Genomic DNA, 144,179 nt, shown 5'->3' on the forward strand with positions numbered 1-144,179 from the left:
GATACTCTACCTGTGCTGCTAGAACCCGTGCCTTTACAAGTACGACACAACATGTGGTTCATGCACGATGGAGCTCCGGCACAATCCAGTCGATATGTTCCTACGTTTCTGAACAACAGATTCGGTGATCGATGGATTGGTAGAGGCGGACCAATTCCATGGCCGCCACCCTCTCATGACCTCAACCCTCTTGAATTTCATTTATGGGGGCATTTGAAAGCTCTTGTCTATGCAACCCTGGTACCAAATGTAGAGACTCTTCGTGCTCGTCTTGTGGACGGCTGTGATACGATACGCCATTCTCCAGGGCTGCATCAGCGCATCAGGGATTCCATGCGACGGAGGGTGGATGCATGTATCCTCGCTAACGGAGGACATTTTGAACATTTCCTGTAACAAAGTGTCTGAAGTCACGCTGATACGTTCTGTTGCTGTGTGTGTCCATTCCATGATTAATGTGATTTGAAGAGAACTAATAAAATGATCTCTGACATGGGAAATAAGCGTTTCCGGGCACATGTCCATATAACATATTTTCTTTCTTTGTGTGTGAGGAATGTTTCCTGAAAGTTTGGCCGTATCTTTTTGTAACACCCTGTATATGCAATACCTCAGAAAACAGGGAACTTTGAAAATGACTGAATCATTTACAGTAGTCCAATGTACGGTACACATACTTGGGTACGTTAACTGACGATTGCACATCAGGGAATGGCCTGATGATGGTACTTAGGTACCGAAACCTGTACTTATGAGAAGATATAAAATTGCGACCCCACGGAATATAATATAAAAATCTTATTGTTTTGGTAGCCGTTTGAGCAGATAATTTGCCAGGAATAGGTCACATATTATCATCTGTGTGGTGCACCTGGTTACCAGCTACGTTATTTTGACTTGCTACAGAGATACAGGGAAGTACACCACACGGAGAAGCCGGGTAACCAGATCGCAGGCATCTTCGTTACAAGTTTATGTTGGCAGTGGCAGAAACATCTCTGGCGAGAAAGGCTATGAAAGCTTTTTGCCCATATGATATTCACCTTCTTGATTATCCAAGAAATCACACATCTGCTCCACAAAAAATTGTTATGAGTTTAGCGATTGCACTAACGGGCTGTGTAGAATGATTACCATAAATTAACCTTCAACCAGGTCAAGCGCAGTAAGGTCTACCGTTCACCTTGGTGCCCTCACAATACAAATACCACCCCCCTCCCCCAACTATTGTTAGTAATATAATTTTTAACCGCCCAAACGTACTACAGTAATGGTGACTCATGGAGTAGGGAAGTAACTTCATAAAAAAATTTTAAAGCCACATCACAGCCATAGAAAGCACATAACAATAAGTACTTACCAAATACTTTGTCCAAAATTTTGTGATAACTAATGAAAACGGTTTTAAAATCCATTCCACTTGCTGCCCGTCATGAAAGCTGAAGCCCTCTGTGGTGGGCTCCAGGGACCAGACGGACTACAACTGAGTTAGTGCGTATTATTGTTTCGTTTGTGGCTGCTTGCTAGTTGCTTTTCCCTCATATATGTGTAATATACAACTAACAGTAAATATTATGGTCGTCGATTTTCGTTCAGAGGTTAGACTCCCAACTGTGAAACATACCCGCTATATAACTGGTTCGAATTCTGCCTCAGCATGGGTGTTTGTGATGTCCTTAGGTTTAAGTAGTTCTAAGTTCTGGGGGGCTGATGACCTTAGAACTTAAGTCCCATAGTGCTCAGAGCCATATAAAACTGGGGATAATTGCAATACAATTACGCAGTTACACTACAGGTATCCATAGTCAAAGATGTAGCACATACTTACCATGGAATTATACCGATCTCGAGCAGACTAGGCAGCGAGTATGAAGGTGCCTAGGACTGGACTAGTAAAATGTAAACTAGCTCTGCGCAGGTACTTATTTTTTAAATTCGCACATGCATATAGGACCACTTCTGCAGAACCTCTTCTCGTAATATTACGGATATTTCCTGTTGACTTAGTAACCAAGGTTGCAGAGATATTAGGGCTAAGAGCAAACTCCAAGGAAGAAATCACTGCCCTCAAAATGGGAGCCGCGAGAAGTGGCCGCCTGGCTTGAGGCGCCATGTAACGGATTGCGCGGCACCTCCCGCCAGAAATTCAAGTCCTCCCTCGGGCATGTGTGTGTGTGTGTGTGTGTGTGTGTGTGTGTGTGTGTGTGTGTGTGTGTGTGTTACTGTTAGCATAAGTTAGTTTAAGTAATGTGTAAGTCTAGGGACCGATGGCTTCAGCAGTTTGGTCCTTTAGGAATTGACACACTTTTGAACACACATTTTCACAATGGGAGGACGATAAGGTGATTGAGATACAGATATAATAAGGTTAGTTTCTTCCAGGGTAAATACAGGACTTCAAATAAAATATACTCTAATCTCTAAGGGTGCCGATTGATTTCATAGGACATTGGCCTCACCATACGTATCTGAACACATCTTGTTAGGTATGATGCGGAATTATGGGCCTCGTGGGAAAAGGTTGACCCGGTTGAGTCACGCAATTTGACTCTTAGTACGATCACGAGATGTGGCCATTAATTGCATGCGTTGATCTCGTAGGCTGACGTGAGGATAAGTGAACTATACTTGACGGGATGTATCTGGAACATCTTAGATGATTAGAAAGTTAGCAGACAGGAATCCAATTAAATACTTACAGCATCAGCGGTGAACGTCGATCTTGACTTTGTACAATAATATTTACAAATGCATTTATAGACTGAACCGCGACTACTTTACAATACTGATTGCTTCTCACATATAGCTCAATTGTCAATGCATAAACTGTATGTGGCGCCTTGCTCGGTCGTAGATACTGACTTAGCTGAAGGCTATGCTAACTAGCGTCTCGACAGAATGAGATCTCTGAAGCCATAACCAGGAACCATTCCTATTCTAGTCGGCTGTAGAACTGGTCATTGCACCAGCTTGTCTCGTAAGACCAGCCGAGTGGCGGCGCTCGGTCTGCTAGCGTCGACAGCGGCGACTCGCGGGTCCGATGTGTACTGACGGACCGCGCCCGATTTGAAGCCTACTACCTAGCCAGTGTTGTGTCTTGCGGTGACACCACAGAACTAGCCATAGCTGTAACGGTAACTAAAGCAGCGGAGAGGTTGGAACGCCTGACCAGACTGTTCCTCACGGTATCCACTTCAGAGGAGTAGCGGAGTACAAAGAGTTGAAATAGGGGATACAACAGCACATGTCCTACGGCATCAATGTGCCTAAAGTTGGATAAAATAGCGGAGGATATCTGATGGAGCTATATACACACATCAAAGAAAGTTTTCCATCATCTCACTACGGAAAATTTCGGAACGGATAGCAAAATAAACATCATTCCCCCCTTTTAACTGCTCATGAAAACGACACATTGCATGTTATAACACCATACAGCAAAGTAGTAGCAGGCCATGGGCGGCCTGAGCGAGGCATGTCGTCGACAGTTTCTGTCTCTCCGTATCTCCTCCATGTCCGAACAACATCACTTTGGTTCACTCTGAGGCGCCTCGACACTTCCCTGGTTGAGATCCCTTCCTGGCACAAAGTAACAATGCGGACGCGATCGAACCACGGTGTTGACCGTCTAGGAATGGTTGAACTACAGACCACACGAGGCTTGTACCTCCTCCCTGGTGGAGTGACTGCAGTTGATCGGCTGTGGGACCCCCTCCGCTTAATAGGCGCTGCTCACTCATGATGGTTTAAATCTTTGGGCGGATTTAGCGACATCTTTAACTAGTCAAAGGGACTGTGCCTGTGATAACAATGTCCACAGTCAACGTCTATCTTCAGGACTTTTGGGAACCGGGGTGACGCAAAACTTTTTTTGATGTGTGTATATATATCTTTAAAGAAAAGAGGTGAGAAACACTGAATCCCCATAGTAAAGTTATGTGACATGTAATGAAATATAAAACTGGAGGGCCAATAATCATTTGAGGGAGGGGGGGGGGGCTGCCGGTTCGCCGTTACGCGCAATCACAGTACGGCTCCAGTAGCAGCAGATTTGCGATTCCGTGTTAAGCACGTTCATAGAGGCTGTTGAGCGATGGAGTTCATGATTTCAAAATTAAATATGCCGAGAACGAAGACTGATAGCGGAGTGAAAGCTGTAAGAATTTTATACGGAAGTTATGCAGAAGTTTCGAAATGTGCTGTACTGTACAGATGACGCCATAATCGCAATACTTAGTGACTATAGATAGCGCGCCAAAGCTCAGTGCGATCAGTTCTATCCTTGAAACGCGGAAGGAAGTGAGCGTATGGAAGGAAGATGTTGAAGTAGTGTATTTCATCGAATAGCTTGTTTTTCTGGTGTTGGATCACAGTATGTTCGATCACAATCCTATGGCAACAAGGGATAACTTTCTAACACAGTTTAATGTTGCCCGTAGACCGGCAGCGTGGCTAATGATCTAGCAAAGAATGATGACAACACACAAACTGCACGTACTTCTGAATACGTCATTACGGTTTCTGGAATTATTCAGCAAAATCCATGGAAATCTGGCCGAAAAACTGCAGCAAAGACTGGTTTGAAGCATTCCATCAAGCAGAAAATACTGAGACCGAGCAAAATCTGTATCCAGCAAGCCATACCTGTACGAGCTGTGCTACAAAGGGTTGACTTTACGAATAATCTTCCCATAGTGGGCAATAATGAAGGATGTGATGTCTGCTGCTTGTAGTTTAGCGTAAGGGACATTGCCACCTGAGTGGACTCGTGAGTAAACAAAATTGCCAATTTTGGGGTTTCCAAAAATCACCATTTGTGTGAAGCCAAGGAACTATATTCTCCCAAAGTTACTGTTTCGCATGCAGTATGCAGCAAAAGCATTATTGGCCCTTTTCTCATGCAAGAACGATTATTAGTGAACGGCAAGTTTCAATTCTGGAACAACTTGTCGCCACACAGTTGGTGTCGCAAGATCGGCCACGCACCGAGTGGTTAATACATGATGGAGCCAGACCAGGACGCTACGAACTAGTGATTCGCTTTCTTTGTGAATACTTCCTAAATACTGTCATTTCGTTGGATTATTGTAACTTTATTGGTGCAGGGACGGATCGGCCTCCATATTCGCCCGATATGACTCTATTGTTGTAAGTAGGCTGTTTAGGTTTTTATATTGGTAACGCCATGTAGCGCTCTGTATGAAAATCACTGGCTGTGCTGTGTGCAGTGTGTGGCTCGTTTGCATTGTTGTCTGCCATTATAGTGTTGGGCAGCTGGATAAGCGCGTAGCGTTGGGCAGTTGGAGGTGAGCCGCCAGCAGTGGTGGATGTGGGGAGAGAGATGGCGGAGTTTTGAAATTTGTAAGGCTGGATGTCATGAACTGCTATATACATTATGTCTTTTGAAAACTATTGAGGTAAATACATTGTTTTTCCCTATCAAAATCTTTCATTTGCTAACTATGCCTATCAGTACTTAGTGCCTTCAGTAGTTTTAATCTTTTATTTAGCTGGCAATAGTGGCGCTCGCTGTATTGCAGTAGTTCGAGTAACGAAGATTTTTGTGAGGTAAGTGATTTGTGAAATGTATAGGTTAATGTTAGTCAGGGCCATTCTTTTGTAGGGATTTTTGAAAGTCAGATTGCGTTTTCGCTAAAAATATTGTGTGTCCGTTTAAGCACAGTCTTGCACAATTTTTCTAAGGGGAAGTTACATTGTGACTCCTCTTTGTGTTAGGCATTGGAAGACGCTATCTATCGGAACCATTCCACTACGCATCATCGCGAGATCTCGTCATGCAGAAAAAAATTGTTTCTTCATTTCCGTTCGGCTATGAAAGTACGAACAAAACCCCATGTGCAGTTTATAGGAAGTCATTCACTCCTTACAGTCAAATATTTAAGAAAAAATAAAAAATCCGTTACAGTACTACATTTCAGCAACCTCTACCCACTATCGCCTTTCATGTCTGCCGTCCACGTTTCCATTTCTTGTCCTACTACACTTGCACGTTGTAAGATTACTCCCGTCTCACTATTGGTTGTTTGTCTATTTGTCATAAATTTAACTAAGTCTGTCTAAAATTATTTATCTCGGTCCAGGATGTTTGACACGGGTAACAAAGGCCTTTATCGTGTGACTATTAAGAATCCCACGCCTATGTTTCGGTTTGCTGAGCTTTTCTGTAGCACTTTTCATTGGAAGTTAATAGGTAACATTATGGCTTTGGTTAATTTAGCAACTAACAAGCTGTACTTGCACTAAGTTATCATTCATTTCACAGCGATTTCAGGCTAACGATATCCCAGGCCGCAGTTACTCAGGAGAAGGCACTCTGCAGTATTCCCTACGAAACCGTACTTTTCTTTTTCATGTCACTGCTGCGGTAAATTCTGTAACTCAACACATGCTTTTTAGCATGTGGCTGAGGTACCGCTTACATATTTGCCGTAGAGCGAAGCTGTGGCACATTGAACATTTATAACCTGTGGTAAAAACAAATAATTTGGCACTTGGTACTTTCGTTGGTATATAGAGTGATCATGTACAACTTGTTTTTAACGAAGTAGAAATTAGTTAAATTGGGTGCATCTTTTTGAACAGTGCTCTGTAACTTAAAGTTCCTCTCCGCTTTTTATGTCTGTACGTAGAGGGTCCCGCCATGGTTTCTATGTATGTAAAGATTGACATCAGGATCCACTGGTAGGAATTTTGACAGGGTTTTCGCTAATGGCATATACTTTCGTGAGAAAAGTTTGTGTGTGTAATTTATTACAATTTCGTGCATTGGCGAACTGAAGTAAAAAAAAATGGTTCAAATGGCTCTGAGAATTATGGGACTCAACTGCTGTGGTCATTAGTCCCCTAGAACTTAGAACTACTTAAACCTAACTAACCTAAAGACAGCACACACATCCATGCCCGAGGCAGGATTCGAACCTGCGACCGTAGCAGTTGCACGGTTCAGGACTGCGCGCCTAGAACCGCGAGACCACCGCGGCCGGCAATTGAAGTAAACCGCCACTATTTTGTGTTTCTAAGTGAAGACTAAGCTGAGGTTCTACTAAGTGGATTTGGACGTGGTTTTCAGTAATAGAGTCTGATTCAACATGAATACTTGAGTATATAATCTATTTCCGCTGCTCCATGCAAGTCATCCAGCTGTATTCACTCAGTGCTACACGTGTGAAGTCGCTAGTAAACTGCTAAATCTTAAATCAATAAGCTCTGAAGAAAATTACCTTTTCTTGTCATGCGCACGCGATTGTTCATGAATTCGGCAAAATTTCTTTCAGAGCATCGTATTATGTTGCTGTCCCGTGAATTCTCTTTTTTATCGAAATTCCACTTTTTATCTTCCGTCGTTATCTATTCCATTTTAAATGATAATAGTGCTGAATATTACTCCATTTTAGAACTGATTCTCTCTGCATCTCTTCACGCCAAGATTTCGCACTCGGCGCTCGACGCCACGCCACCCCCCCCCCTCCACCCTCTCCCTCCCACCACCCTACCCTCCCTGACTCCTTCAAAACACAAGCATATTCAGATCAAACGAAATTGTATTGCTGACAGGGAAATGGCAAACAATTGTCCGTCTCCCAAGGAAATTGGCAGCCTGATCAATATGGTGTGCCCTCACAACATGTCAAGCAAGAGTGGGAAACTGGAGCTTTCAAGTGGCGTTCCTCTTCAACGTCGTCCAGAATAGAGAAGAAATTTGTCTGTTGAACTGTTCCGATAATGCCAGTCTGCGTAACATACTTCTTACCAAAGTCGACCAGCCAACTAGAGATACGTCATTCACAAAGGAATGAATCGAAAGGAACGATTCACTAAGGTGAACGGAGAGACAGAGGAATGATCTGTAAGGAACGGTGGGTCACCATTCCCTTCAGGCTGATATCGTTTCCGCTTTGGTCTCATTCAGTGGGTCTCTTCTTTTTCGGATGGTGACTCGTTCCTCGTTAAAGTTCCTCCGTTCTTTCTTCGTTATCTGGTCGTTCCATTCGTTCATTGTGGTCGACCGACTATATTCAGTTTCAGATAGATCTAGTAATCTCGACCTGTAGTTATTTGCGTACTTCGCTCAGCGTCTAACACCACCAATTTAGAACTTCCTATTAATATGCATCATCGTTAATATTTTAAACATAGCTGCACAACAGCAACGGTTCCACTTAATAAAATTATAAACAGACGACCAGTTGCAATGGGTAAAGAAATTCTTTACCTAGGTTTCGACAAATATAAATTTGTCTTCTTCAGAAGGTAGCAATTTTACATTATTAAGGACTTATGTACCTTCGCCGCTTTTACAATTGTCGGCATAGATCCATGTGTGAAAAATAAAATATAGCCCTACAATTAGTGCTATATTTTATTATAATCGTTAAAACAAAATCTTCCGATTCACTGAAACTCACTTTTCACCATGCATGTCCACGTACGTGAAAAACGAAGCACCAGTAATTTCCACATTAGCTATCATGAATAATCATATCAATGCCTATGTTTAAGTGAGTATTTACTACAAGCTGATAAAACAAAATTTGTAACGAAATTAAATGATTTTATCAAACAAGTCCTCTGTACCATTTTCACTTTCTAGCTTCTGAGATGCAGATGATAATTGGATGGAGGAATTAGAGTGTTGCTAGAATAATGACAGTTTTATTTGCTAAAGTCACCAGCATTTTAGTTCGAATTTCGAAAGCTTCTGATGCAATTTGAGTTTGATGTTGCAAGAACCCTACACTCGTACTAAACCCCCAGAATGTCTCAGTTTAGCCGGTGAGTCCATAGATGGTGGTATCAGGGACGTACAGTATAACGAGACACGGTTTCCCAGTCGTGTTTCGTGAAAATTAATCGCACTGAGTAAGTGAGCTGCAGCGTAGGAATTATATCCCTGTTATGTTAAAATGCCCCCCCCCCCCGCCCCCTTTCGGCCCTAGTTTTATGTATCCTTGCAGAGCAGTAGCAGAGCTCTCGGATTTTGAAAGTGCAATACTACTGTCTACGTTTTACGTAATAAAGCGGGAAAAAGATTTTGTGCAAATAATTTTTAGACAGGATGCCGTTGTGGTGCGCTTTTCTAGGAAACACCGTAAAATGAACTTGATTACCTTGATTATAAGCTGGTTCTCCGCCTGACTGGATTGAGAGGCATTCTACCAACGACTCCCGACTATGGCGCACAGTCTGTAACTTGAGTGTATAATCGGCATAGTTCGAATAAGAACGTATGACTTCAGTTATGCCAAAGCTAGTAATTTAACTATTAATATCAACGTTTCCTGACATTGTAAAATCACATAAAGTCGTTTTTATGACCTGTAGTCTCCTCCAAATGTCTGAGTGGCAAAAGGCAACTTTTGTTAGCAAATATTAATTAATAGCAATTGCTTGATTCTAGCCACAATAAATGTACTTTCCCGACGTATCTCTATGCTAACGTCAACTCACTCCATTAGCTCTGAAAGCGCCAGATGGCCAATCGCCTCTGCTAGCCAGCAAGGGAAGCTGCCGCTCGCTCCTTACTCCATACATACTGCAGCGCTCATACGTTCACTTGGGGCTATGTGAAACAGCTAAACAGGAAAATATGCTCTTACCTACAGATAAGGGGTAAGTTACAATTTGTAAATGATATTTGCCCAAATGATTATTTTTTTAAAATGAGTACGCTTTATTATTCATATGTATTTGCTATCTTACAGTGAAGGCTTTCACGATCTGATGTTTCAGCTACCGAGAATAAACATGGGGATAATTTTAACAGAAATGAAGAAGCTATGAAACTCAGTAGTATATGGACGTTGGCGCTACAGAATCGATGAGAAACTTTTTTGTCTTTGACGTACTGTGAGCGATAGTTATATTTTATCCTTGATAAGGTTTATCTCTGCTATCACTTGAAATCCAGACCACGTCCACCTTCCACGGTATTTAGGCCATTCTTGGACGTCCGACTCGTCAGTTGGCAAGACTCAGCACAACCAGGAACACCTCCGAAGATGTCCAACGTAGCTTTGGACGAAACGTCAGAGACCGAAGAGTTCCATGGACCACGGCCATACAACCAGGAAGAACGTTCGGCTGCTATTACTTATCTATTGTAACGCCTAATGTGTTACGTAAGAAATTGTTTTAATTGGGAACATTTTATGAATTTTCATTTGAAAAGAATAATTCTGTTGCAGTTTTCATCCAGTATTCGAGACTGTTGTTGTTCCGGGTGTGGTGTACCCGTCTATGAGTGGGAGAGAGGGGAGGGCGCACCAATCGTTCAACCTTCCGAAACTGAATTCACATCATACGTCGCCCAACGACAGATGCATCACTTCAGAATATGTTTTCAGAGAGACCGAACACGTAGTGGATACAGTTTTGTACCAAGTACACCCAGAAATGATGATACTACTTCGCTGTTAATGATGAGACAACCCTCGTAATACTGGGTGCAGTGTTTGTAGTTTTCCATCTTCCGTCTTTTAAACATCATGGAGTTAAATAAAAATAGGAACGCTAAAAACTGAAACGGAAAAGCCCCTAAAAAGGGTGAACTAGTTCCCAGTGAGGACTGAGTTTGCCCATCCGCACTGCCGCCAGTTCCCTTGCAGATCTTCCTGCCCGGACGCGACGCGAGACTTTCGGCGCGGCGCTCCGCACGCCTCGCTGTGTCGGACACTCGACCTTAACTTTTATTGGCTGCCACGGAGAGCGGCAGCCGCATTAGCATAGAGCTGAGCTGAGCGCGCACCAGGAGGGCTCTCCACTCCGGCACCACGAGGGCGATGCCGGGTCACCTGCGGCCGCCGACACAGCCGCCGTTGCCGTCCCGACCAGCCTCTATCACAGCGACGCCGACATCGATTGTTACTAGCTTCCATCGAGCCGTATGTCAACAAGCCCAATGGGCCCCCTGCGGTGCTGTTTGGATAGGAGTGGGCAAATTTTTATAATTGTAGTTCCGGTTTTCCCACAGTCCATGTTTCACTACCATACAATGCTGTACTCCAGGCGTACATCCTCAGAAATTTCTTCATCAAATTACGGCTGGTATTTGATATTAGTAGACTTCCCTTGGCTAGAAATGCCTTTTTTTGCCATAGCGAGTCTGCTTTTGATGTCCTCCTTGCTCCGTCCGTCATTGGTTATTTTACTGCCTAGGTAGCAGAAGTCCTTAACTTCATTGACTTCGTGACCATCAATCCTGATGTTAAGTTTCTCGCTGTTCTCATTTCTACTACTTCTCATTACCTTCGTCTTTCTCCGATTTACTATCAAACAATACTGTGTACTCATTAGACTGTTCATTCCGTTCAGCAGATCATTTAATTCTTCTTCACTTTCACTCAGGATAGCAATGTCATCAGCAAATCGTATCATTGATATCCTTTCACCTCGATTTTAATTCCACTCCTCAACCTTTCTTTTATTTCCATCTTTGCTTCCTCGATGTACAGATTGAAGAGTAGGGACGAAAGGCTACAGCCTTGTCTTACTCCCTTCTTAATACGAGCAGTTACTTCTTGATCGTCCACTCTTATTATTCCCTCTTGGTTGTTGTACATATTGTACATGACCCGTCTCTCCCTATAGCTTACCCCTACTTTTTTCAGAGTCTTGAACAGCTTGCACCATTTCATATTGTCGAACGCTTTTTCCAGGTCGTCAAATCCTATGAACATGTCTTGATTTTTCTTTAGCCTTGCTTCCATTATTAGCCGTAACGTCAGAATTGCCTCTCTCGTGCCTTTACATTTCCTAAAGCCAAACTGATCGTCACCTAGCGCATTCTCAATTTTCTTTTCCAGTCTTCTGTATATTATTCTTGTAAGCAGCTTCGATGCATGAACTGTTAAGCTGATTGTGCGATAATTCTCGCACTTGTGAGCTCTTGCCGTCTTCGGAATTGTGTGGATGATGCTTTTCCGAAAGTCAGATGGTATGTCGCCAGACTCATATATTCTACACACCAACGTGAATAGTCATTTTGTTGCCACTTCCCCTAATGATTTTAGAAATTCCGATGGAAATTTATCTATCCCTTTTGCCTTATTTAACCGTATATCCTCCAAAGCTCTTTTAAATTCCGATTCTAATACTGGATCCCCTATCTCTTCTAAATCGACTCCTGTTTCTTCTTCTATCACATCAGACAAATCTTGACCCTCATAGAGGCTATCAATGTATTCTTTTCCCCTATCTGCTCTCTCCTCTGTATTTAACAGTGGAATTCCCGTTGCACTCTTAATGTTACCACCGTTGCTTTTAATGTCACCAAAGGTTGTTCTGACTTTCTTGTATGCTGAGTCTGTCCTTCCGACAATCAAATCTTTTTCGATGTCTTCACATTTTTCCTGCAGCCATTTCGTCTTAGCTTCCCTGCATTTCATATTTATTTCATTACTCAGCGACTTGTATTTCTGTATTCCTGATTTTCCCGGAACATGTTTGTACTTCCTCCTTTCATCAATCAACTGAGGTATTTCTTCTGTTACCCATGGTTTCTTCGCAGCTACCTTCTTTGTACCTATGTTTTCTTTCCCAACTTCTGTGATGGCTCTTTTTAGAGATGTCCATTCCTCTTCAACTGTACTGCCTACTGCGCTATTCCTTATTGCTGTATCTATAGCGTCAGAGAAATTCAAACGTATCTCGTCATTCCTTAAAACTTCCGTATCCCACTTCTTAGCGTATTGATTCTTCCCGACTAATGTCTTGAACTTCAGCCTACTCTTCATCACTACTATATTGTGATCTGAGTCTATATCTGCTCCTGGGTACGCCTTACAATCCAGTATCTGATTTCGGAATCTCTGTCTGACCATGATGTAATCTAATTGAAATCTTCCCGTATCTCCCGGCCTTTTCCAAGTATACCTCCTCCTCTTGTGATTCTTGAACAGGGTATTCCCTATTACTAGCTGAAACTTGTTACAGAACTCAATTAGTCTTTCTCCTCTTTCATTCCTTGTCCCAAGTCCATATTCTCCTGTAACCTTTTCTTCTACTCCTCCCCCTACAACTGCATTCCAGTCGCCGATGATTATTAGATTTTCGTCCCCCTTTACATACTGCATTACCCTTTCAGTATCCTCATACACTTTCAATATCTGTTCATCTTCAGCTTGCGACGTCGGCATGTATACCTGAACTATCATTGTCGGTGTTGGTCTGCTGTCGATTCTGATTAGAACAACCCGGTCACTGAACTGTTCACAGTAACAGGCCCTCTGCCCTACCTTCCTATTCATAACGAATCCTACACCTGTTATACCATTTTCTGCTGCTGTTGATATTACCCGATACTCATCTGACCAGAATTCCTTGTCTTCCTTCCCCTTCACTTCACTGACCCCTGCTATATCTAGATTGAGCCTTTGTATTTCCCTTTTCAGATTTTCTAGTTTCCCTAATTGTAGTAGCCGATGCTAATGTTTATGAATATACCCGATACATGTTTCTTGCTGTAATTCGCAATACACGCAACATCATATACGTGAGTAGACTAGGTTGTAAGGTGTCAAAGCCTGCAGTGAAAGGCCTACATTTTATTTCACTCAATCAGTACAGCCAAGTGGTAGTATAAGGTGCGGCGCTTGAATCCGGACAAATGAAACTTTTTTTAAAGGAAATTTGTAAAAACAGATTTTTAAATGAACACATTACCATTTGCCTGTATTTTTCTTTATTTAATTACGACGCTGGGGTTCGGTCTTATTATTTTATTTTCAAGTTATTGGGTTTACATGTTTAACATATTTTGAAGGATATAAAAAAATGTTATTGATATAAAACCAATGGGGTTATAACATTAATGCTGAAGTTTGGGGTTATTCCGCCTGTCTCATACATCTTGATCACCAGACGCGAGAGTTTTGTCCCAAGACTCAAAGTAGTTCTGACGGAATGTCATCTACCCCCGTAGCCTTTTTTTCGAGGTCTGTCAGAGCTGTGTCAGATTCTCCTTGCAGTATCGTATCTTTCATCTTCCTTTTCCATCTCTATAACATTTCCTTCAGTTTCATCACCCTTCTATAGACTCTGTACATACCCCTTCCAGCTTTCAGCTATCCTTCCTTCGCTGATGATATGTTTTCTATCTGAATTCTTGATAGCCTCGCGGGATTAGCCGAGCGGTCTCAGGCGCTGCAGTCATGGACTGTGCGGCTGGTCCCGGAGGAGTTTCGAGTCCTCCCTCGAGCATGGGTGTGTGTGTTTGTCCTTAGGATCGTTAGGTTAAGTAGTGTGTAAGCTTAGGGACCGATGACCTTAGTAGTTAAGTACCATCAGATTTCACGCATTATTTGAGTTCTTGGTATTCACACAGCTGCTTCTCTTTTGTCCAAAGGTCTCTCTAATTTTCCTGTAGGCAGTATCTTTATGCTTCTAGATTCTTACATTTGTCAGATTTCCCATCTGCACCTTCCGGTGTCTCCAGGTGCCTTCTACGTATAAATCTTTTATGATTCTTGAAGAAAGTGTTAGCTATGATTACAGTATACTCTGTGCAAAATTGGATTAGGTGACTTTCTCTTTTATAACTTCTCCCCGTCCATATTCACGTACTGTTCTTCCTTCTCTGCCTTTCCATGCTACCGAAATCACTACTAAATTTTCGTCTCCTTTAACTGCCTTTATAATGTCTTATCTTATCGTACATTTCTTCAATCACTTCATCATCTGCGGAGTTGGTTGGTATATAAAATTGTACTATTGTGGTGGATATGGGCTTCGTGTTTATCCCGGCTACAACAATTCGTTCACTATGCTTTTCGTAGTAACTTATCCGCGTTCTATTTTCTTATTCATTATTAAACTTATTCCTGCAATATCTCTATTTGATTTTGTATTTACACTGAGGTGATAAATATTCATGGGGTACCTCATAATATCGTGTCGCACCACCTTTTGCCCAGAGACTGCAGCAACTCGACGTGCCATTTACTCAGCAAGTCCCCTGCACAAATGTTGAGCCACGCCATGTGTTTTGCCGTTCACAGTTGTAAAAGTGTTGCCGGTGTAGGATGTTGCACATGAACTGACCTCTCAATTATGTCCCATAAATGTTCAATGGGATTCATGTCGGTGATCTGGATCGCCAAGTCATCAGCTCGAACTGTCCACAATGTCCCCCAAAACAACTGGGAATTGAAGCCGGGTGATATGGCCCCCTCTCATCCATAAAATTTCCATCGCTGTTTGAGAACGTAAAGCACACCCATGGTTGCAAGTGGTCAATCATCGGTTTAGTTGGACCAGAGGAACCTGTCCATTCCATGTACACGCAGCCCGTACCATAAATGTGCCAGCAGCTTGCAACAACACGAGTCCATTTCTTCGTGGCGTCTGCGCTACCATAAGCTCTTACCAACTCAGATCCCGACTCATCTGACCGAGCTGCGTTTTTCCAGTGGTCTGGGGCTCAACCATTATGGCAAGGAGTCGAGGGGAGTCGCTGCAGGCGATGTCGTGCTGTTAGCAATGAAACTTTCGTCGCTCGTCTGCTTCCAAAGCCCATGAACGCCAAATTTCGCCCCAATGTTCTAACGGATAAGTTCATTGTATGTCTCACATTGATTTCTGCGGTTATTTCACGCAGCGCTGCTTGTCTGTTAGCGCAGACAAATCTATCCAAACTCCGCTGATCTCGGTCGTTAAATGAAGGCCGTCATACAGTGCATTGACCGTGGTTTGAGGTAACGCCTGAAATTTGTTAATCTCGTCACATTCGACGCTGTGGGTTTTGAAATATTGAATTCCCTAACGATTTTCGAAATGGAATGCCCCATGCATCTAGCTCCAACTACGATTCCAAATTCAGACTCTGATAATTGTAGTCGTGCGGTCATGATCACGTCGGAAACTTTTTACATGAATCATGTGAGTACAAATGACAGCTCCGCCCTTTTACACCTTGTGTTCGAGATAGTACCGCCTTCTGTATATGAACATATTGCTATCCCATCGCCGTCCGCGGTGGTCTAGCGGTTCTAGGCGCGCAGTCCGGAACCTCGCGACTGCTACGGTCGCAGGTTCGAATCCTGCCTCGGGCATGGATGTGTGTGATGTGCTTAGGTTGGTTAGGTTTAAGTAGTTCTAAGTTCTAGGGGACTGATGACCATAGATGTTAAGTCCCATGGTGCCCTGAGCGATTTGATTTTTCAAGATCCAAACGGGAGACTATTTTACCTACGAAATACTTTAGCCAAAGGAATTCCACCATCATTTAACCATACAAGAGCTCCATGACTGCAGAAAAAATTATGGCTATTGGCATCTATTGAAGAGGCTGCTGCCCCTCTTTAGGAACCACACGTTTGGCTTGCCTCTCAACAGATCCCTCTCCGTTGTGACTACCCCTGCGGTATGGCTATCTGTATCGATGAGACACGCCAGCCTCCCCACCAACTGGGTCTAATTCATAAATATGTTTTTTCTATTTTCCGTTACAAACGCGATATGTGTCACTAAGAGGCGACTTCAGAAAAGAATTTACACATTATTAGGGCTGGTCAACTTTTACTGAATGCTGCCCTACGCTTCAAAGTGACACAGGTGCGTTACGTTGTTTTTCAACATAGTAGATTAGTCTTTGTAAACAACAGTCGAAATGGTCTACGAACCGTTTCGTTCTTCGACGATACAAGTCTGCTCTTTGGTCGCGGAGCCATTCTATAGCAGCTGTGTGAAAGTACTCAACGCCGGAATATCTACGATTGCTGCGGATGAGTTCCTCGACTGCATACACATAGTCTCCTGTGACTGATGGCGGCAGCCTTCCTTCCCGAACAGCGCCATTCACATCTGTACCGCGCTGGTTAAATTATATGCACCATTCTACTACGGCTGCACACATTGAGCATCTGTGTTTATTTCAGGCGTTTTGCCACCATGAATGATACTGCCTCTCGTACATCGACTTTGGAATTAGCCTCTAGTTTGGCGTCATTTCACTCCAATATTTTGACGCACCTGATATCACTACCTCAACAGATTTGTGTCTACAGGAAACCCATCTGACAACGCGCCTTTCTTGTTTCGTCGTACATATGAAACATCCATCTTATTACAGTGCTATTTTCCTAAGCTGTAATATTCAGTACGTGGTTTAGAGTTACTGATAGCAACGTTTACTTCGTTCACGCAAAAATATTTATTCGAAGTATTATTCGAAATTTAAAATTCAATAAAATCACGTGCACTTCAGAATTAATCTCGCTAATAATTATGTTTTTCGGGATCGACATATGTGAGAACCCTTATTCTCGTCTATCTGAAGAGCGCCTTCAGCTATCTGTAATCCACGACTTCCAGAAGATATCTTTATTTAAAATTGTTAGTTTCCAGAATGTTCGAACCTAATAACGTAATCCTTGTGTGCGTGTGAATTGCTAAGGGACCAAACAGCTGAGGTCACCGGTCTCTAGACTTACACACTACTTAAACTAACTTGCGCTTACTTATGACAAGAACAATACACACACACACACACACACACACACACACACACAAACACACACACACATGCCCGAGGGAGGACTCGAACCTCCGACGGGAAGGAAACCTTGAGACGTTCCAATATCCAATTGTTACAGCCAAGGCTTTTTTTGTTTGCAGAAACGTAAAGTGTTACTAGTATAACGCGTTGTTAAACGCAGTACCTCAATTAGAACGTTACTCTTTCTAGAAGATCCTTGACTTCTATCGCAAGTCCAGAACTCTGGCTTCTCAAAATAGATCGATTATTTTAACAAATTTATGGACCTTGATCTAATTGTTAACTAAAACAAGATTTCTGTCTATTTTATGTCATTAGCGTCTACTTTTCCGGTTTTTCTCATCACAATATAAAATGTAGTAGCTGTAGAATTTGGAGTTTCGTAAAATCCTCGTACCTGCGTCTTTAAATAAGCGTTGCACACAAAATTCAAGTCATTCGGTGCCGATTTCTTAGAAAGTACGGTCACTGGGTAATCTACTCTTTCGTTACAGTTCTCATGATACTCTTGCGTAACTACTGTGTAGATTTCGACAGTCGATAAACGTACGAAGATGTACTTTAATGGATTAAATACATTTATTTCTGAACGAAGACGACGATCCCACGAAAACTGATCATAAGTACTCGCAATATGTTAATCGGACTGAAATATTTTAATAGACAACAGACAACAATATGTTGCCCAGCGCATATAATATAGCAGAGTATTGGTGTATATTACCTGAAATGTTGTTACAATTAGTGATGGTCACATGTTAAAAAGTGCAGGTAATAAAAAAATTTCGAAGAGATTTAGATTTTCGAAATTTTGATTTCATACATACGAGGAAAGTTCCTTGTTCAAAAATGGTTCAAATGGCTCTGAGCACTTTGGGGCTTAACATCTGAGGTCATCAGTCCCCCATAACTTGGAACTACTTAAACCTAACTAACCTAAGGACATCACAAACATCCATGCCCCAGGCAGGATTCGAACCTGTGAGCATAGCAGTCGCTCGTTTCCAGACTGAAGCGCCTAGAACCGGTCAGCCAACGCGGCCGGTGTTCCTGGTTCCCAGTAAGTTCGTGGAATCCGTTTTTCTCCTTACTTGAGAAAAAGCAAAGAAGATGCATTCTGCAGCAACAGTTTTGGTTGATTAGCAACCGCTTTTCAGCTCATTAGCTCCTCACCAAGTCACAGCTTATACGGACTACAGGAGGCATCACTGTGCAAGAAAGCTAACCTTAGAAACTGAAGATAATTTGAGCCCACAGAATATTTGCTCAGATACAAGAGAAATATAAAACAGAGTTCTTCTCACTCGTTTTTTGTATGAAAAAAAATTGAAACCATCAGTGACTTAGAATGATAAAACTATATTAGAAATAGTTTGAGGTTGGATAAAATTACAAGGTAAATAGTTGCCTCTGAACGACAGACACTTTTCAATAGAAACGTCACATGGAACGTAATTTGTATTGCTATTTATGACTCTCGTGGCAGTAATTGAAGGCTCTATGGTAGCTACGGGCAGAATGTTGCAGGCCGTAGGTATCTCTTCATGTCGGGCGTCTTCCTTGACAGTGATGGCATATCCTTGTAGGATAACTGCCTGTGTAATAAGGCCACAATCGTATTGCAGTGGTTTCAGGAGGCTGGTAGTGAACTGACGTTGATATCATGGCCAGAAACCTCGCCTGATCTGAGCGTGACGGAGGAGATCTGGGATGGTATCGGCCGCTAGCTCCACGCCCACATGCCACCAACTCACAGTTTCGAGGAACTGCCCAGATATCTAACGTCGCATACGTTTGCAAACCTATCAAGGGCGACTCGAATCCATGCCACGTGAATTTGTTACAGTAATGTGCTCAAAAGGAGGACCAACGCGCTATTAACCGTTGGAGCGCCAGTGGTTTCTGCCTGAGATCACAGTTTTAATGATTTTTTTTGAAGTGACAGTGCATTCGGTACGAAACCACCGATGCCATTTCAAGAGAGAGACATCTAGTGATACACCATGTTTCACTATCTTCCTGTAACACCACACCTCATACGCTGGATTTCTCCTCTTTTTCCATTATCCAATGCTCCATGATTAAGGTGCGTACAATACTGAAATGTCATATCCAGACCTACGTGCCATTCCAATATATTTCTTTTGCCTAGGAATTGTCTTTGACGGCGCTAGTCGTCTTGTTCCGTCCCTCATTCGTTGTTCTGCACTCAAGGAGACACAATTATGTCACTACGTTAACTAAATTATCTTCAATTGTGTACCAATTAGTCGCTAATCTCTTTCCTACTTGGCATTCTCACCTTTCTTTTGTTTATATCAATCCTTATTCTGTGCTGATTAAATCGTCTCTGCCATTCAAACGGAACTGCAACCATATCTATTTTTCACAGAGAAAGGCAATTTCATTATCGGATTTTACCGCTGACTGAATTTTAGTCTTCTTCCTCAATTATTTTATTATTTACTGCCTTCTTTCTTACTGTCGAGTCAGATTGCCGCACGCCCTATTTAATCGAAACTCTTCTTTCTGAGACTTCCATTCTTATGATTTCGTCTTTTTCCTTGAACATACCGTTTAACACCCGTGCAGTGAAAATCTATTTCTCTGAGGGTATATGACATCTTGCACAAGTTAACGTTGTCGAATTCTCTTCGCAGGTCAACAAATCCTATGAAGGTGTCTTGATGTTTCGTAAGTCCTGTTTCCTCATGTAACACGAGATGTCCCTCCCTGATGCTTTCACCTTTCCTAAAGCCAAACTGACCGTTACATAACAGATCGTCAATTTTCTTCACTGCCCTTGTTCATATTATTCTTGTGACCGACCTTGATGCGCCGCATGTGAAACTATTTGTACTGTTGTTCTCCTATTTATGTGTAGTTTCTGTCATTGAGACGTGACAGTAGACAGATTCAAACAGCCGATGGAGACACACCACGACCCCCGACCTCCTCTCACCCTCACCCCCCCCCCTCCCCCCGTCCCCTTATAAACGTGTCAAACCAACATTACATTGTGCTGTACTGTCTTTTAGAATTGAGTGGACTAGTAATCAGTCATATGAGTTGTGGTCACACTATGTATTTCAGTACTCTCTCATCTCTCGTATGAAATAATTACAAACAAAATATTGTTTACTGTCTTTCCCTCTTGTTTTCTCCACATTGCCTGAGTTATGTGATGACGGAAACATATTTATTCGCCTTCCTACACATGTATTTAAGTTATATCAGCTTTACACGACTAAACTTTTACAGAGAAATGAGACAATTGACAAACATTTACAGAAGATTCCTGTAGCACCTTTTAAGTATGAAACTAATCACAGACTGAATGACTTTGCACGTCAAAAGATGAGCAAACTCTCAGAATTGAGCTCAGCGCCCGTATCTATGACATGTGATAATTTTCGCGGAACATGAACTTTTTAATTGCAGTAATTTAGTAAATATCACATTAATTTAGGCAAAAGTATATAGTTTAGAAATCTGGGAATTAGAGTTACAGGAATAAAAAGTACTGGTTATTCAAATCTTAGTCACTTTTGCTTATGCCATATTTGTGGAAGCTCGAGGCTTTATTGTGTAAAAGTTAGAGAAACATTTCGATTCGAAGTATTGGCAATCGCTGGCTATTACTTCGTCTCGTCTTCCGTACAGTATACGATTTTCGAAGCGAACAACTATGTGTCTCTTGAGGAGATCGACAGATCGATCGAATTTTGCACTTGCGCATACAATCGGACGTGGTGGTCAGCCAGGCTGTGTGCCATTGATCGGTAAAGGTGGCAGACAGAAGGAGCCACGCCTGGTGAATAAGATGCGTTGGGTTTCCAGGTACGTTTTGAAGGCCTTGCGTCAAGGAGCCGAGAGCTGTCATGCTGCAAAGTCACCTATTTAAGTCTTTCGCTGTAATGCGCCCATTTGCCTTTCAGCACTCGGCTTAAACGCATAAACTCCATTCGATAACGATCTTCTGCGTTTGTTTTCGTCGGTTTCAGCAGCTTCGAAAATTTCTCTCTTCTACCGCCATGCCAGTCTTCGACGCCAAAAATCAACTTTCTCGAAGCGCTGGAACCATTCTCCGTGCGTTCTTTCACTAATAGTTGCCTCACCAGGCGTCTTAAACAGTATTTTATGAGCCTCAGCGGCAGATTTCTTCTTCCAAAAGGTGAGAACTGGGCTCTTAAGTTGACGTGTTCAACCGTGAATAATAATTGTACAATGCAACGACAGATCGACTTATATTTTTCTGGGGTTACAATTACAAATGTTGAAGCTTGTTGCATGACACTTACGATCTACCACCTGCACCACCATTTGCTACTAACTGCCGTTTATTGCAAAACGATGGAAGCGAAGCTGTAAGCCTAATACAAAAATGTACTACACTGCGACAGATCTTATCATCACTGACTTTTAAGACAAATTATTTTTGGAAAGGAAATTTGTTACTTGAAAGTGGGGAAAATGACATTTGAATTGAAGTTCCTCAAGGCAATACATACTTTGTGGGCATCATAATTTAGTCTTATATTTCTATATAAAATCTCTTTCATAAAATGACACTATTACAGTCAGGAAATTGACAGCTACTTACTGAATAATAACGTTCCACATGACTCATCTTTACTAAAATTCTGAAAATTACCAGAAGGTGTCGATTACAATGAAAAGGTGAACTCTGCACTCAGTCCCTGAAAAATCATTTGGCATCGACTGTCCGTCGTGTCACCCTCTGCCATCTGACGTCACGTGGATGCGATGTGGTGGGGTGTGGTATGAGCACACTACTGCCTCGGCCGTTATTGACTTTTCCACACCTTGGGGCACCTACTTCTCGTTCCTCACTTGGTATCATGACGCCACGAGGTTGAGTACACCCCGTTCCAGGTCTCCCACCAAGGAAAAATCCCTGAAACTATCGGGAACTGAATCGGGGTCCGGACCAATCATCTGCAGAGACTGATAACATATTACGTACATAACACCCAGCATAGAAGAGTTATTAAGTGTTAACTGGATAATTTGTTATTCGTTTTGTTTTTAATTATTATCTTCATTTTAAAGTTAATGGTGTGATGACGAATCTTTATCACCATATACTGATTATACGTGTTACACTTGACTGTAGCGCAAAACAAATGTTTTTGTTAGTTACAACAAACGTTGAATGAAATAAATACTTATACCTGGCGATCACCTGTATCGCGTAATTCAGATATAAGTTACTGTGGAGACCTTTTTATAAACATTGATGCAGACTGTGACAATAATGGAAATTTATCAGAGACCAGCATCCTGTTCCCTCCTCTCACACACAATACAAACTGATATACAGCACGTAACAGTAGCTCCTCCTAGGAGCGCTATAATGATATACAAGACATATTCTGGGGAAGCATCATTCCCGAAATCGCAGGAAGATCTGCACTCATGAGAATTACAATCGTAGCAGTCTTTGAATGCCGCAGAGACATATAAATGTATGGTTTTAGTACGAGAAGCCGCAGTATAGAACATAAACAATTACGATAACATAAAGCTAACGAAGGCAGAATGTTGTGCCAGAATTCCAGCTAGATTTGACAATGACTGTATTGCGAAATTAGTCCACTCTACGGAGCAAACTTATAGAAACTGTCCTGTGGAGTGAATGGTTCTACGTGACTATATGAGCCATTTAGAGGGTGTTAGACACATATGTCTCAGCAGTTTACATTCTTGTTTAAAAAGCAGTAGCTGCTGAAGTAAGTTGCTACTTACATAAGTAAATTATTTATCATTCCTGGTTGCTTAAAAATGTGAGTGTTTGATACTACAGGAAAGAAGCCTGGATAGGTCACATGTATATAGTAATGCTGAGGCGAAGAAGACATTAATAACTGAAATACACACTCAGGCTCACTGAGGCACGAAAAAATTGCGAAAAGGCAAGGGAAGAGACGGTAAGCCTGCCGTCTGAACTACTTGGAAGTCGTAGTCTTCCCCGTACTTCCTCCTTCCATCTGTTGTCCACATTAAACATTGCCCAGTTAAAGTAATTAATAAGTAACGTCTTTTATGAACATCCGAGAGAAGCGAAGATTACAATAAAATTTCAGGTTCACCTAGCTTGTCATGCTGAAATGGCTCTAGTTCTTCTTGTCTAGGGGTCTGATTCTTGAAGCTGAAAATCTCACGGTTGGTTTGAACTAAATAAGTTGGAGGATTACTGCTGCAGAATTTTTTACGTAAATATATTTTGCATTGATTTTCTCACGTTTTAATTTATCATATAGTGTTTTGGTTTTTCACATTAACAACACCGAAATTACATTCTTCGCACCTATTACACATACACACATCCGATCACATCAGAGGCAAGCTTACGATTCTCAAACTCTGCGATAATCACAATATTCCAAAGTGTTTACAATTTTTGTTAACACACGAATTCCTACTACTTTTCATTACATTATTAATTTCGATTTTTATTTGACAAATCAATCTAGAAATAAACATAGTAAACAGCACAGGACTGCGCAATTGATAATAGAAATTTTAAGTGTGAATATAATTCGTAATTTTATATGATTCTAAAAAATAATTTTAACTGTACATTCAGGACTAGTACTTATCGACTATAACATCGAAAACTAAATATTTTATAACGTAATTCCTTTTCATAAATTTTAGTTTGAAATATAGCATACTGTGTATAAAATTATGTGAAGGTTTTCAGAAAAGCAACTGAAGCAATACTGACCTGTACGAAATTTGAAAAATAATGCTATTATCGGTAACTGCTGTTGATGGAAAGTAATGCTAGAGGAGCAGGTCTCCTTAGAAACTGAAATCAACAGAAAGTGTAAGGAAATGAAACCAGAATGAAGAAGGAGAGGAACAATTTACATTTTTATTAGGAAACTTACTCTTTGTTTTGGAGAGGTGAAAACTGATGTTGAACATTAAGGAGCAACTTGAAGGAGACGAAAGGATGGGAAAAGCAGATTAAGGATACCATATTAGGAAATGTACATTATAAACCTCTATGAAAATATTTCATCTGTATTTTTAATTTTTTTTACGTGTCGTTTTAAGAGAGGGGAACTAGTTGTTACTTAATTATGGGTTTATTTGAAAGTTATAAATGTTTCAATCGTATTGTTCATGTATTAAGTAACTGTCAGTCCTTGGCAGACATAACACTCTGTGGTAAGTACCCAAATGCGAAGAGTTCTCAGTAAAAGATCGAGTTTTTCCATGCGTGTGTTATATCATATCGAAGTAATAATGATTAGCTGCATCACTGGTTTACTCCAATTTCAACCACTTCACGTGGGTTCAGCTGCCACTAGGGAATTATGTCCATCAGAAATATTTAATTGAATAAGACAGAAGTGAATATGTGTACTGAGAGGTACCTACGAGCTGAAGAAATTCCTTGAAGGGCGATGGTTAACTAGTGAATAGATTGCTGACGAAATAAAAACAACAATATATTTCACCTTTTTTACAAGATGTTCACAACTACATCTTGCAGAGGTGAAGCTGCAGCTCTGTGAGTATTGCGGTCTTGACACAAGTTAAAAAAAATACGTAGGAAGAATCAAAGTCCAGGTCGGCAATGGAATACAACCTCACTAATCCATCGTCAAAAGATGTTTCCTATGTCTCATGGATCTCCAAATGTGGATGGCCTTTCATGATTGGTTGACTAATTAATGGTTAAATCTCACATTTTTTGTCTCTGCTTCCTTGCACATAGCAGAAGAACAGTCTTAAATAATTCGTGACTCTGAGAGAAGAAATATGTCAGTCATTAATAACAGAAAATCAAAACAGTAGGCAGTTTCCGGAAGCTTATTATTGCAAGATTCATTCTTCAGCGCTGATATAACAAAAAAAAAGTTATACGATTCAAGTTGCAAGCTGCAATGAAAACATCAGATTATTACGAACGTCCACTGATGAGCCAAACATTACGGCTATCCGATTAATAGCTTCTTTGTCCATGTTTGGAACGAGACACATCCCTGATTGTCCGTATTAGGCATCCGATAGTTTGTTGGTAAGTTTTTGGAGGTATTTGCCATTAGAAGTCTACGCAAAGGTCATGTTAACTGACATGAATAACTGGCCGCTGGATTGCATACACGGTTATGGCGCCCGATAACGACCTTTCTGGGTTCAATAGTATTTACATCAGGCGAATTTGGTCGCTCCTCAAACCACTGTAGCACGTTTCTGGCTCCGAGACGAGGATAATTATACTGCTGAAAGATGACATTGCCGTCGAGGAATACATCGAGCATTAAGGGATGCAGCTGTCAGCGTGTCTTCGATTACTGCCACAGGTCCCACGCAAGCGCAGGAGACTGTCTCCCATAGCGTAATACTGCTCCCACCAGCCTGTGTCCGTGGCTCGCTGCATGATTCGAGCCGCCGTTCACCTCGATGATGGCGTTTTTCTAGACGATAATCGACCTATTGTAGCAAAAAACTGGAAGAACGGACACGTTTCCACTGATTGACGGTCGCACCTCGAAGGTCCTGTGACAACTGTAGTCGCAATTAACGACTTCGTTGGGTCAACATGGGCACACGTAGGGGTGGTCTGCTGCGGAGCTCCGTGTTCAATAATGTACGATGAATGGTGTACTCCGAAACACCCGTGCGTGCACCAGCATTGTACTATTCCGGCAGAGAAGCCATAGATCAGTATCTATCTTATTTTATAGAGCAGACAAGCCTCCAAACCCCACATTCTGTGGAGATTCGTTGACGTCCAACTATTTAGCGCCTAGCTTCACTGTCCTTCTACCTCTTTCCGCAGATGCTCACGACAGTAGCACGTGAAGATTCCACCAGCTTCGCTGCTTTCAAGACACTCCTTCACAGGCTCTGCGTAGTAGTAATCTGCCGGCAAAGTCGGTTTTCTCAATGTATCCCCACTTGCAGCCCACATCTTCTTTATGGCGTGTCTTCGGTGACTGCTGCACTTAAATACTTAAGTTACCACATCACGTGCCCGCAACGACACACGGCGGCATCCAAAGTCGCGGTGGGGAGCGGCCATAATATTTCGGCTCATCACTGTATGGTTCCACTTGATGACATTAAAGCGTCAAGTAGTTATAACAGTAATGACACCAGTGTCGGTGTATACGTAGTAGCTGTATTTATTACCATGCATTAGCTTTTCATGCAAACTTTCTCATCTGAAATGACAGAGACAGTCTTTGATGATTTCCAGCTGTGGAAATCACGGAATGGATTCACATGCTGTGGACAGGTAGTAGAGTAAGCTATTTGCGACATATGGAAATTTGTGCCGGTCCGGACTCGAATCCGGTTTTACCGCTTATCATGAGTGGTCACTTAACAACTTTTGTTATACGGCCAAAGCCCCAGTTAGTTTCACGAACATGCGAGTATTTTGTGACTGCGTGAAATATGGAGGATTAGGATCGCCACTGGGAGGGAGGGGGGATGGGGGGAGGACGTGCCTGAAGTAGCTGACCCTTCTGCCTGTTCACAATACGTTAATACATTTCATGAGTAAAGCAATTACCCGAATAACGCAAATCAGACGCCTATTATTATGCACTGAGGTGGCACAACTCCCGGGATTCCTAATAATAAGTCTCCCATCTCCCTTTCCTGACGTAGTGCAGCAACTCCACCTGGCAGGGACCCCACAAGACGTTCGAAGCACCCTGCAGAAATACAGAGCCATGGTGCATCATTCAACGCCATCTGTGGCATTGTAGCAAGAAGGACGGGACTCTGCCTTACTTCTCTGGTTTCTGTACCACTAACCCGGTGTCTTGCTGCTTCGGCAGTCCCTCGTCGCACAGTAGTAGCGCTGAGGCGCCAGGTTCAACGTAGGTTTGTGATCCTGCTGAAGTGCGGTGTGTCGGCATGCCAGTTGTTAAATGTTAACAACGTTTTGTACTCTACTCGTTTTAATAAAGAATACTTTGAAACACACTTCATAAAATTTCCAATATGGCGGCTCTTGGCTACGCCGTTATTGAACCCTGTAAAACACATTAACATTACTCGTGATAGACTGACCACGACACGTGGCTTTCTGATAACTAATGCCTTCACTTTATATCTTGTTTAACAGCTGGAATAATTACTCGCGACTGTTCTTTTGGGGCCGCCCCCTGATACTCGACCGTCTGCTTTGAGTGGCATCAGGTTACTAACTCGCCCTGTCTCCCGACGGACAAGAGATACCCCACCTTTCTCCATCAGCCAATAAGGACACTTCACTCGTTTCCTGCATATATACATATCCAAACTTTCAGCCAATGTGCGGATCTAACGTCTGGTTTGAGGATACTGTGACCGAAGTTTGTCACGGAACACTGTCTCAGATTGTAAGAGCCCACTCCCGAATAGTCGGATCTTGTCCCTACTAAGATTGCACAACATTGCCTCCTGTGATATTATCATTAATGCTCCTTGTTGACGCATAATTGTCAGATGTACATGTAGCCTGGCTGCTACTGAGCATTCCCGATCGCATGAATGGGCGTAATACTAGGCCTAAACAGGTGAAATCTAGACATCTCTCACCAACTGCGACATAATCAGGTGTACAAACAGTGAGCCAGTACTGTAAAATACTTTTTTTTTATTCCAGTCTCTTATCACAAATGAATACTTTACACGATGACCAGTTTCAGTCTGTAATGACCAGCTTCAGATCTTTTTTACACCGTGTCCTGAAAATTGTCATTACAGATTGAAAGCCGACCGTTGGTGGCCGAGCAGTTCTAGGCGCTTCAGTCTGGAACCACGCGACCGCTACGGTCGCAGGTTCGAATCCTGGCTCGGGCATGGATGTGTGTTATTTCCTTAGGTTAGTTCTAAGTTCTAGGGGACTGATGACCCATAGTGCTCAGAGCCATTTGAACCATTTTGAACAGACTGAAAAAGGTCATCGTCTAAAGAATTCATTTGTTGTCAGAGACTGGAATAAAAAGTTGTTCTATACTTTTCTATTGCTGCGAAAGTGTTGTCAGTGCAGGATTTTGTGCACGAAGTGACCTCTCGATTATGTCTCAAAAATTCTTGATGGGATGCATGTCTGGCGATGTGCGTGGCCCAATCATTCGATCTCAAATTGTCCAGACTGTTCTTGAAACCAACTGCGAACAATCGTGGGCCGGTAATATGACACACTGCCATCCATAAAAATTCCATCGTTGTTTGGCAACGTAAAGTCCATGAATAGCTTTAAATCGTCTCCAAGCAGCCGTACATAACCATTTCCAGTCTCTGATCCGTTCAGTTGGGCTGTTGGACACAGTCCGTTTCACGTAAACGCAGCCCACACCAATACGGAGCCACGACCAGCTTGCACAATGCTTGTTGATGGCTTGGGTCCATGGTTTCATGGGGTCTGCGCCACAGCCGAAACCTACCATCAGCTCTTACCAACTGAAACCGGGATTCATGTTACCAGGCCTTGGTTTTCCAGTCGTCTATGGTCCAACCGATATGGACACGATCCCAGGAGAGGCGCTGTTGGCTTGTTAGCAACGGCACTCGCGTCGGTCGTCTGCATCCATAGCCCATTGACGCCAAATTTCACCGCACTGTCCTAATGGAGACTTTCTTATTACTTCTCGCAATGAGTCCTGATGTTATTTCATGCAATGTTGCTCGTCTGTTAGCACTGACAACTCAACGGAAACCCGGCTGCTTTCGGTCATTAAGTGAAGGCCAGCCTCCACTGCGTGGTCAGTGGTGAGAAGTAATGCCTGAAATCTGGCATTCTCGACACACTCTTGACACTGTGCTTCTATGAATTTAGATTCCCTAATGATTTCCAAAATGAAATTTCCAAGTTTATAGCTCCAATCAACATTCCGCGACAGTATCGCCAATTTACATCCTGTGTACGCGACACAAACGCCATCTGTATATGTTCATATCGCTATCTCATTGCTTCTGTAGTCCGTCTGCTTAGCTGGGTAGTAATGTGCTCGCCTCCCAAGCAAGCGGGCCCGGGTTCGATTTCCTACCTCATTGGAGATTTTCTCCGCTCTTGCACTGGGTGGTGTTCTCGTCATCATTTCATCCTCAACACAGGCCCGCAAACAGCCCGTTGTGGCGTCGAATGAAATAAGATGTGCAATTGGCGGCCGAACGTCCGCGAATAGGGACCTCCTGGTCAACCATACCATACGCGCATTTCCATTTTTACCATTTCTTTCACTTCAGTGAAGTATGCAGTTTTTACTAGTGAAGCTCACGTGGGTCTATATTTTCTCACAAATATGCGCGAACAATCGTAAGTCAATGTACAGAATTGTAAGTAAAGTTTGCACATTTGGAGTTTGGAAGAGATGTATTCTCTATTTCCTTCATATTCCTTAATAGGGTGGCTGTCTCCGTGTTTCTTCCTTACTCAGCTTCGTGAGCTTTTTCTTTTTGTGGCTATACATTCGTCAAACATGTGTATTTGTTGTTGACAACAGGTACTGTCAGCCCATGAATACGCAGGTTGCGGTGAGACAGTGTTGTCTGGCTCGAATCTTACTTGCCAGCGTGACTCACGTGGGCTGGTCTTCATGCAAGCAACTGAAATGTGTTAAACGTAGCTTATAATTTCCTGAATTCCTTGATGTTTCGGAGACTCTTATCTATCGTTCCATTTCATTCTCCGAAAATTAGCTGTGAACTTTGGAAGTTGATAGGTACATGAAATACAAATACAATCGGTTCTACTAAATATCGGTTTTCGAAGGAGCGGATGACCCTGGCGCCTATGACTGCCTCACCATGAATGGAAAGAGGTGGTAGCAGGTAGGGCATCCGACAAGTCTCCACCAATAACATCGGCAAATGCGGAAATTAACATGACGTACCCGTGAAGACACGGGGTAAAGGCCGGAAGTGATGAGGAAGAACTACGTACTGTTACGGCGTAAAGTCAATCGCTCGCACGCCAGTCGCGAACGAGAGAGGAGAGAGGCCGGTGAAGAGGAATTCAGTCAGATTAAAACTGTGTGCCCGACCGAGACTCGAAGTCGGGACCTTTGCCTTTCGCGAGCAAGTACTGCATGCTCTCCTTTCATGAGACACTGCGGAGATATTTAAAACTGAATCCACGACATTGGTGCCACTAGTGGTGATCAGGGACTGTTCGTCGCCAACTCTTCTGCCCCTTCTGCCGTAAAGGCGAAGAGCAAATCGGCAACAGCACACGGCGTAACCGGACGATCACCAATCCAAGTGCTGGCCTACCTCGTCGGTGTTTGTCTGTAAGATCCGATCTGATCTGGCGGGAATCGGTGTATCCCCCTCGGCACGGCTGTTGACAGCGTTTGTTAAAAACCTTTTACAGTAATTCACTCCACATTATCGATCGACAAAGATACCTGTATATTCGTAGGACATTTTTTTTCTTTCACTTCACAGACAGATGTACAGTAAAAAAGTTATTCTTAGCATATCCATGTATTTTTTTCATGTTATAATAATTATTCCATTGTTTCACATTGAGGTAAGAGGTTGTCATTTGTGAGTCTCTGATAAAACTTTGCCATCTCAGCCTCGACCAGAAGTTGCTAATATGTATGGCCGGCGCGAATCACACAGTGTCCATGAAACAAAAACATTACATCGTATTCTTGTATTGGAACCATACATTGTCAGCACATGGAATTCTAAAAAGAAAATAAATATAATCATAAGTAAAATAAATGTGAGTTTACTAAACCGGCCCTTCACAAAGTGCAGTCTTACAAACTAGAACACTTAATCCTTTGTTCAATGGAGGGATTTGAGAGTCCCAACAGATCCTGTATGGGATTATGTAAGCAGCCCGTTGGATATGTTGTGACTGAAAGGTCCTGTTCCATACAGTTCTTGCTTTCTTCTTTGGATGCCATCACAGCCTGCACGACGTTCCGAAGCCTACACGTTAGTCGGGAATGTGAACAGAGGTTTTGTAAATGCCTGCTTGGTGTGCGAAACTATGAAATCACGTATGTAAAATGATACAAACCTTACTTTTACATACGTAACTTCATGGTTTCAAACTGAGGTTAGTGATAATGTCTGTGTAGTTACTATTATACACTTTAATGTTAATTTGTATAAAATATCAACTGAGCACCCTTTTAATATTAAATTATGACATAAAATGTAATTCGGACTTAGCAGTGCATTTATTTCACAAGGTGCGGTTACAAAGACTTTTGGCAGCTTCGCTTTGATTTTTATAGCTTTATGTGCCTTCAGGACCTTTTTGCAAACAAAATCACACCCTAGCTGAGGACAATATGTCGTTTCATTTTACAAAAACAATAGAAATAGTGCGGGAACTGTAATCCAGAAGTGGACTTAGTAAGATATTGTCGTCTTTCAGGCTATGGCTACATATTAGATCTTACAGACAAAGAAATTGATACAACTAGAAAATTTTCCAGATGATACTGATACACCATCACAATGTAGTGATGCTAGTGAAGGTTAAATGATGCGTAATACTCGTCGGAATAATAACGCAAAAACTCTTCCGCGTGTATGCCGGTAATTCCCAAAATATTGCGGAACGAACGTGAGCTAAGTGGTAGTAAGGAAGAGGCAGACAATGAAGAAAATGTTCAAACTGCAGTTCTGCAGGTATGTGCAAGTACTTTACAAGAATATGGATTGACAATCGTGCAGTTCACTTTCTTTCAAATTGCCATATGAATGACGTAAGTAGTGTGTTCAGAACTCAGAAAGATGGAACGAAGTTTGATGTCTGGGCACTCACAGTTGAACAACATGATAATGAACAAATGGGTGGCGTAGACAAAGCTGACATTGTTAGGTCTCCTTATGAAACACGGAGAAACTCAAATAAGTTTTGATACAGATTGTTTTGTGCAACAGTGGAAATTACTCTTTTGAATTCCGATATTTCATGCTGTGACGTAAATTGTAAATTTAAATAGATTTACTTCTAACGTAGAACTACACTTAGAAAACTCTCCTCCTTAAAATGCAAAGGGAAAAGGGCAGCATTTTCAGTACGAAACAACGTACGTTTGCCGAATTCAGGGTCTTACTAGGCAATATTTGCCAATTCAAAAGGCAGATGTGATATTCGCTCATGTACAAAGGTGGATTCTAGACGCCATTCGAAGTGTTCAGAGCGTAATATTTTTTGTATGTTAATGGCATAAAATTAATGTTTATATAAACAATAAATCTACGTGTATGATTTTTTGGGACTTCCCAGTCCCTTAACATAGTTAACCCGTATAGTCGTGTCGGTACTTACAATACCTCCGAAAATGTTATGTATTTAAATGACTTTGTGTCACTTTTGAAATAAAATAATTTGATATTAGCTGAGTAACAGTTTATCAAGCAATGAGGTAAAAATTTTGATCTGTAATTTTATATTTCTTACAGTTACAACAAATGAAGGGGTGAAGAAAGATGCCCTTCTTTGCATCACTTGGCAAAGTGACCTTGTGATTTCTAACTCATAATTAAATACGGAAGGAGCCGGAAATGCTGATTGGCGTTCAGTTACAACATACTGCTACTACAGTACTATTTCCTCTCCCTCGGCACTAAAAGGCAAATTCTGGCGACACGACATTCGCACGTGTGACGATATCTTAGCAAGCACGTCCGCAAATCCGTTCTTCTCAGGCGGGAACGGTCGGAGGGGTCGCACGTCGCAGTCAGACGCCGCCGGGATGGGACGCCCACTCTCCTTGATTCCATCGCGACGGAGGCGGAGGACAGGCGTCGCGACGCGGGGCGAAGCCACGACGATTCGGCGCCGATTGGCCATTTATCCGGTGACCCGGGGCCGTGGCGCCTCCGCCGATCGTGGGGTGACAGGGGAGGGAGCGTATCTCTCACTTCCTCCCTAGGAGGTGGGGGTGGCAGGCAGCGTGCTGAACTGCTAGATTGAGTCCGATCACCGTGTTACGTACTGAGTACCGACACACATGATGCTGAAAAAGATTCCTCAGATTTCACATTCTTTTAACGCGCATATCGTGCATTAATGGCGCTTTGGGTGGAGCCGAGCCTGCACGCTTCCACTGCAGATTGGGTTACAACGTTCTGAACCCACAAAATGGGGTCAGCCTTGACGGGATCAATCAGCATGCTTTTAGGGCAGTTCTCGTCCGGATCTCAATAGGAAGACAGAATAAGGTAAACTCTTCTGGCGCCATAGCACTCAAGGTGTTTCAGTTGCCCCTGCTGATATCGTTTTCTGCAACCTGCAATATAGAATCTGGCCTTTATAAACCACGCGCGAAATGTTCATATTCTTTGTTTAATATGTGCAAATTATTAGTTCCTACAGAAAAATGAACAAGACCTTTTTGCAGAAAATTTCTTGTCAAATTTTGCACTGGGATATGCTTTCGCTGCCACGATTTTGTTGTTATTCAAGAAAAACGTCCAAAAGTGGTCTTCAAACACACCTCTCCCAACATTAAGTCCTCACCAGCCATGATTTCTAGTATGTTCTTCGTGCCACCCCCTCCAACCACTGTACAAAAATTTCCGACTACACGAACGATTCCCGATCTTCGATCTTTCTTGGTCTGATGAACTCAACGATAGTTTATTTGATGATGTTAAAATTCACGAAACTGTTTGGTTTGATGATGTTAAAATTCACGAAACTGTTGAGTAATATTTAAACAATCTTTAGTGATACAAATCGTAAGTGATCGACTAAGCTGGTGGCGTAATTAGATCTGTTGTAGCGTTTATACCACATCCATGTCCACGTTTATGACATTTTGTCGCCATGTTTCAATTCGCAGTGTAGGAAATATTTTGTTGGTGGAGGCCATCGAGTAGGTAGGATCACAAGAAAAAGTCATCGAATGCCGCGCCAGATAGTCACATAGAGCGTGAGAACGGCCGGCCTAGCAAGAGCCGTGTATAATTGGAGCAGAAAGAGAGCGAGAGTGGCAGTGGGATTCACCTAAAATGCTGGGGGCCAAGATATGAATCTTTAATAATTTATATACTGTTTCACTATTAATTTGTAGCTACAACTATGCTGATGACGTTACCTGCGCCGAGAACTTGTTAATAATAATTTCAATATCACACAGTTCATCAGGAAATTCCAATTAAAAATTGTTGTTATTTTCATTGCTTATGGATGGAAAGACTCTCGGAGGAAGTACTTGTGCGATGTAGCGCTAATCCAAGACAGTCTAGGATCGGCTTTTGAGATGGCAACAAGCAAATTAGTGTGTGAAGTGCAACTGGATGGAATTAGTTGTTAAAGTTGCCCCGAAAACATATTTGTGCCATCTCATGTCGATTCTAAGATCGAGTTAAGCATTTTTGTGACTTTTTTGGTGCTCGGGAACTAATGATTAATGATCAGGAATCTTGGTATGAGTACGAACCACACACTGGATATAGAAATCATTATAATTAATGAAATAAAACAAAATTAGTTGGAATTTTAACGTCTTACGAATCTCACTATGCTTGGCATTGAAACCCACCTACTTGTCACGTTATTATGAACTGTTTATTGCACAAGCGTCAGAGCTCGCGACCTATGCAAAAGAAACGAACTGAGCCACATCTACGAGAAGTAAGTAATTTGGCTTCGATACAGTTACGAGAAGTGGGGGATGGACGCACTATAGTTACATTTGCAAATCGCACGCTGGATGTGTGTGCGTCGACGTGTACATATTGTGATAGAGGTGATAGAATCACTATGTATACAGAGGTGCTACACTTCTGTTTTAAATAAGAAAAGTGTGATAATAAAAAAAAGTATGATTACCTTTATTCTTACCTGTAGCGCAGCCCAGGTAATCATATCAGTATTATTTTGGGATATTTACAGTTTTATATAAAGTACGACTGCTCTAAAACAGTGGTCGTCATGTTCCTAAGAAGATCCGGACTAATCCCTTTAGGACAACCGAATAAGGCATTATATTATTTCTCCGTGCTCCTCGTCAAATACGTGGAGTCCAGGAATCCTACGTACTCGGTTCGCTGGACAAATAATTCAAACAGATCGTATTATTGAGTTTTATTGCAAAATGAGGAGAGACAATACTTAACTTCTGATATTACACAGATGTGTCGCAAACAAAGGACGGCATACATAATAAGAAATTTTCTTCAGCATAGACAACCCGAAGTCTTAGCTACATGGAGTGTACAAGCAAAGTAACGATCGTTTACTCTTCTATTCAACTCGCTAGTCTTGTAGCTCCTACTCTACTGGGGAGTCGCCAGATCGTCTCATCGCTTCTGTCCTCTTCACATAGGGGCCGTTGCTGTCACGTTGTCTTCCTGGAGAGGGGGCGGTCAGAGTGCGATTGGCGGACGTCTTCTCACAGCCGTCTCTGCTCTAACGTTCCCAACTGACGTGCTGGCGCTTGACTTTACGCCGTAACACACTGTTAGTTGACCTTTGTGCTGTCAAATAGCTATATTACTTACGAAAGATACGAAACAAAAAATACTGCACACATCACATATATCTACATTACTTCAGAGCCTATGTCCTATGCATAATTTTCACTGGGCTGAATCTTGTTTGAAAGATCCTTTTGTTGACACAAATATTTAAAAAGTAAAAATTAAACTTTAATACTGCACTTCCTTTTACACAATCAACTGTCTACGCCTTTCCATTGTCCATTTGCCTATTTCAACAGAACATCTCAACACAATAGCTACAGGCTGACAGAGCCACCGAAACAAACTATTATTTGAATTAAAAACGTATTTCAGGTGTAATCAGCATGGCTCTCAGTTACGGATGTTTTCGAAATCAAACAAGATTTAACTTAATATTAAGAAAACAGTCTTAATCGGGTTTTTATTTATTTAGTGCCGACCGGTTTCAGCCCATCGCAGGGGCCATCTTCAGGGTGAACGTACTATGAAATTACAATAAATATTGGCCGACTGCTGGTGGCGCCACGTCTACAAAGATGTGGCAGGAGACATGCAAGATACTGTCTAAGTTTTACGTGACAAAGAGGGAAGAAGTTTCTTTGTACAAATAATTTCTACCCTCGATGACATTTATGCGTCTGTTGTTCATTCTGACTGTAAGCTAAATATTGCCATACGACAGCATGGTCTAGCGCATGGCTAGATTGAAAGGCATCCTACCGACGACTACCGCCTATCGCGCACAATCTGTAACTTGAGTGTACAATTGGTGTACTTATATATCGCCATCTTCAGTTATACCAAAATTATTCATATATTTAATATCAATTTTCATGTCATTGTAGAGTTGATGAAAGATAGTATTTAACTTGTAGACTCCTCCTAATATCTGAGTGGCAAAAGATAACTTTTGTTAGCAAATATTTATTAATAATGATTACTTGATCACCCCAGAATAAATGTACATCCCCTAAGTATCTCTTTGCTGACGCCACGAACATTTTCTGTATCGGCACCTCATCACACTGGCTCTGAAAGCGCCAGATGACCAACCGCCTCTGCAAGCCACCTTGGGAACCTACCGCTCGCTCCTTACTCCTTCCGTACTCCAGTGCCGATACAGTCTTTTCAGGTATGCGAAATAGGAGAACTGGAAACAAAGTAAAATGCACTTTAATATAGGAATAAGGGGTAACTTACAAGCGCTGGGCCTCGCCGCCATGAACTTTGTAAGTGGTCTGGGTGAGGCATTGTCGTCCTCAGGCTCACCTGGCACGACATGGAAAATGTTTAAATAAAATTCAACCTCATATTCCTATCCCACTACAAATATTTAAACAACACATAACTTCAAACATAGGGAAAGTCATCTCCTTGTTCTGAACTTAAAGTCGTAATTACTAAAGCATACAAGCTATCACTGAATTCCAACGTCAGAGGAGCAGTGAAAATTGTTTGGATGTTGTTTTAAACTGGTCTATATAAATTTACTCCTGATTCACTATGGACCTTGCCGTTGATGGGGAGGCTTGCGTGCCTCAGTGATACAGATGGCCGTACCGTAGGTCCAACAACGATGGAGTGGTATTTGTTAAGAGGCCAGACAAACGTGTGGTATGAGGGGCTGCAGTCTTTCCAGTAGTTGCAGGAGAAACAGTCTGGAAAACAGACTGAGATGGTCTTGTAACAGTAACCAAAACGGCCTTGCTGTGCTGGTACTGAAAATGGCTGGAAACAAGGGAGAACTACAGCCGTCATTCTTACCGAGTGCACGCAGTTTTACTGTACGGTTAAATGATGGAGACGTCCGCTTGGATAAAATATTCAGCAGGTAAAATAGTCCCCCATTAGGATATATGGGCGTGGACTACTCAGGAGGACGTCGATATCAGGAGAAACGAAACTGGCGTTCTACGGAACGGAGTATGGAATGTCAGATCCATTAATCGGGCAGGTAGATTAGAAAGGAAATTGATAAGTTAAAGTTACATACAATGGGAAGTAGTGAGTTCGGTGGTAGGAGGAAAAAGACCTCTGGTCAGGTATAATGGAAATGCCGTGTGGCTAGGGCCTCCGTCGGGTAGACCGTTCGCCACTTCGGCGACTTGTGTGTCGATTGGGATGAAATGATGATGATAAGGACAACACAACACCCACTCCCTGAGCGAAGAAAATCTCCATCCCAGCCGGGAATTGAGCCCGGGCCGTTAGGTATAATATTCCGCCGCGCTGACCACTCAGCTACCAGGGCCGAACATCTGGTCAGATGAATAGAGGTTTATAAATGAAAAATAAAATAGTAGATTTAATAATGAATGAGTAGGTTTAATAATGAATAAAAAAAGGAGCACGGATAAGCTACTAAAAACAGCACAGTGAACGCATTATTCTAGCCAAGATATACACGAAGCACACGCCTACCACAGTAGTACAAGCTCATAAGCCAACTAGCTCCTCAGATGATGATGAGATTAAAGAAATGTATGATATGATAAAAAAAATTATTCAGAGAGTGAAGGCAGACAAAAATTTAATAGTCCTGGAGGACTGCAATTCGATAGTATGGAAAGGAACAGAAGGAAAAGTAGTAGGTGAATATGGAATTTGGCTAAGGAATGAAAGAGGAAGAATTTTGCACAGAGCGTAACTTAATAATAGCTAACACTCGGTTTAAGAATCATGAAAGAAGGTTGTATACGTGGAAGATGCCTGGAGAGACTGGAAGCTTGCAGATAAGTTATATAATGGTAATACAGAAATTTAGGAACTAGGTTTTAAATTGTAAGACATTTCCAGGGACAGATGTGGAGTCTAGCCGCAATTTATTGGTAATGAACTGTAGATTAAAACGGAAGAAACTGCAAAAAGGTGGAAATTTAAAGAGATGGGACCTGGATAAATTGAAACAACCAGAGGTTGTAGAGAGCTTCAGAGAGGGCATTAGGGAAAGATTGGCAAGAATGGGGGGAAACAAATATGGAGGAAGAAGAATGAGTAAGATAGATGCAGCGTACAGAAAAATTAGAGAGACGTTTGGTGAAAAGAGAACCACATGTAAGAAAATCAAGAGCACAGATGGAAAACTACTGCTAAGCAAAAAAGAAGAAAAAGCAGAAAGGTGGGAGGAGAACACAGAGGGTCTAAACAGGGACGATGTTCTTTAAGCCAGTATTATGGAAATGGTAGAGGACGTAGATGAAGATAAAATGGGAGATATAATGCTGCGTGAAGAATTTGACACAGCACTAAAAGACCTAAGTCGAAACAAGGCACTGGAAGCAGACAACATTCCCTTAGAACTACATATAACCTATGGAGACCCAGCCACGATGAAGCTCTGTTATCTGGTGAGCAAGATGTATGAGACAGGCGAAATACCCTGAGACTTCCAGAAGAATAAAATAATTCCAATGCCAAAGAAAGCAGATGTTGACAGGTACCGAAGTATCAGTTTAAGTAGCCACAGATGAAAAATAATAACGCGAATTCTTAACAGACGAATGGAAAAACTCGTGGAAGCAGACCTCGGTGGAGATTGGTTTGGATTCCGTAGAAATATTGGCACTCGCGAGGCTATACCGACTCTACTACTTATCTTAGAAGATAGATTAATAAAAGGGAAAGCTACGTTTCTAGCATTTGTAGACTCAAAGAAAACGTTTGACAATGTCGACTGGAATACTCTCTTTCGAATTCTGTAGGCGGCAGAGGTCAAAGACAAGGAGCGAAAGGCTATTTTCAATTTGTGCAGTATTCACATCGCAGTTATAGGAGTCGAGGGGCATGAAAGGGAAGCAGTGGTTGGGAATGCAGTGAGACAGGGTTGTAGCTTATCCCAAATGTTTGCAAGACACGTTATGAGGCATCAAGGCATCACTAATTTAGTATTGGAGGGAAGTGTGGAGGGTATAAATCGTAGAGGGAGACCAAGGGATGAATAAACCAAGCATATTCAGAAGGATGTAGGCTGCAGTAATTTCTCGTAGATGAAGAAGCATGCACTGAATACTGTAGCATGGAGAGTTGCATCAAACCAGTCTCTAGACTGAGGACCACAGCAAGGAGAACAACATGAATTACCAGCTATTTTAAACGTATGAAAACTTGACTCTTAGTCGTCTGACAACCAAGCAACCTGCACTCTTATCCCCGAGGTCTACCATATTGGATACAGTTGTCCCAGCGCTGAAAATACCCAGAATACTTGACAACCATGCAGACTGCGTTCTAAATCCTAGGTCCACCATGGTGGATCGTGATCTTCTATTGTGACGTAGGGGCTGTGTCCTTATTCCCAGATCCGCTGTCTCTCCATCTTGAATTCTGTAGTCATGGGGCTCTTCTCTAATCTTCAGTTTCACTGTGTTGGATTCTGACGTTACTAGGCTACACCTGCATTTCAAGGTTGACCATCTTGCAACACCATCTAGGATTGTTGTCATGGGGAAGGTAATCTAACAATAGCGCATTCTTTGCTCAAATCCACGTGCCAGCCCTCTTGGATCGCCACTTGGTTCTTTTGAATTTTACACCTATAGGACAGTTGATTATCTTGGATTTTGATACTATAGAGTCTGGACTCACATACCCCATCTTGGATTTTATCCTTAGCGGAATTGCCGATCTATTTTTCAAATCTTTCCACTCTTATACACTTAGCACAATGGTGGTATTGTGAATTTCTTGTCATTTTTTCCAATTTCCTATAATTTCATAAATAGGGAAATTCGGCAATGCTGTCAAAGGGTTGAGGAATTAGGAAACATTGCCTGACACCATGGGAGTAGTGCAGATGGTAGGGAGAACTGAAATCTTGCAACAGTGCAGATTCCACACAACCAGCCGCGCTTCGCTACGCCTAAGCTGGACATCTCTTTGGCACTGTAATTTCCACTGGCCATTTGGATTTCATGGTATTGGGCTACAGTCTTAATTTGCACTTTTTGCTTCTATTCGAGGTTTAAGTGCAGGGATGGTAGAGGCTAAGATGTTTTAAATAAGTAGCTACATTTATGAGATAGCAAAGCGTGACAGAATTTACGATGGGACTTGTCAGTGAATTTTTGATGTTGTAGTATTTAGTCGGAAGCCTGGTTTGATGCACTGCTGAGTGCAGTCATGTCCTGTGCAGGTGTCTTGAGCCCTGCATGATTATTGCAACTTGAGCCTTGCTGTCATCTCAAAGAATTTAATGTCCACAACTGCATCTGTTATCAAATTAATTGTCACTTGAGACCTCAGATTATGTATCACGGTTTCTCTCATAGTCATGTTGTCTCACTGCGTTCTTTTCTTTTCTATTCTATGTACTCCTTCATTATTTTCTCAATTTGTCGATCAGTAATGTTTCAGATTTCGAGGTAGAATGGGATAGGAATGATGATGAAAATAGGATCACATTTGAGGAAGTGGAGAAAATGGTCAATAGATTGCAGTGCAATAAAGCAGCTGGGGTGGATGAAATTAAGTCAGAACTCATCAAATACAATGGAATGGCAGGTCTTAAATGGCTACACACGATAATTGAAATGGCCTGGGAGTCGGGACAGGTTCCATCACACTGGACAAAAGCAGTAATCACACCAATCTTTAAACATGGAAACAGAAAAGATTGTAACAGCTACAGAGGTATTTCTTTAATCAGCGTTGTGGGTAAAATCTTCTCAGGTATTGTTGAAAGGAAAGTCCGAGTATTAGTTGAAGACCAATTGGATCAAAATCAGTGTGGAATTAGGCCTCTTAGAGGTTGTCAGGACCAGATCTTTAGCTTACGGCAAATAATGGAGAAGTGTTATGAGTGGAACAGGGAATTGTATCTATGCTTTATAGATCTAGAAAAGGCAAATGCCCGGGTTCCTAGGAGGAAGTTATTGTCTGTTCTACGAAATTATGGAATAGGAGGCAAACTTTTGCAAGCAATTAATGGTCTTTACATGGATAGTCAGGCAGCAGTTAGAGTTGACGGTAAATTGAGTTCATGGTTCAGAGTAGTTTCAGGGGTAAGACAAGGCTGCAACCTGTCTCCACTGTTGTTCATATTATTTATGGATCATATGCTGAAAACAATAGACTGGTTGGGTGAGATTAAGATATGTGAACACAAAATAAGTAGTCTTGCATATGTGGATGTCTTAGTTGTGATGGCAGATTCGATTGAAAGTTTGCAAAGTAATATTTCAGAGCTAGATCAGAAATGTAAGGACTATGGTACGAAGATTAGCATCTCCCAAAAGAATGTAATGTCAGTGGGAAATAAATATAAACGGATTGAGTGCCAAATAGGAGGAACAAAGTTAGAACTGGTGGACGGTTTCAAGCACTTAGGATGCATATTCTCACAGGATGGCAACATAGTGAAAGAACTGGAAGCAAGGTGTAGCAAAGCCAATGCAGTGAGCGCTCAGATATGATCTACTCTCTTCTGCAAGAAGGAAGTCATTACTAAGTTATCTGTGCACCGTTCAGTCTTTCGACCAACTTTCTTGTATGGGAGCGAAAGCTGGGTGGATTCAGGTTACCTTATCAACAAGATTGAGGTTACGGATATGAAAGTAGCTAGGATGATTGCAGGTACTAGTAGATGGGAACAATGGCAGGAGACTGTCCACAATAAGGAAATCAAAGAAAAACTGGGAATGAACTCTATAGATGTAGCACACAGGGCGAACAGACTTAGATGGTGGGGTCATGTAACACGCATGGGAGAAGCAGGGTTACCCAAGAAACGCATGGGTTCAGCAGTAGAGGGTAGGAGGAGTCGGGGCAGACCAAGGAGAAGGTACCTGGATTCGGTTAAGAATGATTTTGAAGTAATAGGTTTAACATCAGAAGAGGCAACAATGTTAGCACTGAATAGGGGAACATGGAAGAATTTTGTAAGGGGGTTATGCTCCAGACTGAACGCTGATAGGCATAATCAGTCTTAAATGATGATGATGATGATGATTTTTCGCCGAATTACACAGTTCTTATCTCGTCAACGTAAGTGTGGCTCCAATGTGATGTTACCAATCGATCTCCTGTTAGTCATCAGGATCTCAGCAATAGTTTAAGTTTCTCCCACTCGCCCGCAGATGACGTTGTCCTACTTATAATTTTTCATCTACTCCACACGCCAGCCTGTGGTATCCAAGATTCCAACATTTGTACACTCTTTTGTGACGCTCCAATAACAATCACCAATTCCGTTTGGTTGTGATCTTAGTTATAATTCTATTATTCTACGTTCTTTGGACCTCATCCACGTGTGTAAGTATTCTACGTATAGCGCTACAGATATTCTGATTGCACTGTCATTGATATCGGTCCAGAGTGTATGGTCTCTAAATGAGTCTGCCAAGCCGTCGTTTAAGTGTGCTCGTCGTCTTTCCTGCGAATAATGATCACAGTATAGAAGTACGGTTTCTGGGATCCGATGACCTGTCCACAGTCACAGTCAGTATGCTCAACAAGGTTTCCTCGCAGCAGGTGCACGGGGTACGACCCTTGGCCAGGTAAGAAATGATCCAGAACGTGGATAGGACTGATATGTTTCATCTTCATCTACTTCCTGTACATTTGAGAAGGAAGCGTCTACTCTACGGATACTTCGCAGTCGTCTCACCCTTCCATTTGCCTTGAATTCTATCTCCAGGCTATGAACTCCTTCAAGGTGCCAGGTGGTTATAATTAAAGTGCAGGTACTCAGAGATGTCAAATGTGAGCTGTAATTATTTAATGGCAGCCAGACTTTGTAAATATACTACTGTTTTAATGCCGAAGTAATGTAGGCTGGAAAAAAGTATTTCCAGTTGTTTTTTTCCAACAGGTGAAAATCTGGCCCCGTGTTTGGAAGAATGACATTTAGAAATATTTTCATATGTAATGGACTAGGATTGAAATGTGTGCAGAGAAGGTCAAGAAAATAAGGAAGGCATCATGTTAGTTTTTCTTATTAGCTGCTGCTTGCACAATTCGTTCAATTCGAGCACTAGAGACATCGATGAGATGCAGTATACGTGATCAGCAGTTGCTTGCACCAGCACTTGTGAAACCCAAGTAACGTGTTCCTGTATATTGGCCATCAGATCAGGTACAGACCACGCGTGTCCCTGACTGAACGGGTTTTCATAGATCTCACTAGAGCCCAAAATCACGCTGATTCTCATCAGGTGATCTTGCAGGCCATGCATCTGGAAAACTTTTGGAGGTTCACGGAAGGTTGCGTCAAGCAGACCTTTCACTGGGTGCGCGACACGAGGTGTTGCCCCATCTTGCATGAGAAGAGTCGTTCCCATACAGTGCCAAAGCAGGAATCGCATGCTGTACAAAGAGGCCTCGATGTTTTTGGGATACCATTGTAACCTAGAGTGGAAAACTTTCCATCGTGAGATGGACAATTCTTACGACACTCCACGAGCACTAGCACTACCCAGTACACGTGTTTTTCGTCAATTACAACAACAAAACTTGTCAATAACTCCTTCCAGGATAGGAATTCTTCCACTTCCAGGAACCACACCAAACTAATCTGCGTTATGGAATTTCATTATGATCCTCATTAAACCATTTAATGACATCGGGCCCCTCGCCAGACTTTTCAGTCAGAGAAACTCTCCCAATGGAGCACTGTAATTGCTGTCGCTCATACAAAACGGTATTATTAACAGTGCATGGAGTCTCTTCTCGACATCCATACAGGTCACTCACCTTATGGCTTGTCAAATAACATTGTGGATCTCATTCGGTCATAGAGTGACAGCGCCAGTTTGCACCTGGTGGCCAGAATTGGAACTAAGTTTTTCCAAAGTAAATCGGTTCCTCATTAACGCATAGGGATGTCTATTAAGCATCGCTGACATGCGAGAATTTCAGCCCACGCTGGACCTCCATGAGTAGCTGTATTTTATTATAACGACCGTTTTCTCCTTCTCCTAAGATGTTTCTCACACTGTCCAATATGCCCACTTCCAGCAAGCCAATGAGTTAGCACACGATACATGTCTGCCGGGTACAGCACGAGCACCATGCACAGTGTTCAAAATGGTTCAAATGGCTCTAAGCACTATAGGACTTAACATCTGAGGTCATCAGTCCCCTATGCTTAGAACTACTTACACCTAACTAACCTAAAGGCATCACACACATACATGCCCGAGGCAGGCTTCGAACCTGCGACCGTAGCAGCAGCGCGCTTCCGGACTGAAGCGCCTAGAACCGCTCGGCCACAGCGGTCGTCTCCATGCACACTGTCCCAATTGATTTGTGCAGAAAGACCCTAGGAAACCGCAAGAGTACACTACTGTGTCACTGAGTTCCCATCATGCTGCCGGACTGATAGGAACGGCAATAGGCAAAACGTGTCAGAGCAGTTTGGGATGGGTGCTGCTCTAACCAGGACGCGTCGTGAGAAAGCGGGAAGTGCGCAAGACGGTGCTGTCGTTCCCGCTGCGTTCGATGCCTCTGGGTCGACCCGCTGGGCTTGATTGGATTACCCCTCCAGTGGGCGACGCACCCCAGGCCGGATGCTGATAGCCGCTCTGCCGAGAGTGGTCTGTAAACGAGGAACGAGTGTGGTGGGGGAAGCATCGTGGCTGACGTGAGGACGCCTTTGTGGCAAGTGCCTGGCTGCCGACGATCGACCACAGCGTCTCCGAGACAGCCACTACGTCCACACGGTGTGGTAAAGAAACTCACTGATCAGTTCCTAGGAGATACGAACCAGCATGTCCCTCTTGACGCAAAGGTATCCATATACGTAAATGTAGAGTGTACCCAAATGGCTTGTTATAGGAAGAGTGCTTTTCACGTTTTTGCTGTTGTTGTGTTAAGCGTGAAGGCGGGTTTGATGCAGCACTCCATGCTACTGTATTCACCTCTTGGTCTCTTTCTACAATTTCCCCCCCCCCCCCCCCCATCCCTACTTCCCCCTGACACTAATTTGGTGATCCCTCCATGCCGCAGAATGTGTTCTATCCCTTTTTCTACTTGGGTTGTGTCACAAATCTCCTTTCTCTCCACTTCTGGTCAGTACCTTCTCATTAGTTACGTGATCGACCCATCTAATTGGAAATTTGTTGTAAGTTTCTACAGGACCAAACTGCTGAGGTACGTGATGACTGGGTGTTGTGTGCTGTCCTTAGATTAGTTAGGTTTAAGTAGTTCTAAGTTCCAGGGGACTGATGACCATAGATGTTAAGTCCCTTAGTGCTCAGAGCCATATGAACCATTTTGCTGAGGTCATCGGTCCCTTGGCTTACTCACTACTTAATCTAACTTAAGCTAACTTAAGCTGGGGACAACACACATACCCATTCCTGAGAGAGGACTCGAACCTCCGACGGGGGCAGCCGCACGAACCCTGGCAAGACGCCCTAGACCGCATGGCTACCCCGCACAGTCACATCTAATTTTCACCAGTCACCTCTAACACCACGTTTCAAAAGCATTTCTTTCCTTCTTCTCTAAATTGTGTATCATCCACCTTTCACTTTCATTGGTCCTTTGTTGGATTTATTCCACCGTGTCTTTCACTGATGTTTTTTGTCATCTATAGATCATGGAGGCTCTTCCTTGAAGTTTTATCACACGTCCTGTCATCTTGTCCTTTCTTCTTGGTAATTTCGTTATGTTTCTTTCCTCACCAAACCTGAGGAGAATATCCGCTTTCCTTCCCTTATTAGCATCCTTTTACAGCACCCATTTTCAAGCCCTTCGAGTCTTCCTTTTCGGTTTACCCAGACCCCAAGAATCACTACTATAGAATACTGTTCTCCAAACGTACATTATTAGAAATTACTTTCTCAAAATAAGGACTATCTATGTCCTAGCTTCGTCTGTCGTGTTTCATTTTGCTCCCAAGGTTGCGGAATTCCATTACTTCGTCTACTTCACTGTGCGCAATTTTCATGTTAAGTTTATCGATATCCTCATTGCTCCCATTGCCCATTAAGTTTGTCTCCATAGGTTTATCCTCAATCCGTAACCTGTACTCATTGGACTGTTCGTGCCATCCAACAGGCGCTGTAATTCTTCTCTTCCACTGAGGATAGCAATGGCATCACCGTATCTTATCACTGAAATCCTATCACGCTCACTTTTGATGTTTGTTAATAGCTTACTCATACTTCTCTCAGAATTTCGATCTTGGATTAATTTAGAATGTTAAACTATTTTTCTAGGTCGACAAACTCCTTATTAAGTCTTGATTGCGTTATCAAGTGTGCATCATACCTGCCCTTTCCTTTTATGTAGCGTAAAACCGCAAAACGCAGCAGTTGCGTATATCGCAGATATGGATACATCGCTGGAACAAGTGTTCCACTGAAGAAAATCGCAATGTTCTACAGACCAATATTGATCTTGAGGACATCAAACTCTGGGAAGTATTCGACAACAACATGTCCGGACATGACACACACGTTACTGATGGTCGACGAAATGAGAGTCGTATGGTGGTCTGAGAAGAAGAACAATACATAGGAAATGTACTCAGCATTGCATACTACACTCCTGGAAATTGAAATAAGAACACCGTGAATTCATTGTCCCAGGAAGGGGAAACTTTATTGACACATTCCTGGGGTCAGATACATCACATGATCACACTGCAGAACCACAGGCACATAGACACAGGCAACAGAGCATGCACAATGTCGGCACTAGTACAGTGTATATCCACCTTTCGCAGCAATGCAGGCTGCTATTCTCCCATGGAGACGATCGTAGAGATGCTGGATGTAGTCCTGTGGAACGGCTATCCATGCTATTTCCGCCTGGCGCCTCAGTTGGACCAGCGTTCGCGCTGGACGTGCAGACCGCGGGAGACGACGCTTCATCCAGTCCCAAACATGCTCAATGGGGGACAGATCCGGAGATCTTGCTGGCCAGGGTAGTTGACTTACACCTTCTAGAGCACGTTGGATGGCACGGGATACATGCGGACGTGCATTGTCCTGTTGGAACATCAAGTTCCCTTGCCGGTCTAGGAATGGTAGAACGATGGGTTCGATGACGGTTTGGATGTACAGTGCACTATTCAGTGTCCCCTCGACGATCACCAGAGGTGTACGGCCAGTGTAGGAGATCGCTCCCCACACCATGATGCCGGGTGTTGGCCCTGTGTGCCTCGGTCGTATGCAGTCCTGATTGTGGCGCTCACCTGCACGGCGCCAAACACGCATACGACCATCATTGGCACCAAGGCAGAAGCGACTCTCATCGCTGAAGACGACACGTCTCCATTCGTCCCTCCATTCACGCCTGTCGCGACACCACTGGAGGCGGACAGCACGATGTTGGGGCGTGAGCGGAAGACGGCCTAACGGTGTGCGGGACCGTAGCCCAGCTTCATGGAGACGGTTGCGAATGGTCCTCGCCGATACCCCAGGAGCAACAGTGTCCCTAATTTGCTGGGAAGTGGCGGTGCGGTCCCCTACGGCACTGCGTAGGATCCTACGGTCTTGGCGTGCATCCGTGCGTCGCTGCGGTCCGGTCCCAGGTCGACGGGCACGTGCACCTTCCGCCGACCACTGGCGACAACATCGATGTACTGTGGAGACCTCACGCCCCACGTGTTGAGCAATTCGGCGGTACGTCCACCCGGCCTCCCGCATGCCGACTATACGCCCTAGCTCAAAGTCCGTCAACTGCACATACGGTTCACGTCCACACTGTCGCGGCATGCTACCAGTGTTAAAGACTGCGATGGAGCTCCGTATGCCACGGCAAACTGGCTGACACTGACGGCGGCGGTGCACAAATGCTGCGCAGCTAGCGCCATTCGACGGCCAACACCGCGGTTCCTGGTGTGTCCGCTGTGCCGTGCGTGTGATCATTGCTTGTACAGCCCTCTCGCAGTGTCCGGAGCAAGTATGGTGGGTCTGACACACCGGTGTCAATGTGTTCTTTTTTCCATTTCCAGGAGTGTATAAATATTCCCAACACTGCATCATCAGAAAAAGGTGATTTTGAGGATGGTAAGACAAAGTGAACCAAACCATATTTGCTTGTTGCACCTGATGAACGAAGAGCAGTATGCAAAACATAAAATGTGTTATATACCAACCAAAAAAGATAACTGTGTTTTTTAGACCAATGGATACAGCAGCTCTCAGACTCTGCTGTTAGTAGTTGTATATTTTGTTGGGTATTTTATACGTGAGCATTACAGTATTTTGTTTGAAAGCTTGTATCGTTGTTGTGTGATCCGAGTTGTGTAAAGTTTATCTGATAGACAAACTTTTTTAATGTTACATTTTTAACATTCGTTAAATTCTAATATTGTACTCATATAGTGCAGCGTGTCATTGGATTACGTAGTTTCAAAATTTGTTATGCATAATTTGGCATTCCACAGATCACTCTCGATATTCTGCAGTTACTATATAACGCAAGGGAAAAACATTTCCCCCGAGAACAGTTTTGTGTCTGTCTTCTATTGTACACTCCTGGAAATTGAAATAAGAACACCGTGAATTCATTGTCCCAGGAAGGGGAAACTTTATTGACACATTCCTGGGGTCAGATACATCACATGATCACACTGACAGAACCACAGGCACATAGACACAGGCAACAGAGCATGCACAATGTCGGCACTAGTACAGTGTATATCCACCTTTCGCAGCAATGCAGGCAGCTATTCTCCCATGGAGACGATCGCAGAGATGCTGGATGTAGTCCTGTGGAACGGCTTGCCATGCCATTTCCACCTGGCGCCTCAGTTGGACCAGCGTTCGTGCTGGACGTGCAGACCACGTGAGACGACGCTTCATCCAGTCACAAACATGCTCAATGGGGGACAGATCCGGAGATCTTGCTGGCGAGGTTAGTTGACTTACACCTTCTAGAGCACGTTGGGTGGCACGGGATACATGCGGACATGCATTGTCCTGTTGGAACAGCAAGTTCCCTTGCCGGTCTAAGAATGGTAGAACGATGGGTTCGATGACGGTTTGGATGTACCGTGCACTATTCAGTGTCCCCTCGACGATCACCAGAGGTGTACGGCCAGTATAGGAGATCGCGCCCCATACCATAATGCCGGGTGTTGGCCCTGTGTGCCTCGGTCGTATGCAGTCCTGATTGTGGCGCTCACCTGCACGGCGCCAAACACACATACGACCATCATTGGCACCAAGGCAGAAGATACTCTCATCGCTGAAGACGACACGTCTCCATTCGTCCCTCCATTCACGCCTGTCGCGACACCACTGGAGGCGGGCTGCACGATGTTGGGGCGTGAGCGGAAGACGGCCTAACGGTGTGCGGGACCGTAGCCCAGCTTCATGGAGACGGTTGCGAATGGTCTTCGCCGATACCCCAGGAGCAACAGTGTCCCTAATTTGCTGGGAAGTAGCGGTGCGGTCCCCTACGGCACTGCGTAGGATCCTACGGTCTTGGCGTGCATCCGTGCGTCGCTGCGGTCCGGTCCCAGGTCGACGGGCACGTGCACCTTCCGCCGACCACTGGCGACAACATCGATGTACTGTGGAGACCTCACGCCCCACGTGTTGAGCAATTCGGCGGTACGTCCACCCGGCCTCCCGCATGCCCACTATACGCCCTCGCTCAAAGTCCGTCAACTGCACATACGGTTCACGTCCACGCTGTCGCGGCATGCTACCAGTGTTAAAGACTGCGATGGAGCTCCGTATGCCACGGCAAACTGGCTGACACTGACGGCGGCGGTGTACAAATGCTGCGCAGCTAGCGCCATTCGACGGCCAACACCGCGGTTCCTGGTGTGTCCGCTGTGCCGTGCGTGTGATCATTGCTTGTACAGCCGTCTCGCAGTGTCCGGAGCAAGTATGGTGGGTCTGACACACCGGTGTCAATGTGTTCTTTTTTCCATTTCCAGGAGTGTATTATACAAATAGAAAATCATTTACGTAATAGGAGTTGTCGAGGAAAAGCTTTTTACTTCCTTTTATTTTATTTTACTTCAGATTGACGTTGTCTCAATACTGAGAAGATTTAATACAGCGATGTCACCATAAAAGGGTCTTATTTCATTCCTTTCCTCCCAGTCTATATTCACCTTGTGCTAATGGCTGTGGGCTTCGTGTTTATCTTGGCTACGATAACGCGTTCAGTAAGTTGTTCATAGTAATTTACTGTCATTCCTATTTTCTTATTCATTATTAAACCTACTTCTGCATTACTCCTACTTGATTTCATATGTATAGCCCTGTATAGCTCTCCTGACACCGAACTTCACAAATTATCAGTATATCTAACTTCACCTACCCATTTCCCTTTTTAAATTAACTTACCTACTCTGCTAAGGAACATTTCTCTCTCCAACGCAGTATGTTGCTCCTGAAGACGACATCCTCCTGAGTAGTCCCTGTGTGGTGATCCGCTGGGGGAGTGTTTTACCTCCGAAACATTTTGCCCAGGAGGACGCCACCATGATTTAACCATACATTAGAGCTTGGGAATAATTACGGCTGTAGCTCCCCCTTGTTTTTGATCATTCTCAGTACCAGCAAACCAAAGCCATTTTGTAAGGTGCTACAATCCAGGTCAGTCAATTACCCAGACGTTAGTATTGGGACAATCTATATTCTCTCATCTGTCTCGTTACGTAATTCAAGATGGTGGCCATGACGTCAGCTAATGACACAAGTACTATTGTCCAAGATGGCGTCAAACAGTGTGTTCACAAGAGGCCCAAGTGGTCTAGTAGACAGTACTGCCACCAGAGGGCTCTGTCATCCATTCTGTAATGTAATCCAAGATGATGTTCTGGGTTGGGGGAAATGGTGGGAACCAATAGGAACCCTTAATCCAGTCACGTGCTCGACTTCGGCCAGTACTATGGTAGTCTCTGGTGACATCACCGTAGGAGATGTAGGCAAGGCTCAGCGGTGCTGGAACCTAAGTTTTGTCCAGTCAGTCAACAGCAGAAGCAGAACAAGAACAAAAACAATGAAGTTCCAACAGCAGTCACTCTCCAGCACAGTCATGGAGTACAGGATTAAATGGAGAAGTAAGTATCCCTTATCACATCTTTCTCTCCCTCGTTAGCCTTACTATTATTATTACTATTATTATTCTAAGTTGTCATGCCTGTGTCCACGTCTAATGCTTCCTCATCCATGTTCGAAAGGGTCGAGTGCCAACATGCCAAGCTTTGCTGCCATGTCCAGACCTGTATCAATGTCAGTCAGCTGCCGACTTGTCGATACCTAGAGCAACAGCCTCCAGCGCATCTCAGTCAGTAGCCACTATGTGGGATCCAGTAATGCACAAGGCCCACTTGAAGGAGCAGCGCCTGGAGTTGCTGTTATCCATCGCACTCATTGATTTGTGTGATGAGGACATGCGATCTGCCCCTGACACATCGAATGCTGTCACCGGAGGTGTTAAACAACAAGATGGAGACCAGTACTGGTCACCAATATATGACTCATCCCAGTAGAACATCCTTGTGATAGTGCAACCACAGAGTGCAGATACTGTGGATAAGAAGGCGTTGAGTGCACCTATGATTTTCACCTCCACGTACAATTTAACTCCCAGTGGATCTAAGCATATGAACATTGATATAGAAGCGCATCATGTGTTTGCGTTGCATGCAAGAACAGAGATTGAAAATGTATCCAAGTGTGTTAAAGTGCTAATTTCCTAGTTCGACTTTGATGAAATATTTCGCGCAGAGCGTTACATCAATCAGCAAATAACTACAGAGCAATATCCAACTCTTTCTACCCCAGACATTCGCCTTAATCGTGAGACACTTCCTATTACAACAGTGTATGATGATTGTGCATTGTGTGTGAAATCGGGTGACAACTGTATTTATCTAAGGCATGCCTCAGTTACAAAGGTATACGATCTGGACAGTGCCATACGTCTTGCACTGGAGAGACTGAACCATTGATTGACTAGCACAGACTCTGCATACAAACTCCCTACATGTGCATAGCATCTTAAGCAACACCTTTGTTCGCACAGATGTAATGTGCGTTTGAAAAACCTGAGTACTGTGAGGCACCTATTGTCTTGAGGGAGATACGCATTGAATTTATTGCATATCAAAACGCTTTATTTGGTAAATACTGTACAGGTGCGAAGAAGAAGAAGATACATACAGATTGTAATGATATTTCTGAAATACTTCACCCCATGTATGATATTTAAATAAATAATTTATGTACATATAATCTCAAACCCTGTTCGTGTTTTATTTCATATCTCTCTCATTATAGTGAAAATATTACAATTATTAAATTTTTTCAATGCTCTATGAGTTATTGAGACGATCATCGATCAAGTGACTCTTCATGGGTAAAATATATAGCTGTTTTCTCTGTGTAGTCAATATAGCTCAGTCAGTAAAGTGATTTAACTATAGTGGCTACACATACTATTGTTTCCTTTCAAGTGTATTTTTCTATACATGTCAACTACTTGTCTGTACCTGGCGTAGTTAGTATCATGGCAGGCTGGGTGAAGCAACCTCACCACAGGGACTTTGTTGTCAGTGACTGAAGGTGCAAATGAAGACCTGAAAAGAACAAGAAGAGTGGAATTCTCTTTCCTTATAATATACAAGCAATTATTATAGGTCAATCCAATTGTCGGAAGAGTAATGTCCTGATGACTCTGCTAACGCACGTAGCTGGGGTCCAATTTGAACATGTTTGTGTATTCTCAAAAACACTGTTTCAGTCCAAGTGTCAGCTGTTGCAGAAGATATTGTACGGTTAGATGGTGTTACACACACGACATTCAGTGAAAGCAGTGATATCCCTCCACCTGAAAAAGCAAAGCTTTCATACTTGATGATGTTGATGTGGAAAACCAAGACCAAATTCAAAATATTTCTGTTTCGGCTGTCAAACGTATTCCAGAATCCCCGAACAGTTGGTAAGGAGTAAAGATAACCTCATCATAAACTCCAAACAAGACAACCTGAATTTAAAACACATTTACCAGGCGCATGTCGGAACGCACATGTCATTCAATGATTTTGTAAAGAAATGTGCAGATTGCTGGAATCATTCACAGTATGGGTTTCTCGTTATTGATAAAACAAGAAAATTGCGTGATGGTAGGTACAGGCGAAACTTTCAAGAATTTTTGCATATATAGCACAGTAAGATAGGTTGGTACATCAGTCTACGCTACACCATGGACAAATTGGCGCGTATATCTACCTCTCGACCTGAGAGGATGGCTGTAGACAAGCAGAACATTCGCCTGTACATGGATGAAAAAATTCAGGCTATTGCGCATGAATTTGCAGGTATGGACAGGGAACTAGAGACGTATTATCAGACTCTTCTGAGAATGGTGATTGCGCTAAATGAGCTAGGTAATCAAATAAGTAAAAAAGTAACTGACTTAACTGAAAAGGTCGATGCTATTCACGGGAAAATAGACTTCCTTGTTTTTGAGAAGGGCGATCACGATCATAGTAAGACGAGGAAGAAAATGACCGGATATATAAAGCTTCACGCTGCGGAGGTGTCTGATTAGTATACACCGAGATGTCGACGAAGCAGAGAGTGATTCAGGCGCGTAAAGCAGTTGGTGAGAAATTACGGCTGCTGGGATTAGGGCATATGGATCGACAGCAGACACTAAGAGAGACCCTTAAGGCGGTTACTGAATCTCTCCAAGAGTTCACAGCCAAAACAAAAACACACAATAACGAGGGCATTGTAGTTGATGAATTCATTATTCGTCACACCCCAGGTAGAATAATTCGGCGTTAGCTGGGGAGGACCATACATGTTAAGTACGCATCCGATAACGGTAACTGATGACACAATACAGATTGGTCATAGACAGTTTCAGATAACACACTGCTTAATGAAACTTATTTTCCTAAGACCTACCAAAAAACCTATAAATTATTCAGTTAATGACAGGGAAACATACCATGAAATACTGCACTTGACTATTGTACACAAGACCAACAAAAGCCTGAGCAACAAGAAATATAAAACCAATACTTGAAGGCGAAAACAACAACAGAAGCAGCGGTGATGGTATTGACACTGAGCATAAAGCAGTGAACAATCGAATTCCTCAGTATATATATTATCACGACCCGAACGAGCTAATAGATCGACTACGGCTGCTCATAGCATCAACTGCTGCAGGTAATACAGCTCATTCGAATGAGGTTGTATCAGTAATGTCCGACCTTAGAGAGAAAGGTATCATCGAATAAGTATGAAGGCAGTACTTCCAGAATTGCACAAACCTTTACGCAAAATATACCCAGGCAGGCATGTTATGATTAAAGAGTTGGATGACTAGTGGCATGCTGATCTCGTAGAGATGAGGGAAAATTCACATGAGGACAATGGATTCAACAATATTTTAATGATTATTGATACATACTACAGATTTGCCTGGGCATTGCCAGTCAAAACAAAAAACAAAACAATACAAGGTCGAATGTGGATGCGTTTTGACCTTCGCGGTTCATACAAATGGACAGATACCCTCCAAGAAATAATTGCTTTGTATAATCGAACCAAACATAGCACAATAAAAATGAGACCAATCGTTGTTCGTGATAAAGGACTCATAGATACGGTGTACTATCGCATTAAGATGCTGGATCTATGCAGACAGAAATTTAATGCAGGTGATTTGGTGCATATCTCAAAACACAAGACAGCATTTTCAGAAATACTACCTACAGAACTGGTACACTGAGATATTTTCTGTTTCAAAGGTGCAACGAACAAATCTTAGAACTTATATACTGAAGGATAGTAAAGGTGAAGAAATTTCAGGCTGCTTCTACACCGAGGACTTGCAGAAAAGCTCAGAACCGAATGTTTTTCTGGGGGAGAGAGTCATAAGAGGTCGGGGAAATAAGGCACTAGTCAAATGGTTTTCTGCTACACAAAACAACTGGATTGATGCCAAAGATTTGCTATATAATTGGCGTGAATAGTCCACAACCACCACAGTAGCATAACATGCATGCTAGAAGACGCATTAGAGGTACTCTAGACAAACTGCCAGCGGAATCACACATCCCTGGGAATAACTACCGTGAACGTGGGACAAAGTTTGAGAAACGCTTGGCGCGATGTGATAAGGGAGTTAATCTGCTCAACGAAGCGTGCATGGAACACGACATTCTACATGCTGAAAATAAAGATCTACCAAGTCGTCACATTGCAGATAGGATTTTAACTGATAAGGGCAAGGCAATACGGAGAAGAAACGATATTGATGTATGCCAATGAATCGTAGCATTTGCAGCTGATAAAACCATGAGTGGAAAAATTAAGTTTGGTTTAATAGTGATGAATTTCAAGTGTGTTGTTAATGCTGCACTTTGTGCACTAAACAAGAAGAAGAACAAGAAGGGCAGGGAATAGGGCTGTTTGTAGAACTGTATCCTGACAGCGATGTATGCAGCTAAAAACGCACTGGAGCAGAAAGATGCTGGAAGAAGAAGATCGGTTAAAGCACCTAGAGTTCTACCATACCCAAGATATCTGGCGGTTTTATTCCATTTCTCACCCGACGCTCTCCGCGCTCTCGGCGGTAGGTTCCCTCGCTGGTGATTCTGTAGCTATTGCTCGAACGGTGAAGAACGCGCAAAACTCCCAAAACTCCCAAGCACAGTTAAAAGAGGCAAAGAGGCATAGCCGCATGATGGAAGCCGCAGCTATCGGAAAAGGACTGTACTTGAAAGGGCTTGGTCTATTCATAAATTTAAAAAAAGCCCTTTAGCGGTCTTGCCAGATCAACCACCCACAAATACAGATCTTCCTAACTTTGTTAGAGAAAATTAAAGAAACGAAGATTCCGTGGTGTGTTTGTGGGGATACATTACCGAAGTCTATGTGGAAAACTGGTGAATGCGGTATTGTGAATTTCGATATTGCTGGAGGCCTAGGCACCCACTGGGTGTCATATGTTGTGAATGATGCGGATACCGTCTACTATTGCGACTCATTTGGTGACCTGGAACCACTAGAAGAATTACAACGACACTTCACTAATAGAAGTAGTGTGCTCTACAATTATCGACGCTGTCAGGACTTCAATACACACCTCCGTGGACATCTATGTATCATGTTTCTCTTGATCTTCACAAATAAGAAGCATGCTATATAAGGAGGAGTTTTAAACATTCATTCATCAGTTAAGGTTCTGTTGCAATGTCGTACACTTTGACCTTAAAAGAACGATTATTTCTACTGTGTGCAAATTACTTCCCGCCAAATCATTTGAGCGTTGGTGAACGGAGTAGTGCATTGATTGGAATGGATACGTATAACAGCGTCCCAAATATCACTGAGACTAACAATAAACTGCATCAGGATATTACGGTGAAAAATATATTGTGGAAATAGAATCGGGGGCATACGATACCGACGGTTTAAACGAAATCCTAAAACAGCATAGGAAGGTATTTAACTACGTGCAAACATCAATACACTTAAATCTGAAATAAGGACTGTAAATGTTACTATTGACTTTAACCTGAAAAGCTCAACAGGATGCTTGCTGGGTTTCACAAAAGGACAGATTTTGAACATGGATCCAAGTAAATTTTACAAGTCAGATCAGACAGTGGACATACTCCCCGTCAGCACAATACGTGTCTAGTGTAAAACTGCAATGAACTCCTATCTCAACGGTAGTCTGATTCACACTATTTACGGTTTCTTCCCTTCAGTTGCAACGGGGTATAAGACTGTTGAGGTCTCTGCCAATGCAATAGACCTTCCAGTGACAGCTCAGACATTGGACTATTTGGAGCTGCGTATTGTGGACCAGAATAATCAACTTGTCGACTTTCGTGGTGAGGAAATCATCCTTCGATTGCATCTAAGGCAGGGATGGGCATACGGTATAAAAAGTGCACGCATTCCAAAGCATGCCACTTCGCTACCGAACAGCAAAGTGACAACACGTGAGAACTACGAGTTTCTTACAACAGTTGTCCTGGAGCCGCGCAGTGACGTCCTCTTGCTGCTTTCGTGTGAAAGCTATAACCAATAATATTTCTGGCAGTAAATACGGGTTTCATAGCCATTTACAACATGTTTTGGGTCAATAAAGATTAATTAATGGAACTTCAAAATTTTGATACGCAAGTTACTTACAAACCCGGTCGCTCGGTATTTTTACGAACTCGCAGATGTTGCCTCCAAGGTTGAGTTATGCCCCCATTGTTCGGTAGCTATTTTCTCAAATTTAGTTCAATGGTGCCTTTGTCGGCTGAGAGAATAGGACACACATTAAGAGCCCTATCGATGTAGGCTGACTAAACTGTTAGAGGTGACGAAGAGCGAACCCGCCCTCTGCAAGACGAGTGACCAATATAAGCACGTGTCTGCCGAAGTTAATGGAAAGTTCATGCAGTGTTGTGTTTGGCGAAGGTTGCTGTGAAGTGGGTTGGCGCTACATTCCGTGTGGTACGGCGCCATGTCTGAGTGATGTCATCTGCGTGCTAACTATTGTTGACGAGCAATTGAACGGCTCCAAGCCACAATGTGTCACCACCATGGCCATTTCTATGTCCCACGTGTCATCTCGCGACTAACAAAAAGCAGCTGAAGGTGGAAATGTAACGTGAAAATGTGCTGGTGGTCGTAGACGGACCACTACATTGCAAGAGGTTCGATACTTAGCCCTTGTGGCAAAAAGCATGAGACATCTTACTCCTAGTTAGATCCCTACAGACCTTGCAACCGTTACGCCTGTCTCTGCCATAACTATTTCATCATGATTAAATTAGTCTGGTTTGTATGCTCGGCAGTTTGTTAAATGTATACCACGTTGGTTGCGGTCGGCAACAGCTATCCAGAGTGATGATCTCCGAAGAACCTCACTTCTTTGTGGCGATTGATTCTGACTACCTCTTAGGATGAGGACAGAGGGGAACACGTTATGGTTCAAATGACTTTAAGCACTATGGGATTTAACATCTGATGTCATCAGTCCCCTAGACTTAGATCTATTTAACCCTACCTGCCCTAAGGACATCATACACATCCATGCCCGAGGCAGGTTCAAAATGGCTCTGAGCACTATGGGACTTAACATCTATGGTCATCAGTCCCCTATAACTTAGAACTACTTAAACCTAACTAACCTAAGGACATCACACAACACCCAGTGCTCGAGGCAGGATTCGAACCTGCGACCGTAGCAGCAGCGCGTTTACAGACTGAAGCGCCTAGAACCGCTCGGCTATAGTGGCCTGCGGAACACGTTACTCAGCACAGAATGTTCACGAACGTCACCGGTATGGCCTTGGCGTTATGGTGTTGGGCAGGGATTACACACAATTACCTAAGACCACTGCGTATCCTTGCGCGAGGTATCTTTGCAGGACAGCGGTACTGGAGAGAGATTATTCAGGATCACGTCCGTCTGTTTATGGGTACAGTAGGCAGTAGATCAAGACTGACTGTTCATGGACGACTGTGCCGCCTGCATAGGAGCGATGAGGTGTCGGACACAGTGGAATGTGAAGGCACACTCCCTGAAGATAAATAGTATAGCGCACGCCTGGGACGCTCTTAGCCGACATGTTTCTCAACAGACTACCCCGCCACCGCCCTCCACCAATCGTGCAAGAACTGAACCGTTTTCTGAGAGGTGTGGGACTATATCCTTTAAGAACTCCACAGAAATTTGGTAGCCAGCTTTAGTAGCTGGTACAAAATGTGAATTATTGCCCGAGGAGAGCACATCTGTACTGAGTCGTATATCGAACTTCATGTAGGGAATGTGCCCTGTGTCAATCATAAACCTTGTTTACGTCTGTTATCTTGCTTTCGCGTGTGGTGTAGGGTGTACCGCTTTCGTTATAGATATACCACTCCGACTACACTACATATGAACAGTGTTTCATGTCTTGCGTCACTGTGCGGCTGGACCCGGCGGACGTTCGAGTCCTCCCTCGGGCAAGGGTGTGTGTGTTTGTCATTAGGATAATTTGGGTTAAGTAGTGTGTAAGCGTAGGGACAGATGACCTTAGCAGTTAAGTCCCATTAGATTTCACACACATTTGAACATTTGAACATCATAACGCCCGTCGTTGCCTCTGGTTATTCCTGACCAGAAGCGTCTCTGTTTCTTGTCAGTGTGAAGAAGTGCACACAATCTTTCCTTTATTTAATATTTCAGGCATTTTGTGTTGTTGATTCCAGATTGTTCGGTAACATATACAGTACATGATGTGAAGCACTCGCACACCACTACGGTATGACAGGCGGAATTGGCCATCAGATGTCCTGAGAGGCGGCCCCGTTGCTGTGAAAGGAGGAGGTAGTGGATAATGATCTCAGTAGAAAAGCAGTAACAGCAGTCCCGGCCGATCAGGAGAGTCAAGCGACGTAGAATGTCGACTAATCATTGTACGTCACCTGAGTAACCAATTCACCACGGATTTTTAAAGGCACACAAAGGTGGCGAAAATGACTCTTGCTGATGCAATTTTGAGGCAAAGCACGAAAGAACAACTACAGCTAAACCAAGAGCAGGCAGACCTCAGTCTCGTGAAATGACCGGAAGGAGTCACTCGTAAAATGAAAAGTGCTACCAACAGTCCAGCTAGAACAACGTACTGAGCTAAAAAGAGTGGGGTCCAATGGTCAACCAGTTATTCATCAGCCATTGATTTTTGTAGTCAAAGACAAGCGGCGTTGGAGGTGATGCAAACATCGCTTTTCTCCGGGCAGTGGATGGAAGCAAACGAGTGTTTTATAGAGTGCTGAATCAGGGTATACCCTGCGGTAATGTAATGTAATGGCTTTCTTTTGGCGTGTGCTTGGAGAACGCTAACTGCCATCATGTGTAGTGCCACCAGTGAAGGAAGGTGGAGAAGGAAGGATGAGGTGCTGATACGATAAGGGGGAGTATTTAGTTCCATTATTGCCATTAGAAAAATATTAACCGCGGGAGCATATCCGTACATTTTGTGGCTCTGTGTACTGCATACAGTAGAGTAGTAGTTCGGACAGAATGACTTTGTATCAGGATAATCATGAACCTTATCATAAAATAGCATCCTTGAAACGGTGGTCTGTGGTAAAGAACATTGCTGGAATGAAATGTCCTTTCAGAGTCCCGACGTGAAGCAGCGGAAAAGCTTGGGAATCAATGAGAACGTTAACATGGATCCAGGCTCGTCTGTCCGACATCACTACCTTTTCTGGTTTGGGATTCTGAGAAAGAGTGGACTGCAATTCCTCCATAAAAATTCAGACAGTGCATTGAAAGTAAGACGTCGTGGAGCGGAAGGGCAGACACATCCCGTGTCATTGTGTCTAGTAATAGCTGCCAGGGTGATTTTTAACAAAAAATGTTCAAATGTGTGTGAAATCATGTGGGACTTAAATGCTAAGGTCATCACTCCCTAAGCTTACACACTACTTAACCTAAATTATCCTAAGGACGAACACACACACCCATGCCCGAGGGGAACTCGAACCTCCGCCGGGATCTTCCACACAGTCCATGACTGCAGCGCCTAGACCGCTCGGCTAAACCCGAGCGGCGTTTTTAACAGATGCTGTAGGTACAGTGACGAGCTATTCATTTATTTCGATGACTTTTGTGCGTATTCCAGCGTTGATATCCTAACAGACCGTCGATCACCTTACCGGATGCAGAATCTTCTGAATATTGCAGCCAGAAAAGAGTAATGATTCATGGTTAGTGAATTCCTTCGTCTCATGAGGTCAACAGTTCGTTGAGAGTTTGGCGACCCATTGATTTATAATTATCGATGTTAGAAGGATCAGTATCATTCTTATTTAGGGAGTTTAGTTAGGGGGAGAACGTCACATCTGTTACGATGCTTTAAGATCGTTCCGCCACACACATACAGACCACAGTCCCAGAAAACATGAGAACGCAGTAGTAATATTTCTAGGGGGGATATTATAGTCAATTTACATTATATTCCACGTAATCACTCACGACTTTTATTTCATCATCATCATCATCATCCTCATTTAAGACGGACTATGCCTTTCAACGTTCAGTCTGGAGCATAGACCCCCCTATAAAATTCCTCCATGATCCCCTATTCAGTGCTAACATTTGTGCCTCTTCTGATGTTAAGCCTATTACTTAAAAATCATTCTTAACCGAATCCAGGTACCTTCTCCTTGGTCTACCCCGACTCCTCCTACCCTCTACTGCTGAACCCATGAGTCTCTCGGGTAACCTTGTTTTGCCATGCGTGTAACATGACGCCACCAGCTAAGCCTGTTCGCCCTTACTGCTACATCTATAATTCTCAGTTTTTCTTTGATTTCCTCATTGGGGACACCCTCCTGCCATTGTTCCCATCTACTAGTACCTGCAATCATTCTAGCTACTTTCATATCTGTAACCTCAACCTTACTGATAAGGTAACCTGAATCCACCCAGCTTTCGCTTCAAAAGTTGGTCGAAAGATTGAACGGTGCACAGATAACTTAGTCTTGGTACTGACTCCCTTATTGCAGAAGAGAGCAGATCATATCTGAGCGCTCACTGAATTAGCTTTGCTACACCTCGATTCCAATTATTTCACTATGTTTCCATCCTGTGAGAATATGCACCCTAAGTACTTGAAACCGTCCACCTGTTCTAACTTTGTTCCTCCTATTTGGCACTCTATCCGTTTATATCTCTTTCCCACTGACATTTCTTTCATATTGGAGATGCTAATCTTCATACCATAGTCCTTACATTTCTGATCTAGCTCTGAAATATTACTTTGCAAGCTTTCAAACGAATCTGCCATCACAACTAAGTCATCCACATATGCGAGGCTGCCAGTCTATTGTTTTCAACATATAATATGAACAACAGTGGAGACAGGTTGCATCCTAGTCTTACCCCTGAAACTACTCTGAACCATGAACTCAATTTACCGTCAACTCTAACTGCTGCCTGACTATCTACGTAAAGACCTTTAATTGCTTGTAAAAGTTTCCCTCCTATTCCATAATCTCGTAGGACAACAAATTCCCCCTAGGAAACCGGTCATATGCCTTTTTTAGATCTATAAAGTATAGATACAATTCCCTATTCCACTCGTAACACTTCTCCATTTTTGCTGAAGTTAAGGATCTGTTCCTGACAACCTCTAAGACGTTCCTCCAATTTGTCCTCAACAAATACTCGCGCTTTCCTTTCAACAGTACCTGAGAAGATTTTACCCACAATGCTGATTAAAGAAATACCTCTGTAGTTGTTACAATCTTTCCTGTTTCCATGTTTAAAGATTGGTGTGATTACTGCTTTCGTCCAGTCTGATGGAACCTGTCCCGACTCCTACGCCATTTCAGTTACTCTGTGTAGCCATTTAAGACCTGACATTCCACTGTATTTGATGAGTTCCGACTTATTTTCATCCACCCCAGCCGCTTTTATGCAATGCAATCTATTGACCAATATCTCCACTTCCTTAAATGTGATCCTATTTCCATCATCGTTCCCATCCAAATGTACATCGAAATCTGAAATATTACTGATCGTATTTTCACCTACATTGAGCAACTCTTCAAAATATTCCCTCCACCTGCCCAAGGCATCAACAGGATTCACCAGCAGTTTTCCTGACCTGTCCAAAATACTTGTCATTTCCTTCTTACCTCCCTTTCGAAGACTGCCAATTACAACGCCAGAATGGTTTTCCAGCTGCTCGACCCAAAATCTGCAACCTGTTTGCAAAGTCTTCCCACGATTTCTTCTTGGATGCTGCCATTATCTATTTGGCTTTGTTGCTTGCTTCAACATAATTTCCTCTGTCTACCTGAGTATCCATTTTTGATACGCCTTCTTTTTCCTTTTACAGGATGCCTTGACTGTGTCATTCCACCAAGCTGTTTGCTTCATCCTATCTTTACACACTACTGTTCCATAACATTCTTTAGCCACTTCTAGTACTGTGTCCCTGTACCTTGTCCATTGCTTTTCCAATGACTGTAATTGACTACATTCAACTAACTGGTACCTTTCTGAAATCACTGTTATGTACTTGTGCCCGATTTCCTTATCCTGATGTTTCTCCACTCTTATCCTCCTACATATGGCCCTGACCTCCTGTACTTTCGGCCTCACAGTACCAATTTCACTGCAGATTAAATAGTGGTCAGTGTCATCAAAGAATGCCCTGAATACACGTGCATCCCTCACAGCCTTCCTGAATTCCTGATCTGTTATTATATAGTCAGTGACAGATTTGGTTCCCATGACTTCCCAAGTATACCGGTGAATGTTCTTATGTATAAAAAAGCAGTTTGTTATCACTAAGCCCATACTGGCACAGAACTCCAAGAGTTGTTTCACCATTCCTGTTGTCCTCCATATCCTCTCGAAATTTACCCATAACCTTTTCATACCCTTCTGTTCGATTTCCAATCCTGGCATTAAAATCATCCATGACCAGAACACTGTCCTTGTCCTTTACTCTAACAACTACATCACTGAGTGCGTCACAAAAACTATCCATCTTATCTTTATCTGTCCGTTCAAAATGCGAATATACTGACACAATCCTAATTTTCTTGCTAGACACTGTCAAATTTATCAGTCATCCGTTTACATACCTTATTGCAACTACGCTGGGTTCTATTTCGTTCCTGATGTAAAGCCCTACACCCAATTGTGCTATACCTGCTTTGACTCCTGACAGGTGGACCTTGTATTCTCTCTCTCCCTCTTCTTTCTCACTTCTTACCCGAATGTCATTAGCAGCTAAAACGTCCAATCCCATCTTACTTGCAGCCTCTGCCAGCTCTACCTTCTTCCCAGAGGAGCCCCCACTGATATTAATAGCCCCCCACCTCGTTACCCTTCGTTTGCCGAGTCGTAGCTTAGGAGTCCCTGGTTTGTCAATTAGAGGTGGGACTCCGTCGCCTCCAAAGGTCCGACGCACTTTGCTCTGATTATTGACAGCATCATATTTAAAGTACCAGGGACGCAGGTTGCTAGCCCTACTTGCGCCGGATCCCATTGAGTTTTACCCCTAACGGTTGAGGGACTAACGGCTGGATTTGGTAGTCTTTGCCGTCTGAGCACAAAGGTCCGAGATGCCCAGCCTTATTCCAAAGTAACTGGTATCCCGACTGTCAGAACCACTTACTTGGCCTTTCATACGTTGCCCGTGGTTCATGAACTAGGACATGACAATAGGAACTGACACCATGAACCACTGTCTTTTATTTTAAATATTAGAGTTCTTTTATGTGCTAGAGGCTCTGAATAATTCGTTCGTTTACTCCTTTGCCTTTTGACCTACTCACTGGCGAGGACTAGCAGGTCTAGGTGAAGTAGGGCATGTCAGGAGCAGCCGTGTGGGTCGCGTGGCGCGGCGTGGGCGGCGCAGACGGGAGGTGGGCGTGGGCGGAGACCCCGTCACCCCTGCCGCGCCGCCCTCGCCGTGCGCCGCCGGCCGTGAGTTGGACAGACAGCCCGTAACAAGGCGCTGCCTCTCGCTGGCCGGCCAGGATGCTCTCTTGTTATAGAGGGCACTCTTGGGCGCATGCACCGAAAACACCAGCCAGGTGGACACTCGGTACGGAAAAGAAAAAAGAAACACTGTCTGTCGTCTCCACAACAAGAGGACTGGCCACCTGCTTTGTCTCACAAGGGAGAGTTACCAACTACTCCTCTCCGTTTTCCTTCAGACTTGAAAGATCTGAAGCATGGAGCTCACACGTCAGTTTCCGTAAGTGTTGCGACTGCATTCTGTATATAGACGTAAAAGAGTTTCTGCATCTACATCTACATGACTACTCTGCAATTCACATTGAAGTGCTTGGCAGAGGGTTCATCGAACCACAATCATACTATCTCACTACCATTCCACTCGCGAACAGCGAGCGGGAAAAACGAACACCTAAACCTTTCTGTTCGAGCTCTGATTTCTCTTATTTTATTTTGATGATCATTCCTACCCCTGTAGGTTGGGCTCAACAAAATATTTTCGCATTCGGAAGAGAAAGTTGGTGACTGAAATTTCGTAAATCGATCTCGCTGCGACGAAAAAGTCTTTGCTTCTTATGACTTCCATCACAACTCGCGTATCATATCTGCCACAATCTCTTCCCTATTACGTGATAATACAAAACGAGCTGCCCTTTTTTGCACCCGTTCGATGTACTCCGTCAATCCCACCTGGTAAGGATCCCACACCGCGCAGCAATATTCTAACAAAGGACGAACGGGTCTAGTGTAAGCTGTCTCTTTAATGGACTTGTTGCATCTTCTAAGTGTCCTGCCAATGAAACGCAACCTTTGGCTCGCCTTCCCCACAATATTATCTATGTGGTCTTTCCAACTGAAGTTGTTCGTAATTTTAACACCCAGGTACTTAGCTGAATTGACAGCCTTGAGAATTGTACTATTTATCGAGTAATCGAATTCCAACGGATTTCTTTTGGAACTGATGTGGATCACCTCACACTTTTCGTTATTTAGCGTCAACTGCCTCCTGCCACACCATACAGCAATCTTTTCTAAATCGCTTTGCAACTCATACGTGTCTTCGGATGTTAAAATGATTTACGAGGGCAAGTCAAATGAAAGTCTTAAATTTTAATAGCACATCGAGGATTCGAACCGTTACCCTTTAAGTTGGTAAACCTGCTGCAAACAGCGTGCAGAATGGCCTGAAGGTGGTAGCATAGTGCAGATGCATGCATACCTTCGCAGTATCACTATAAAGATGGCCACCCCACTTGAGACTTGCATCAGGGAAGAATAGTGTCCTGTTATTCGGTTTTTGCGTAGTGAAGGTGTAAAAACTATTGAAATTCATCAGCGAATGAAGGTTCAGTACTGTGATGCATGTTTGTCACAGCAGCAAGTTTACGAATGGAGTAGGAAGTTAGCATAGGTGTGACTTCAGTGGAAGATGCTCCTCGTCCAGGTCAGGCACAACGAGTTGTGACTCCATATAACATTGCAGCAGTTGAAGCCGTAGTGAAGGAAAACCGGCGAGTGACACTCAATGACACTGCAGCACGTTTCCAAATTAGTCATGGGTTAGCACACCACATTGTGCATGATCTGCTCCAGTTTCACAAAGTGTCTGCAAGATGGGTGCCACGGCAGCTGACTCCTGAAATGACTTGTTGATGCTTGTGAAGAACTTCTTTGGCGCTTTCAACGAGAAGGTAGTGGCTTCCTTCCAACAGTCGTTCCTGGGGACGAAACCTGGGTTCACTTCCACCAACCGGAAACGAACAGAGTGAGCAAGGAATGACGCCATTCCTCATCACCAAAACCAAAGAAGTTACAAACAGAACCATCAGCAGGGAAGGTTATACTGAATCTCTTTTGGGACGAAAAAGGCGTAGTTTTGGAGCATTACATGCCTAGAAGGACCACTGCCACCACAGACAGATATCCTAGAAAATCATCTGCGGCCTGAAATCAAATTAAAGAGCCGTGGATTGCTGTCAGCAGGTGTCCTTTTACAAAATGACAATGCAAGGCCCCAACAATGCCCGTACAACAGTTGCAACAATCACAGTCCTGCATTTTAAGTGCCTTCCTCATCCACCATACTCACCAGACCTTGCTGTAAGTGATTTCCATATGTTTGGACCACTCAAAGACGCAATGGGAGGAAAGATGTTCCGTTCTGATAGAGAGGTACGCCACGCGGTGCATGAGTCGTTGCGCGGACTACCAAAATATTTTTTTCTAAAGGAGGACTTGAGCTAGGGGGAGATTATGTTGAAAAGCGATACAGCTTTGTACCACTTCTGCACAATAAATAATATTTTTTAAAAAAAATATTTAAAGTTTTCATTTGACTCACCCTCGTACTAAACAGCCAAACAAGTGCGTGGTGTACAGTCTCAGAAGGAACACCTTGCATGCGAGGTTTCAAATTAAATCTTTAGTACGACTCAGTTGAAGATGTTGCGATAACAGTTATGACAGGAAAAATATTTGCTGATAATGACTCTGCATGTGCGTCGGAAGGGCGACGGTTGCGTTAACGACAGGAAAAATATTAGCTGTTAGTGACTCCGCATGTGCATACGGAGATGCAGGGATGTATGTATTACGCGTCACAAAATGGACATCGAAGATGTTGTGTCGAGGAAGCCTGTGTAGTCAGATCGCTAGACAAACAATCAAACCATTCGTATTTATGAGTTTTATTACAAACAGGAATTTAAGATACTTAACTTTGACAGTTAATGATGTGTCACAAGCAAAAGGTGACATACGAAATTATCAATCGTCTTTAGTATAGACAATCTGAGGTCTGTGCTAGGTAGAGAATACAACCGAAGTGACTACTATAGAAGATGCTAATCTTGAAGCTGCTATTTAATTGGGCCGTCACCAGTCAGTCGCGGCGCTTACGTCCTCTTCACATACGGACCGCTGCTGTAGCGTTGTCGTCCTGGAGATGGGTCGGTCAGCGTGCGATTGGCTAACGTCTTCTGACAGCCATCTCTGCTCTATCGTTCCGACTTGACTTTTCGCCGTAACACCCTAATGTGGCATCTCTACGCACCGTCATCGCGTATGGACAGTGCTGTTTTAAAAAGTCCGTGCAATCGCTTCAGGAAAAGATTGGAGGCGGTCGTTGCGGCTGAAGGGGATTACGTCGAGTAATGTTACTCTTGAAAGATAACAACACGTATGTGTAAATATGCGAGTGTCATCCTCGTGGAGTTTTTTGAAAGAGGGAGGACAATGACCACAGACGGATTCTGACACCATTGCGCGAAACAATCTGGAGGAAAGGTCCAGTACTTCTCACCGAAAACGTGATCTTCCTTCACGACAACGCGTGACCTCACAGCCAAGACGACCACTATGCTTTTGAAGCAGTTTCGCTGGGACATCGTCGACCAATCTCTCTACAGCTCAGACCTCGTTGCAGGTGACTTTCATCTTCTTCCTCATCTGAAGGAGAGCCTTGGAGGGTGTTACGCCATCGCCAAGGTAGCCCCTGCCGGCAGGCAACACATCTAACACGACCACTTCCCTATGTCCAAAGGCGTAACCAAAGATATACATCGGCTGTTTTCCGCGTACTACTTCCTGCTGAGGGAGTTCGAGATGGCCTGCAGGAAGTGTCACTACACCAACATCTGAATGGCTGACCAATAATATTTAAAGGCTAGAACCAGCACTAGACGTCAGTTCACGCCGAATACCGACATCAAGGACGTTTCCACGGAAGACTACGTCTTAGCCATCAGAACAGGACTTGGAATTAAGTAAATGTGTGTTACAACGGACTCTTGTGGGAAACATAGAAGTTATCTTTCGTTGCCTGTAGTAGGAAATTCTTTCTGGTTTAGTGATCGTGACTTTTCGTTGTTATTCAATCAATTCCATGTAGACTCACGTAAGTAAAAGTTGTAAAAACTTTCAAACTGTCAATTACAACAGAGGCCTCTTCAGAAGAGGAGTGAAATAGTGTGCGACAGGATTTTTACAAGGAGGACATATTCAAGGTAATTCCACGAAGTGACAACCGCCTAAAGCGATACAGAGATTACATCGAAAAGTAGTCTATACTGCGGCTCTTAAATCCAGACATATTTCAATTTGAATTTCCGACCATATTGTAGCACCGCCGATGGTAGCGATTGGCGTTCTTGAAAGACATAGGAATCCAGTTAACAGAACCTCAAAATAGCCGAGACGTTACGGACAAGTGCGGAGTACAACCGAACAGCTGCGATTATCGAAATTCTTCGCCCACTGAAATAGCACGATTCTTTGGGTACCCGAGATCGGCTGTTTACGACATTGTGGCCAAGAATAACGCTTCGCAGAAGTGTGGGGAAGGTTCCACAACTCCGGTGAGGAAACGTGTTTCGAGCAAACGGTGTCACGAACTGCGGCATTTTCAAAAAGGAAGATCCGGGGCAATTGCTCAGGAAATTAGCGTCAGTATTGAATGTCAGCGAGAAAACAACGCGTAGGATGCCAGAGGAGGCTCTCATATGAGCCATTTAGACCAAAACTGGCTTCCAGATAACATTGACATGTTCTGGTCATTCTGGCTCCCGAGTAGCCCAGATTTGAAGCCCCCTAGACTAGTATGTTTTGAGCATAGTTGAAAAAGTTACCAATAAGACAAGGTATGTCATGTCTCTATGCTCGTCACCAGATATGTGGTGCCTAGGAAGCCTGCCTTCTCGGATCACTAGACAATCAATCAGACCAATCGTATTAATGAGTTTTATTACAATAAAGAAAGAGAGAATACTTAACTTTTGCAGTTACACAGATGTGTCGCAAGCAAAGAGCGACATACTAAATAGTCTATCTTCTTCAGTATAAACAATCCTTAGTCTGCACTTCATAGAAAGTAGCTAGAGGTGACGCTTCTATCCAGGTCGCTTGTCTTGAAGCCGCTATCCAACTGTGCCGTCACCAATCAGTCCCGGCGCTTACGTCCTCTTCACACAGGGGCCGGTGCTGTCGCGTTGACACCCTGGAAGGAGGGCTGGTCAGGGTGCGATTCACTGGTCTCTTCTCCTCGTCGTCGTTTCCGACTGGCGTGTGGCCCTTGACTTTACGCCGTAACAGAAGAGATTCAACAAATATTCAAAACGCCTTTAAATTGCATCATGATCACCGAATGAAAAATGGTGCGCCATAGTGATGCTAAAGATTCGCACCATAGAGATCGAAGGCGATCTCCTTGTGAGTTACAAACCGTGGAGCACATTCAGATAGGTATTCTCTGTTAAATAAAGCATATAGAAACATATTGGTGTAACGGAGTGATGACAACCGATGGAATGTGATGGAATGCAACCTAATGCTAAACAATCTGTCATGCAGCCTATCAGGAAAATAGCGATACTTTAAGGTGTACCTAGAGATAGTGTGAAAAAAAATCCAGCCGTTGAACTTATCCAGGGGTTCCAGGTGGTATGATTTGCAATGTCAGACGCTTTTCAGGGGAGGAAATTTTGCTCTAGGGGAGTATTGACGGTGTGAGCAGACCAGGAATCAAGCAAAAGGAAGCTATTTTGCCCACGTATTGGCTTACAGCAGTGCTTGTATTAGTCTTCTTAGTTACATCCATTTTTCCACTCTTGCTTCATGTGATGTAAATATTCCCTACTGTTCTTGCAAGATCACGCACGACAGAAGGAATCGTGAAGTGCAGAACATCCCCAAATTCTCACAAAACAATAACTATCTTGTGTTCAAAAAGATTTCGGGCTTGCAGCCGGTCGTCGTAAGCTTCATTGCACAATATTTCGGCTGTACAACTGCCAGCCATCTTCAGCTGAGCCGAACAAGCACTGACGAAGACGTTCTCCGTTCCAGCTTATATAGTGCGCTGATAGTACTGCCGCGCATGCATTGCAGTCGCGGAGACAGAAGTGCCACACCGCCCGGCGACAGCGCCCTCGCTAGTGGAACTGCAATACTCAGCTGCCGTCGGTATTCTCGCTGGCCGCAGCTATCGAAGTCTCTGGCGTCTTCGTCTCGAGCAAATTTCGGAGATGACGGGATTCCATGCGTTATTCAATTGGTGACCACTGTCACGGTTCATTGGATTTCTCACAATGCGTATTTCAAATGATTCTTAGATAATGAAGTCCCAAAAAGTTGTTGAAGAGGCCAAAATTGAAGTTTTGTCGTACTCCATTGAATGTCCGTTAGAAATACAACTGCAGACTTTCTGGGTTGCAGTGGGCGAGTGCAACATTGATGTAATTTACAACGCTCTTCCACTTTACGCGTTGTCGGTCCTATATAGGCCATACCACATTGACAGGGTATTTTGTAAATTCCCGCCTTCCGCAGTAACAAATCATCCTTCACCGGTCCCAGAATTCGAAATATTAGAAGGCGGACGAAAAACCACTTTCGCATTAAAATGATTAAGAATCCTTGCTACCTTGAAGGAGATATTTCCGACAAAGGGAAGAAAAGCTTGGGACTTGGCTGGCGCGTCCTCCTCTTTATCCACTTCCCGGTTCCTGGCTCTAGTTGAGAAGGCCCTATTAATTTGCCGGGTCGAGTACCCATTGTCTCTCAACACCGTCCTCAAATGTGCCAGTTCCTTAGGCAAATTCTCTGCATCCGACACTGTGTTTGTCCTGTGTACAAGGGTTTTAGGTACACTCATGGTCTGGGATGGGTGATGGCAACTTTAAGAATGCAAATAAAAATCATTGTGAGTGGGCTTGCGATAGACAGATTGTCCCACCGTGCCGTCACTCTTCCGTTTAACCAAAACACCCAGGAATGGAAGGCAATCATCTTTCTCTAGTTCCATAGTAAATCGAATATTCTCATGGATGGAGTTACGATGATGCAGAAACTCCATTAACTTTTCTTCTCCGTGGGGTCACAATCTTTTTGAACAGTTGATTCGCGGGGAAAATTTCAAATTTTACAGTAAATATCTTTTCAGCCAATTCACGATCCAGAAGAAAAGTCGTCATAGTTATATTACGGTACTTATGTTAGTTGATCTTGGTACAATTATCATGATACCTCTAATTCGAGGGTTCCTTTCACACACATTTCCTCATAAAAACCCGACTGGTCGGAGCGAACACCAATTCCTTATTGAACGACGGGGTAAGTTTGATTGTCTTATCTGCAAATTATCGAGCCGATTCCGCACTGTGCTGAAAATAGTCAAGTTAAGGTTTTGTTTGGAAGTTTCGTTGTCTTATGTCTTTCATTTCTGTAGCACTGTTTGAAGTTATGCAACCACCTACTTCTTCTCTTGAAATAACTCTAATGTTTGTTGTGCGCAATTTGATCTGTATAAATTAGTAGGTCGGTATCAGGCATATCCTGTAAATTGTATCGAGGATCCTTGAAACACGCAAACACCAGTTTTTGTAGCAAGTGTGCCCTGTCCTCCCTTGTAGATCTGCAGTTTTTCTTACACACTGACGGTCATATTGCTGCGGAATATTTCGAAACCTGTTCATAATTGTTTTTTTTTACTATGTTGTGGATGTTTTCACTTAAAACTTCTGGGCTGATAGGCCGTGGTCGAAGTATAAAACTCTCTCCTGACGTTTCGTCTCCGACTGCGGGAGACATCCTCGGAGGTAAAGCGGCGAGAGTTTTATACTTCGACCACGGCCTATCAGCCCGGAAGTTTTAAGTGAAGACAATACCGGCCGTAAAAGCTTACATTGTATGATATGTTTTGGATGATCTTGCATGTACGTAATTATGTTTAGTGCCCGCTCCTTGGACAACGATTATCCTTTACTACGTTTCACTCGAGATGTGATTTTTGACTCCCTGTCCAACAAGGATGATGAACTTCATGGCACGACATTTGTTTCAGTATCACTGTCGCTTGCTAAGCACGTATCATTATCATTGTACTTCTCATGTAAATTATCTGCACAGCCGAAACTGTATGACACACACATCCCACGGACTCATCTGGCAGAAACTCTAACATTTCATGTGCCACCCCTTCCTCTCTCTGCGAAATTCCGTGGGTTCCTTTCTGATGAAATGTCAGCTTCGGCAACTGTTTTTGGAGATGTAACGCAACGTTTGTTTGTTTATCGTTGCTATTGCTCTGCTTTGTATTAACACCACTAGCACTGTAGCACTACTTTGAGTTACTCGCCGAAGAAGCAGTGGAGCTACGCTCCATAGCCTCATACTGCGCTCACCTACAGTGCCGCATCCTGTTGCCATTAGGAATAAATATCGTAGCTGCGTAGAAAACAATATGTGGGGCGTCGAATGTCGTGGTAAACATTATTCGCTTTTTGCGACTTCCCACTTAAGGGATTCCTTGTCAGCAACAGGCGGCCTATCTAATGACTTCGAGGGGCACCAAGAACCTGATGTTTCAGTATTTCACGGAATAATCGACCTAACGGGAAGTGCTAGCCAGTTAAGTAATTACATGTCTCACACACCTTGTGAACCATTCATTAATAGAAATGAGTCAGTTTATAGGATTTTTTTTCTTGATTAGTGATTAATGAAGACATTATTTGTAAACCTTTCTGAGAGCACTGAATATTTTAATTGCAGCTCAGATTAACGTGAGAGACGCTATCACTTGTTGTAAAGGTGCACTCCGTCCTCCTCAGAGGCAGAGACGCGTGCTCCACTTAGCGACGCGGAACAGAAAGAATGCGTCCAGAGAAAGCGAGGCGACGTCTCCAGAATAATCGCCGCGAGGTAAACAAGGCGGGCCGCTGAAAGTGAAGGTCCCGCAATCTTATAAGCACGTAGGAGGATTCCACGCAGGAACTCTGCCGGACAGGAGTGAAACAATACGGGTCTGCAGAGACGGAATACTCCCGAAGCACCTAGAAATTCATTAAGGGAAGCCGTAGTCAAGTGCGAACGTCCTCCAAAATATCGTATAAAAATGAAACCACGAGCACTGGGAAGTCAGGAATCGGCGAGAAGTCAGCGAGCTTCCGGCCGGCAAGACATCACTGAGCAGTGACGTCTGGCAGCAGCTACTGAAGGAGCAGTGGCAACCACAGGTAGGAGACGGTGGTGGTGTGTTGGTGGACATCTGTTACATATGCAGCATATCAGGCTTTTGCATTCATTGGAATAGCGTCGAACAGAAACAGTCCGACTCTGTCTCAGTTAGTTTTTGCTCAGGATTTCAGTTAGTAGCGGGAACGAAACACTGATGGGTGCTGGTTCGCTGCAATTTCGGCTTAGATGCCGCTGAATACTAGCAATTGAATATGTAGCCGGAGGGGATAGTGATTGATTATGTGGGTCAAGGGGCCAGTAAGTGAATAGCTGGGCCAAGGAGCCAGTGGTTCAGAACTTAACAGAACAGTGGTAGCAAAAGCACTTGTCTCTGATAAAAGTCATAGACAGTTTGTATGTAGAGAAGCCATCTAAAAAGAGGGGCTGACTGGATCTGTACGAAGCTATACGTCTACCAAGAGGGTGGGAGGGGGGGGGGGGGCGGAGGTCGGACACCTCACATTTGAATGTGTTTAGATTTGAATAAACCTTTTTAAAACAAAAGTAAAAACTTGTTAATACGGCAGAACTCACCTGCCAAACGCGGCGCTTCTTCTCAGTCGCAACATAGTTCTAAGCAAACTACGATGTTCTTCTCCCTCAGATCTCCATTATAAAGGTTAATTAGAACAGCAAAACGAAATCTTACTGTCGTCAAAATCCTGACTGCAACAAGAAAGCCACACCAACCCCATGCTGCTATATTGGACTTGTGCCTAGACGTTACAGTCCCACCCATGGCACTACACATGAAAAATAGTTTTTTACAGGCTACCAGGCCTTCTTTTAAAAAGAAATTCTACCATAGAATAGAAGGAGTAGTTCAAGAGAAATGATTTTAGGTGAGATTCAAAACTTGCTTTGGGACCCTTCAGACACTTTATAGTAATGGCCATATGATCTGAGCCACTTACAGCTCCAGTAATCGATTTGAAGGTTATTTCCTCCTTCAGTACTGTACTACTCTTCTGAAAGTGTGATGGACTACTTACGAAGAATTTCATCAGTGAATATATATGTATTGCGATGGTGGTCTTAGAGAAGGCCTAGCTGGTTGACGAGGTACATGACAACCGTGGGTGAGCACCATCTTGAAGCATAAACCGTACCAGAACGAGCTGCATACTTCCTACACTCTACTTACACCATCAGTATGTCGGCTTTTTTGCATTAGTAAATCCGATCCTCCACTCACGTCCTACTGCTTGGACTGTGCGTCACTAACTGACGAACAAGTCGCAGTGCACTCAAGGAATACACAAGATCACTGTAACGAAACGTAACATCATACTTAGCAAATAAACAGGTTGAATGGCACAAACAAATGTCATTAAGAAAAATGTGACTCCCACTAGACTCCTGCGACAACCGTCGCTGACAATCTATTTTACGCTGCTTTTACTTTGTTAATGTCAATAGGGATTGTTCCCGACCGACGCGAGTGCCTTTGTTAACAGGGCGACACCACCTGCAGCTCCTCTGCTCGGCTCGTGACCACATCGGTTGGACCGTAGACGATTGGGAAACTATGGCCTGGTCAAATGAGTCCCGGTTTCAGTTCGTAAGACCTGTCAGTGATGTTCGAGTATGGCCCAGACCCCGCGAAGCCGTGGACCCAACTTGTCAAAAAGCCATTGTGCAAGCTGATGGTGGCTCCATAATTGTGTGGGCTGTGTTTACACGGAAATAGACTGTGTCCTGGTTATTTTTGGCTACTTAGAGACCATTTGCTGCCATACGTGGACTCCATGTATCCAAACAAAGATGGAATTTTTATGGACGAAAATGCACAGTGTCACTGGGACACAGTTGTTTGCGAATGGTTTGAAGAATATTCTGGACAGTTCGAACGAATGATTTGGCCACCCAGATCGCCCGACATGAATCCCATACAAGATTTATGGGAAATATATATTTGCACAAGAAATACCTTTTCTAAGTATTGTTACTGTATGTTTATTGGCTAACAATACGAGCCCCTGTCTATCTATCCATTCTGTGTAAAACACACATCAATAGCATTTTCCATTTCCGCAGTATTTGTGGTCAAGTTTTAGGTGACCCTGTATAAAGCGGACCAGGGGGGGACGCTGACAAAAGCGCAGTCTTTGTCGTAATGCGCAAACGGAGCGATTTATCTGACGTCCTAAACGGCATGATCTTCTGGTTACGGGTCAAGGGTGGGAGCATTTCCGAAACGTCTAACTTTGTAAATTGTTCGAGTGACGCCGTCGTGGGTAAATTATACCTTGCACGTGGACGACAGGTACGGAGATGTGTACGGGCCAACAGACACGGAACTATTGAGAAAATGATTGCCCAGGTGAAACATAGGACTACCAGAAATCTTCTCAGCGACGGTTGAGTGAACATTGCTGCGAATGTGCCTCAGCAGCAGGTTCCTGGTTGATGCACCCATTCTGACAGCTGATCATCGATGACGAAAGCTAGAATTTACACGCCAGTACCGAAACTGTACGTCATGTGGCGACATGTTTCGATTTCAGATGAATGATCGCTAGTATGTGCGGCGTGAAAACTTTGAAAGGAAATACACTGCAGCAGTACTCAGAAGGGGAATGTCTTCAAGAGATTTCCTGGGTCATCTCGCCATTCTGGAAGGCACAATGGATCAGGACAAGTATGCGTCTATCCTTGCTGACAATGTCCACCCTTAAATGCAGTTTGTTTTTCCTCGGCGCGATGGGGTCTTTCAGCAGGACAATGCAACGTGTCGCAAAGCACGCAGTGTACGTGCGTGGTTCTAAGAGTGCCAGGGTGAGTTTGCCGTACTCCTCTGTTCTCCACACTACCCAGGTATAATCCCAACCGAAAATCTGGTGGACCACCTCGATCTGGCTGTTCGTTGCAGTCGAGAAAACTAGCACAGCTGGCCACGGCTATGGAGCCGGCGTCCCTGTCGGTACCTTGCACGACCCCCTTGTCCCTCTTTACGCCTGCCAGCAGTCCGTACTGCAAAGGTGGTTATTCAGGCTTTCATAGGTGGTCGCATTAAGATAACTGGACAATTTAAATGCCTTTGCCGCGCCGCGGTTCCAGGACGGTTCTAGGCTCTTTTGTCCGGAACCGCGTGACTGCCACGGTCGCAGGTTCGAATCCTGCGTCATGAATGGATGTGTGTGATGTCTTTACGTTAGTTAAGTTTAAGTAGTTCTAAGTTCTAGGGGGCTGACGACCTCAGATGTTAAGTCCCATAGTGTTCAGAGCCATTTGAATCATTTTTGAACCGATTTAAAAACTTACTTCATAATACATTAACATTTTTGATACGTGTTATATCCTTCTAATTATAATTGTAAAACGCTCCTTCTTGCTCAGTATCAACAAATCAGAGACATCCTGTAAACAGAAACTTCCCAATGCCTTAAAGGGTCGGATGTTGAATAGGTAAACAATTTAGAATCACAGCGGTCAGTTAATTTTCACCGCGCCCGCAAACTGGGTCAATCTCCTTTCATTTTCGCTGCCTGGTATCTATGGAAGACAGAGTAACTGTGGAAAGAGACGAGAGTTGTCCGCAATGTAACGATTTTGCTGGGAGGATGCTAGATAGGTTACGGGATGCTTTAGCTAGGAGAAATACAGTATGTAGTAGAAAACAGTTCCTAAAACTTAACGAGACATATATGCTGTGTGCGCTCTTGCAGTGCCTTGCATAATAATAACCATACACCATGTGTCAAAATATTTGAGATTTTTCCTGGCGTATAAGCGACGTGGCGTAGCTATGGTGGCAGCATGAATGAACAATTGTAAAAAAATCAGTCAGACAGTGGCTTACACTTCCTAACAGAAGATTCAAGTAGTATCTCCAAGGAAAAGAGTGGTGACACAGCAGTCTAAAGCGAGTGCCCACTTGGCACCCACAAGTGGGGCAAGTGTGTACCACGCCTAAAGAGGGGTGCGCCACAGGTTCTTGTCCACACACTCGTTTCGCATCTACGTTATTGAGCTAGTCGCCGTCGTGGAACTTGCTGCCATCCTTGATGAGTTTCTTAGGTCTCCTGTGGTCTTTGACGAGCTTCTCTCGTTTGCCGCAGTAAATATTAAATGCGTTCATATTACGCTTAACACAAACTTTAGACCGTAAAGCAAGTCTTCCAAGTGGTCCCCAGCGATGTGCTCTCTCACGACGTAGTGGAAGGCAGCAGTGCTCCGTACTAAGTAAGAGACACAGCCACCGCAGGGAACATTCCTTAAGAGTGTCGGTCATAATAGATTCGCAGCATTCAGGAGCATCTAATTTACGTTGTAATCCGTCTATGTTATGCCTAGAATGCTTCGTAAGCATAGCAGATGAAAGCTATTGAGCTTATGTTCATTTCTTTGGTTTACTTCGTCATTTATAAAAAGATTATCTGACACTAACGAACCGAATTAACAGCATTTGTCTACCCTTAAGAATGTTCCATCCACTCTTATGGCAGGAGTATCTGTAAGTTATATCCTTGCGCCATAGTCACTATCTTCTTCGTATTCATAGACATGGAGACGAGCTTCCAAGCAGCAGCAGATTTGTCTATAAACCCATGTAGGTCATCTTGAGTATGTGCAATGGATCCTGCGTCGTCAAGAAATAAATGGTTGCATACAAATAAGTCCTCATGATAGCTCTTGGACCTGAGTAACGAGATGTTATAAAATTTTCCGTCATCACTCGCACGTAGATGGATGCCTTGGTTTGGTTCGCCGAAAGCAGCTGTGAGAAGTAGCTAGAAGAATACACCACACAAGCTATGGACCTTTACATAGTCTTCATGAACTCCTCATGGCACAAGATAGAGATCTGATGCGCTTATCCCAAATATCAAAGCCTCCTCCATATCATTGTGAAAAGCCGTGATCATCTTCTGCGAGATGGACGATACCCTATCTTCACTAGTTAAGTATACAGTCCGTCCCTGATGACAGTAGCAGATGCTTTGTTGAGAACGATAAAAGGAAGGAAGGTTAGGGTCTCCTGCTTACGGCAGTATTCATGAATTTCTAAGTTTGTGTAGGTTATACCAGCAGTACGTTACTGGGCTCAAAACGAAACCCACATTGAAACAGGTTGCACACACTTCATAACCTCCTTAGCCTGCCCAGCACAAAATGGGAAATAGCTTTTTCGACGATACCCAGCAGTGAAATATCGCACCAGCAATAGAAATCACTGCGATCACCTACGACGATATTGGGGCAGCGCGTATATCCTGCGGCACAGTACCCTGTGCCCGACGTTTCAATAGAAGTTTATAGACCAATGGGAGGAGCGAAGTGAGTTTCGTGGGAAGTTTTGTGTGGATGTTGTCTTTACCAAGGAATTTCCCTTTTTTTTTTGCTTCATTTTATTGGCTTTTGGGTAGTTGCCATGGTGCCAGTGGAAAGACGATACGACTTTCATATCAGTGATGACGACATGAATAAAAGGACAACACGACACCCAGTACCAAAGCAGAGATAATCTCTGACATGGCCGGAAATCGATATAACTTAACTTTCCATCATGAATTTGTCGCACTTATCCTGCAGCTACCGAGGTGGAAATTCCCCCATTTAAGCCACACGACAGTTCTCTGGAGTGCCTCTTTAGTAGGCATGGCGTCCTGCTCGCGGCGAGTTCACCAGTCCGTTGAGAGCAGGCAGTTTTAACTGGTGGATGTCCGGCCGTAGTGTGTCAAAACTGTTGTGTCACAAATCTGTAGATCAAGCGTTCAGGATATTCTCCAGAATGTTTAGGACAAAATTGTGTAAGAAGTGTGCCCCTTACTCCTTGACTTCCGGAAAAAAAAGAAAACAACGACGAGCGTACAGTTCTTTACAGGAAAAAATCATCACAGATGACGAGACTTAGTGTTGTCAATACGAACCTACCACAGTAGTTCACATGAATGGTCAACTGTTTGGCGAAAACAGCGACAGTCAAGACAATGTTCAAATGTCTGTGAATTCCTAAGGGACCAAACTGCTGAGGTCGTCGGTACCTAGACTTACAAACTATCTCATGCTAAGAACAACACACACATCCATGTCCGAGGGAGGACTCGAACCTCCGGCGGGAGGCGTCGCACAATCCGTGACATGGCGCCTCTAACCTCGCGACCACTCCGCGCCTAGCCAATGTATTGCGTTTGTTGATTATAACAAAGATGAACCGACAGTTTCACTTAGTTGTATGAACCTAACGGCAATGTACTCAGATGGGGTCGAGACCTTGTAGAACAGCGGGAGAGTATATTGTCCACATGGAACTTCGGTGGTTTGCTCCAAAAGTATTGGTCCAGTAATTCGGGTCACAGCAGATGCAAACGACACTCCTGTTTTTACATAATGTAGCGAAGCCGCTCCATCTAACTGGTGAGATTTTCCAGGACTCGAACGATAATTATTCTGCTAATTCCGGTACTACGACAAATGTAATAATGTTACGTCAGGAAAAAGAACATTTTAGTATCAGCCTCACCATCATCATTCACAGACTGGAATAGCCAGCTCCAGTAGTGGCGTCCAGCAACAATACCTGAACCAATCAGGTGAGACAGCTACGTTGTAAGCTTTCAGATTTGAGTCAGTCAACAGTCCTGTGAGCAGATGCTGATGATATGTATCACTGAGGTGCTGCCTGGCACAACAGCTTTCTCAGAACTCTTTCCAATGACGTTCCTATATCATCTACTTCATCCTCAGGTAAAACCAATCTTTCACCTGCCACTCAGTCTTAGTAACGGGCCAGAGTTTCAGGTTGTGTCAGGGCTGTGCCTGATGTGGAGCAGGCATTGCGTACAATAATTGCAGTGTAACAGACTGAACAATTTTTTGTTTAAAAAATCTATCATATTATATATCAAAAACGGAATCTGATGGGTAAGACAAAATTTTTAAAAATACAGCTAATCATCTTCATACATTAAAAACAGCTTGGCCAATCAAAATGTTTTATATTCTGTCCAGCAGCTGGTTCATTTACATATCAGTGCAATCTGTTCTGTTAGGTCCCTTCGTCGGTATACTTGTACAGCATAGTTCAGGCGACAGTGTCACCGCAGCCACGTAAAATGCGAGGTAATTACACCGTAGATGCCCACAATACGTCCTTCTGCAGTGAAAACTGTAACGCTTTGACTGCTACAGACGTGCTCTCAGCATTCCGTACTGAGCGCAGCCTTTGTCGGAGCTGTACTGCCTGCCAAATACAACCGATTTTAAGAAAAACGATCGGCGAAAAAATTTGATGTTTGCACATCTTAAAGTCTGATATATTTACTTAGTAAAGAACTGAATTTCTTTTTGTTATTCATCACAGTTACCTTGTTGCACCAAACTAAGTACAGCACTGCACAATATTTTAAAGAACGCGTCGAGTTAAAAATGCGTTGCATAGGCTTTGCGTACAGGAATTGCTGTGTATAAAACGTAGATAAAAAATAGAAATTTTATTTAAAATTGAGAGCGAATTAACGTCTCACTTCGTTCACAACTTATTCCTTTTTATGCATGTCTAACTGCTGAATGTGGCGCGCGAAATCTCGCCCCTACACCTCGGAAAACTTTTATTTTTCGATATAGGGAGTTAACTTGTCTGTAGGAGTGAGACAGTTAGTCAAAAGCGATTCCTAAACATATCAATTGCTTTGGAATACCGAGAGGCCGCATTTAGACACATCCTCATAAGCTGGGGTGTGGTGCAGCATGACGAGTTAACCAGTCATACAACCAGTGGCCACCCATGGACATTGACTATAGTGTTGGCACTCACCTAACTTACGCTTGTGGAAATAGCATAATTACAAAAAACTTTAAATAATCAACCAAAATCTAAATTTCTACGGTCTTCGTAAGCCGGCCGGGTTGGCCGAGTGGTTCTAGGCGCTTTAGTCTGAAACCGCGAGACTGCTACTGTCGCAGGTTCCAATCATGCTTCGGGCATGGATGTGTGTTATGTCCTTAGGTTAGTTAAGTTTAAGTAGTTCTAAGTTCTACGGGACTGATGTTTGTCCCATAGTGCTCAGAGCCATTTGAACCATTTTTTGAACGATCATCACAACAATGAGTACCGAATTTGGCAGCAGGGCAGTTGAGGCAAGCTAACAGCATATAGTCTGTATCTTAAACTATTCTAAAAGTCTTAACAAGATTTACAATTAAAGGCCCTCGACATTTTAGACAATGTAGTGCTTTTAACATTTCCCTGCAATGCTATGTATTACAAATTTACACACACACACACACACACACACACACACACACACACACACACATGCAGGCAATCTCACTCAGAATAGAAACTGAAACGTCAAATGAGTTCATTGTAACGTGATACAACTGCAAGGGCCATAGGAGATACAAAGGCGTGCACAAATAGGGTTCCCACACCTCACAGCAGAGTAGTTACGCAGCCCTAATAACCACACTGCCAACACCCTCTTACTGAAGCAACACATTGAAGTACATGTGAATTCAAGCTGCATACATTATCTAAACACAAATTGGACTCTCCGCGTAAAGAAAAACTGATGGAAGGTATCCTCCCCTGGTGTAAAGTCTTTTTAACGGAGAACACGTCCCATTCATACACAGTGTACGACCGCTTCTTTGAGTTGAGCAAACACAGTCGTTCATGCCATCCCACTACCATATCCGTTTCATACGAGATTTTTTTTTCCTTCCCTTTTCTACTGAAGGAGAAGTTTCCTTTATGCTCTAATTCTCTTAGGTGATTGTTTAATGATTTTGATGCATGATTTATACAAATATATGTACCCATTTTCAACACATAATTTGAAAATTTGGCTTCCTTTTATGGACTAAAATAAATAACTTTGAAATATTCACTGTTGTAATAAATAAACTCATAATTCAGTAACTACCATGCAAAATAGCAATAGTAATATTCAGTTGGACAGTGGAGTATAGCTAACCAAGAATGTCCGTGAATTCTGGCGGTCATAAGGCACTGAACTGCTACGCCCACTTGCTGATGATTTTTAAATGATTCCGAACAGGCGGGAGCAGCTGTGCGTAAGGAGAAGACTGAACATTCACAGATTGCTAATGAAGTTTCCACTATTTCTGTCACAGCTAATAGACAACAAATATTAATGCACACGATTTTAGGCAGAGGGTTTGAAAGGGTTACACACTGTGAGAAAAGAAAGGAAACGACTAAGCACCACAAAGGAATTATCTGAATGAGACGGAAATCAGTAGCAGGGAAACAAATTACTACAATTTCAGAAAAAAATTGGATCAAGAGAAACAGCTTCACAAATTGAGCAAGTCAATAACGATTGGTCCACCTCTGGCCCTAATGTAAGGAGTTATTTGCCTTGCAGTTAATTGACAGAGTTGTTGAATGTCTTCGTGAGGGATAGTGTGCCAGCTTCTCTACAGTTGGCACGTAAAACCGTCAAAATTTCGAGCTGATTAGAGTGCCCTGTTCATAAACCTCCAAACGGTCTCAATTGCAGAGATCCGGTGAACTTTCTAGGACAAATGGTGAAGCAGGCGGCAAAACATTGTGTTCCCTTTGCTTAAGAGGTGAATTATCACTGAGCTGTCCATCCAATAGCTTTAAAAGAAAGAAGATTAGGTTTTAACGACTCATCGATATCGAGGTCATTAGAGACGAAGCACATGCTCGGATTGCTCCTGGAATGCGGAAATAAATCAGCCTTGCGTTTCGAAGGAACTATCCTGGCATTTGCCTGGAGCGATTTAGGGAAATCATGGGAAACAAGTTTTCTATAACCGCTAGGGTATTTCAACTGTCATCCTCTTTAACGCAATCTGCGCGACCAGGCTGTTTGCATCTGATGTAGGAGCCGGCCGCTATGACCAAGCGGTTCTAGGCTTCAGTGCAAAAACCGCGCTGCTGCTACGGTCGCAGGATCGAATCCTGTCTCGGGCATGGATGTGTAATGTCCTTAGGTTAGTTATATTTAAGGAGTTTCTAAGTCCAGGGGACTTATGACTTCAGACGTTCAGTCTCATAGTGCTCAGAGCCATTTGAACCACAGCAGATACCACTTTGTGTTCTCGCGTCTACGAAGTATAATTCCGCGATTACAGTGCAAAGATGTTTCTAGTAGAGGTATTAAACTGATCCTGCAAACGGATGGAACATTCGTTGATGGTATCGACTGTTTGTAGAGTCAGGATGTGTATGCAAAGAAACACATTCGTGTTTCTGACGAAATTGTCGCGCGAATTCAAACCGTTTTCCAACGTAGTCCTACAAAATAACTCGTCGTGTCAGTCGGGAATTGCATCTGCCTATAACAACAAGTTGACATTTTTTGAGACTTCGGTTAGATACGAATCCGTGCAAGTTATAACTGTTACATGCTCTATGTCATCAAGAAAAACGCAAACGTGTGGTATTTTCTGACGAGCTTCAGAATGCCGTGGACAATGATGACACTTTCACACAACGCATCGTGTTCCATGATGAAGCGACTTTCTACTATATTGGGAAATTAAACAAACACAATATTCGAATTTGGGGCCTACAGAATGCATATGGAAGCACATTACATGTACGAGATTCACACAAACGCCACGTATTTTCTGCGACATACCATTCATCTGTTTAAAGCCCGTTCTTTCCAGATAGCGGTCAGCAGTAATTAGCCATGTCATAAAACTGGTTGTTCCCGAGCATGAACGAAGACCACTTTATTTGTGAACAAGACTGCAGTAATCAGGTTCACGAATGTCTGAATGAAACTCTACTGAGACGCTGGATTGTTCGTCAAACAGCCGGAGACTTAGCATTTCTCAGTTGGCCTGACGTGGTCGCTGGACTGAGTTGAAGAAAAGAGTTGAAGAACAGGAATCTGTACAGCTATAGCATCAGTGACGATGGATATGCTTACAAGAGTATGGGAAGTGTTCGAGTAATGATGTTAGATTTTTCGTGGCGCTAGTGGAGAACATACTATACATCTATAATCTAAACTTGACAAATTCATATAAATGTGCCACAAGTTTCGTAGTTGAATGTCACAGTTTATCTGTTTGACCTACGGCAGCGTCATCTAGCGGGCCTATAATAGAGCCATCTGGTTTCCCACTTCAAGCTAGACGAGTTTCGTTCTTTGTAGTTTTTTCGTTTGATGCTTATTTCGTGAAATATTTGGTTCGGTCACTATCAATGGACCACCCCGTAGAAATCCTATAACCTGACTCATTTCTGTTAAAGAATGCTTCACATCGTGTGTGAGACATGTAATTAACTAAATGACTAGCTCTTGAGGAAAATAGTGTCACAAAAATTTAACCCTGCATAGTTCATGCCAGTATTAACCCACATTACTAATGTTGTGTAGCCTAACAACGCAACATTTTTAAACTACGGAAACTTTCCGCCACGCGCTCCAATTGGCCAAGGGATTGCCCTGTTGCCGGATGCTCTGGACAACGCATGACCGCGAATGCTTTGCCTGCCGGAGATCGCGATGTATCGGAAGCGGCAAGCACCCTCGGTGGTAGCGCACCAGCCTTCCACTCTGGAGGCGAACCCGCCGGCGTCCCGACACATCCAGTGTAGTTTCATGCGCGTACTGGAAACAAACCCGTCAACAGCTGTTAGTTCGCGTACAGGAAGTCTTTTACAAACTGTGTCGTCCCTGAAAAGTGACTTTTTTGCAGCTAGGCCTTTGTTCTCTTACAGCAGGTGCTCGAACCTTGGTAATGCCGAACAGCGTTTTGCCGAACTCTTTCAAAGATTCCTAGCACTGTCGGCATGTTGAATGTGATCCATTAATTCCTCTTCATTTATAGCTGGTTCGCGTCCGTGGTGTGGGCTGAAGGGGGGGGGGGGGGACGAACTAGAACTTTGAAGAATCCCTACAGGGAAAAGTCCGGTGGCGTGAGGTTAGGTGATCGAGGGAGCCATGTCCTCCGCCTATAAGCCGGCCGTCGAAGAGTTCATTTAAATATCCGCGCACAGCACGACTGTTAAGTGGGCGCGCCACGTCATGCTGCAACTACATGCGTAGCCGTATGTCCAGAGGAACATCTTCCAGCAGGCCAGGTAGAGTTTCTTGTAAGTAGCGAAGGTAATTTGACCTGGTAAGTCGAGGAGGTAGACGGGCCGGCCACATCAGATAGTCACCCACAATGCCTGCCAAAATGTTGAACGAAAATCGTTCCTGGTGTCCGTGGACGTACATGATATGAGAATCTCCTCTTGCTCAGTAATGAACCTCTCGAGTGTTGTAAAGGCCATCCCAATGGAAGAATGTGCACTCATCGGTAAACAACACAATAACGGGGACGTCGGGATCCCGTGCAATACGTAGCGGAAACCCCCGGCAAAGTCCTAGCCTGTGTTCATAGTCCGCCTTAGGCTTTAGATACTGGACAGGGTGGAAACCAAATGCACGCTGGCCGTCATCCCTCAAAACCTCCCAGACTAACCGACGTGTGACCCCCATGCCGTGTCCAACCGTTCGAGTTCTTGTCGCAGGTGCTTCCTCGAAGAGGAACAATTAAAAACAGGAAATGGATGATTACGTCAGAATGCGGATGTCTTTGCCTACACAGCTTTTTTTTCTGGTTATATTCAAATCTCTGTCTTTATTTTCTACCCTCTCTACATCTCTCTCTAGTCCATGGAAGCCATTTCCTGATATCCTATCATCCTGGCCCTTCTTCCTATCAGGGTTCCCAACGTATACTTTTCTTCACAGATTCTTCAGAGTATCTTCTCATTCCTTACCTTACCAGTCCACCTAATTTTCAACATTCGTCTGTAGCACTATATCTCAAATGTTTCGATCTCTTCTACACTCCAGGAAATTGAAATAAGTACACCGTGAATTCATTGTCCCAGGAAGGGGAAAATTTATTTACACATTCCTGGGGTCAGATACATCACATGATCACACTGACAGAACCACAGGCACATAGACACAGGCAACAGAGCATGCACAATGTCGGCACTAGTACAGTGTATATCCACCTTTCGCAGCAACGCTGCTATTCTCCCATGGAGACGATCGTAGAGATGCTGGATGTAGTCCTGTGGAACGCCTTGCCATGCCATTTCCACCTGGCGCCTCAGTTGGACCAGCGTTCGTGCTGGACGTGCAGACCGCGTGAGACGACGCTTCATCCAGTCCCAAACATGCTCAATGGGGGACAGATCCGGAGATCTTGCTGGCCAGGGTAGTTGACTTACACCTTCTAGAGCACGTTGGGTGGCACGGGATACATGCGGACGTGCATTGTCCTGTTGGAACAGCAAGTTCCCTTGCCGGTCTAGGAATGGTAGAACGATGGCTTCGATGACGGTTTGGATGTACCGTGCACTATTCAGTGTCCCCTCGACGATCACAGAGGTGTACGGCCAGTGTAGGAGATCGCTCCCCACACCATGATGCCAAGTGTTGGCCCTGTGTGCCTCGGTCGTATGCAGTCCTGATTGTGGCGCTCACCTGCACGGCGCCAAACACGCATACGACCATCATTGGCACCAAGGCAGAAGCGACTCTCATCGCTGAAGACGACACGTCTCCATTCGTCCCTCCATTCACGCCTGTCGCGACACCACTGAAGGCGGGCTACACGATGTTGGGGCGTGAGCGGAAGACGGCCTAACAGTGTGCGGGACCGTAGCCCAGCTTCATGGAAACGGTTGCGAATAGTCCTCGCCGATACCACAGGAGCAACAGTGTCCCTAATTTGCTGGGAAGTGGCGGTGTGTTCCCGTACGGCACTGCGTAGGATCCTACGGTCTTGGCGTGCATCCGTGCGTCGCTGCGGTCCGGTCCCGGGTCGACGGGCACGTGCACCTTCCGTCGACCACTGGCGACAACATCGATGTACTGTGGAGACCTCACGCCCCACGTGTTGAGCAATTCGGCGGTACGTCCACCCGGCCTCCCGCATGCCCACTATACGCCCTCGCTCAAAGTCCGTCAACTGCACATACGGTTCACGTCCACGCTGTCGCGGCATGCTACCAGTGTTAAGGACTGCGATGGAGCTCCGTATTCCGCGGAAAACTGGCTGACACTGACGGCGGCGGTGCACAAATGCTGCGCAGCTAGCGCCATTCGACGGCCAACACCGAGGTTCCTGGTGTGTCCGCTGTGCCGTGCGTGTGATCATTGCTTGTACAGCCCTCTCGCAGTGTCCGGAGCAAGTATGGTGGGTCTGACACACCGGTGTCAATGTGTTCTTTTTTCCATTTCCATGAGTGTATTACATTTCTACCACAGTCGATGAATCACTACCGTTCAATCACGTGCTTGAAACGTACCTTATCAGAAATTTATTTCTCTAATTTATGCTTATGTTTGATACTTTTGGGCAGAAAGGCCCTTTGTCAGTATTAGTCAGCTTTTCGTGTGCTCTTTGCTCCGTTTGTAATGTCTAGATAGCAGATTTCCTTAACTTCGTGTACTTCGTGCTCCCCAACTCTGATGTTAAGTTTCTCGTTCTCATTTTTGCTACTTTTCGTTACTTTTGCCTTTTTCCAGTTAGCTCGCAAACCATATTCTGTACTTATTAGACAGTTTCTTCCATTCAACACATCCTGTTACTCTTCTCCACTTTCTCTGAGGACAGTCACGTCATCAGCGAATCTTATCACTGATATCCTTTCACCCTGAATTTTAATCCCACTGTTGTATCCTTCTATTATTTCCATCTTTACTTCTTCAGTGTTCAGAATGACCTGTAGGGGTGAAAGACTACATCCATTGCACCCTTTTTAATCTGAGAACTTCGTTCTAGGTCTTCTAGTCTTACCGTTCCCGCTCGGTTCTCGTACACGCTGTATATTACTCGTTTTCCGATAGTTTAACCCTATTTTTCGCAGGATTTCGAACATCCTGCACCATTTTACATTGTCGAATGCTTTTTTCAGATAGAGAAATGCTATGAACATGTCTTTTCTTCAGATTTGCCTCCATTATCAACCGCACCATCAGACCTGCCTCCCTGGTGCCTATACCATTCCTAAAGCGAAACTGATCATCTAGTAGACCCTCAGTTTCCCTTTCTATTCTGCTGCCTATTACTCTTGTCAGCAACTTGGATGCATGACCTGTTAAGCTCAATGCGCGGTAATTCTCGCTCTTATCAGCCCCTGCATTGTTTGGAATTATGTGAATGTTATTTTTCCGAAAGTCTGATTGTACGCCGCCATGCTCGTAGATCCTACACAACAACTTGAAAAGTCATTTTGTTGCCACCTGCCACAATGATTTTAGAAATTCTGATACAATGTTATTCATCCCTTCTGCCTTATTTAACCTTAAGTCGTCCAAAGGTCTTTCAAATTCTGACTGTAATAATCCTATCTTTTCTATAGCGACTCCTCTTTCCCATTCTATGACGGCATCTTTCCCCTCATAGAGGCTTGAATGCGCTATTCCCGCCTATCCGTTCTCTCCTCTGCATTTTACAGTGGAATCCCCATTGCGCTGATAATGTCAACGCCCTTGTTTGTAATTTCACCGTCGGTTGTTTTGACCTTTCTACATGCTGACTCACCGCTTCCGACAATCATACCTCTTTATATTTCTTCACTTTTTTCATGTAGATATTTCACCTTATCTTACCTGGGTTCCTATTTAATTCATTCCTAAGTGACTTGTATTTCTCTATTGCTGAAATCCCTGCACAAGTTTGTACTTCCTTCTGTTACCCACAGTTTCTTCGATGATTCTTCCAAGTTTTCCTTTCCAAATTCTATGAGTGCTGTTTTCAGCGATGTCGACTGTTCTTTAACTGAACTGCGTACTAACCTGTTCATTATCTCATTATCTACAGCCTCAGAAAACTTCAACGGTGTCTCTCCATTCCTTTGTACTTCCTATCCTACTTCTTTGTGCAGTGGATGTTCACTATTAGTCTCATGAAATTCAGCCTACTTATCATCATTATAAATTGTGATCTGAGTATACCGGCTCTTGGGCACGTCTTTCAGTCTAGTACCTGATTTCGAAAATCGATTTGGTTAGCTGAAGTTTCTAGTTTTCCTACCACTTTCAATCTTCTGACATTCAAGACTTGACCTCGTGGAACGTTACCTTTTCGATTGTTATTGAATCTGTCTCTCATTGTCACCTCACCCTTGTCAGTCCTACCCCGGACATCCGAAAGGGGGACTAGTCCGGAATCTTTTGCCTTAAAAAAAAATGAAGTGAAATAAACACAAGTCGAAAATAATTAGCAGAAATAACTATTAAGCAATTACTCTTTTTCATAGATACTGAGCCGTGGTAAAAATTGCTGTTTTGAAGAGCGCGCCGCAGCTCGTAGTGTGAAGCAGTCGCCCTCCGTTTCTGGCGGTGGCGCCGCTGTGGCAATCGCAGCTTTGGTGTCTCCCTCTGGTGGGAAATGGGAAAGGTTGCCTGTTTACGTGCATTTAAGGGGCGCTCTAATCTCGCCAGTCAGTCAGTCTGCGTCATTCGGGGTCAGTCTCTCGTCCGCATTTGTTGGGCAGTTAGTGTTTGTCTGTCGTTCGGATCAACCTTTAAGGCCGGCAAAGAGAGTCTTTCCACTCCGCCAGTAAGAGAACCTGTCGAGTGGTCGCCTGGTCGGGGATTAGTTCCTGCATCTGAGACTGCGCGTTAGGCCGCCAGTCTGCTCGAGTTGCTCAGGCAATGGTCAATGACGGTTGGATCGATCGATTGGTCGGTAGCGCACTGAGACACAAGGGGTAGTGGCTTCGCAGCCGACACGAGCGCAACAGGAGTCAACCCACGACAATAGTCTTGTAGGTGCGAGCTACGACGCCTTAGACGGGAGATCGGCGCTCCTTCCTGATTCCGTTGAAGCGGCTGGCAGCAGACTGTTCGGAAGAGCGATTTGGGGGTAATGCGCCAGGTCTTCGCCAGAAACCGCTGTTTCTTAGAAGTTAATCGTTTGGTGATATGTTTTTTGATTTACTCTTGTTAGATTCTACTTGTTTTCTTGGTGAGGTCACCAGCCGCTTAATTTTGGGGTCGTCCCACCATTCTTCTCCGTTTGCCCACCCGCGGGAATGTGGTTATTTATGAATTGGGTGGTCCGTTTTTCCCTTGTGGAGTAAGGGCGGGTTAGAGCAACCTGCAGTTCGGATTGTTCGGTAATCGCCCTATCAATCTGCCGTACGTTAATAGCTGCCTCTGGCATGTTTGTCGGATTCGGTGTGTAAACGAATTTATTGCTTGAAGTGTAACTGCCTAACTCCTAAAATACATTTTTATCTTGCCTCTCATCTTAGGAGGCGGTATACGTGTACTGTAGATCACGTTTGGCCAACCTTGTATATTTTTATGTAAAATTGCATTTCATGGGTTTTTATTTAAATGGTCATTTTAGTATATGAAGTGGCCACCATTCCACCGTAAGACTTTTCTTAGAAGTTAAAATCAAGTTGCACCTTCGGTGGCAAGTTAATATTTTAATTTTAGTGTGTTGTACCATTTCCATCCCTCCTATCGGATGCATAGTTCGTGTGCTTGTGTTAATTGTTAAAGCCTTTACCTTAAGGTAATCTGGTGTGATGCAGATTTGCACCAGTGTCGTCTTTCAGAGGTTGTTGTGAGCGGTCGTGACTACGGCAGTGTCAAAAGGGTGCGGCAAAGTTCTCAGCCCGAAAGCTCATACACTCAAAAAATTTGTTTCTTTCTGCCTCTGAATAAATTGTAACTTGATATTTAGAGGGAGCTTTCTGATTATAATTTCAAATCTGTTTCTTAAAAAAAAAAGCTTTTAGGAATAAAATTCCCACTTGTTAAAAGCAATTACATTTTGATTTCATCAGTTACTCCCTGGCAACTACTTCCACGCTCACATAGTGTGATTAAATGTGTTAATGTTGAGGAATCGGTAGTAAATAAAGTAAATTCTGAAGAAAACGTTTTGAAAATAAAATCACGGTTCAGTTACATTAACTATATTATTGGTGAACGAAAATGTGAAGTAAATAAAGGTATTAAGATGAGTGATTTGACAAGACGAATGAAAATTATGAATTAAGATGACGAATATCTTGTGCTTTTGTTTGCAGAAGATATCGTTATTATTCGAAAGAATGACGATCGTTGCCATAAATCAGTATACAAGCTGAACTAAATAGACAAGGAATAATGTTGAAAAGTTTCTAATATCAAGAGTCCGCCCCCATAGAGTGGTCAGTGAGTCTATCATATGGGGGACCCAGGTTCAAAAAATGGCTCTGAGCACTATGGGACTTAACAGCTGTGGTCATCAGTCCCCTAGAACTTACACCTGCTTAAACCTAACTATCCTAGGGACATTACACAACACCCAGTCATCACGAGGCAGAGAAAATCCCTGACCCCGCCGTGAATCGAACCCGGGAAACCGGGCTTGGGAAGCGAGAACGCTACCGCACGACCACGAGTTGCGGACAGGGACCCAGGTTCAATTTCCAGTATTACCAGAGGTTTTTCCTTGCTGGAAGTACTGGAACAGGATGCCAGAAGCCTCGTAATCCCAACTGAATGAGAAATAGGGGCTCCACTGTCTGAAAGTCGACAACGGCCGGTAGATAGGTGTGTCGATCGCATGGCACGTGGCAGAGGGTGACACGGCGGCCAGTCGACATCTCATTGCATTCTTGGCTTGACCGTGTAGTTTTGTCAACTTTTTTAGCTAGTAATAATACGACAATAGTTGCATTCCGAGAAACTATACATTCAGATGAAAAACAGTTTTAGATAATACAGTAAAAGGTAGACGATGCTATATAGTTTTGATTAAGGTTTATTTGTTTTTGGCAGGATCGCCATGTAAAAGTGAAGGGGAAATGTAAACTGCGTAAAAGATGACTGATCACTTGAATTAAACAAAAATGATAGATTAAAGTAAGCCACTCGGACAGTCCAAACTCATTATATAAATTGAAGTACGTTTATATGTTTGTATATATGTATGTGTGATCCAGATCTTCTCCTGCACCACTGGAAAGATTTCAGCCCAACTTGACAAGGGAACCGCTTGAACGCGCAAATATATTCAGTTTTGTACAAATTTGAATATCACGATTTAACATAGGTGTTTACCAGATGAAGGCTCCCGAATGACTATCTCGACTCATGGGTCTGAGGCACAAAGCCCTACTCAAACACTACGGAAATGCTGAATTACTATTGGCTAGCATGTTAAGCAGAAGATCTGATCGTATCGAGCACTTCCGTACTCGCGCTATTTCTAATGTCACCCAGTCGAATTACCGCAAGTAATCTAGACTAGAAATCTCGTAATTCCGCAAGTTAATAAAAAATGAAAACAAGACACGATGGACAGGGAGTGAGAGGGAAGATGGGGGCGGACACAGATAAGAGGATATGGACATAGAGATGGATTGGAGTAAATGGATGGAGAGAGGTGGAAATGGACAGTGAAATTTAAGAGGAAGAGATGGACAGAGAAAGGAAGAGGAAGGGACAGGCAGGGAGGGGAAGAAGAGATGAACAGAGAGAATGGGAGGAGGATATGGGCTAAGAAAGCGAAGAGGGGGAGATGGACTGAGAGAAGGGAGAAGAGGAGATGAAAAAAATAAGAAAGGGGGAGGAGATGGACGGAAAATGTGATGAGAGGAGAGGAACAAAGAGAAGGGGAAGACAAGGTGGACAGAGGAGAACGGGTAGGTGGGTAGAGAGAGGAAGCAGGAGGAGATGGGAGCGATGGGTAAGATGGTGGTGGACTAACAGTTTAGGAAAAACACACCCAGGCAACTAGTTACTTAAGAACAACAAAATAGTGCACATAGAAAACTGCTTCTTTTTGCCGTATGGAAAGCTGAAAGTAAGAGACTAACAGCTGAAGCACGCTACTAATCGGATAATTTACCTCTTCTAGGATCAGCATACAGAAATCAATCTACTCCATGCATAAAATAAATGGTCCTGTATTAATGTACGCAGAGTAAGTAGCAGAGGATGTATCCTAGGAAATATAGACTTGTATGTATGGTTAATTTATAAAATATGAAAGACTTCTTTACTCCAGAATTTTAGAGAGGAACCATGAAATATTTACATTAGTGCCTTTAATGGGTTGCAGACACCTAATTTACTAAGCGAGTGAGTACAAAAATTAACAAATTACTTTGCCTCATAGACGCTTGAGGCACTAAGAACTTGTAAAAGAAGGATAGTCTGATGGACAGGTACCAAACAGAAACTTCCACACTCACACCAATACAACGAAAAAGAAATCAAACAGGAAGAGCTAACCCATACACCGTAATCACATATAGTCCCAACAGCCTAATGCATCGATCGTGAACAGAAGCACAGATTTGTCCAAACGTCCAGAAAATAATGACGTACACGAACAGGCTGACATACAGAAGAAAGCGCGAAAATTTCACGATGTCAGAGTTAATAAAATGACAAACAAGAAATCTCAGACGTAAAAGAACACTGCAATACTGAAATGTTCACAGCCTCACGTATAGAACAACCACATCCTGTTGTACAGTCAGAGAGAGCGGTCACAAAACAAATAGAATCATGTTAAGTTACAAACGGTCAAAAATAAAAGTCCCAAATAACACACACATTCAATTTAATTTAAAGCCTATCGGTAAGGAAAGGAACTGAAGGACACGGAGCTAAAGACTCATTCATTTTCCATGCACGTGGTCCATATTGCTGAGACAAAACTGTACGAAAACATAAAAATCCTGAGAAAAGATTTATCCAAATAAGATGAATGCTACAAATTAATGACAAAAGGAAACAGTTACACCACGGAAGGCTCTATAAACCACGAAGACTTGGAATCGCTTAGAGACAGCTACACATACGAAGCAAAGTTGCAGAATAAAATGAAACTAAGGAAAAATGAGGAAATCTCACGCTAGAAAACAAAATATACCAGCATTCAAGCTGAGAAGACAACGAGTACTGGTCGGAATAAAGAACAGTTCGTCCACCACACTTCCACGTTCCTAAATTCTGGCTGTACAAAGCAACTACTGTTGTTGTTGTTGTTGTTGAGATCTTCAGTCCTGAGACTGGTTTGATGTAGGTCTCCATGTTACTCTATCATGTGCAAGTTTCTTCATCTCCCAGTACCTACTGCAACCTACATCCTTCTGTATCTGCTTAGTGTATTAATTTCTTTGTCTCCCTCTACGATTTTTACCCTCCACGCTGCCCTCCAATACTAAATTGGTGACCCCTTGATGCCTCAGAACATGTCCTACCAACCTATCCCTACTTCTGGTCAAGTTCTGCCACAAACGTCTCTTCTGCCCAATCCTGTTCAATACTTCCTCATTAGTTATGTGATCTACCCATCTAATCTTCAGCATTCTTCTGTAGCACCACATTTCGAAAGCTTCTATTCTCTTCTTGTCCAAACTATTTATCGTCCATGTTTCACTTCCATATATGGCTACACTCCATACAAATAATTTCAGAAATGACTTCCTGACACTTAAATCTATACTCGATGTTAACAAATGTCTGTTCTTCAGAAACGCTTTCCTTGCCATTGCGAGTCTACATTTTATATATGCTCTACTTCGACCATCATCAGTTATTTTGCTCCCCAAATAGCAGAACTCCTTTACTACTTTAAGTGTCTCATTTCCTAATCAAATTCCCTCAGCATCGCCCGACTTAATTCGACTACATTCCATTATCCTCGTTTTGCTTTTGTTGATGTTTCCCTTTCAAGACGCTATCCATTCCATTCAACTGCTCTTCCAAGTCATTTGCTGTCTCAGAATTACGATGTCATCGGCGAACCTCAAAGTTTTTATTTCTTCTCCATGGATTATAATACCTACTCCAAATTTTTCTTTTGTTTCCTTTACTGCTTGCTCAATATACAGATTGAATAACATCGGGGACAGGCTACAACCCTGTCTTACTCCCTTCCCAACCGCTGCTTCCCTGTCATGCCCATCGACTCTTATAATTGCCATCTGGTTTCTGTACAAATTGTAAATAGCCTTTCGCTCCCTGTATTTTACCCCTGCCACCTTTAGTATTTGAAAGAGGGTATTTCAATCAAAATTCTCAAAAGCTTTTTCTAAGTCTACAAATGCTAAAAACGTAGGTTTGCGTTCCCTTAATCTTTCTTGTAAAATAAGTCGCAAGGTCAGTATTACCAGAGGTCTTGTTCCTCTTGCCACCGGACTTCACTAATTCCCACTATATCTAACTTTAACTTATCCATTTCCCTTTTTAAATTTTCTGACCTACCTGCCCGATTAAGGGATCTGACATTCCACGCTCCGAACCGTAGAACGCTAGTTTTCTGTCTCCTGATAACGACATCCTCTTGAGTAGTCCCCGCCCGGAGATCCGAATGTGGGACTATTTTACCTCCGGAATATTTTACCCAAGAGGACGCCATCATCATTTAATCATACAGTAAAGCTGCATGCCCTCGGGAAAAATTACCGCCGTAGTTTCCCCTAAGCAACTACTAGCAAAATAGAAAAGTAGCAAAGATACTAGCACTGCCTACATTTAACAAAGATTACACGTGATTACCAAGACCTAAGGCTGTAAAACAAATGAATTAATATTTCATCTAGGCCGATGCAATCATCACACTAAAGCTGCAGTAGATGAGCTCCCTGGGTAACCTAACTCACCAAATTCCCAAGGACAATGGCCCAGCACGCTAGTAAAATCGATATCTATGTAGGTAGCGAATGTGGTCAAAGAAACCTTTCCGCACCGTGCCAACATATACAGAACTTTGGGTGGCAAACCTCTTTGTCTCATTGTAAGTCTATACAATAGCTGTGTAAACTGCCACAGCGGTAGGTGCAAATTACACCCACAGCCATCCACTTCGACATCGCTCACTGTGTCATTCAAAGAGGTGAGCACTGTGATAGAAACATAGAAGCACAACATTTAAACACCATAAATAAGAGAGTGGAAGGCACAGGAAACACAGATGCTTAATGAATCAGAAAGTTCAGAGTGATTAGAAGTAACTGCATGCACTTCGTAGGTGTAATGTATGCATTGAAGTAAGAGTTAGATGTTAAATATTGTCTTAAGTAAAGTTTTGTTGTAAACTGTTTTATTTCAGACTTACACAGCAGAGCAGCAATCACAGGTACAACACAAACAACATAATATCAGGTCTTCTCAGAAAGCAACTATCTGAAATTCAACACAACTACGTAATGTACATTTACCCCAGAATATGTTCAACAAGATGTCCATGTAGACCAGTGACATGCTCGACGTCTTTCTGCTTCTGAAATATTGGAAGTTCTGTTCATCTCATTCTTCACAGTTACACAGTCGTTTAAACTCTCTGCTGTAGTTGTGCTACATTCTTGATTGCCAGATCATAAATGAGCTGCCTGTGACGGCACCAAAGGTAAAAGTTTACGGGATTGAGATCCGTAGCTCTGGCAGGCGAAGCAACTAATCCTGGGCAGTAATCCATTTATTGGGATAAACAACACTGAAATACTATCCTGCTTTTTGGTTGAAATATGCAGAGGCACCGTTATGCATAAACCGTAGCTGGTTCATGTAGCGTGTGGGACATCGTCAAGCACCCCACCCAGAAACTGTCGATACACTCTGACAGCCAGCCACTGCGGGATAACACGCAGTGCGAGCAACTGATCGTCCACCATACCACACCACTGTACTGCAGTTACTCAAGGCTTCTCAAATGGCTCAAATGGCCCTGAGCACTATCGGACTTAGTATCTGAGGTCATCAATCCCCTAGAACTTAGAACTACATAAACCTAACTAACCTAAGGACGACACACGCATCCATGGCCTAGGCAGGATTCGAACCTGCGACCGTAGCGGTCCAGAGTGAAGTGCCTGGAACCGCTCGGCCACTTCGGCCAGCCAAGGATTCTCGTACAGTCACAGTGCATATTATTAGCGGTCACGATGCCTTCACGGGTAAAGATACTCTCATTCGTGAACAGTACGCGACGACAGAACATAGATTAGCAGCATGGCGCTTGAGTAAACGTTAACATCTAGAGTAGGTTACAGCTGTCAGCTCCAGTACCTCTGTACCTTCTACAGGCGAATTGCGTGGAACTGCGGTCTCCGAAGGAGGAGCCATCTAGTTGAAACTTCTACAGTGGCACTTACAGGGCGAGTCCCTATGGTCGACATTTCGTCTACCATTTCCAGCATGTTCTCAACACCCACTCCATGAAGTTGAGGTAGAGTTATGGGCAGCTCACCATGAATGCTACGTTTCCTTAGCAGCTGTCCGCACCTGTACAACTATGATGGTTTGGTATCCCTCTGTTCCGAAACATTTCGGTATACCGTCGCGTTCCTGCTCGCGCATTGCCTTCTGTTGCACAGTAAAGGAGAAGCACATCCACGTATTCACCGTTTAAGTGCACAAAGACTGCAGAGTATGAACTACTGGGAGAATGAATGTATATAGTACGTCTGGTGCCACTGTACTACAACAGCACCCTAGAGCACAATGAACCACATAGAACTCAAGAAAAGAAGGGTATTTCGTGCCAGAATCATGAGTGTAGAGGGGTGTACAAACCAGCAGAAATCGATATTCTGGCGAACACGAGCCAAAAATCTGTAATGGCACATGATGTAAGGTTACCACAAATGACATTGCACATGAGAACTTGAAAATAAAGCAACTTCAGACAAAACTTTATTTGACGTTTTACTTATATATTGATGCATACCTTACACTGACGACGCGTGTAGTTAATTTTAAATAAACCTCTTTATGTGTAAATCAGATAAAAAAGAGACATAGTTTAAGAAACTATTGCTGATAGTGAGCCTCTCAGCGTTCACTCTTTATCCCGGCATAGTTTACTAACTGCGCCGAAAGAGTGAGGTGCTAAAATTTGGAAGAGGAAGTTAACACGAGTAGAACACTATCAGTCGTCTCGTATAGATATGTATGACATGCGTGTTTCACAATCATCTGCTTTTATTTTAAGCCCAAATGTCTACCGGTTTCAGTCATGGACCATCTTTATGCATAAGGATTAATGTGGTTTAAGCCGCAACATTTCGTTAGTCATTACGTAAATAATGTTTAGAGCATGTTATGAATCTCAGTATACGCCACACGACCTTTGGTAACAAACATAGTAATAACAGGTGTATAGAGAGCAGTACTGAAGAGAAAATCTTCTCTCCAGTATTTCTTGTATGTTTGCTTCTAAAAGAAGATATTCATGGCATGTTCTATACGTTACATAAGTTGGCTCAAATGGCTCTGAGCACTGTGCGACTCAACTGCTGTGGTCATCAGTCCCCTAGAACTTAGAAGTACTTAAACCTAACTAACCTAAGGACATCACACACATCATGCCCGAGGCAGGATTCGAACCTGCGACCTGAGCAGTCGCTCGGCTCCAGACTGTAGCGCCTAGAACCGCACGGCCACCTTACGTAAGTAATGACACATGCAATGTGGCTTAAACCACGTTACCCCCTATCTGTGAAGGTGGTCCATGACTGAAACGGGTCGATATTTGGGTTTACAATAAAAGGGGCTGATGTGCAAACGTACATTTTATAGATTGCTTGATTTCTGTTCATAGTCACCTTCCAAAAATGTTCATACTGATATCTTTTAACAGTTTTGGAACAAGTTTCTCAAATCTGTTCTTTAGGCTGTAACATAAGATTTGATTTTGGCTCTAATATGGAAATTGAAGTACACAGATCCCAAGCATTTAGCCGTAGCATACCTGTGGGCGATAAAGTACAAAAGGAGACTACCATGAAATTCTATACAGTCATGGCATTTCCTATGTTATAATATAGAAGCGAAAAATGGGTTACCGCAAAAAGGAAAAGAAGGCTGGGGTTAGGTGCCAGAGGAGGACGAAGGGTTGTACAAGAAAGTACACGGTTAGAAATAGAGACAGAAGAACAGAACTATATAATTTCAAAAAGAGTCCAGAAATTAAAAAGTTCCGTAAGCATTGGGGATACGACCTCCCTAGAATGCGGAACTGTCCGGAAGATGCGGAACTATGAGCTAAAAGCCGCGCGGAGTGCTCGCGGGATTTGAGGTGCCATGTTACGCATTGCGCGTCTCCTCTCTTTGGAGGTTCGAGTCCTTCCTCAGGCATGAGTGTGTGTGTGTGTGTTGTTCTTAGCATAAGTTAGTTTACTTTAGTTTAAGTAATGTGTAACTCTAGGGACCGATAACCGCAGCTGTTTGGTCCCTTAGCAATTCATAAACATTTGAACATTTTCTATGAGCTAAAGGGGAGGAGAGATATTGGATGACCTCGGAAAAGATGGATACGATTTTGTTCGTAAGTTCGGACCAGGCGATAGAACACGAGATTTCACAGTAGAAGATGCATTAGAAGGAATGATGGCTGGGATCTACCAGTTACTTGTCAGCAACATAGATGCACCACACAGGACAACAAAAAAAAAAAAGAAAAAAATGTGGCGGGGAACGGGGAGTGAAATATATAGTGTTACGTTCTTCTGAGTTCTTGTTTGTAAGTTAAGCAAGAGTTACCACAGGTCAGTAAGTATTCGTTTAAAATAAAATAAAATTATGCAATAATTTGCGATTAATATCAAAACGATCTGTAAGTCGTTAGATTTTTTGCATGCTTCTAACACTCATCGTATATATAAAATCAGGAAACCGAGAATATTTGACGTACACATTAGCATGCTGTAGTGCTTCATAGCATCAGCATATTTTTATCATTCAGTGTTTAGCAGTAGACACAAATATGCAAATATTCGATCTGAATGCATAAACAAATGGAAATGTTCGCTGAAAGAAAGCACCGTTTGAACCGGCGCAGCTGATTCATCGCAAGAGAATGCACTCTAGAAAGAAAAGCCTACGCGACGAATTTCTTATGCGCCCCGGGAGACAAGATCTCCAGCGAGCGACTGATGCAGCGAGCCCAAGAGGCAGCCGTTTTGCTGACGTTGAAGCTGGCCCGCTTAGGAATTAGATAAAAGCCCACCAGCGCCGGGAGGGGGCGGGTTTGGGGGGCTGTGGGGGCGGTGGAGGGTGAAGCTGTTGTGGGTGGGCGCTGAGGTAGCCCGAAAAGAGCAGTGCGCGAGCCACATCAAACGGGCGCCGCGGCGGCGAGCAAAGTGCCGCGGAAACACAATATTGAAAGGCACACCCACCCACCCGCACACACACAGTCGACAAATACAGTATAAACACTGCAACTATGAATACACTCCGACTGCCGAGTTTTTGCGGTAGTAAATCTCTGTCCGAAGTTCGGCAGGATTTCGGCCACAAAAGCTTTCCTCTATCACACAGTTTGTATTTACGTCTGTACTGTTCCACGTCGAAGCGAAGCCGATGGCGGGGAATGCTACGTGCTGTATTTTACGGGTTTCGCAGAGTCTTCTCCCAAATACTGTGAGATCAAAGAAGGATGACTGTTTACTGCTACCGTACGACGTGTATTTCCGCCAGCGTTTCTAAGAACGACATACAGGGAAATACATTATTATTACATTTGAATCGCAACATATTTTTGAATGTATTCAACTAGCGGAAGGTATCTAGGAAATTTAATTTTTTACACGAATATGTGCCATAGACCGTGAATACGACATTTTGTAATTTCACTAAGGTGACCACTGAAATCATTTTGCAAAGATCAAAATAAATGTTCGCAGGAGATAAGAAGTGAATAGTTCAAGTTATATGTTGTTAGTTATTCCTTTTGTGTTAGACCTGTTGGTCGAGTTTGGAATAATCACGCTGGCAGGCAGCTAACACAAAGAGTATGAATCTGTATGAAATTAGAGATAACTGATACTAGCAGTGCTGCAATTAAAGCATACATTCTTGTTGTTGAAAATTTGATATATATATATATATATATATATATATATATATATATATATATATATATATATATATATATATATTGAAGATACAAGCAAATGGTCCCGTTTCCACAGCTAAAAAAAAAGTGAATGCGGCAAAAAAATATTTTGAACGAAAAGTTTTCAGCAAACACTAATTTCAATTCATATTAAATACAATGTAAAAGTAACTGTAAATTCATCTGGTGACTGCAGCATGCTGCCCAAAACGCGTCGTGCTAATAAAATATTAGGAAGAGGTGACTGTTGGAGCAAATGTTATTTCACAAAAAGAAGTTAGCTTAATTCTATGAGACCCTAAGAAGAAGCCGCAATAATGGAAGGAAAGAATAGGTCACAAATATAGCCATGATGAAATTTGTTAGAAAAAACTTCTCTAAATTTTGATGTAGCTGGAGAATAAGAGATAGGGGTCTGAAATCCGTTTATTGCTACTGGACTGCAGCAGGGTCTGATGGAAAATACTAGAACGCAACGCTACTAGTTCTGTCATATCCGTGGAAGTGTTAATGTACAACAACTGACAATTTTTATTATCTTTAATTTTCAACATCATCATCATATTCCAAAGGCTTGGCTTTATTTCCTTAACCCCACTTCTTTATTGTTTCGTAATTTTGACTCTTTGCTACCTCCTGTACCTGTTTCACTATTTTCTTTCCTGGCTTCCCTTTGGTTGTCTTTCCCAAAACTATACCTTGTAGGATATTTATTAAAATCTATTTTGTCCAAACACATGTTCCATTAGCTTCGTTTATCGTTTTTGGGTGATTTCTGTAAAGATACTCTGCTCACTGATCGCTTTCAGAATATCGACATTGGTTTTTCTCTCTGCCCAGATGGTCCACGTTAGCACCTACAAAACAACATTCCCACCGCTACAAGGCGCCTGCTGTATGTCTCCCACAGTATGTATCTTTAACAGCCATGAAGAAGCACACGCCAAATAAAGCGCCTTTTTTTGCTGCACTTCTTCTTTCAACGAAAGCAAGTTTTTCTAATGAAGTTTTCTCTAATTTTCCTGTGTTATCTTCAAAATCTCAAATATCTAATCAACTAAATGTATCAACTTAATATTATCTAAAAACTGTGTTATAAACTACACAATTATATCATTGTTTTTTTATGAACACAATAAATTTATGTTCAATATAAGACAATCTTCGGGTGTAAAAAGTAACTCAGGCATGCATTCCCACAACTACAAGACCACTTGTTGGCTATAGACTGTTCCATTACCATTACTAACTTATTTGGACTGCGAAACCTGATAACAGCGGCACACAATCGATTATGATTTTGTCAGGACATAAATATTCAGTTGGTGTTGCAAACATGAGAATTCATGGCTTAGTCGGTTTTGAGATCCAAAGATGATCTCATGTTGGGTCGAAATCGACTGCCTTCAGTAAAACATAGTGGTGCAACTGTTTATTTCATAATCTAAATTTAACCTTCCTAAAACCTGTTCAACAATGCCTACACAAAATACTCCTTTTATCTCTCAATTTTAATGTCAGCTTCTTTTTATTACATTGTGAAACCTGGCACCAATATTTCAATTGTGCCAAACCCTTATCCTCACAGTAACGCTTACACTCATTTATTTGTTGCACGTATTCCAATCTCTTTCTTCCACTATAGCTTTTAGCCTGTATTACTCCCTTCAGCACTGTGGAGGCTATTTGCTGATGACTTATAGTCTATCATCCCGTATGTTCCCTATCAGTTTTTTCTATATGTACCTTCCTTCACTGAGCAGCCCAAACAATTTTCCATGTTCTTGTACAGCATCACACCTGAAAACGTTCGGTTCTCTGCTGTAACTGTCAGCCGAAAGTCCGTGATTCACTACCATACAATTTTGTATTCCAAACGCACACTCTCAGAAATTTCTTCCTCAGATTAAGGTTCATGTTTGACACTAATAGAATTCTTTTTGTCAAGAATGGCCTCTGTACCTCTGCTACTGTACTATTTATAAACTCCTTGCTTCATCCGTGATATACTACTTTTTCTCCTAGGTAGCCGAGCTCTTAACTTTGACTACTTCGTGGTCCCCAATTTCTACGTGAAATTTATCACTAATCTCAACTGTAGTGTTCCTCATAATTTTGTCTTTCTTTGGTTTACTCTCAATCTATATTGTGCACTTACGAGACTGTTTATTCCATTCAACACATGCATTAAATCTTCTTCACTTTCACTGTGGATAGCAATCCCATCAGCGAATCTTATGACTGTTGCCCTTTCACCCCAAACTTTAAACCAGCTCTCTTGAACTTTTTAAATTCTCTCACTTCTTCTCCGATTTGAACGGCTACATCTCCCCCTTACACACTTTTAATTAAAGTTCTTCGTTCGTGGCCTTCCATTATTACTGTCCTCGGTTCTTGTACATGCTGTATATCACCCATCGTTCCCTATAACTTACTTCTCGTTTTCTCACAATTTCTAACATCTTGCACCACTTTACACTGTCGAATGCTTTTCCCACGTCGACACATCCTATAAATGAGTGAACATTTTTCTTAAGTCTCGCTTCGAGTATCCATCGCAACGTCAGAACGAATCTCTGATGCCCTTACCTTTCCGATGGCCGAACTGACAGTCTTCAAACAATTCCTCCTTGTCCTTTCCAATTCTTCTAAGTTACTGTCATAATGTAGTATTTGTAGCGTTAATTTTAAATTTAAAATTTTTCATAGCCAATGAAAATATAGAAAAACTAGCATGTTGTGCCAGTACGTGCACAATTATTTTGACACAGCTGATACTTGAAATAAATTCCACTACCTTGTTCCTGGACATATCACAGATTACATGGTGAAAACTGTGGTATCTCTATGATGACCTTTGACGGTAGTTTCACTTATGCCTACTTTAGGTGATGTATAGAGAGAGTGAAATGAAGCTTACACCTGTGTTTTTAACGTCTAATGTACAACACTGGTTCAATACATTTGCCAGACATGAAAAGTTTCCGCCGTTTGATGTATTACAGTACGTTCTCATAGTTTCTTATGAGACAACTGGTTTATATAACCTGATGATTATTTTTGCACGATGATCTGTGTTTTACACAGGTCGAAGAATTTCTGACGTGTAAGTTGAGTAACAAATAATGTTATTTATACACTAATTTTAATGTTTGTGTTGTTGGCTTGATTTTTTCTTTATCATTTTCACATTTTATTGTTTATTTACTCCAGTGTAACGCTTGAGAACGGCTCCAGGCAGAGAGATAGGTAGTCTAATAAAATCATCATAAGCAATCAAACTGAGAAAATATCTTTTCACAGAAGCTATGTTTTCCAGTCGAAAATTTAAATCTACAATTCACATATTGAGAAGACCACGTCACTTAAGTTTAGGCTTCTGACGAAAGAAAAAAGAGTTTTTTAGCAGATATAAACAATTTTGTTGTAAAACCATCGAGTTTCCCGCATGTTTATACAGAAGATATTTAGTTTGAAGATTTTGGCTGTGAAAATGAGTCTCAAATATGTGAGGAGAATTGCGAGAAGCGAAGTTGGTGTGATATTCTACGCGAATTTCATCGCTTATTCATTTCACAGCTATTTATAAAGTATGGTTTTGCCCCTGCATGTGTTGCGCCGGTCCTGAAGGCGTACTTCACAAAACCCAACCTCACCCGTCACGTCAACGCCGACCTCTGACCAACATTCAACTGTTTATCTCGTCCCCGTGGCAGTGCGAATTATTTTCTGAATAAAAGTCTTGCTCTTCTTTCTCTTGGCACGTCGAGCGCCAGACAGAATTCGCGTGATGAATATTAATGTGGTTAGCAACTTTTTGTTGCGGTGAGAATAACAAGTAGTACCTCTGTCACTCCCGCGGAATAAGACTCCCGCTGCATTTCTGAGATCGCTTGTGCTCGGCGTGTCGTGTCCCCCGGTGAGCCATGTGGCTGTGAAGGACTTGAATGAAGGATTCAGAATGGCACTGCACAGACTAGCAATGTGTATCCCTAACAACTTTTACACTGATTTGTTTCTTGGTGACTGGTATGTAGAGCACAACTAGGACTTCAAAGTACGTAAACAGGAAGACGCAGATATCAACCGTTTTGGAGAAAATCGAGTTTGAGAATTTGAAGCTGATTATATAGTTCCCGTGGTTCCCAGTATTGAATGATCCCCCAGTCGAGTGAGTTGTAAGTAGCCTGTTTGTATGTTTCTATGTTGGCAGCGGTATGTAAGGCTCTGCTTTAATAACTCTGACAGCGCTGTGCGCACTCTGTAAGAAACTCTGTGGCTGGTCGGACCCAGTAGTTGGAAGTTATCAGTCAGCTGTGATGGCAGTTGGAGGTGAACAGCCAACAGTGATGGAAGTTGGGAGTGAGTACTCAGCAGTGATGGAGGTTAGAGGTCCATAATTGCCACTGTTGTAGGTTTGCAGTATTAGAGCGAGCGGACGATCTGGACGTGTCTCCGTCATGGAAGCGTAATTTGTCGATTTGTCACACACAAATACGAGGTGCATTCAAGTTGTATGGCCTCCAATTTTTTTTCTAATTAACTACTCACCCGAAATCGATGAAACTGGTGATACTTCTCGACATAATCGCCCTGCAGGCGTACACATTTTTCACAACGCTAATGCCATGATTCCATGGCAGCGGCGAAGGCTTCTTTGTGAGTCTGTTTTTACCACTGGAAAATCGCTGAGGCAATAGCAGCACGGCTGGTGAATGTGCGGCCACGGGGGAGTGTCTTTCATTGTTACAAAATGCCAAAAGTCACTAGGAGCCAGGTAAGGTGAGTAGGGAACATGAGGAATCACTTCAAAGTTGTTATCACGAAGAAACTGTTGCGTAACGTTAGCTCGATGTGCGGGTCTTGCTGAAACAGCACACACGCAGCCCTTCCCGGACGTTTTTGTTGCAGTGCAGGAAGGAATTTGTTCTTCAAAACATTTTCGTAGGATGCACCTGTTACCGTAGTGCCCTTTGGAACGCAATGGGTAAGGATTACGCCCTCGTTGTCCCAGAACATGGACACCATCATTTTTTCAGCACTGGCGGTTACCCGAAATTTTTTTGGTGGCGGTGAATCTGTGTGCTTCCATTGAGCTGACTGGCGCTTTGTTTCTGGATTGAAAAATGGCATCCACGTCGCATTCATTGTCACAACCGACGAAAAGAAAGTCCCATTCATGCTGTCGTTGCACGTCAACATTGCTTGGCAAAATGCCACAAGAGCAGCCATGTGGTCGTCTGTCAGCATTCGTGGCAGCCACCTGGATGACACTTTCGCATTTTCAGGTCGTCATGCAGGATTGTGTGCACAGAACCCACAGAAATGCCATCTCTGGAGATGATCTGTTCAACAGTCATTCGGCGATCCCCCAAAACAATTCTCTCCACTTTCTCGATCATGTCGTCAGACCGGCTTGTGCGAGCCCGAGGTTGTTTCGGTTTGTTGTCACACGATGTTCTGCCTTCATGAAACTGTCGCACCCACGAACGCACTTTCGATACATCCATAACTCCATCACCACATATCTCCTTCAACTGTCGATGAATTTCAATTCACACAAATTAAGAAAACGAATGATTGCAAGCTGTTCAAGTAAGGAAAACGTCGCCATTTTAAGTATTTAAAACAGTTCTCATTCTCGCCGCTGGCGGTAAAATTCCATCTGCCGTACTGTGCTGCCATCTCGGGGACGTATTGACAATGAACGTGGCCTCATTTTAAAACAATGCGCATGTTTCTATCTCTTTCCCGTCCGGAGAAAAAAAAATCGGAGGCCATAGAACTTGAACGCACCTCGTAAAGAAAAGATGTTATGTGGACATGGGTCCGGGAACGCTTAATGTCCATGTTAGAGCTCATTTTAGTTTCGTCCACCTACGCTCAGTGGAGAACGTTATCATGATTTCATACGGGATACTCTACCTGTGCTCCTAGAACATGTGCCTTTACAAGTACGACACAACATGTGTTTCATGCACGATGGAGCTCCTGCACATTTCAGTTGAAGTGTTCGTACGCTTCTCAACAACAGATTCGGTGACCGACGGATTGGTAGGGGCGGACCAATTCCATGGCTTCTACGCTCTCCTGACCTCAACCCTCTTGACTTTCATTTATGGGGGCATTTGAAAGCTCTTGTCTACGCAACCCCGGTACCAAATGTAGAGAGTCTTCATGCTCGTATTGTGGACGGCTGTGATACAATACGTCATTCTCCAGGGCTGCATCAGCGCATTAGGGATTCCCTGCGACGGAGGGTGGATGCATGTATCCTCGCTAACGGAGGACATTTTGAACATTTCCTGTAACAAAGTGTTTGAAGTCACGCTGGTACATTCTGTTGCTTTGTGTTTCCATTCCATGGTTAATGTGATTTGAAGAGAAGTAATAAAATGAGCTCGAAGATGGAAAGTAAGCGTTTCCGGACAGATGTCCGCATAATTTATTTTCTTTCTTTGTGTGTGAGGAATGTTTCCTAAAAGTTTGGCCGTACCTTTTTGTAACACCCTGTATAATTTTTCAACTGGTTGTCACATTCTTAAGGTAAATACATTGTTTGCTGTGCAACAAAATCTTTCCTTTGCTAACCACAGGCCTACTAGTATTTAGAGCTTTCTGTAGTTACAATCTTTTATTTAGCTGGCTGTGTTGGCGCTTGCTGTATTGGATTGATTCGTGTAATGAAAATTTTTGTGAAGTAAGTGACTTACGAAATGTATTTATTGTCAGAATTTCTACTAATTCAGTGCCATTGCTTTGAGCTAATTTGAAAGCAGTCAGATCGCGTTATCGTTGAATACTGTGAGTAATTAATGAATATTAAATGTTTGTCAGGGCAAATTCCGTAGGTCAGTGTTGAAATTATAAGTAACAGTAAAGAGACAGTACCGTCAATTCACATTCAGCAATATAAGCAAAAAAGTTTAAATTAAGAAGTTTCATCTTCTTATTTATTTCACCTTAAGTATAAACCCAATAACGAAGTTTCAAAGTTAGCGCTGAGTACTGTAAGTGCATGGTCTGTGGATCAAATCTCGCTACTGGAGCATTTTTTTTCCCAATACCACGTAATAATAACAACAGATATGTGTCTTACGCCGATGTAATTGTGTGATGACCCAGAATAGTTTATGAAAATAAGCTCAGTTTGTATTGGAATATACTCACTGAAAAAATCATGCACATTCAAAAATATGGTGTTCATTTTAAGTGCTATATAAATCAAATAGGGGTAATGCAAGAGTAGGTTTAATAATGAATAGGAAAATAGGAATGCGGGTAAGCTACTACAAACAAGATAGATACGAAGCCCACCCTACTACAATAGTACAAGTTTATATGCCAACTAGCTTTGCAGATGACGAAGAAATTGAAGAAATGTATGATCAAATAAAAGAAATTATTCAGATAGTGAAGGGTGACGAAAATTTAATAGTCATGGGTGACTTGAATTCGGTAGTAGGAAAAGGGAGAGAAGGAAACGTAGTAGGTGAATATGGACTGGGGCAAAGAAATGAAAGAGGAAGCCGCCTGGGAGAATTTTGTACAGAGCACAACTTAATCATAGCTAACACTTGGTTCAAGATCATAAAAGAAGGCTGTACACATGGAAGAAGCCTGGAGATACTGACAGGTTTCAGACAGATTATATAATGGTACGACAGAGATTTAGGAACCAGGTTTTAAAATTGTAAGACATTTCCAGGGGCAGATGTGGACTCTGATCACAATCTATTGGTTATGACCTGTAGATTAAAACTGAAGAAACTGCAAAAAGGTGGGAATTTAAGGAGATGGGACCTGGATAAACTAAAAGAACCAGAGGTTGTACTGAGTTTCAAAGACAGCATAAGGGAGCAATTGACAGGAATGGAGGAAAGAAATACAATAGAAGAGGAATGGGTAGCTTTGAGGGATGAAGTAGTGAAGGCAGCAGATGATCAAATAGGTAAAAAGACGAGGGCTACTAGAAATCCTTGGGTAACAGAGGAAATATTGGATTTCACTGATGAAAGGAGAAAATATAAAAATGCTGTAAATGAAGCAGGCAAAAACGATTACAAACGTCTCAAAAATGAGATCGACAGGAAGTGCAAAATGGCTACGCAGGGACGGCTAGAGGACAAATGTAAGGATGTAGAGGCTTATCTCACTAGGGGTAAGATAGATAATGCCTACAGGGAAATTAAAGAGACCTTTGGAGATAAGAGAACCACTTGAATGAATATTAAGAGCTCAGATGGAAACCCAGTTCTAAGCAGAGAAGGGAAAACAGAAAGGTGGAAGGAGTATATAGAGGGTCTATACAAGGGCGATGTACTTGAGGACAATATTATGGAAATGGAAGAGGATGTAGATAAAGATGAAATGGCAGATACGATACTGCGTGAAGAGTATGACAGAGCACTGTAAGACTTGAGCCCAAACAAGGCCCCCGGAGTAGACAACATTCCATTGGAACTACTGACGGCCTTGGGTGAGCCAGTCCTGACAAAACTCTACCATCTGGTGATCAAGATGTATGAGACAGGCGAAATACCCTCAGACATCAAGAAGAATATAATAATTCCAATCCCAAAGAAAGCAGGTGTTAACAGATGTGAAAATTACCGCACTATCAGTTTAATAAGTCACAGCTGCAAAACACTAACGCGAATTCTTTACAGACGAATGGAAAAACTAGTAGAAGCTGACCTCGGGGAAGATCAGTTTAGATTCCGTAGAAATGTTGGAACACGTGAGGTAATAATGATCCTACGACTTATCTTAGAAGCTAGATTCAGGAAGGGCAAACCTACGTTTCTATCATTTGTGGACTTAGAGAAAGCTTTTGACAATGTTGACTGGAATACTTTTTTTCAGATTCTGAAGGTGGCTGGGGTAAAATACAGGGAGTGAAAGGCTATTTACAATTTGTACAGAAACCAGATGGCAGTTATAAGAGTCGAGCGACATGAAAGGGAAGCAGTGGTTGGGAAGGGAGTTAGACAGGGCTATAGTCTCTCCCCGATGTTATTCAATCTGTATATTGAGCGAGCAGTGAAGGAAACAAAACAACAATTCGGAGTAGGTATTAAAGTCCATGCAGAAGAAATAAAAACTTTGAGGTTCGCCGATGGCATCGTAATTCTGTCAGAGACAGCAAAGGACTTGGAAGAGCGGTTGAACGGATAGTGTCTTGAAAGGAGGTTATAAGATGATCATCAACAAAAGCAAAACGAGGATAATGGAATGTAGTCGAATTAAGTCGACTGATGCTGAGGGAATTAAATTAGGAAGTGAGACACTTAAAGTAGTAAAGGAGTTTTGCTATTTGGGGAGCAAAATAACTGATGATGGTCGAAGTAGAGAGGATATAAAATGTAGACTGGCAATGGCAAGGAAAGCGTTTCTGAAGAAGAGAAATTTGTTAACATCGAGTATAGATTTAAGTGTCAGGAAGTCATTTCTGAAAGTATTTGTATGGAGTGTAGCCATGTATGGAAGTGAATCATGGACGATAAATAGTTTGGACAAGAAGAGAAGAGAAGCTTTCGAAATGTGGTGTTACAGAAGAATGTTGAAGATTAGATGGGTAGATCAAATAACTAATGAGGAAGTATTGAATCAGATTGGGGAGAAGAGACGTTTGTGGCACAACTTCACCAGAAGAAGGGATCGGTTGGTAGGACATGTTCTGAGGCATCGAGGGATCACCAATTTCGTATTGGAGGGCAGCGTGGAGGGTAAAAATCGTAGAGGGAGACCAAGAGATGACTACACTAAGCAGATTCAGAAGGATGTATGTTGCAATAGGTACTGGGAGATGAAGAAGCTTGCACAGGATAGAGTAGAATGGAGAGCTGCATCAAATTAGTCTCAGGACTGAAGACCACAACAACAAACAACAACATGTAGGAATAATTATTGTTTTCTGTGTTACTGTGACCAGTACTTTCAATTATTCGTGCGGTGTTCCACAGGCTACACATTGTACTTTTCACAAATGTGTATACAATAACGTGAATAAAATGACTATATTGAATTCGCTGAAAGCTGTATGTATGTATCAAACCGGGTACCTAGAAACGACGGAGAGGCTTCGTCCCGCCGTAACCCTCAGTGGTTCACAATCCCACAACGGAACGCAGCAGTCCACTCAGCCCACCGCCGCCCCACACCGAACCCTGGGTTATTGTGCGGTGCGGTCCCCAGGGGACAACCACGCCTCCCCACCCGCCCCCCAACCTTCCCAGGAACCTCTCATAGCGGACGATTGGAACCCGAAATGATGACGTGGTAAAGTAATTATGGTGTATCCGTACGTGGAAACGGTGTTTGTGCACCAATCTCCCACACAGTGTAACTGAGGTGGAATATGGGGAACAAGTCCGCATTGGCCGAGATATATGGAAAACCGCCTTAAAATCCATCCACAGGCTGGCCGGCACACCGGACCTCGACAGAAATTCGCCAGACGGATTCGTGCTGGGGACTGGCACGCCTTCCCGCTCGGGAAGCAGCGACTTAGACCGAGCGGCTATCCGGGCGGGTTCGCGGAAAGTTCGTTTGATTCCTTTCTTTGTTTCTACCCTCCTTCAGATTTTTCCGCCGTTTCTTAGGACAAACATAACTAAAATAAACGATGAATCATTAAATATTGACATCTTCCACAGTCATAACAAATCTGTTATTACAACTACTTCATAGGAATGACAAAAGGAAAAACAGTCTCCAGGTGGATTCGAACTCGTGTATTTGAAAACAAGAGTTTACTCGCTCACCTGCGGACGTCTTGAGTACTAGCGACCATACAAAGTACATAATCACGCGTAAAATTTTCTAAAACGACTATATCGCAACGATTTCTGTTTACATATCTATAGATCCTAGTCATGCCCTGCACATCCTGTCACTATGAATAAAACAAGTGCGAGGAAGTTCATACGGTCGACTTGTAAGCAGTGTTAGCAGATGTCCAGTCCAGCGGACATACTGAACTACTGTTATAGTGTTCGTTATTTTACTCAAGCGCCGAGTCACAGTTGCTCTAAACGACGTATTTGAGTGATTCATAATTACTATGGATCATTTAAATCTCCATGTTCATCTTTACCTAAACCCCGAAACTACTGGAGGTCGGCTGGAGGATATATGGTACTATAACTTTCTTTCTTTATTGTATCCCTACTACTGCCGTGCGGGAACAGTGACTGTTACTGTGTTCGTGTTATACGACTTTTCCCTCAATGGTCATTCCGCAAAATTTACAGAAAATAAATGGGGGAGGAAGTAATTGAGGCGGAAGACTCGTAAAACTGGGCTGAAGTTTAATAGATTAACATTGTTGATCAGTTGGCTCTTAGGCCAAACATTTTTCGAAGTCTGGTTTGTAGCAATTTAATAGTACATGACGAAACGGGTAAAACGGCAACCCGGACATTTCACATAAATGTTTGCGTTTTAAAAGATTTTAAATGCTGTTATAATCTACTCATTAAGGACTATAATTATAGTTTAAAGGTTTAAGACAATAAGGTAAATATATCCTAGACTGTATACATTTTGTATATTAGAATGAGGGCTCTTAGCGAAATCCGACAACTTTTACAAATAGTTCCAAACATTTCCAGAAAATCAATTAAAGATAAAAGTTAATCGCTGACTGCATTTTCGCTGTTAGTAAAACTTCAGCACCTGGTATTAAATTCTAACTTGTTAATTCTATACCAGTGTCTCTATTCGCAGCATATGTTGTAGGGAGTATACTCCTTTCGCACTGAATGAATCTGCAAAATTATGCATTGTCGGTACGTTGCTTATGAGACATGACGTCATAAAGTTTGAGATGTGTGAAAAACTATCTTAACACTTGAAACTTATTTGAAGAGTAATTAGATTTTGGATTCTGTTTCATGAGCGGGAGCTCAATTTTTCAAGAAATGTGATTTATTTTAAACGATAGTGTGCAGTTCATTAAATCGTTTGAGATGGTAGTAATCAAGTGTACTGCTGAATTCATAGTAAACGGAAATGTCTGGGAGAAACAAATGTTTATTCTTCGAAAGCCTTCCAAATAATGGAACTGAGTACTAATGATACCTGTAGGGTGAAAAAAACATAAAGATCCTACTTCATTCCCGTTCTCTCAATTCATATTTTATCCCAATGTTCATTGAAATATAAACAAACAATTAAAGAAAATAAACAGTAGAATACAAGTAACATGGAATAATTTTAGTAAACTGAATAGGTTTTTCAGAATTAAACTTTCAATACATCTGAAATGGATGGTTTGAAATCAGAGGGAATTACGAGCTAAAACATTGACTTATAGTGATAAAACCGTTAAAATACGGAAAGACACTGGAGAAATGTATGTTGAGAATTGCTAGAAAAGAGACAGTAAAGAAATTATTGATGAAGCAAGACACTATCGCCATATGTGGTGCTGCTCTTTCGGACATGTCCAAGAGAACAGACGCCATTTTGATACTGCTGAAATTATGAAGCAAGACAAAAAGAAATTAATGACATTTAGCTGCTAGTGGGCATTGATTTACATCAGTGGGGAAAGTTGAAGATTTGTACTCGACCAGGATTCAAATCCAGGTACCTACTCAATAGGCACATAGTCTGACCACTATTTTAAATTTTAGTACTTACTTTTCGAAAATTGTGAGCCAAAATACAAAACAGATTTATATTTTAAAAAGCAGGAAACAGAACGTGTTTGCAGTTTATTCCATACTTTTTACAAGGACGCGAAAAATGAACTGCCATACAGGCAGGAATTCTGTCGCATTACTTACTTGGTCGATCCCAAGAACAGTTAGAACCTATAGTTGGTGAATACCAAGCAGGCTTTAGACCAAACAGATCCAGTTCCGAAGAATTTTTTAACTTTAAACTAATCCTGAGGTACCAAAGGATTTCTGGTAACAATATTGTATTATATCAGTGGATTTTAAAAAGGCCTATGACTCATTTGATTATCAACCTCTTTTCCATATTTAGAAGCAGCAAGGGATAGATAATAAAACTCTAACACTGATTAAAGAAACGTTAACTGACGCTAGCTGTAAAGTTAAATTTATGGGAGAAATTTCTGAAACATTTTATATAAAGACTGGTGTTAGACAGGAAGATGGATTTTACCCGTTACAGTAGTTTCGAAAAGGTGATTAGAGAATGGCGAGAGCAAAAGTCGAGTCAAAATATAGATCAATCAATCAAGTTGGCAGAAGTAATATTAGAGATGATTGCCTCCCGTTTACATATGCTACCGAGCGAGGTGGCGCAGTGGTTAGCACACTGGACTCGCATTCGGGAGGACGACGGTTCAATCCCGTCTCCGGCCATCCTGATTTAGGTTTTCAGTGATTTCCCTAAATCGCTCCAGGCAAATGCTGGGATGGTTCCTTTGAAAGGGCACGGCCGATTTCCTTCCCCATCCTTCCCTCACCCGAGCTTGCGCTCCGCCTCTAATGACCTCGTTGTCGACGGTACGTTAAACACTAATCTCCTCCTCCTTTACATATGCTCTGGCAATTTTAGCTAGGGATATTACCATAGCTCAAAAACAAATTGAATTTCTTAATAAAGTTGCGGTAAAAGTAGGACTACGAATATCATTAAAAAAAAACGAATGTATACCATGCACCAAAGTTTTTGAACACAAAATGTAGAAAAATAGAAAGGGTTTCTCAGTTCAAACACTTGGGGGAAATGAAAGAAGAAAACGATTTGGAAAAAGCTGCAGACGCAGGTCGCTGTTAAAAAATGGCAGGTGCATTCGTATAAACACAAAATATTGATAATTACAATTCAGTTTCTAAATTCAGCAAACTTAGTCATCACAGCACTATAATAAAACGTGAATGTCTTTATTTAATTTTAAACCGGAAGAGGGATACTGTAGAAATTCAAAAGAAAGAATGAAAGATTATTAGTAAAATACTAGGTCCAAAATTTGCCGAAGGAGAAAATTATAGGCTGAATTGCAATAAGGAAATAGTAGAATACACAGGAGGCATGAGAAAATGAAGACATAAAGTTGAAGGGCACATTAAAAGAATGGCACCCACTAGGTTAAAAAAATAGTAGAGCGATACGGAAACAAAAACAAGGCCAAAACTGAGTCAATTACATGGATTGCTGCGACTAAGGAGATCTTAAAGTAGCCGGTATAACTCAGTGAGACGTTACAGATATAAAAACATTCAGGCACAAGATAGACGTAAATAACAAGACGGGCCGCAGAGCGTCCAGTGAAAATGTGAAACACTCCTCAGTCCCGTGAATCCGCTCCGATGTGTCTCATAGATTTATGTATTCCATTGCAGGTATTAAAACTGGGAGTTTGATCTTTTAGAATTAGGACGCAGTTGAAGTCACCACCGAGGAGAAAGTGATTACGGCCAGTAATCTGTGCTCTTAAATTTCGCTAGCCCGTCAGGTGGAGGCGTAGATGTTGACGACGCGGGTCTCGTTAAAAATGGTTCAAATGGCTCTGAGCACTATGGGACTTAACGTCTGAGGTCACTAGTCCCCTAAGAACTACTAAAATCTAACTAACCTAAGGACAGCACACACGTCGATGCCTGAGGCAGGAATGGAACCTGCCGCCGTAGCAGCAGCGCGGTTCGGAACTGAAGCGCCTAGAACCGCTCGGCCACAGCGGCCCGCGGGTATCGTTAATTATAACTGCCACGCTCCGTGCGGATGGTAGAAAACGGCGATGCATTACCGGTATTCCTTCTCGTATCAAGATCATTGTGCCTCTGTTACTGGCCGAGTGAAGTGATTTGTGCGTGAAGTAACTAAGTACATCAGGGAACGCCTCGATCCATGTTTCTTGCATCTACAGAACATCAAAGTCAGATGCGTATAACATATTATGAAAGATTTTCAGGGTCGACTCAGTGGTGGTGATGTTGACAGTTGCAGCTCTATAGGCTTGCGGATAGGTGTCTGTCAAACAAGCACTGAAGTGGAGTAAGCAGTCCATCCGCAGCGTGGACTTCATCGAATTGCACTTTCCTATAGTCGTCCGTCGTCATCGGTCATGTGAGTGGGCGCCACAACCGCGTCCCCGACACCCTGATTGTTACTCCCTTCAGTATTAACTTTTCAGCCGACCGAATCGAGTGTGTCATGGGACACAATCGCTCCCTGATCCGCGTTGTCTGTTGATATCTGGAAGAGTGCACGTGATCCCGCACAACCGGCATCATCATGATGTAGCAGCTTCTGTCACGAATGCTCGAAGGCGTTATAATCCTCGCTGATCTCAGATGGCAGGGATTGGACTTCTCCTTGATTGAGTCAGCGCTATTTACGTCGTTTCCGAGGACTCTGCTTACGCGAACGTATGTCAACGTCTATACCCTGGTGCACATCCTCCGCTTCGTTGCGTGTCACGTCATGCATCTCTACATCGCCATCCTGTTTCAGTCTTCTCTTTGGTCACCATTGGTGTTGGCGGTGGTGTGTCAAGCGTAACTGCAATCGTCTCCTCGGCCGTATGCGACACCTGAATCGGCATACCACAGAAATCTTCGGCGTCGTTGTCTGCTTGTACCTAAGTGCCGACACTTACGTCAGCGAAAGAGACTTGGTCGCACCTGTACCTTACTGGTCGCCCCTAAGCAATTGCGTTAATTTCCTCTGAAGACATTCCGACCGAACGTGAATCACGCTGCAGCACCAGAACAGGTCCTTCGTTGCCCGTTGTGTATCGCTACGTCTCTGCAGTCCCCGTTAGGCATATATGAGGGCACATGTATTGTGCCACAACTCTGCAACTAATGTGAATATTACTCGAAATTTTTCTGGAGTGCTTCGCTCAAACACCTCACTGCTTGATCATCCACACCAGGAGGAGCTGACTTACGTTGCTTTCCTACATTTTACAGATTCCATCCACTCAATGGTTATTCATACGCACTTGTTAGAAGACGTGCAGCGATGATCTACTGATGCATCCTTGTATGAACTTGAACGTGCTGCTCTGAGGGAGATACATGCACAAAAAATATCGTTCTTTATATCGTCCTTTCCTATTTGGTAGATGTTATTGGGGTCTGTATCGACTATACCTGAAGTGGTAGAGTTTTTTGGGGGGCTTCTCCTTAAGTTTAGTGTCAAAGTCGCGGTGGTATTTTTTTGTAGGCTCAGATATTGTCAGGAATGTGAAGAAGTTAGTCGTAATTAACAGAAAATAAAAGCGGTATAAAAAGATAAAAAAGCAGCACACTCGATTAATTAAAAAAAAGTGGTCGATGCGTCGGCCTAGTAGGCTGGAGAATCTCAGTGAAGCACAAATTTACAGTTATCCCCATTGATGTAAATCGATGCCCACTTGCAGATAAATGTCATTAATCCCGTCGCATCTTGACATAATTACCAACTGATTAGTAGAGTGTACCTGCTTGCATGCGCTTGGTCGCTGAAGTACACTTGCGTAAAAGCGTTCGAATCAGAGTTATGACAGTTCAGATCATGTGGTGGACTAATTTTTCGCTGCCAGCATTTGGCCGTCAAGGCGCGAAGAGATGCTGGTATGAGGTTCCTGACCACCAGAAGTTGCACCACTGAGCTGGATTCAACTGGAAACCTCTCCACAGCGCCGGCTGCTGTGGCCGAGTGTTTCTAGGCGCTTCAGTCTGGCATTGCGCGACCGTAACGGTCGCAGGATCGAATCCTGCCTGGGGTATTGATGTGTGTGATGTCCTTAGGTCAGTTAGGTTTAAGTAGTTCTGTTCTAGGGTACTGATTACCTCAGATGTTAAGTCCCATAGTGCTCAGAGCCATTTGAACCATTTTGAACCTCTCCACAGCATCTGACGCTGTTGATGGTGAACCGTGTATCGAACGGGGATGTTAAGCTAAACTGCGCTCCTGGTGCCACTCAAGAAGAGCAGGCTGTATGCCGGCAGCACGTCTCACCCTCTACCTTCTCTTACCATCATCATGCAACACAAAGATGACATAACACTACACACAATTGCATTACACCCACCTATACTCTTCATATATATATTCGGCACAACTCTAACATGTACCATGGACACATGTCATTTTTTACGTCTAAATGTAACCCCTTCCAACTTGGCGAGCGAACTTACCTCTTGGGTTGTTCCAATTCATCACCCCATTCGACATTACTGTACTTAAATGGTATGCGCCTACCTGGAGACAGCAACACAGAATCGATCTCGCGGGCCATGTATTCGACAAATGCCTGGTGGTTTTGCAGATGAACGTACCACTTTTGACACGTCATGCCGCAACTATTAGGCGGTGGTCTGTAGGCGCGATACTGGTACGTGATGACGTCATAAGTATGTTCCGCCTGGTTCAGATTATGCTAAATTGGTGGCAAACACATCAATGTGAGATCTCTATTACGCTCTTCAAATCACTTCAACATGATTCTGTCCTTGCGACACATACAATTATCCGCTGGAAGATGACATCACCGCTTGGACAGACATTGAGCGTAAAGTACTTAGGTGACCTCGACGTTGTTTGGGTGCACCACAGATTCTGTGCTGCCTTCAGTTACGACCGAAAGTCGCACGGAAGCCCGTGTGAATCTCTTCCTTAGCGTAGCACAGTACTGTCCCCACTGGCATGTGTCAGGTGCATGTTTCATGTTTGAGAAGCCTTTTGCCTCGAAGAAGGCATAATAGGAGCCATCAACCTGCTGCAACAAGAAGGTTGATTTATCTAACCAGGTAACAAGTTTGTGTTGACCCAGACGAAAATCCGCTCCTCGATACAATGGTGGATTCTTTACTTTTCTCTGCTAGGAGACAGTGGATATTATAACACAAATTATATTAGTCCACTTTTTCTTGCAACAATAATTAGAGAATAACTTTGTACAGTCAAATTCCAGAGGATTGCCTTGAGTGTTCACAACTGTCTTTGAACTATAACGTATCACCTGCTATCGATAGAATAAAACTCTCACTCTCAGAGTACATTTAACAATAACCTACTTACAGTGTTCTGCCTAATACAATGATTGTTCAGCTGATCTACTAGAAGAAGTTGCTATCGTCTTCCTTGATTGCTGCGGAATGTGATCAGTGGTAGTGTGGTAGGCCATAACTTGAAGAGCCGATGCTGTTGTACAAGGAAACGTTTCAGGGAGTTGCGTCGCGTTGCAAGCTTGTGACACGGTAAGAAAAAGACAAGGTTATGTGTATTATGTCTGTTTCTGCAGACATACATGGCCGAGAGACCAAACACAATAATTATCGTGATTTAGCTACCCCTACAGACGTCGTTTTATGCAACCTGCAGGATGTATGTATCAGGAACGGTACCCAGACGGGCTACAGCCACGTAATCGATAAAACTACCGTCAAAGAGCCTTGAGTGACTGTTAGCAAACGGAATCATACTATAAAAAATCCAAGTGAGGATAAAATTTTTGGAGCAAGATATTCCCCAATTCTGCCGTAGTTTTCCAGGTGCCTCCAATCTTTCTTTGTGCAAGTAGCAGTGTCGTCATACAGGTTTTGGATATCTGTGTAAGTTCATTCCGTTTATAGTACTTAATATTTCGTAAATGGTTCAGACTACAGGTCATGCATATCTGGACTTCCTGGAATACTGGTCCAGGACACTGCTAGAGATCAACAGTATGGACCTCATCTACCAACAAGATGAAGCCCCAACCCACTTCAATCATGGTGTTCATGAATTCTTAAACAGGAAATTGAGAAACCGATGGATCGTTTTTGTAGGGTTTGATGATCAGCAACTCATGTCATGGCCTCCACGTTCTCCTGACTTAACCCCATGTGACTTTATGTGTGGGGCCATGTGGAAAATTCTGTATTATACCTCCCCTGTCAACAGCCCATCAGAACTACGAGGTCGCATCTACAGAGCATTTGAACACATTCATAGAAACATGCTGCCCCGAATGTGGGAAGAGTTAGATTATCTATATCTGCAGAGTAAGTAGGGAGTCACATATGAAGCACTTGAAATACGTAAAAAAAAATTAAAAAAAAGTATGCACAAAATCCCTGTGATCATATATCAAGCAATACAGTTTCAGTCAATGTGAAAACGGTATAGTCATTTAGGATAACCCTATACTGAAGTGGAGGAGACATGCAGAGGGAATCATTCTACCGATTATACGGACTGCGAAATGGAACATGCACTGACATAAATGACTTTCACAAATGACAGATTGTTATAGGCTGATGCCAAGGACAAAGCATCTCAGGATCAGCTTTTATGTTCTGCTCTATTCGTGCTACTGACCTGAGCATCAGTGGAAAATAGTTGATGGTTGGTTAAACGAAGAGTAGATGACAAGTATTTGACGTCAGCGTCTCATAACGGAACAAGGTTCTCGGAGCTTTGTCCGCTCTGTAATGCAGGGCACGTGGTGATATGTGGCTGATATGACGACGGAGTACAATGCTGGTGCTGGCAAAGGTGTTTCAGTACACAGAGACCAGCGCACATGAGGCTCCAGAACAGACGATACCTTCGTGTTCGCACAGTGACCCAACGTCATTTATGACTACAGCGGGTGGGGGATAATCGCCATAGAAACACTGGTATCGTCCGAAGGTTTATACCTCGCAAGGCAACCTCAAGAAAGGGTAGCAGCTGCAAGCCATATCTACGAATCTGGCGTCCACTTGCTAGCAACCTAACTGTATTATTGCAAGGTTTCTGGCACTGTTGTGCATCCGCATTGACGTGTTGTAACACCATCTGAGCCTGCCGATCCAGCTGCTCCTACCGATGCAGTTTTATGCAACCCATACTACATAGGTGTCAGGAAACGTATCCGTGCAGGCAACAGCCACAAAGTCGATTGAAATTCTCTCTCAGAGTTTTTAGCGAGTGTTAGCAATCTCAATCATGTTGTAAAAGAACAGAAGTGAGGATTGGCCATGAGTGACACGGTATTTTTGGGCCAAGTTATACCTTACTTCTGCTTTGCATAGCAAAGTTTCTCCACTCTTTCATTATGCAATTATTTAGTAGTACAGATTTTTACTTAATAAGATTCAGAATCGTTACTTTATAAAGTTTGTTTCACCGGTGGAAAGAGCAGAATTAACATGAGATATCAAGAGGGAAAGGGTGGAAGCAAGAACGTTTTGGTGTATTATCCAATGGAAAGATTAATATACAGGTTGATTCTGCTGTGCCTGTCGATGTGGTTTTATGCAACTTCATATGATATAACAAACTTGCTGGCTAGTTCACTCTGGAGACGTGAAGCACATTGTCTAAATGTCGCACTATATCAAGATATATTAGATATATTGTACAAACTATGCTTATGGAACTACTTTAGCATATTAGCGCGGTGCGCAATTTGTTAATCTTTTCATTGAATTAAATGTTACTAAGTTGTTACTTCCACGCTTCCCATTTTGACGCCTGTCAACCTGCTTGTTTCCGATATTAAAACACGCTTTATATGGCAACGATGCTAAATCATTTATGAAAGATGAAGTACTATAAACGAAATAAAAATACACAGGCATCCTAAACCTGTGCGACCACACTGCTAATTGCACAAAGAAAGATTGGACACACTTAAAAATGAGTGGCAGGATTGAGAAATATCTTGTTCTAAAAATTGTCAGTCCTCACTTGTATTTTCTATAGTATGATTTCGTTTCTTAACAGTCACTCAAGGCTCTAAGAGGGTACTTTTATTGATTACGTTGCTGCACCCGTCTGGATACCGTTCCTGGTACAGAAATCCAGCAGGTTGCATAAAACGGCATCTATAGGGGTAACTAAATCATCCTGTGTAGGTATTAGGTCTGGACTTTCAGGCAGGAACAGACACAATACAAATAACCTTGTGTTTTTCTTTCTGTGTCACATGCTTTCTATGCGACCAGGTGGTATGGTTACCAGGATGGTCTTACAAGGTAACAAACTGCTGTGATAGATTTGATTATAATCGCAATGAAATGGAAGTGGCTGTGCGTGGGGCATGTGGCGAAACCAATACACGGTTGATGTAGCAAAAAGAACTCCAAGAACCAGGAAAGGGCCGAGACAACAGCCTAGTCCTAGTGAAAACTGGATAAATTACACCAGAAACCTGGAAAAGCAGCACTGAATTCACTTCAAAATGGAGCGTAATGAATGTAAAACTACGGACTAATTGTTTATTCAGTATCCTATGACTAATGACACCCCCTCCCCCTCATGAACCATGGACCTTGCTGTTGGTGGGGAGGCTTGCGTACCTCAGCGATACAGATGGCCGTACCGTAGTTACAACCACACCGGAGGGGTATCTGTTGAGAGGCCAGACAAACGTGTGGTTCCTGAAGAGGGGCAGTAGCCTTTTCAGTAGTTGCAAGGGCAACAGTCTGGATGATTGACTGATCCGGCCTTGTAACAATAACCAAAACGGCCTTGCTGTGCTGGTACTGCGAACGGCTGAAATCAAGGGGAAACTACGGCCGTAATTTTTCCCGAGGGCATGCTGCTTTACTGTATGATTAAATGATGATGGCGTCCTCTTGGGTAAAATATTCCGGAGGTAAAATAGTCCCCATTCGGATCTCCGGGCGGGAACTACCCAAGAGAATGTCGTTATCAGGAGAAAGAAAACTGGCGTTCTACGGATCGGAGCGTGGAATGTCAGAGCCCTTAATCGGGCAGGTAGGTTACAAAATTTAAAAAGGGGAATGGATAGGTTAAAGTTAAATATAGTGGGAATTAGTGAAGTTCGGTGGCAGGAGGAACAAGACTTCTGGTCAGGTGACTACAGGGTTATAAATACAAAATCAAATACGGGTAATGCGGGAGTAGGTTTAATAATGAATAGGAAAATAGGAATGCGGGTAAGCTACTACAAACAGCATAGTGAACGCATTATTGTGGCCAAGATAGATACGAAGCCCACACCTACTACAGTAGTACTAGTTTATATGCCAAATACCTCTGCAGATGCGAAGAAATTGAAGAAATGTATGATTAAATAAAAGAAATTAATCAGATAGTGAAAGGAGACGAAAACTTAATAGTCATGGGAGACTGGAATTCGAGTGTAGGAAAAGGGAGAAAAGGAAACGTAATAGGTGAATATGGATTGGGGCTAAGAAATGAAAGAGGAAGCTGCCTGGTAGAATTTTGCACAGAGCACAACTTAATCATAGCTAACACTTGGTTTAAGAATCATGAAAGAAGGTTGTATACATGGAAGAACCCTGGAGATACTAAAAGATATCAGATACATTATATAATGGTAAAAGAGAGACTTAGGAACCAGGTTTTAAATTCCAAAATGAGATTTTCACTCTGCAGCGGAGTGTGCGCTGATATGAAACTTCCTGGCTGATTAAAACTGTGGGCCCGACGGAGACTCGAACTCGGGACCTTTGCCTATCGAGGGCAAGTGCTCTACCAACTCAGCTACCGAAGCACGACTCCCCCCCCCCCCCCCCCCCCGGTATTCACAGCTTTACCTCTGCCAGTATCCGTCTCCTACCTTCCAAACTTTACAGAAGCTCTCCTGCGAACCTTGCTGAACTAGCACTCCTGAAAGAAAGGATACTGCGGAGACATGGCTTAGCCACAGCCTGGGGGATGTTTCCAGAATGAGATTTTCACTCTGCAGCGGAGTGTGCGCTGATATGAAACTCGGGACCCGAGTTCGAGTCTCGGTCGGGCACACAGTTTTAATCTGCCAGGAAGTTTCAGGTTTTAAATTGTAAGACATTTCCAGGGGCAGATGTGGACTCTGACCGCAATCTATTGGTTATGACCTATAGATTAAAACTGAAGAAACTGCCAAAAGGTGGAAATTTAAGGAGAGGGGATGTGGATAAACTGACTAAACCAGAGGTTGTACAGAGTTTCAGGGAGAGCATAAGGGAAAAATTGACAGGACTGGGGGAAAGAAATACAGTAGAAGAAGAATGGGTAGCTTTGAGGGATGAAGTAGTGAAGGCAGCAGAGGATCAAGTAGGTAAAAAGACGAGGGCTAGTAGACATCCTTGGGTAACAGAAGAAATATTGATTTTAATTGATGAAAGGAGAAAATATAAAAATGCAGTAAATGAAGCAGGCAAAAAGGAATACAAACGTCTCAAAAATGAGATCGACAGGAAGTGCAAAATGGCTAAGTAGGGATAGCTAGAGGACAAATGTAAGGATGTAGAAGCTTATCTCACTAGGGGTAAGATAGATACTGCCTACAGGAAAATTAAAGAGAACTTTGGAGGCAAGAGAACAACTTGTATGAAAATCAAGAACTCAGATGGCAACCCAGTTCTAAACAAAGAAGGGAAGGCAGAAAGGTGGAAGGAGTATATAGATGGTTTATACAAGGGCGATGTACTTGAGGACAATATTATGGAAATGGAAGAGGATGTAAATGAACATGAAATGGGAGATATGATACTACGTGAAGAATTTGACAGAGCACTGAAAGAGCTGAGTCGAAACAAGGCCCCGGGAGTAGACAATATTCCATTGGAGCTATTGTAGGCCTTGGGAGAGCCAGTCCTGCCAAAACACTACGATCTGGTGAGCAAGATGTATGAAACAGGCGAAATACCCTCAGATTTCAAGGAGAATATAATAATTCCAATCCCAAAGAAAGCAGGTGTTGACAGATGTGAAAATTACCGAACAATAAATTTAATAAGCCACAGCGCAAAATACTAACACGAATTCTTTAGAGACGAATTAAAAACTAGTAGCAGCCGACCTCGCCGAAGATCAGTTTGGATTCCGTAGAAATACTGGAACACGTGAGGCAATACTGACCTTACGACTTATCTTAGAAGAAAGATTAAGGAAAGGCAAACCTACATTTATAGCATTTTTACACTTAGAGAAAGCTTTTGACAATGTTGACTGGAATACTCTCTTTCAAATTTTAAAGGTGGCAGGGGTAAAATACAGGGAGCGAAAGGCCATTTACAATTTGTACAGGAACCAGATGGTCGAGGGGCATGAAAGGGAGGCAGTGGTTGGAAAGGGAGTGACACATAGTTATAGCCTATCCTCGATGTTATTCAATTTGTATATTGAGCAAGCAGTAACGGAAACAAAAGAAAATTTCAGAGTAGGTATTAAAGTCCATGGAGATGAAATAAAAACTTTGAGGTTCGCCGATGACATTGTAATTCTTTCAGAGACAGCAAAGGACTTGGAAGAGCAGTTGAATGGAATAGACAGTGTCTTGAAAGGAGGATATAAGATGAACATCAACAAAAGCAAAAGGAGGATAATGGAATGCAGTCGAATTAAGTCGAGTGATGCTGAGGGAATTAGATTAGGAAGTGAGACACTTAAAGTAGTAAAGGAGTTTTGCTATTCAGGGAGCAAAATAACTGATGATGGTCGAAGTAGAGAGGATATAAAATGTAGACTGGCAATGGCAAGGAAAGCGTTTCTGAAGAAGAGAAATTTGTTAACATAGAGTATAGATTTAAGTGTCAGGAAGTATTTGTATGGAGTGTAGCCATGTATGGAAGTGAAACGTGGACGATAAATAGTTTGGACAAGAAGAGAATAGAAGCTTTCGAAATGTGGTGCTACAGAAGAATAAAGAAAATCAGATGGGTAGATCACGTAACTAATGAGGATGTATTGAATAGGATTGGGGAGAAGAGAAGTTTGTGGCACAACTTGACTAGAAGAAGGGATTGGTTGGTAGGAAATATTCTGAGACATCAAGGGATCACCAATTTAGTATTGGAGGGCAGCGTGAAGGGTAAAAATCGTATAGGGAGACCAAGAGATGAACACACAAAACAGATTAAGAAAGATGTAGGTTGCAGTAGATACTGAGAGCTGAAGAATCTTGCACAGGATAGAGTAGCATGGAGAGCTACATCAAACCAGTCTCGGGACTGAAGACCACAACAACAACAACATGACTAATGACTGACAGTATTGAAACCAGATGGGGAAGGAAATTGGGATGTATAAGGCTACAAAGGAAATTATGTAAAACATTTGAATTTTGAAATATTATCAATGGATACTATGTGTTTAAATCTACACATAATACTAAACAGCTAAAAACACATGGTCCTAGTCGCAGGTTGGATGTCTAACGGATTCGAGGGCAAGAAAACTAATATTTGTAGTTGTTGTTTTATCACTGGCCCCTTCAGCGTGAAGACTAGTTGGATTCAACTCTCCATGATACCTTATCATGTAGAAGCCTCTTGATCCCCGAATAACAACGGCTACCCACATGCTTCTGAATCTGCTTACTATATTCTTCTTTCTTCATTATTATTCATATAATTATTGAGCGAATTTACAAATTTAGACGTCTGGCATAATCCGTTCCTTAAGAATTATTATATTGTGTTAAAAATTTAATACAATAATTCAAGTATTAAAGTTAGAAACAGTGTATTTCTCTTGAGGCCTCTTAACCAACAAACTTTACTCATAATTTCAAAGGTTTCTAAACTGTTTCTCCTTTACGAGCTAACACAAAATAACGAAAAGAATCATGTTCATCGCTTACTACATAGTAAAACTTCAACATCAGGGATAATATTTTAATTTATGACTTCTTCACTAATAACTATAATCGCAACGCACGTGGCGGGCAGCACCCACATACATGTCACTGAATATCCCTGCAATATTGTACGAGTACCACTGTGCTGTTCAGGAGATACTTCGTCATAATGATTTAGATGCGGAAACACTAGTTACTTTTAATACTGAGTTGATTTTTGCTTTAGCACATTAACTCGTTTGCACAGTAATCAAAAGTTTGAAGCTGTTTCATACACGTAAGTTCGATTAAACGATCGGGTCACACATGATTTATAGAAGATGTTTACAATAGTGGGATTAATACAACATGTTTGAAAAAGACGTTAGCTCTTGGAGACCAGACACAAAATATTGGCTTTCCATTTCCCATTTTAGACATACCAGATTTAGAATTTATTTTATTGAAGATGCTAGTGAAGGTAGAAAAAGAAAAATATTGACTACAATAATATAATGGTACAAGTTTTATTTTTATTTCTTATAAACTTAGAGAACAGGAGCAAAATACCTTCGCGACCCAATCTGGCATGAAGTCTTTTGCGTGTACGTCGCTGGTTTGGGGTGTTTCGTGTCACCAACACCGTCGTACTCGGGGCCACTAGACGGAATTACACGTACAGCACAGCATCAGTTTTTCAGGGTGTGGAACTCGAATTACACTACACGGCAAGGGCGAACGTTATGGAGAACTTTACGTTGAACTCTGAATTAAGCATGCGGTTGCCCTCATGTTTTTAAATTGGACGAAAAATGCATGAGATGTTTTAAATACCAGAATTGGTTTAAATCCATTTCGTAGCTTTTTCCACACGTAATCGTCTTGTCTTGAATATCGAAATATTAAAACCAAAGATTAAAAAGAATTGATATTATATAAAAAGTTTCCAAAGTAGTTTGCTGTCTTGCGAAGTAAATAGAGAAGAATGGAGTAAGATTAAAGTCCCATCGACATAGAGGTCATTAGAGACGGACGATTTTCAGCACCCCATATATGATTTTCACAGAAGAATGAGAAGTGGAGATCTGCTCAGCACACCGTGCGATACAACCACTTCCGTGACATCGTTGTAAGTATACAGCTAAGAGCTTGTTGTCAGTCTCTAAGCCAAGAGATTTATTTTTGTGAGGTCTTATAAGTACCCGGCCGAGAGCTTGTTGTCAGGTTGTAAGTCAAAAGACTTACGTTCGAAATTTAAGTTTAACTGTTCTTCAGTAAAGACTATCGGCGATTCCTTTAATTCATTCACAGAGTGTGTACACTCAGCCCTAGATAAGTAGTGTAATGGTTAGGCGAGAGGTCCACATTCGCCTTCACTTGCTAAACAGTACAGTAATGATGCTATTACATGTATCAGTCTGGGCCTTAAAAATATTTATTAAAATCCAGAATGCTCGGGACAAGTGCACTAGCGCCGGCCGGTGTGGCCGAGCGGTTCTAGACGCTATAGTCTGGAACCGCGAGACCACTACGGTCACAGGTTCGAATTCTGCCTCGGACATGGATGTGTGTGATGTCCTTAGGTTACTTAGGTTTAAGTAGTTCTACGTTTTAGGGGACTGATGACCTCAGAAGTTAAGTCCCATAGTGCTTAGAGACATTTGAACCTTGTAGTGCACTAGCAATCGCCTGCGTCACGGAATCAAACACTTTGTGATAAGTAAGTATCCAACAAAACTTCTCACCTCTCTTGCGGAGTTGGTAGACAAGGACGACCGAATGGGCAAAATTGGGAAAGTACTTTCACGGAAAGTGGACAATTCCAATAAAATGACACACTCGATTCTTATCACCGGGAGGTGTTAAGTCCTAAATGGACTGAGTGCGGCCCTGATCTATGGCGGTACCAGCTCTCGACACAATGTGTCCGAAGAAGACATGGCTACGTACCAAGTTAATCTTTAAGGTCTTTTCAGTCAATGTGGTCTTGTTAAGCATTGCGAAAACCTGAGAACGATTGTCCAGATGATCTTCAAACGTTTAATTGTATACATAACTCCATGATCGAAGGATTTATACACACAAAGAAATTTGAGGTCACTCAGTAAGGGAGCTAACAACGTAGACAGTACCATAGCTTTTGTAGCCAGGCCCAAGGGGACACGATTGAATTTAAGAGGTTATAATCTGGAAGAGCAGCTGAACGGAATGGACAGTGTCTTGAAAGGTGGATATAAGATGAACATCAACAAAAGAAAAACGACGATAATAGAATGTAGTCGAATTAAATCGGATAAAGCTGAGGGAATTAGATTAGGAAATGAGACGTTTAAAGTAGTAAATGAGTTCTGCTACACTCCTGGAAATTGAAATAAGAACACCGTGAATTCATTGTCCCAGGAAGGGGAAACTTTATTGACACATTCCTGGGGTCAGATACATTACATGATCACACTGACACAACCACAGGCACATAGACACAGGCAACAGAGCATGCACAATGTCGGCACTAGTACAGTGTATATCCACCTTTCGCAGCAATGCAGGCTGCTATTCTCCCATGGAGACGATCGTAGAGATGCTGGATGCAGTCCTGTGGAACGGCTTGCCATGCCATTTCCACCTGGCGCCTCAGTTGGACCAGCGTTCGTGCTGGACGTGCAGACCGCGTGAGACGACGTTTCATCCAGTCCCAAACATGCTCAATGGGGGACAGATCCGGAGATCTTGCTGGCCAGGGTAGTTGACTTACACCTTCTAGAGCACGTTGGTTGGCACGGGATACATGCGGACGTGCTTTGTCCTGTTGGAACAGCAAGTTCCCTTGCCGGTCTAGGAATGTTAGAACGATGGGTTCGATGACGGTTTGGATGTACCGTGCACTATTCAGTGTCCCCTCGACGATCACTAGAGGTGTATGGCCAGTGTAGGAGATCGCTCCCCACACCATGATGCCGGGTGTTGGCCCTGTGTGCCTCGGTCGTATGCAGTCCTGATTGTGGCGCTCACCTGCACGGCGCCAAACACGCATACGACCATCATTGGCAAAAAAGGCAGAAGCGACTCTCATCGCTGAAGACGACACGTCTCCATTCGTCCCTCCATTCACGCCTGTCGCGACACCACTGGAGGCGGGCTGCACGATGTTGGGGCGTGAGCGAAGACGGCCTAACGGTGTGCGGGACCGTAGCCCAGCTTCATGGAGACGGTTGCGAATGGTCCTCGCCGATACCCGAGGAGCAACAGTGTCCCTAATTTGCTGGGAAGTGGCGGTGCGGTCCCCTACGGCACTGCTTAGGATCCTACGGTCTTGGCGTGCATCCGTGCGTCGCTGCGGTCCGGTCCCAGGTCGATGGGCACGTGCACCTTCCGCCGACCACTGGCGACAACATCGATGTACTGTGGAGACCTCACGCCCCACGTGTTGAGCAATTCGGCGGTACGTCCACCCGGCCTCCCGCATGCCCACTGTACGCCCTCGCTCAAAGTCCGTCAAGTGCACTACGGTTTACGTCCACGTTGTCGCGGCATGCTACCAGTGTTAAAGACTGCGATGGAGCTCCGTATGCCACGGCAAACTGGCTGACACTGAAGGCGGCGGTGCACAAATGCTGCGCAGCTAGCGCCATTCGACGGCCAACACCGCGGTTCCTGGTGTGTCCGCTGTGCCGTGCGTGTGATCATTGCTTGTTCAGCCCTCTCGCAGTGTCCGGAGCAAGTATGGTGGGTCTGACACACCGGTGTCAATGTGTTCTTTTTCCACTTCCAGGAGTGTATTTGCGAAGCAAAATAACTAATGTTGGTCGAAGTAGAGAGGATATAAAATGTTGACTGGCCATTGCAAGGAAAGCGTTTGTGAAGAAGAGAAATTTGTGAACATCGAGTATAGATTTAAGTGTCAGGAAGTCGTTTCTGAAAGTATTTGAATGGAGTGTAGCCATGTATGGAAGTGAAATATGGACGATAAATAGTTTAGACAGGAAGGGAATAGAAGCTTTCGAAATGTGATGCTACAGAAGAATGCTGAAGAGTACATGGTTAGATCACATAACTCATGAGGTGGTACTGAATAGAATTGGGGAGTAGAGAAGTTTGTGGCACAACTTGACTAGAAGAAGGGATTGGTTGGTAGGAAATATTCTGAGACATCAAGGGATCACCAATTTAGTATTGGAGGGCAGCGTGAAGGGTAAAAATCGTATAGGGAGACCAAGAGATGAACACACAAAACAGATTAAGAAAGATGTAGGTTGCAGTAGATACTGAGAGCTGAAGAAGCTTGCACAGCATAGATTATCATGGAGAGCTCACATCAAACTAGTCTCTGGACTGAAGACCACAACAACAAAAATCTGTGCAAAATGCTGGCAATACGCTTTTACTCTTCGGTAATGAGTTTTGGTAGTAGTCTTGTTTCAAATCAGTAGCCCTAAAATATTTAGCTGCAGAAAACAATGAAAAACTATTGCGCACATGTGGCATGGGTACCCAGTCCAGGAGCACCTTCCGGTTCAGACTCCTGTAACCGACCATCGGTCATATCTTATGTAATGCTTGTTGGTCTGGCTTTGTACACAGTTCATTCAATGAACTGTGGACAAAGCCCTACCAACAGGCATTACACGCATTGACCAAATATGATAGTGCATTGAGAATGGCTAGTTTCTAGCTCAAATCTAGATCTGCCAGTAAAAATTCCAAAGGATAGCTGAAATTAGTTTAGGAGACCGGAGCCGCTACTTCTTAGTGAAGTAGCTCCTCAGTTTGCCTCACAAGGGCTGAGTGCACCCCGCTTGCCAAAATCGCAAGGCAGACTTGGTCACCCATCCAAGTGCTACCCCAGCCCGACAGCGCTTAACTACGGTCATGTGACGGCCGTTGACCTTTGAACCCATCTGACGCTATTTTATTCTGCCGATCAGTCATTAACTGACTCGTCCGTAGTTTAGATGGCATCATCTTCACTACAGGTTATCCTTGTGCCATTGCAGCTTTTTAACTGTATCCCCCAAATGAAGGTATCCCCCAAATGAAGGGAGGTTGCAGTGAGCTAAACCGTGCATTGCCACAGATCAATCCTAGGACGAAGTTCGTCAAGTACATGTATCCGCAAGTTACTGAATATCTTTCACTTACATAAAGCAAAATTTCAGTATGTTCAGTGAACATAGTTTTCCCGATTGTAATATCAAATACCGTCATTCCCAATGGCTCATCACTGTTACTGTCAGCTGCACGTAATGTACAGCGTGCTGGCCCAAGTCTCTTCCTCATCACCAGGTCCAGACGTAAACGACATGCGAGCCCAGAGTCTACACGAAACCTTTGTTACACGCGACTAACTGAACCGACTAAGTAGCAATCTGTCCTTGCACTAACTTGTGCAGTATGAAGCTCTACCTAACAGCTCTCAGACGGTCCTAGCACTCCAGTTTGAGTTTAACAGCTGTATCTACCGACGATGGTTGCCATATTTCCTATTCCAGTCATCAGAAGCTGGGTGGACCACCTTTCCACACGACTAACATTCCGTTTGCCAACACTGTTTCTTTATATGGCCGTTACGTCGACACTTCTAACGGTTGATCTCTGAAGTGTGTACACTGTGATCTACCCGTTGCTTTGTGTCAAAATCTATCTCGTCTAACAGCACTTCACTTTAAGGGGTGCAGTTAAATCACTATTATTCACAGTAAGCTCTCTTCATTGCTTCTCTTTGGATATTCGGGCACAAGAAAACATCTAACGCTATGTTTTCTGCTTCCTGCAGTAACACCATTTTGGCCTCCGCATTCTGGGTAGGCACATCCGTATGGGAACTGAGTTTTTAAACTCAGTCTGAAATACTCATTACCTTTCAGTGACAAAGCTATGAGTTTCTCGTGAAAAAACTATTGTTGTTTCGCTTTTGATAACACTTGTGCAGCTCTGCGACATCCACAGAAACGACTCTCCTTTTTTCTCGATGTAACTCAAGTGTTTTGGCATATCTGATAAACACAAGCTTGCCACATGCAGGCTTGGTTACTTCATCTGACCAACTGCTCAGTGCAGCCGAAACTGTAATTTCACTAATGAATGCTTACACGTCTTTCGTTGAAACTTCCTGGCAGAATAAAACTGTGTGCTGGACCGAGACTCGAACTCGGGACCTTTGCCTTTCGCTGGCAAGTGCTGCCAATTACGCCAGACGCAGGCCATTGTCCTGTTCCAGAGGGTACGAGGTGGCCCAGAAACGAGGCCCTTCCGTGAATTCAGCGCCGAGAAACAGCTTCCAAACGCTGGCCCAGAAGGCACAGCAGGGCCAAGCACGGCGCCTGACAGTGGTCTCCCGGGAGCCTTCGTCGTGTACCCAGCCGCCACTGGATAACGAACGAGGCACCTTACTTGTATGCTCAGCGTGGGCGCAGAATACCAAGCCAGACGGCAGCCCCTTCTCTCCAGCCGTCTTTCAACAGATCGACTTCGGGGAACGCCATCGCCATGTTGTTTGGACATCGCGACGTTCCGCTATGCCGGTCCACCTCGGTAGCTTCGCCTACGGCAGAGAAACACGAGCGGAGTTTTCCCGCCGCTGTCAGCACATCAGCGGCATTCCGAAGACGCCAGCTCGGCACCCTGCCTTTCTCCTGAACAGCGCGCTTCCACCAAATGCAGGACTACTTTGCCTCTCAGTATCTAAAATTCATGGTGCTGTCTGTTTGTTCTATATCGTGTCTCCCTACCACTTTCGCGCAACGACACTCTGAGCGTGTTTTCTAGGAACCTGGGACCTGTTGCTGATAAGGAGACGCCAGACCACACATGACATGTAGAATTCAGAAGAGGTCAGTGAGACTAGCGATGATCTAACCTAATACTTAATGATTTCAGCGTCAGCTCCACTGCACTCCCTGTAAAAGAATCTTAATACTAATCAAATTTAGTGAAAGGGGTTCAAGGCTTTCGTATTTTTAGTTAGCTGGTAAAATAACGTCGAAAAAGCAGTTCAGTTTACCACTGGAAATTTTATTCTACTCACAAAACATTGTTTATAAATTGCACTATTGATAAAAGAAAGTGTTTTGATACAGGGTGGTAAAAACCAACTGCGTTCAACAAAAATGTGAACGAATATTCCCTGAATGGTTTTCCAAGTTCTACAACGGATCGAAGGATGATCTATGCCATATCACATCTATAATCTAGGTTTAAATTAAGTTTCACAAAAGAGAAAACTAACAAAATGGTCTACAGTGACCCTCAATTATCTTTAATTACTTATCTAACTTGTCATAAATTACAGTGGCTGATGTGGCTTCTCAATAACTATATAACAGAGAAATCATCGCGTTTCAGATTTTTACTTCAAGTGGCAAATGTGAACACCATGAGCTTTAATTTACGATCGACACTAGTATTACGCAAAAAAGGAGGTGTAACAGATGAGACTTCTGCAGTTCTGAGTGAAGTCTTATGCGCTCAAAAGTGCGGCATCGCTTGCGTTCATTACCTTGTCGGTGTTTAGGCAGCGTCAGGGCGGCAGCGGGCAGCACAGCTCCGCTCACCTCGCCATCTCGGAAACAACTCTCCTCCTAACTTATCCTTACTACAATTTACCGAAGTAGGTTTAAAAAAACTATCTGGCTGTGTTTTCATCTGACCAATCTGGGTCTCAATGTAAACCTTAAGCTCCGCCTACAAATATTCCGTCTATCCAATAAGAAACGTTATACTTTTCGTGGAGGGGCAATGTTTTTAGTTTGCAACGTAGCAGAGATGCGAGAAAGTCTCACGCTAAAACTTGAAGCAGGTGTGGTCCTTTTAGCGTTATCGTAAGATCTATACTGTTCTTCTGGAGAGCTCTATCTTTTAACATGGCCTGGGGGGTGGTCCTAACGTAACAGAGACGCGAAAAAGTCTCATGCTAAAACTTGCGGGTGGTGTGGCCCTTTTTGTGCTATCGTAAGATCTATACTGCTTTTCTGGAGGGCTCTAGCTTTTAACATGGGCTGGGGGAGGGAGGGGGGGTCCTTCACGAAACAGAGACGTGAAAGTCTCACGCTAAAACTTGCGGGTGGTCTCGTCCTAATGGTTAGCTAGCGACGTGGGTGTCCAGTCCGTCCCTTATCGTAGGGCCTTCTAGCTTAACACGGTTCTGCTCTCGGCTTCTGTTCTCATTTCTCCCCTAGGAACTGTGTCTGTCTCATAGTGGGAAGGTATGACATGCATTTAGGCATTCTTGTGTTAGTCTGTGGTATTTCATTTGCTCACTCGTTACTCGTATTACTTTGGTTAATTTAATGTCACGATTTATTCGGAGCTATGTGACATACTACTGGATTTGCTTATCATGTCAGGGTTTTCATGGAAGATGTTGAGTTTGCCTAACACCTTACAAATACAGCACCAGAATATTATGTGAAGAACGCTGTGAACTTGAATGTCTGTACTAGCGGGACTGAATAATTTAATATTTGTTCATTGAAACCCCTGCTGAACCCCCTGGTCAGAACGGGTAATAGGATTGTGGAAAGTGCCAAGCGTTGAGGTCAGCTTCTGTTTCTAATTGTCATTTATTGTAATTTAGTAACCTTTACAATCAAAGCATCACATCTGTACCGAATGCAACTCTTTCACAGCTGAAGGCCTCCAACAAGAAATCCTTAACAAGATAAAAATCCAATTAAGATAACAATAAAATAATTCATAAAATAACATATGTGGAGTGCAATACCAGTGGCTTAAGGCCACAATTAAAGTCCAAAATTTTAAAATATTTTACCATAGACCTTTAAAAGTAGAAGGGCAACAAGATATCTTAAAAATCAAAAATTCAACTAAGATAGCAATAAAATAATTTAAAACCCCAAAAAGCAGCATATGCAAGGTGCAACACAAATGGCTGAGGGCCACAATTAAATTTCAAAACTTGAGAATGTACTGCCATAGATCTTCAAAGACAGAAGCTGGCGTGTTTAACAACAAGAAATCTTAAAAATCAATAAGATAAAGTCTAATTAAGATAGCAATAAACACTACCAGAATTTAAGTCAACACTGAGGTTAGGTAACCAGAACACTTACGGCCGCAAGGCAGAAAATTCCGCTGGTGCACTCGAATTATAGGCGACCAAAATAGTCAATTGCACCGCACGGCGGCCAAATCTCAGCAATAGAACCACTCGGTGTTGCCCACCGGAAAACCTCCCCAAGAGCAAACCACCGAAGGGAACCACCAGAACATGAACAGGCGTGGCTTGGGTAGTTTAAACCACTACTCAACTTTGACGTCCTGAGTCGGCGAACCACGAAGCTCGTGGCGTTCGGACAGCTCCACAAACGCTCCGACACTGCGCAGGGGCTCCCAGAAGCCCCAGCCGACTGTACCGCTCGGAGATAACTTCCCTCGTCCGCAACAACCGACCGGCTGCTCTCAAAATGCCGACAACATCTAAAATAGTCGTCAGTGAACATAATGCCAACTACACACACAACTTGATAAACACTTGCACGAAGACCTGAACGATACCCAGCAGTAACTAAGCACACACGAAGACAAATCGGAAGTCGATGCTCACACACACACACAGCCGACTCATGAACGATTGGCGAGCCAAAACGCGTCTTCCGGTAGGACGACCAACCGACGATCCACCAAGACCGTGGCCCGGCTCAAGTGATGGTTCAAATGGCTCTGAGCACTATGGGACTCAACTGCTGTGGTCATTAGTCCCCTAGAACTTAGAACTAATTAAACCTAACTAACCTAAGGACATCACACACATCCATGCCCGAGGCAGGATTCGAACCTGCGACCGTAGCAGTCGCACGGTTCCGGACTGCGCGCCTAGAACCGCGAGACCACCGCGGCCGGCGCTCAAGTGATGCTAGGCGGCAATGGTCGGGCGAGCCATGTCGACGCAGACCTCACTGCTGCTCCAACCCGACTGCACCAGTGCCGCATTGCAACTCCCCGACTGGCAAGTCCGGACTGCGCTCCAGACGCGTTCCAAGTGACTGGCAGAGCCGAACTGGCGGCCCGAACTCGCTATCCGAACCCGCTTTCAACAGAGAACCGGGAACTAACCAGTCGAGCAAAGATACTACGAGAGGGGATATATCGATACGCGATGCTAGCGCCGCTCACGGTCAGGCAAAGCAGCAACTTAGTGACAGTAGTAATTTCAGTTAACGTAGTGAGGTGGGAGTACGTTAAAAACAGGGTGTAAAATACACGATGGCGGGAACACGAGCCACGTACGGCTCATTCATGTTCGTGGAATAATCAAGCTGAATGACTGAAGAAAGGGGTGTGTATACAGTGTGTTCCGAAACTATTCGTTCACATTAATACAGGGGACAGAGAACATTACAACACGTTACATTCATGAGCCAAAACATTACGACTACCACCGTCCAGTGTGGCCATGCGGCTCTAGGCGCTACAGTCTGGAACCGCGAGACCGCTACGGTCGCAGGTTCGAATCCTGGCCTCGGGCATGGATGTGTGTGATGTCCTTAGGTTAGTTAGGTTTAAGCAGTTCTTGAGGACTGATGACCTCAGAAGTTGCGTCTCATTGTGTTCCGAGTCATTTGAACCACCTGCCCACCTGCTTAACAGCTTGTTTGTCCGTCATTAGGCTATACGTATCCGGCATCCGACAGTTTCTGAGTATGTATGTGGAGGTACGCCGCATTGTATGTCCACACTCAGGTCATGTAATGCGCGTAAACAACGGGCCGCTGATTAGCGTAAGCAGTGTTGGCGCCAGACAGCGACAAAGATGAGTTCCATAGCGGATTACGTCAGGAGAATTTGGTCACCGAGACATCAACGTGAGTTCTCTAAAATGCTCTTCATACCATGTGGCACGGTTCTGGCTCGAGACACTGACAGTTGTACTGCTGAAAGATGACACCGTTATCGGGGAAAACATCAAGCATGAGAGGATGCAGATGGCTCACAGCCGTCAGTGTGTCGTCCATTACTTCCACAGATACCATGCAAACGCAGGAGAATGTTTCCCACAGTGTAATACTGCTCCCACCAGCTGGGATCCATGGCGCGCTGCACGTTTCGAGCCGACGTTCATCTCGATCAAGGCGTTTGTGGAGACTACCTTCGACCTAGTGTAGCAAAACTGTTATTCAACTGAAGAGCTGACACGTTTCCATTGATCGACAATCGAATCCCTGCGTTCCCGTGCCCTTTGCTGTCGCAACTGACGGCGTCGTTGGTTCATCATGTGAACGTGAAGGGGTCGTCTGCTGTGGAGCTTCATCAATGTACGGTGAACGGTGTGCTCATAACACTAGTGCGTGGACCAGCAATGTGCTCTTTCGGCAAAGATGTCACAGATCACCTCCTAACCTACTTTAAAGAGTAGACAATCCTCCGAACCCAACGTTCTGTGAAGAGTCAACGACTTCCATTTAGCGTCTAGTGGTAGTCTAACTGTCCTTCTACCTCTTACACTAGACACTCACGATAGTAGCTCGTGAACATTTCATCTACATCTATATGGATATTCTGCAAATCACATTTAAGTGCGTGGCAGAGGGTTCATCGAACTACCTTCACAATTCTCGATTATTCCAATCTCGTATAGGGCGCGGAAAGAATGGACACCTATCTCTTTCCGTACAATCTCTGATTTCCCTTACTTTATCGTGGTGATCGTTCCTCCCTATGTAGGTCGGTGTTAAAATATTTTCGCATTCGGAGGAGAAAGTTGGTGATTGGAATTTCGTGAGAAGATTCCATCGCAACGAAAAACGCCTTTCTTTTAATGATTTCCAGCCCAAATCCTGTATCATTTGTGTGACACTCTCTCCCACATTTCGCGATAATACAAAACGTGCAGCGTTTCTTTGAACATTTTCGATGTACTCCTTGAGTCTTATCTGGTAAGGATCGCACACCGCGCAGCAGTATTCTAAAAGAGGACGGACAAGCGCAGTCTAAGCAGTCTCCTTAGTAGGTCTGTTACATTTTCTACGCGTCCTTCCAATAAAAAGCAGTCTTTGGTTAGCCTTCCCCACAACATTTTCTATGTGTTCCTTCCAATTTAAGTTGTTCGTAATTGAAATACCAAGGTATTTAGTTGAACGCACGGCTTTTAGATTAAACGGATTTATCGTGTAACCGAAGTTCAACAAGTTTCTTTAAGCACTCATGTGGATGACCTCACATTTTTTCGTTATTTAGGGTAAACTGACACTTTTCGCACCATTCAGATGTCTTTTCTAAATCATTTTGCAGTTTCTTTTGGTCTGATGATGACTTTATTAGTCGATAAACGACAGCGTCATCTGCAAACAACAGAAGACGGCTGCTCAGATTGTCTCCCAAATCATTTATATAGATAAGGAACAGCAAAGGTCCTGTAACACTACCTTGCGGAACGTTTTGTTACGGCATCATGTGCCCACCCAACTTCGCAGTGGGAAGTGGTTATAATATTTTCGCTGATCAGTGTATATTTTTAAGGTAGTTCTGGTCCCTGACGACAGTTTCTGATGGTAGGGACGATTAACACAGAAGGTAGTTTATTAAGGTATTTATAGCAATGGTAATCGCACGAAGTGCTAGAATGGGCTGCCGTTGCACGCAGTACGTCGTCAGACCATTGACTACAAGGTTCGTTAGTAGATTCCTGGCATCACCGCGATGGTACCAACCCCAACGGCAACTCTAGCGACAAAGTTTCCACTACCAGCTGTTTCATGTGTCCCTAGAGAAAGAAATCCAGATTTGTGAAATTAGGTGACGATGGCGACCAGGCGACAGGACTTCTTCGACCCATCCGTCGATTGAAGAACATGGTTCTCAGATGTTTCCTCACAGCAGTGCTAAAATGGGCTGGCGCCCGTTGTGCTGGAAGTACGTCCTCTGTCTAACATTCAGAGGTATATCTGACCAGTACAGAAGACCATTCATATTTAATGTCAGTAATCATTTCCAGTCAGCAACACTGACACAGCAGCTTATATCAGCAACACGAACAAAATCTTCTGTAACATTGCAAGCTGACTTAATAGATAATATGTTTCTTATGGAAATATATTTGTGTCGATGTGCTCTACCTCCTATATCGGTTTAAACAAATAGTTACGGAACACCCTGCATGCCCGCCGCTGATCTGTTTTCCGCTTACCCATATGCCATCCAAACCATCTACAGTCTTTACCAAGCCCACAGGAATATTAAAACCGATCCTGATAAGCAGGAACTGTTCATGTTTAACCCCGATTTCTCCGGCTAGAGTGCGTACGGCGAGCAAACAGTGAAGGAAACCAAGGAGAAATTTCTAAAGGAAATTAAAGTTCAGGCAAAGGGAGTTCTTCCGATGGCAACATAATTCTCTCAGAAAAAGCAAGGGACTTGTAACAATAGTTGAACGTAATGTACAATATCTTGGGAAGAGGTTGTATGACGACAATCAACTAAAGTAGATCACGGGAAATGGAATCTTATCGAGTTACTTCAGATTAACATGCGAATATTACAGTACAAGATGAGACAGTTAGAGAAGCAGAAGACTTTTGCCATTTTTAAAGCGAAATAAGTTATGATGGTCGAAGAACAGAGGATATGAAATGCAGACTGACTAGCAAGGGAGTCATTTCTTCAACAAATAAATTTTTAAATATCGGATATAAAGTTAAGTGTTAGGAATATTTCTTCAGAAGGTACCGGATGGTTATAATTAAAGTTTCGCTCTCATATGACAATTACACCCCTCACTCGACGTCTATGAGTAACTGTACTTTAATGATAACCACCCAGTACTCGTTGGTGTGGAGTGTAGTCTTACACGGAAGTTAAACGAGGACGAAAAACCATATAGATAAGATGAGAATAGAAACTATTCTAATATGGTGCTACACAAAGGTACTGAAAATTAGATTAGCAGAACGGATAAGTTGGAGGAATTGATTTGATTTGGAGGAAAGAAGAAATTTGTGGTGCATTTGACTAAATGTTGGGACTGCTCGATAGGATGCATTAGGAAATCGTCAGTTGGTAGTAGAAGGATGTTGGGGTGAGGGGGTTAAAGGTATTGAGTGAGGCCAAGTCGTGAATATAGTAAACTGTTTCAAATGAATATAGGTTCAGTTGACATTCAAGGAAGTAAAGAGACTTCCAAATGAGTATGACAGACGATCACATGAGTAAGAATTTTTCCGTAGTTTATACTATTATTTTTATGGTTTCTATGCAGTTATAAAACAATAGAAAATTTCGTAGAAGCTGGACTGTCAGTTTGCAGCAGGAAAACATTTTAGACGAAAAAACAGTTACCTTAGCCATTTTTACAAAATGGAAGAATACTCCATCTCCAAAAGAATTAGAGCTATAGCGGTAGCATTCTATCTGAAAACCTCTACCATACTTAACATATCTCATTATATCGCCTACAACAATGACCATAATGATGTTACTTCACAGAAAGATACAGATTCAATGAAATTTAGTCCTGTCCCACAATTTTCTGCAAGCACGATTCATATATAGGCACAAAAACATTAACTGGCATGCACACAGATAGTTTGTTGTATTATGACGAGTCTGCAACTGTATTGTCACGAAAGTTCCGCAGGTGATGCTGCAGAAAATTTGGTCCAATACATTCAAAACCTCCCGGAAGGCTGTAACAGCAGCGAGAGCATGCCGTTCCCATGGCGACGAAATTTGCCACACGGCTGACCGCGGCGCTGCGGTCGGCGCTAACAGCGCGGCCGACCGTCAACTGTCAAACGAATAACGCCGCCGGCGTGAACGCGAATTTGTCCGTCAGGCTGCGACTGCGCCGCTCACACATTTAGCGGAAATGAATTTTTCAACAGGTGAGAATTTATTTTTGTTCCACGTACCCATCACTCGCATTCGTTCCATTCAATACTTTTCCCTCCCATATATTTCATCGCTTGTTGAATCATTAAAGTAGCTCTTCGGAATTTTTAGAGCAGCTTTCAAATGGAAAGACGTTTAGAAATCATCTGAGAATAGCAGAACGTGTTATGTTTATTTCCATCATTTCATACTGCCAAAAAAAGAACTTTACCATTTCATTTCGCTTAGAACATTCTACCGAAATAAAGGACACAATAAGAGTTACTTAACACATCCCTCATTAGTGCAATGGGTACAAGAAATTACTCATCGAAGAACAGTGAAATTTCATGACAGAAATCGATAAGGAGCTGCTGTGCGTACTACTACAAACGCAGTGCAACAGACAGATGATACCGTTAGATAATCGAACTGTTGCTGGCAATACGTTGCTAGCACATTGGTAGATAGCATAAGTTGACAAATTTACCACTCGCTGAGACTCGTCCTATTAATGATGAGAAAGGTGTGATACAAAGAAGGAGAAAATGAATCATTTACCTCTGGTGGTCGTAAAAATAACTAGCCACTAATCCATGGACTTAATGGATATCCTACATTGTGTCAATAATTACACCAGGACTCAATGATCTAGAAAATAATACGAGTAAATCAGCCACTATTTCATGTTAGTAGCATGAGTCACATACATACCCGTATCACTAAACTATTGTCACGGTTGCAAATACGAATGCTGTTACTCGTTATTGATGTTGTAATCAAACTTTTCATATTATTTATTTGTTACAAGGAGAAATATGCAAATGAGAACCATAAAAGGCACACACATAATAGTATGCATTACGGGGATTATGTGGTTCTCACAAAAGACGTTACTATATGTTATAGGAGGTCTGGTGTAGTTAATGTAATTAACATTTAAATTCCTAGATACATAAAACTTATATTTTGAGTTGTCTGTAATATGTATCCATGCCAAATGTGTGAGGCATGTAAGTACCTAAGAACATCTGCTGGAATTTGATGGCACAGTAATCGACAACACCACCACAACAAATGTAATATAGTGAATGCAGTTATTAGAAAAACTGTGCCTTCTTAAAAATTTAATTATTTTCCGTTTTATTACTTTTTACTCGAACTTGTTTCGACTTGTATGTGGCCTATTCCGTAGCTCTCGTTATTCATCTCTTCACACTATAGTATTAACATTTTGTCGGTTATCTCTTTTAGGTCTCTCAATAATTTTCTTGTTACTGCTTATCTTATGAGGCATTCATGTAAGGGTACATATTAGTGGTTAGTCAGCCATCATGTGCGAGTGCATGACATCTGAATAGAAACTTTTCTCTGACTACTTAGCAAACGACATGCAGCGTAAACCGTCAATTATGTAGCAGGAGATCACAAACGGATTTACATCAATGCAGATTAATAAGAATACGTACAAAGACGTAGGTGCACATGTTACCTTATACAATATTTTACAAACATGGAAGTGAGAAACAAGTCTGAGTAAAAAAAATAGAGAAAAGAAAAAGCTTGCGCTTTTTAGAAATCAGGTTTTTTAAGCAAGAAATTTATTCGCAGACCGAGGAAAAAGCAAATTATCCTCAGCAACATAACGTGAATATGTGTGTTCGGCGGACTTAGGCATCACAGCCTATTTTTTGATAATCTTTA

This window comes from Schistocerca gregaria, chromosome 3, assembly GCF_023897955.1.
Source record: "Schistocerca gregaria isolate iqSchGreg1 chromosome 3, iqSchGreg1.2, whole genome shotgun sequence".
Lineage (NCBI taxonomy): Eukaryota > Metazoa > Arthropoda > Insecta > Orthoptera > Acrididae > Schistocerca > Schistocerca gregaria.